The sequence below is a fragment of the Rhipicephalus sanguineus genome, chromosome 10, assembly GCF_013339695.2.
Source record: "Rhipicephalus sanguineus isolate Rsan-2018 chromosome 10, BIME_Rsan_1.4, whole genome shotgun sequence".
NCBI classification, from domain to species: domain Eukaryota; kingdom Metazoa; phylum Arthropoda; class Arachnida; order Ixodida; family Ixodidae; genus Rhipicephalus; species Rhipicephalus sanguineus.
This window is the reverse complement of record NC_051185.1, coordinates 3,971,922-4,116,100: the sequence shown is the minus strand read 5'-3', so window position 1 is coordinate 4,116,100 and position 144,179 is coordinate 3,971,922. Positions and strand designations below refer to the sequence as shown.

Below are 144,179 nucleotides of genomic sequence, written 5' to 3'. Positions count from 1 at the left end.
ACAATTAGCGCGAAAAAACGTGGGACTAGCAAAAGAAAGCAACAGGACAAGCGCATGCGCTTTCCTGATGCTTTCTTCTACTAGTCCCACGTTTTTTTCGCGCTATTTGTTTCCAGAATGAATTGCCAGCACGCCCAACCGGCTATCCTTCTGAGTTACTCCTTCTGGTGAGTCCTGACTTACCGCATACCACAACTCCCTTTAAAGATAACTCTCTTGGAGAGGTCGCGCCTGCCACGACTCTCCGAAGAGAGTAACAACGGTATAGGACTCGCCAATGCGTGTAACAGGCAATCTTTTTTTTTTTATGAAATACGTATGCGTGACCTAAGGCTCGTAATCAAAACGCTGAATTTAGGTAATTAGCGAAATTATAATAGAAAATTCTCTCGCTGCCAATGCCCATTTAGCCCCGGCTAGCCTATATCTGCAAAAATGGCAGGAGCCTCTTACAAGGAAAAGGGTTCCGCATAGGAAGGAACACCTACAACGCATGTCCAGCAGTATACCTTCAACTTGTTCGTAAGCCTAGGCTGGGCTGCACAAATAATGTTGGCAAAAGGTAAAAAACACTTACAGTCGCAAGACACTTTTTCTAATGTCTGCGCAATAATGAAAAGGGACGCAAGTTGACAAGGAAGCTATTAATGGGCCGATCCCGATTGAAATGGCTGGTCTCTGGTACCTGGGCACAGGCGGGGCTGGGCAAAGATACTTTGAAATTGTATCGCGATACGATACAAGATATCAGGCAAGAAGTATTGGAAATACAGATACAAGATACTGCCGCAATAACTGTATCCGATACGATACTTGGCAATTGTATTTTAAGATACTTCGATACATTCTCAAATTTGTTATTATAGATCCAAATAATGTAGCAGCAAAAGCCTATACACGAAAATGTCTGCTTAAAAATTTCTTAAGTGTGACCTATTTTGTTTCACTTGAATGAAATGTCTGTTGGTCGATTCCACGAAAGATAAAAAAACGGTGTATATTTGATGTTTCCGATTTTCCTGATAATTTTGTATGTTGTGCACATATGACTGCACAGCACGAAATCGCAGTTCGTTTTCAAATAAAAATTTTTTTCATCACAGGAAAATTCGACAAGTGTCGCCGGTTGACGACGACCATTTTACGAAGAGTGCGTTTTCGTAAATTCGCAATCATGCTGGCAGCTACTGAAGCTATATATTACAAATATCTTTCTTTTTGGCGGAAGTAGAAGTAAAGAGGAAATAGCTGGTATGATTTCATTGAATTCTGAGCAAAATTATGTATTTTTAAAAATTCACGAAAAACGCTGCGTTTTTGAAAATCAGTCAAATTTGGGACGCTATGGCTACTTCTGTGAGCATCTTAGCTTGTTCATATTTGCAGTATGAATAGGCCTTTATGTGAATAATGAACCTCTGCATTTGTATTTCTCCAATAATTTTCAAAGTAGTAAATTTTCATGCTCGAAACACCAAAAAGAGAAAAGTGCTCCTCGATTCAAAAATCTATAATAAAAAAACCCCAATCTCAATTTTGTTCAAAGTCCCCCAAAATGTTCTCAAAGGACTGCAGAATGATATTATGAAAAAACATGTTGCATCATTTTTATTAGGACAAAAGCAGAAAATGTCAAACATTGTGTTTCCAGAGCGTGGTGGCTACTGCGTGAAGGACATCTCTAGTAACAAGAAAATACAGTAACACGTCTGTTTTCTCTGAGCTTCGCTAAACAACCGTAATGATCTATTGTCGGAAAGTGGGAACTGTTTTGTAAAGAAAAAAAGATCGTTCCTATTAAATGCATTCGCGTGGTTTGCGACTTCAGGCCAATGTTAGACATCCCTCAGTCCACAGTAGGCACGTTCAGTTGTAGGCACTTCCTTTTGTAGGCACAGTAGGCACTTCCTTTTCTTTCATCTATTTCAGTTGAGTATAATTCATATCTTGAGTGCTAAAGAACGCATTCCCTCCATGCGTCTCTTATGACGATGTGCTGTGCCAGAATTGAGAGGTTGGTATAAAAGCCAAGGTCTCTTCATGAATGGAAATGAATTTCTGGAGAGCGGTCGCCAAGAGGTGTGGTTTTTGTTGGCCCAAATGTGTACGTTGTCAAACCTTATGTGATCAATGCAGAGTTTAAAAAGAATCGATTACGTGAAGATTGGTGGCAGCAGTTTTGGCCACGGACAAAACACGTTTTGTTTGCATTGCATCTGCTTTGTTTTGCATCTCCTTGTATCTCTTGAAGCAGTGCTGGCAGATCTGGTCTCCCTCTTGAATTGAGCGCGCATTCTACTTCATGACCCTCCGCAAAAGAGACTCGATCTGATATCTTCTACATAACGAAAATTCCGCTGCAGCGGAATTTTCTTTTTGTGCACCATGAGGCAGTCCGTACAAAATCTCGGTCATGGCTATAACTCCTACCCATAGCCACCTTCAGAGCGTAGGACAGTGATCGCATCAAAGTGAAGCACAATTTGGATGCTAAACTTCTATCTCAGGTGGTGTTTGGCTGACTGGCACAGCCGTGCTCGTTGCTGTCGTCTGCTCAGGCGGGCGTCTATCGCGCCGCCCTTTGCACCTGTCCGCCTAACGCATGCTACTCCGTTTACACGAGTGCTTGTAGCGCGGGCCACACGATCCGCACGGTGCGCATCCAGACACCGGGCGGGAGAGCGACGAGCGGTGAAAAATGTATCGTGTAACCAACGCGATCGACACCCCAGCATTTTCTCGTGCAGAGCGACAAAGTCTGGCAAACAATGTGTGGCTGCTGTGCTTAGGTTGCACTGCGGTACTCGCCGTTCACCACTGTCGCCATTTGCGATTTCTCACATTCTTACAATGCATGATCGACTCAGCTACAAAAATTTCGCGTTTAGCTTCGTTGCTTTTATATAAGCGCATTTACTCAAAAAAAAAAATTATCCAGAGGAATGAAAATGTCCGTGCTGCCCGTCGACGAGGAATATAAGTGGTGTCGCAAATGCATTTAATTGGAACGATCTTTTTTTCTTTACAAAACAGTTCCCACTTTCCGACAATAGATGATTACTGTTGTTTAGCGAAGCACAGAGAAAAAAAAAAGACGTGTTACTGTATTTTCTTGTTACTAGAGATGTCCTTCACGCAGTAGCCACCACGCTCTGGAAACACAATGTTTGACATTTTCTGTTTTTGTCCTAATAAAAATGATGCAACATGTTTTTTCATAATATCATTCTGCACCACGCTCCACCGTCGATCTCCGCGGTGGCGCGGTGGCGTGCACTCGTGTCGTGGCCGGCCCAGCCGAACATGCGGCACCGCACGCGTGGTGCCCAGACGAACGTACGGCACCGCACGAGTGCGCAGAATACGCCACGAGTGCCGCCAGCCGAAGATGCCATAAGATGCGTCCACATCAAGCGCTGCTATATTTCCCAAACAACAGTGGACATTGTACGAGCTCTCATGTGCCAATGCACTATACAAAGAATAAACTTCTTCTGTGACGACACGTTTCACTTTCGTGCTATACTGATTCCTATGACGGAAGGATCAGCCATCATTTTTTTTTTTTACCATATACGCGTCGTGGCCGCCGTTTTCGTTCACGTCGCACGAGACATGCAAGGCTTTATTTATACGAACGCAAATGACGAACATTTGCAGGCTCCTGGTTCTGGAGGATGCGATGGGCCGCAAGCGACACTGCGCTGCCAGCTGCCCGCCAGGATACAGGTATACGCGGCACGTAGGAGGCTACTCCGTACAGTGTCTTCCCCTCGCAGGCAAACCGTGTTCCGAAGGTGCGTGCTGGACTCGGGTCCCGTGGGGTTCGTGCACCGGACACTCAACGTCAGCGGCGTGCTCATTCAGGTCCTCCTTTTGCCGAGACAATTGTGATACGACCGTTTTCTCACCCATTCGAAGGTATAGCACGAAACCGTGGTCAAAGGAAACACAAGTTCTTAGGAATATATATATATTGTAAGGAAGCAACAGCGGCGCTCGGGCATTGGCGCGAGCTCGGAGCGCGAAGCAGGAGAACGAAGTTCAGAATAGAACAGCCTCTCTCTCTCTCTCTCTACATATATATATATATATATATATATATATATATATATATATATATATATATATATATATATATATATATATATATATATATATATATATATATAGGTGATTCCACGTAATATCGAACAAACGATGGCTGTTCGACCTCTTAAATTTATTTCAAAATTTTATATATTATTGCCTGATGAATGGAAAGAAGAGATCCGCAGTTTGTTTTGCCGGCAAAAATTTTTTCGAAGCACAGGAAATCAATAATGACGAAGAGGTGGAGTGGAGCGCTCATACGCTCTGCTGTTTAGGCCAACTTTCCTTATGAATTGCATAAAATATATAAAGTTAGGTAGCTGAAATTTCTTTAACTAAATATATGCATGTTTTTGCTTCTGCTCAGATATTTTTAGTTTTTATGTGTAGTGTAGATGTTTTTATAACAAACCTCAAAATTGGCCCAGGAAACGTTATTTTCTTTACTTTGAAGGTCTTTATCTCAAAAAATCCTTGTAGCAGAGCAACAAAAATCCCACATTACGTCCGAAAAATCTCTTTTTGGAGTTAAGGGATGCATAACCGTAGAGTTTTACCGTAGGATAATATGTTGCGGCTTTCTTTGGAACCTCGTTTTCGGGCAGCATCTGGCCCATCTCACGACCTCCGAAACGCGAGTTTGTCATCAAATTTTCACGAAGAGGGAAGTTTCCTGGCGTGTGCAATCCTCCTGCGGAGAGCTTTTGTTCCACTGCCACGACAGTGTCTCCTGCACCGCCGATACAACGCATTCATGCACTCGCAAAATGGATCGAGTAAAAAAAAAGGGGGTCTTTTTGTCCCACAACAATAATCGTCATTTATTTTGCCTTCCTTTCCTTGCATTATCGCCGCGCGCCCGGCACTTTCTGGTCACGAACGGCATGTGTGGTATCAGCGTGACATAGCATTCTTGGTAGGAAAGTGGCCAGCGCCGAGTTTTCAAGAAAGGAAACGCAAGCAAGCCAGATGACGATTGTAGGACAAAGAGACGCGACCTTTTTACTCAATCTTTTCTGTGAGTGTGTACGGTTCGTGTATATCTGCAAGCACGAGAGTAGCCCAGCAATAAATTTTAACGAAAGTGCGTGTGCAGCCCAGTCGGCGAGACGCTAGAAAGATTGCATTTTGTTAAAACGAGCGCGTATGGCAGTTTGCCTGACTCGACAGGCAAGAAGTCAGCTCGCATCTGCTGTTCAAGCATACGCTATATAGTGATTTTTCTTTCTTTTTAGGGGCGAAGCTCCTTAAGGCGGCACCCGTTCGTCCCTCGTAGTCGTAGTAGTGCGTAACCAGTCGTAACGCTAGTACCAGATCTTGACCTCCAAGGTGGTGCCGGTGGGAGATTTTTCCTGTGCGTTGTTGAACAATAAAAAATTCGCAGCGTGCGCGTTAACTAAAAGCCGAATTCTTCTGTCTCTCATTCCCCATTAGCAGCCATTGGCATGTTCCAGTAGGAAACGTTAGTAGAAGTAGAAGTGTAAGTGTTAGCTAAAAGCCGACTTCTTCTGTCTCTCATTCCCATTAGCAGCCATTGTTTACCTCCAAGGTAGTGCCTGGTGAGATTTCTCCTGTGCGTGATTAAACGATAAAAATTTTGTTCAAAACGCCGTTGATTGATGAAATAAACCAACGAACGCCAGATGTTTTCTAAAAGCAAAACGAAAGAACGCCAGATGTTTCTAAAGCAAAACGAAAAGATGCCAGCTGCTTAACGAAAGACGCCAGATGTTTTCTAAAGCAATGGTTTTCTAAACAATGAAAATTCACAGCGTACATGTAAAATTAAAGTGAGCTGCAAGTCGTCATAACTCATCGAACCTTTAGTAAAAACGCTCCCGATCTCACGTCGGTGATGATGTACTGGGCAGAATTCACGGAAGATTCACGGTTTACCGATGAACCTCCGCAGCTTCGCCCACTCATCATCATTCACTCCGTGGATATGCTGTGATTTTTTTTTCCGGGACCGATGAGGGAACAAAACCGTGCAACTGCATGCTCTATTGAACGGTGCGGTATTATATGGGACATTTTGCCGCAAAGCTTCAACGAAAACGGCTAATTCGTATAAAAATGCACATCAGTGCTGCGCTTGGAAGTTCAAGCTAATATTGGCGAGTCGGTCCATTAACGCTCTCATTTCGCCATGGTTGTGATCCAGGAGGTTCTTCAAGACCTGGCCACCTGCCGACAGGAGCTGGGCTACATGGGCCTCGTGGCGATAGGTCGGTATGCGTCCCACCAGTCACGTGCAATGTGTAGAAGCTCTGTGCACCCAAGATTACCGCTTTCACATACTTGTCACCCAACGTGCAAGACCAGTTATTTTTATCTTAATCTTACATAGGCGTTGTTGCAGCAGCTGGAAAGCAAACTTTCAACGTAGTGCACGCTCGTTTTGTTGTTCGTATCGAGATTTTCATATCAGTATAGATGAAAACCCGTTGAAATACGTTTAATGCATCTGCAGCCGTCATGTAAAGTGGTCGCAGGATTCATGGGCGTCGGCGGGATTTCGTCTTGGGGGGGTGCAAACCCGTGTCGCATCGCGGTGGGGAAGAGCCCCTTTTGCACCCCCAGCCGACGACGCCCATGGCAGGATTGGGACTCAAATACATATGGCATCATTTATGCTCAAACATGAACGAGAAAAATTGTCTTCTGATACCGGCGGCGCACGCGCGACGAGATCGAGCGTGCTGGCGCGCGCGGGAGCCGCGTTCTTCGACACGCAGCAGTGCACATGAATCACGGTGTAGTACATATTCACTAATGTCGTCGGGGAACCCACCACGGTGGTCTAGTCGTTATGGTGCTAGCTGACCCGAAGGTCGTGGGATCGAATCCCGGCCGCGGCGGCCGCGTTTCCATGGAGGCGAGATGCTAGAGGCCCGTGTACTTAGATTTAGGTGCACGTTAAAGAAACCCAGGTGGTCGAAATTTCCGGAGCCCTCCTCCGTCAAAATTATATCGTGGTTTTTGGACGCAAAGCCCTAACAATTACTAGTGATAATGTCGTCAGGATATCGTTATCTTTCTCGCTGGGAAGTGTCCTTGGCCAGATTTACCAAGAAAGCTGACAGAAGCAAAGGAAGTGTAGGCTTTTCACTTCTACGAGCTCGACACACAACACTGCGTTCAGTCTTTATTTCCTCGTTAGATTATTATCATCACTGGTTGCTTAGGAACGTCGAGTTACTCACTGCATTGGAGGGCCACCATGTTGGACTGAGGAGGGACACGAACTTGCATTTCATGCGCATGCGCAATGGCGACGTGGCCGCTAACATATTTGGCGCAGCGACACTCTTTCTGGTGTGTACATCGCTCTACCTGTCGGTGGTTTTAGGGCTCAGCGTGGCGGCATTGCTTCTTCTGCGCTACTGCGTGGCACTGCTCGTGTGGCTCCTCCTTGCGGTGGTGTCCCTGGGATGCGTCGGAGGGACGTGCTATCTCTGGTACGTTCAACAAAGACGCCTTGCAATCGAGTTCACCCTGCATAACTTTCAAAGTATGACTTCCAAATTAGTCGTGGAAGCGCGATATGATAGGCGTCGGGAAGCGTTGAGATGCCTGCGTAGGAGCATACCGCTGACTCGTTTCCCGGATACCTTATTGCCACACAAGATAAATTCGGAACAATAGAGTAAATAATGGGCTGCACATTAATATCTCATGGACGCTAATGAGCTAACTTTTCTGGCTATCGCAGAAAGAACATTATCTGTCTACTGTGCAGTTTTTAAACATTTCCTAAGGTATTCGCTGAAACAATTGGTCCATAACCTTGTCACATGCAAATATCAGCCTGCTGCCACGGCTCTCAAAGAACAAGAAAGAAAACGAGATACAAGTTATTCCTTGGTAAATAAGGGTGTGTCACTGCGTAACCACAAGGACAAAAAAGATTGTCCCTGTGGACAGTCGTAATCCAAAAAGTTTCGCGCGGTGACCTTGAGCGAAACACGGCAGGCGAAAAAAAGCGGTACGAAAACCCACGCGGCCTTCTCCGAGTGAGCGGCGTGTGGAGAGGGCCTTGTGACGTCGTCATGTGACGCTATCATGGCCTCACAGGTGGAAAATTTGTTACGTCATCACGTGATATCGTCGCTAGGTCAAAGATTGGCCGATAGCGGAGGCAGTGCAGAAGGCCACGTGACATGCAGAAGGCGGCTCGTTATGTTTGGCAAGAAGTCCATGCATTACCCAGTGTGCTTTCGCGTTTTTTAAGGCTCATTCACAGCCGCGAATAGCACCGGTCGCGCGACTGTTGGCGACTGGCGGCCAAAAAGCGAGTCAACTCCATTGCCCCGTAAAATAAGCTGACGTCCTGTTCCTGCGCGCCTGTGATTGTTTCAGTGGTTTTGCGACTGCGGACGCGCGAGTGAGCCAAAGCAGTCGCTTTGTGACCAAAGCGGCCACGTCGCGCGACCGGCGCTGCTCGTGAACGAGCCTTTAAATGTCCATCGTTATTGCTTGAGACATTATGTTTCGCCGAGCAGCGATGTCAGCTAGAAACCTTGACGAAACTTACCCGGGCGTTCACGTTTCCGATTTGAAACCAGAGACACAAACACGCGTCTGTATATTGGAAAGCCAACTACCTGAAACACTCGAACCACTTGATGTCACGAAACGAGTCGGCGCTATTGGGTGGAATGCGGGACAGCGATGGCTACGGGCGGAGCGGGCATTTCTTTCCTCGCCGAATGTGCGCTTTGTCCGACGTGCCTTCATCGCTCAGGTTCACGTGGAACGCCCGGCGACGCAACGCTCAACCGAACGTGGGGGCCTGGCTTGTAGCCGCCGTAGCTGGAACCACGGCCATGGTGAGAAGAACCACGTTCGCCAAATTGAGATGCTTGATTGAAGTTTACGGAGATTGTTGCAGTTTATGTTATGGGTACATGGAGCCCTGAGAAGCGTTCGCTATGAGCGTTTCTTGCAGTAGGCCCAGGATTTTTTTTTTCGGAGGGGGGTTGTCCCATTCCAAAGTAACTTTCCTGCATGTGCCAAATAAAGCGGGGGCGGGGGCTTCGCTAGGACACACGAGAATGATGCCCACTTTTCGCCAGGAAAGCGCGTAAAGCCGCATAAGATGGATGAAATACTGTGCACCTCACTGGTGCGCCTGTGAGACACATGGAGGAAGGAAAAAAAATAAGGAGAGGCCCTGACGTCACATTCGTGAAGCCTCCACATCGCAAACACCCGCATCGCCGCCTAGCGAAGGAGCCTCGAAACATTTCGCGATTTCCGCCGTGTCGTTTGTAAGCGCATGCGCGATTCGAGCCATTTTTTTCTTCGCCGTGCAAGCGGCGCCGCGGCGCAGTCGATTCACGCGTGCTGCTCCTTGTGTGTGTTCTCTAGGAAAGCTACGCAACGCCCAGCTGTCCGGTGCAAATCGCGTGCACTGCGGAAAGTACCGGGTGTCACTTTTCGTGTGTACGTACGCGTTCGCTTCATTGCTGATCACTAATGCATGGTATTTGCATGCGAAGCTCTCGGATGTGCGCTCTGTTGCTTCTTACTCACTGTGTCAACTCAGAACACACGTAAACTTTTGTTTTTGGCGTCTGACGCGCCGTACATAACATGCGCCGAAGGCATCGTACGTTTTTAGAGGCTGTGTCGTTCAACGAAAGGGCAATAAACTTATGTTGTTGTTATCGGACTACGTGATGTATGTATTGTGAGGTGTGCGCTCGCTGCGTGCTTGTTGTTGTGTGCGTACTGGAATTACAAACTTTACGTGCACGATCGCGTATACAATACAGCGGTGTCCTCTTTTCGACGTGAAGTTACGTCAACTATAGGTTGACGTTGCGCCGAATAGCTACTACGCACACTCCATATACACGAACAAAGAACCGCTAATCCGGCAACAGGTCGGGAAATCGGGCTACGAGAAAGGGAAGGCCTAACGCCCAGCAGAACGCGTAAGTCACTGCTAGGTGAGTTCGAATACGATGATGCAGGGGCTGAACGTTTTTTGATCACGGCACGTACCGGTATTCTGTACTGTTGCACAAAAACGTTCCACGGAGAATTTCAGCGCGTAGCGCTCGGGCCTGCCACGCACGAACAGCCTGGTAAACGTCTGCTTGCAACATTTTACTGCGTGCGAACCGCACAATACGCGCTAAGTGTACGCCGGGACTACAACTCAGCGCAGAAGCTAACCACCGCGGAGAGCACGCCGCGGGGCGTCTGCTGTTTTGTTTGCCCCATACCGGTTTGTTTGCCCCATAAATCTGACGTCACTTCCGCCACACTTTTCGCAATGCATTGAAATACGATAGGGCCTCTCCTTAGTATTCCTTCCTCCATGGTGAGACACACCTCTCCATTACATGGCAAACAAGGAAACAAATCAAATGGATTCGCGCAGAAAGGACGCTGCCAAGAACAAGCAAACAGCAAGCGAATATTTCCAGCAGCGTTTACTTAATTAACTATGGAAGAGGGAAGGACGTAGCAAATTCGTAAACTCCTTCGTCTGCGGAGCCCCAAGCTCACGTATCCACTTGGAGAAGGAAACGTCTTTCACTGTCTCAGGCCTGTCTTGAGGCACTGTTTTCCGGGCATCCTTGAATGCCGCACCTCGCAGCGTCCATGCATTTTGGACGACACTTGCCCGCAATGCTCGGTACGCGTGCGACATATCGCTCGCAATGTTGGATCAGCGCTGTTCCTTTATCACCGCTCAGGCCCGTAGCGACGGGGAGGGAAGGGGGGGGGGACACTAAATAGAAAAAAGAATCTTTTTTTCTATTCCCTTCAACACGCTGCCTTCACGCACAATGCAAATGACATGGCGAACATTCGTTACGCTTGTGAAGGAACCAGAAGGAAGGAAGGAAGGAAGAAACAAGCGGAAAGACAGGGAGGTTAGCCAGTTCTGAGACCGGCTGGCTACCCTGTGCTGGGGGAAGGGGTAAGGGGAATAAAAGATGATAGAAGATAGATGTTACAAAAAAAAGGACAACAAGAGAATAAAAAAAGGGCCGGGAAAAAAAGGAAATGAGAATATGACACTGCTTAGAAGTTCCGCAGTGACGTATTGATGCTGCTGATCTGAGCGACCGACTGATACGGACACCATAAGAGAGCTCATGACTGACATGCTGCAGGTTTCCAAATGACTGACGGTAAATGAAAAAAAAAAGAATCAATTGCAGCAGCAAGGTACACTTTCGAATGTGTTTGTTGCTGAATATATTTTTTTCTATAGCATTTACTTCTAGCAGTTGACAGCTGGTGAGTTAGCACGAATACCAACACCAGTTGTGTAGCACTTTCTAAATGAACGCTCTAATGAAGCAAGTTAGTCATGTACGTAACCTCATGAATGTTGTTGAGTATTTCGGACAGTCGATAAAAAGTCAACATATATGACTAGAGACCGGATTTTAGGCAAATGCCTATTTTGTTCCTTACGCTCCTATCGCGCCATTTTGATATATGAGCATGCATTAGAGGTTAAGAAGGGCTTTTATAGTGTTTTGATAGTGCCTATATAAATGCCTTTTTTTGGGGGTGCATTTGTGCCTACATGCCTGTAAATGCTCAAAGATGCCTATTTTCAAAATCGGGCCCTATATGAGCCCTATTTAGCCTCAAGTTTTGCTTTCGAGTGCAGTTTGAGACCGTTATTCATTTTACCGCGCAACATTGCCTGTTCGGAACTCTATGGGGTTCAACCTAGTCCTCAAGTTCAACCAACTCGCGGAGGCAACCTCTAGCAGTAGTGAAGTGGGACGCACCGGCGAGCATACGCCGCCGCACTGACATGGCGCGAGCGGTTGGCGAATGCGAAATTGCGGAGAGCTATCAGCGGAGAGTGCACACGGCTTTTGTTTAGTTTATGGTTTACTTTTTAACCCTTTCCCTATACCGAAGACGAGCTGAGCTCGTCCACGCTGAAAGTAGCATTTGCGGCAGAGAAATTAAGCTACCCTGATTCATTTTGCTGAGTTATCTTTGGCTTGAACAGCTGGTGCAGTAAAAAAATTTGAAAAACGTGCTCAAAGCATGCATTTTGGTCGAGAAAGTACTGGATTCTGGTAACCAGAATTAGAAAAAGGCGTCCTCTTCTGAGCCGCTCGTGCCAGCAGCAGCTTCTTTCAGAAAAAAGAAGAAAACACTTGTTCGCCGAGGTTTTTGCGCAATTGATCATTTCAGTTCTCCTGCGAGTGAAGCAGCGACTGCACAGAGCAGCATTTTTTTTTCTAAAGAATCGGATTCGGACGAAGACCGCCTCAGTGTTTCGGCAGTAGACGTCGATATATAAGTGTAAGCAACCCCCCCCCCCCCCCCCGCTCTTCGGACGCGTCCAAAGCTTTTTTTCACGGGTACCTGCGCTCATTTTTTAAATCTCATACATTTTCTGCACCGAAGACAGGAGGGGTTAGAGCCCTTTCCGTGGTGCGGTGCACTGAAGTCAATCCTCTGCATGTTTTCAAATATACATATATATATTGCTTGTATCTTGCGAATAAAGCGCCTTTAAATAGTTTTTTTTTGTTTTGTTTCAAGACGCGTAGAATAAAATTGGCGATGGAAAAAATCCCTATTTTTGTATCATTCTTGGTAAAAAAAAACTCGGTAGTGAAAGCGTTAAGGCGTTCACCGCCTGGGGAGAAACTGGTTCTACGCAATTCGACCAGGCCAATAGGAAGAATCCCCTCCTTCTGGTCTTTTAGCGATCTGGATGCCTGCTCCTGCTGCTCAGTCATGCCGAAAAGAAAGGCACAGAGGTGTGTGCAGATTCGACAGTGCACATTTGACTCACCAGGCTACAGAATAAGCGGAGATACACCGTGTTCCGCACAGCGTGCGTGACAAAGGACAATTGCACGGCTACGTTCAACTGTCGGTGCCTGTGTGCCACCCTGAACATTTCTTGTTTTCCTGTAGTAAATAGAAGTCGCGCATGTCTTCCAGTGAAATTATTTGCATTTATGTAAAAATTTATTGTGCCTTTATTAACGATATTAGAGGCCTAAAACGTTGTTTTGCCTGCCCATTTTTGGCACCTAAAACGCGCTTTTTTGATGCCTAAAAATCCGGCCTCTACATATGACACTGCGCATTGTGTCCACTTGTGTGTATCGACTTTGTACAAGCAACATATTTGGACAGACAGCAATAGACGAAAAATAAAGAGCCGTTAGAACGTTTTATCGACAAAAGCTATAATTTTTGTAGGACGGGCTTATAAGAATACGAAAAGCAGAGCAGGTCAACTGAACAAACAGTGCGTAAATGGTCTAAATTACGTTTTATAAGGGATGAACATCACCTGAGCGACATCACGACAAATAATACGAAACCAATAATGATGCCAAGGAAAACATGGAACCACCGTCGCCGTACAGTATTAACAGGGCATCACACGTGCTCTATAACACGTGCGGAGGTTGTGGGTTCGTATCCAACAGGTGGCAAGTCGTTTTCTCGTCCCGTTGCATTTCCCTTGATGCCATAATTGCTACACCTCAATTAAATACTACAAATAACACCCATATGCTTTCCTCATCATGATGTGTCTATGAACAACAACGACAACAACACATGCCCTCCTGTCATTCGCTCTCGGTTCAGTTACTCCAAAGGTGACCGCTCGCGTCTCGTTAATTCAAGCTGTCCTTCGACGTCGCTTTACAAACACCTCGAACGAAAAACAACTTGATTGACAGCTGGCGCGTACACTTGACAACGCGTTGTGTTGGCGCACGTTGTGCTTCGTTGCTGCCTCTTTGACTGAGAGTTTTTGTTGTGGCGTCTGCAGGTGCTGCTGATGCTCACTGTGCTAGTGCTACGCAAGCGGATACAGCTGGCAAGTCCTTCACTGCGGTGACACTTTCACATTTCCTCGCTATCATGGCTGATGGAAGCTAAACGTCCTCCCCATGCATCATGACGACCTCTATGAAAAGTGATTTGAACAGTATATACCATGTCGATACACACCAGGCATACCAGGCGTCTCTGGTATAACGATTGACCATCAACAAAAAATTGGCAGATCCCACGCCTTGTGGGAATCGGTATCACGCGAGGCAGTCAGCGAGTAGTTCTATGCTGCATTTTTTGGCTTTGAGCCAAGCGTTTGGATCGACGTGTGTTCTTTTTTAATTCTCTTTTAAATAGTTGTGTGCACATCGTGGACTTTCCAGGCACGTCGACAACGCTGGCGTTTAAAGGGTAACTTATGGCCTTACGTTATTTCAGCATTCACGCAGAGCACATATACGTCAGCATTATCGAAACGGGGTGCACTTTACGGTGCGATGATGTGAATTTCGTTAGCGTATTCGTCCGGGGTCAATCGACGCTTGAATTGAGCTTGCTGAATCATAGGAATACAAATGTAAGGTTTATTTGGCAATTATAAAAGCAGAGCCAACACTCGAACCACAGACGTTAACCTGACATCACGCCTGCATCGTAGGAGTACATATGTAGCGTTTATTGCTTCGTTATAAAATTACATAGCCAACACCACACCCACAATTGACGTTGCACCGACATTACGCCTGCATAAGGTGTTTTTCCAAAGCAGTTTCTTGACCTGACGTGGCTCTGTGATAGAATACCTGACTGCCACGCAGAATGCTTGGGTTCGATTCCTGCTGGGATCCTACTTTTTAATCTTCGAATTATTCGGGTCAACGCTATCGATGCCGGTTTTTCTTAACGCTCTCGCATTTAAATTACCAATGTCTGTTCACGCCGTTCCTGGGTAGATATAAACTGTCAATCACCTGTGGTGCATACCCGTACACCGCGGCCCGTGGTAAACGGGTATGTGCCACGTGTCTGGAGGAAAGGGTTTGACGACGTACGCGACGTGATTTCCACGTTATTCATGTCATGACCAGACAGTCATATTCGTCAAGTCCTCTTACTCTCCCATGCCAATTTTTGTCCTCATCGAGTAAAGGAGGCGATCACGAGAGCACCCAGACGTTAGATAGAAACGCTCAAAGTGTTTAGGGTTCGCTAAGAAATGCTTCTCATTTAAAAGTTAATATTGCCGCGTCCATATTTGTGTCTTGCTATGCGCTAGCGACGACAAGGAAGACGACCGGTGCATTCGACAGGCGCAGCATGAAAGACTGAGAAAGAAGACGTTCTTGGCGGCCCCAGCCCTTGAGTGTTCTCTTCGAGTACGAGACGCCCGGTACTTCTGCCTTTCTGAATAAAGCCCCTGTGTTTTATAACCCGCGGCAATATTCACGCTATATTGACAACAACGATCAAGAAATGTCACTAAGAACAGAACTGCTTTCTTTTTCCTAATAGAATTTGTGCGCTTCTGAGCGTGCTATTGTTAGATTTCTGTTTTAAGAAAATGCACTGCTGTATTGCAAGACCTAATTCCTTTGGATCACGTCCTGGCCAATATGGACCATGAATTATAGTCTCTCTAAGAGCTTTCGAGCCCTCAATTCCTCTTGCTTTCAAAACCACGCAACGCTCACATGTGTTTCTATATAGGTGACGGCTCTGTTTGGAGAGGCCGGAAAGGCGCTGACCGCCATGCCTGGTCTCCTACTGCAGCCAGCCTGGGTACGTTGCCCTCGAATCCAGTCTTTCCTGCACACGTGCGACCTTTGTCAACCTGTCAGATGGGGTAGATGTGTAGTTTAAATGACTTTCTCATTGGACGGACAGATGTCGCAGAATAGTTAGTCTCGCTGTTGTGCCGAGTTGATCAAACATTTACACGCTCGGTCACAGTTACGCGAAGTCAGCACCCTGCCACGAAGGAGCCGAAGTAGCGTGGGCTACGGAAATAGCAATCTATTCACACAGCGATAACTCTTGAATGATAAAACAAATTCTATACTGTGCGTCCTAACGACGACTTGTGTATCTTTCACGTGCGCTTAAAATAGAGCTCCCCTAAATGGAAGATGACAACGTTTGCACGAATCACTTCCCTACGAGACGCCCGGAACTACCACGTGACGTCGGTTTCCTAGACTCGTGGTGACTTTTGTATGTGAGAGACGCACAGGATGGAATAGGTCTAACGTGCCCACCGTGTCATCCAAGATCGGTCACCATCTCTCAAGGTGTGGTTTAGGGCCACAGCGAGCTCGAGGTCACTGTCCGATATCGGTCTAACACTTTCAAACTGTTGCCATTGAATTACACGCGATAATTTTTTTTTTCTTAGTGCGTCTTAAACGAGCGAGCCATAATATTCCATGAAGCAGCACACGAGGAACACAATCACGCACGCATAAAAATGGCGCAAACACAAGTGTGCGTGATTGGGTCCTTTGTGCGCTGCTTCATCAAATGTCATGGCTCGCCAACTAGCCTAGCTTAGTACATATTAAATGAGCCAGTTTTGCGACCGAATGCGGCTACGATGTCCGAGAAGACATCGGTGTCTCTATATGGTTCATTATGGGGCAGTTACTTGACATTCCTATAGGAATGTCAAGTAACTGCCCCATAATGATTACCTGAGAGATAAGCTCCACTTATCAATTACCACGAGACAAAAAGTGCACTAAGGTCATGCAAATCATGTTTGCAGAGTTGAGAAGCGCAAGAATTAGGACGGTGAAGAAGACGCAAATGCTAGCTGTAGATATCTATCTCGATCATAGAAGGAAACTAGGAAGTCACATATCGCATATCAAGGGAAGCATCTACAAGAGTTTGAGCAACCTTCCTAAAAAGCCAATACTATACTGCAATTATGAACCTAGCGACACACTTCATTCGAAGACCGTTCAGACGGTGTGTGTACCTTGAGCTATTCACTGCAGACGCTGTGCTTTTGCGCGGTCACTTGGGTGGCTGGAGCAGTGGCGATGCTCGTTCTGCTGACGGCGGGTGACGCGGCAGTCGCCAAGGACGGCGCTGACGTGACGGTGCTGCTGAGACAGGACTCGCTGCTTCGCCTCGGGCCCTGGTACCTCGTTCTGGCCCTGTGTTGGCTGCTCCAAGTGGCCGTCAGTTGCCAGGAGGTCGTGGTGGCAGGCGCCGCGGCAGACTGGTACTTCTACAGGTATAGGACTAAGAGAAAAGTTTGCTGTCCCTCAGAGGCAAATTGCCTTGGTTGATGGTCGGCCATGCATGCACAAATACTGTCAGGCCACGGGAGAGCAAATGGAGACTTGGTTTCCAGTTCACGAACGGCCGACTGAAAAAGCGAAAGACTGTATACTTCTGTGCTGCTCATTCTTCACCATGTCGTGTGCGTCGTGTATCTGTCGCGGGTGCAGGCTGCGAACACTCGACACGTGTGCAGGGGTACCGGGTGGTCGGCGCAGTGCGCGAGCCTGTGGCGACTGGTGCGCTACCACTTGGGCTCCGTGCTGTTGGGCTCGCTGCTCGTCGCCATTGCCCGAGTGCTGAAGCTCGCCTGCAGGTTCGCCAGCCGTCAGTGCCGCAAGCCCGGAAAAAAAGCCGCCTGCTGTCTTTGCTCGTGCTGCTGCTGCAGCATAGCGGCGCTCAGGTTCCTCAACAGAAACGCCTTCATCATGCTCGGTGCGTTCGCCGTATATGTAGCGATGAGGGTTCGGCCGATGAAAACGTTTTATGGGAGGGAAAGGGGAATTGAGTTGGCTAAGGCCACGAGGGCTTCCCCGAGGCCCGAGCTGGACAGAGCTTCCTCCCATCGTTCCCGCGTTGTTTAGTGTCTAAGGCAATATTAGCATGGAAGGTCCATGCATACCACATGGTATAAATCTGCTTTCTTCGCGGGAAACTTGCATTCGGCTGGAAGCGGTTGTGGCTTGATAGCGTGTAGCTTTGCCGGATTATGAAGCGACGTAGTTTTCAGTCTTCTTATTTGTCTATGCCTGGCTATTTCCGTGGGGACAAGTACTGCAAGCACAAGTTATTAATAATGGCGAGGAAAAGTCCGAGTCTTCGCAAAAGGACGTCGATTCAACGCTCTCCTTGACGGCTCGCAGCGCCTCCCTCGAATAAAGAAAGCACGAGACTATGCGTTTACAGAAACTTGCGTTGCGTGTTTATGCGTGCGTTGCATCAACGGGCTCGAACAAATATGCACATTATTAGGCACCGTAATTATGTATGTACACAAATACTCGCGCGCTCTTCATCTCACCTCGCGAGTGAACCTTCAATAGCGTTAATTATGTTTTGCTTGGCTGCTTTTTTATATATGTCAGATATTGAGTGTATGCACCCTTACTCGATGGCTTCCCCGAAGTCTGCAAGAAGTCCTTAAGTGAACGGAATGGTTTGTCGGTCGCAGCTGCCCGCGGCTACAGCCTGTGCCGGGCAGCGAGCGAGGCCTGGCAGCTGCTATCGCGCAACGCCCTGCGCGTAGCGACCGTCAACTGCGTCGGCGACTTCGTGCTGCTGTTGGCCAAGGCGGCCGTGGTCGTCGGCACCACGCTCACGGGACACAGGCTCACCGAGGTGAGATCGCAGCTTTGCTGTACTTCCGATTAAGACATTGTTGTGACTGCAGGACAAAGTGGGCCAGCTGCTGTGGGGCCAGTGGGCTCCCCTGACTGCAGGAGCCCTGTTCTCCTTCCTGGTGGCGCACTGTTTCCTCTCGGTGTACGAGATGACGCTGGACACGCTGTTCCTCTGCTTCTGCCACCAGTGCGAGGAGATCGGCCGCGGGGGCGTCGCCACCATCGCCGTACCCGACGCACTCGCCGTGAGCGCTTTTGCTGAAAAACGTCAGAGTGCGCACACGCCGTTCCTGATGCTGACGTCTCGTCCCTGCTCATATATACAATGACGTAATAGAATGAAATCTCCCGAAAACGTGGTGGACACATATACGCCATTTTTTAGCGCGAAAGAAGGAAGTAAAGAAATCTACAAGAAAGAGAAGAAAGGCGAGCGCTAAACATCAATTAACTTCATTTCAGAAAATACCACAGAAGGTATACGGGCTACGTCAATAACAAAGCATCATAAGCTAGACTCACTTGAATATATATGGATAGACGTGCCGCTAACGGGTCCTTCTTGCTTCCAGCAGCTTTTCTCTATAGATATGTTGCGCAGATTGAGCGAGTCCGAGCTTCTAGTGTAACAATACTTCTTTGCAGACTATATTTCGTTCGTACTGACATCTAGACTTGAGCAGAAAGAAAAAAAAAGGGAGACGCTCTATCCTGTCTCCCCTTTTCCTTCATTCTGCTCGCGCAGCAAGGTGTAGGCGCCGCAGTGCATGGCCCTGCGAAATGCGTCTCTGAGTTCCTTTGATACAGCTAGAGCGCCCTAGCTTTGTCTATTTCGAGGGTGTAGTGTTTCGCGCAGATTTTCTTCTTTGTCCTGGCCCATGACAAATCGGGATTCGTGTCGCGTTGCACAGAATTCCCGGTTTCACAGAACCTAGCCTTAGTGCACTGGTGCGCTTATTTGGGACGATTGGTACACATGTCCATAGAAAAGGAGGAACAGCGCGAACGTTTGCTGAAAGCGAGGTATTCCATGAAGGCTATTAGTATTTTTCATCAAACTCATCACCACGGATGTCGACGCATGGCGCACCGGCGTCACGGGCAATGTTCGCGCAGCTGCACGAGCGGTTGCAGAAAACATCCAATAAGGTAAATGTAACTGGTAGCGAAGCTTCCATAGAAACGTTAACAGAAAATGGCTGCTCATCGGCTGTTCATGGGGCTTAGTGCCATCTAGAGTCTATGCGAGGAGGGAACACTTCCGGCGGAACAAAAAATAAAGCGGATGTGACGCAATATCCGGTAAAAAAGTGACGTATTTGTCTTTTGAAGCCCCTGATCGCTATATAACAACTCGCGCTACGCGTCGAGCCGGCAAGTCCTTGGCGAATGCGCTTGAAGCCAACGCTATAGCTAAACTAATATCTACTCATGACTAAACAGCGGTGTTTATGTGTACCGCAGTTTAATTCGTCTTGGTTTTAGCAGGAAACCTTATTCTTGGAGCTTTTATTTTGCGTTTGTGTCACTTGCACAGCGGGATTGAAGTAAGCCGCAGCGTACTTATGTTTTTAGCGTTGCTTATTTGCTTCGCACATGTGCAGGGGCCTTAAGAGAACATTGCTTGTGTACTTCAGTTCTGACGAGAAGAAATGACGCCTGGCCACGCCGAAATGATGATATTTCAGTTTTATTCAATGTTCACAATAACGCAATTTTATCACGCGCTACACAATGAGCAACGTGTCGCAATAAGTACAAAAAGTGCGTACACTATACGTGCGCTATGTTTTGCCTTATGTTCCGATAAATTGACCTTATGTGTAACGTATACAGGCATGCGAATTGTAGCGTGACAGATAACTTGGCGATCTGCTCACCGATCACCGCGTATTCACGAAGGAAACCGGGCAACAGGAATACTGGTCCATGAAAATCGAGCAAGCGCACTACGCCGAACCATGGGGCCAGCGTCTTATCTAGAAGAGATGGATCGCCACGCGTACGCGTGTTGCTATTGCATCCTCGGAACACCGCATCGTTTCCGCGAGTACCGAGGAAAGCATTCGGCGTTAAATGTTAGCCGCGTCGCCCCGTTGCCCGTTGAACACCGTAACCAACACGTTCACCAACGATGAAACGCGCCTAGCTCGCAACTCCGCGCACAGCAAAAATCAAATTCTCACCACAATAATTCAGAGCAGGCACGTAGGCAAGGGGGGGGGGGGTGCCGGGCCCCCCCCGAAATTTTTCCGGCCCTCTATATTGCCAGGGTACTTTTTTTGTTTTTTCCATGGAAGATTGTCTTTCGAACAATTAGGCCTTGCCCCCCCCCCCCCCCCCCCCCGAAAAAAAAATCCTGGCTACGTGCCTGATTCAGAGAACGCATGCAAGTGCGAAACACCAGAACACGTGAGGGGGCGTGTCGTCGCAGACGAACTTTATGAGCGCGCCTCTCCATGCACCGCAAGGGCTGCACTGAAAGACAATGACGTCTTCAGGGGGCGCTAAGAAAAAGATTTTTCGTAATAATTGAACACTGTCATACATTCTTGGAACATTGCGCCTACATAATATTGTTCGGGATATAAAAGTCATTTGTAAAATATAAATGTTGCTTCGCCCTCATATAAAACTTGGTTTCTCGCTATTAGTGTTTGTTCCCTCCAAGCATAGTCGCGCTTCAATCGCCGCACCCATAACTCCCCGTGCTGGTTCTGAACCGCTTTTCGTCCGAAGCTTCGCGACCTACTTGGAACATCTGCGTCCCAAAAGCATATTTCTCGGCTCAGCATATTACACGTCAGCACAGCGATGACGCAGGCAGTGCTCTGACATTGGTGTACGTCGCTTAACGTCTCATTCTCTCTTCTTTTAAACAGTCTCGTTTCACACGTTAGGCAAGAAATAAAAGCGGCATTCTAATGAAAGTATATATATATATATATATATATATATATATATATATATATATATATATATATATATATATATATATATATATATATATATATATATATGTGGGAGCAGAAAATGCACGAGGGACTGTGCTATTTATTTGTTGAGTGCGCACTCTTCCTGGAAGGAATTGCGGTTTGTTGTGCGCCGTGGACAATGCGCTGACAATGCTGGTCATGCAGTCAAGTGTACGAAACTTGCTTTTCGAGGAATCTGCACGCTGACACCCTTTGGGGTGTCTTTTTGTCTCAAATAATCATCTTTATTACACCGCTCGCCCGATACTTTCTGGTCACGAACGAACGTGCGTGCTATCAGCGTGACGTAGCATTCTTGACAGGAAAGTAGCGAGTTTTCAGGAAAGGCACAAAAAGACTCCCGAAAGGGTGCAACTGAGTGTTCCATTGAAAGCGCTGTGCCTGATTCAAAGTGAGTGCATTGTTCTTTTTGCAGGCCTTCGTGGAGAAGAGCGGCAGCGTGGCGCCGCCTGCCGCTCGCCAGTGAGCCACCTTCTCACGATGCATTTTAGATTGATGGAAGCGAAAGGCATTTTAACATGCAGGGAAAGACGTTCGTGAGAACTGCCGGCCGTCAAGTTTCGCTCCCTAATGTATTAGGTGTAGCATAATTGAACGATAAGTGCACCTTGAGATGGACCAACGTTGTATCACACCTCGCGCAGGTGCAACGAGGAAGCCCATGTAGCCAAGGAAATAGTTTTGAGTGCGGAGCAGTGGGAGGCATGATTCGCGAGCTCGGACCCGGAGGCGCAGCTTCCGAGTCCAGCTTTGCCATGTAAGGCCCTGACTTGGTGCCCCAAACGTACATATCGGCTTAACCGTTTTGATAGAGTTATTGCTACCTTGAGATTGCGAGCCCCGAACAGGATTCACGGCTCGAGGCGATCCGTCTAAAATGGCATTTACCCTTCGTCGTTTAAAAGGGAGTGCGAACCAGTGCACCGGCTCAACGTCACTATTGCTCAACGGAAGAAAAAACGCATTTCTTGCGCAATAAAATTGTGACATTGATGAGGAAAATGTGTCGAGTTTTGCTGAACCATCATCATCTTAGTTCCACCGTCAGCCGCATTCCGACGCTTCAAGTGGCCACCGGGAATCGGTCACTATGACGTGACCTGCCCATTTTTTCCTTTTAACATATACCCCCGAAAGTTTGCTTATCTGATCCACTCTGCTGTCTTCCTATGTCTCGATGTTATGCCTACTTTTTTTTCGTTACATCGCCCGCTGGGTGGTTCTTCCTTTTTTCATTGCGTGGATGTTATTCTAGACGGAGCGTGTACGAAACAACAACATCCTAACCTACAGATTGTATACGTCCTACCGGCGGCAATGTTATTTTTTTCATCCGTTTTAATTCCTTTCCATTTATGTCCTAACACTACATAGAGTTGAAGAATACAAGTGATGCCCCTTCCTCGGCTGTGTGCTGTTCGTTGGCTTCATCGAGTCGTGTCTAACAAAAAAAGGAGCCTTTGGTCCATGCCCCTTCTTTCGTTCACAACCAGAACGTGGTTTTGGCTCGTAAAGTATCCGCATTGATACATTCATGCGCCTCCGTTTAAGATACGAGGCTTTAAACAACGGAATACATTTATCTGTTCGGCCGTTCGAGTTGCTCTGTTTACCCCTGGACTAATCTTTCGCCTACACCTCGTTTCTCGAAAAAGCGCGATAAGAGCAAAGCACTTCAATGGAGCAGAGTTATTCGTGCAGTCGCTTACTGTTTGAAGAGCAAAGCGCGGTAGTCAAGATTAGATCAGTCTGGTGTCGCACGATCCCCGTGAACAGATGTGAGCGACAACGCGGCTGCCGTTATCTGCTGAGACGCGACTACTCGGCTCGAACGGCGTGGCCGAATTAGCTGGCCGCCAAGTGATCACTGCCGTTATAACCTATTTGCACAGGATAACCCCATATCAACAGCCAAGCCTATCGAAATTCTTTAAAATTTGGGCGCTAAGGGACAAAGACCAAGACAAGAAATGAATAGGGCGATTGCTGCTAACCTTTCATTCAAGCGGACGAGGCATTGATAATAATAATATCTGGGGTTTAACGTCCCAAAACCACGATATGATTTTGAGAGACGCCGTAGTGGAGGGCTCCGGAAATTTCGGCCACCTGGGGTTCTTTAACGTGCACCTAAATCTAAGTACACGGGCCTCAAGCATTTTCGCCTCCATCGAAAATGCAGCCGCCGCGGCCGGGATTCGATCCCGCGACCTTCGGGTCAGCAGTCGAGCGACCACTAGACCACCGTGGCGGGGCGGACGAGACATTGAGGGAGAGACTTTTTGAAGAACAGAGATTCGTGCCGGCGTGAATACAGCCGTCGACATGCAATTCTGTATAGGAATGGGATTAAAATATTCCAGTGGAGAACATAAAAAAGAAAGAATATAAACAAATACGTTCTGTTCTCAAGGGCCGGGCATCGGACCTAATATGCTGTGCAACGTTGACGGATCGTGCAAATCATGTCTACTTATCGCTGAAACAATAAACCTTTTTCAAGCACACGAGCGCCACCAGCGAGCGCGCAAGCGCTCATGGGAAAAGTGTGTAGGCCTACGCCGCAGCAGTCGCCGCACCGAGCGTGCGGGCCTCACACTTTAGCTTTCCGCTTACGCCGTGCCAGCACTTGTCAGATCAAGTGAATGCGACAAGGTGTAACATAGTACTGCGTAAATCAGTCGTGAACTTGTTTGTTTAACTACGATGGCCTCTCTACGGTTTCCATCTGTCTGGTGTTCCCGCGTGCCACTGTCGGACCAAGCGGTTCCGAAGCGTCATTATTATTATTATTATTATTATTATATTATTATTATTATTATTATTATTATTATTATTATTATTATTATTATTATTTTGGCGTGCCCTACGAAATAAATTAAACAAAAAGATACAACTCGGTTTAAATGGGCAACACGAGCGCGCAGACGGACGGGACGAAGAGAAGGATGCACAGAACAAGCGCCGTTTCTCAAGTGTGACTTATTAGCACATGCAGATTATTTATACACAAACGATAAGCATAAAGAACATGCGCAGAGGAGCTGGCAAGGGACCATAACTAGGCAAAATAGAAAAGGCTTTTATACCGTGATGAGACTGCGCAGGAGCGATAAAAGATCAAACAAACATACCACTGATTAAGTATACTCCTTTTCGTGTAAAGTAACCATGTTTGGCTGACGCAGGACTCTCCTTTTTTCATGTAGAAAGCTTGCACAAGTTCCCGTGTCGTTTGATCACTGCGTCTAAAGAGTACTTTCGTATCACTGAACAATGGCTAGCACCCACGCGTGTTGCAGTGCGAAGGCAGGTTGGCATTCTGTCGGGATTTTCTGTCGGGTCGCACGGTTGAAATACACGCGGGCGACCTTCAGCTACCGGAGAAGAAGCTGGGCAGCGTGGGGACCCCGCAAGGTTCCGTCATCTCGCCGCTGCTATTCAACCTGTAGTGATGATCGGAGTGGCCGAACGGCTCTCGCGCGTCAGCGCGGTCAGGCACACCATCTACGCCGACGATGTCACGCTCTGGGTCAAGAGAGGCAGCGACTGCCACATTGAAGACACACTGCAGGCAGCGGTGGACGCCATCGAGGAGCAACTGGGCGGCTCGGGGCTGGTGTGTTCACCGAGCAAGTCGGAGCTGCTGGTGGTGCCACCGAAGGGAGTGAGAAAGAAGGAGCGGGACCCGAGAAGGGACCGCGAGAAAATCACGATACGAACGAGCGGCGGCCATCTGACTCCGCACGTCGAAAAGATCCGGGTGCTGGGCATGCTCCTAGAGCGAAGCAGAGCCAATGGCGAAACCATCAACCGCCCAACGGCCAAAGTCAACACGGCCATACGCCTCATAGAGAGGGTATCGAGCAGAAGGGCCGGAGGCATGAAGGAGGCCAGCCTCACGCGGCTGGTCCAGTCCTTTGCTGTGAGCACTCGGGCTTTTCGACTGTGCAAGCACGGAGAAGCTCCTGTCGCTGTGAGTGCACTACACTCTCGAGGAAATTGCAGAAGCGCAGAGGACCGCCCAGTTGGAGCGGTTCTCGGGCACCAGAACCGGCCGGCAGGTGCTATACGCAACCTAGGACTGGAGCCGAGGAGAGCGGACGAGGAGATTGCGGAAGGAGCGGAGGTGCCAGAGTGCGTGCGGAGACACGTGCAAGTGCGCCCGATACACAAGAACGTGAATCCTGAGTACAACAGGGAGCGGGCGGCGGCAAGAGCCAGGGCCTTGATCGACCTCCACGCCAGAGACAGCGGTGCCATATACGTGGACGCGGCAGAGAATCAGGACAGGAGGGGAGCTTTCGCCGCGGCGATGGTCAGCGCGGTCACCGGCGAGACAAAGGCAGCGGCGAGCGTACGGGCACGAGCGGCGCATCGGGCCGAGGAGGTAGCCATCGCACCGGCCCTCGCCGACCCCAGATGCACGACCGTGCTGAGTGATTCCAGGACCGCGGTGCGGATAACTACGCCAGAGGCAGAGTATGTGGGGCAGCAGTGCGGGTGCTGCGCGGTGAACCTAGCGGACAGAGTGGTGACAATCAAGTGATTCCCGGCCCACATGGGTAGGGACGTGTCGCCCCGCGGCAACGCGAACCACAACGAGACGGCCAACGAGGCGGCGCGAGGTTTCACATACCGCGCCGCCCAACCGGCCGACTCGACGGAGGAGTGGTGGTGCGAGGCCAAAGATAGGATGACAGAGTACAGTGCAGGGCTGAAACGGTACAAACTAGGGTGCAGGACTATGCCCCCGCCTCACCCGGGCCTGACCCCAGCACATGGGCAGGCGCGTGGGCGCCATAAGAAGGCGGGAGCAGCGAGGGCTGCTCGCCGAGTAGAGGACGTGTGGCCGCATCGCGATGACCCTCCCCTCGCGGGGCTAGGATGGTACGTCCGTCGGATAATCAAAAAATAAAGTCTTCACTTCACACTCGTTCGCAGGAAAAACAAGAATAGGAAACTGGTCATGCGCAGAAGCAACGTTGTAGTTAATCAGATATATCTCCATTTGGAAGGAGTGAAAAGTCGAGCGGAGCCGCCATGGCCTCTACATGAGGCAACACTACTATCCCACAGCATTTTAAGTGATTACTTTTTACATATGCCACTTAAGATGCCTTACAATGTGACGAAATTTAAATATTCTCCCCCAGATTGGTTGCTTTATTCTCTTCGCCTTGTACATGTTACTTTTCCCGTATTTTGGCGTTGTTTTGTGCTCATGGAACAACCTGTCCAGTTGAAAGCTGGGCAAATTGGTACGGGATCATTTCTGACAAACCCGAACGTGCGGGAAATCTTATATCGGTGAAAGCGGAAGACGCATAAATATGATATTAAGGGAGCCCCGCGGCATTCGCTTTGCAACACCCTTACATTTGCCAGCGCGCTGCCGAGATTGCGAGCCTGTTTTTAACGATGCGGCAGTTACTTCGAGGGAAAGCAGATAAACAGGCCGCAAGACAGGCGTTTCATACCAGGATAAACGGATATGGGGGTCTGTCTGGCGAAGTGCTCTACAGTTTACTTACGCGGCTTTTCACGTGTAGTGAAATCCACAATGATTTTCGTTACGTTGTTAACCCATATATGCCCAGTGTCCTACATATAGGACGCTTCTTTGATGCACTCTACCATCGCTATTTTTTTAGCTGATGACTAGCGCCACCTACAGCACATCAAGCAGGCCTCACTCTCAACGTGTGCAAGCCTAGACATTGCTTGCTTTTCATGCTGCCACGTACCGACCGCTTTCTCCGGGCAAACGCGTGCTTTGTGTGAAAGACGTCATGGAGAGGAAGAAGTGCATGTGAAATTGAATGGTCCAATTCTTTCTGTCCTTCCTGTAGGGGCCAGTATAACTACGATTAGATATAGAAAATTTTCACTTCGTGCAGACGCCGTGGAATTAATAATAGCTAGGACAGAATTTAGTCATTTAAAATTTCCGTGGAAGATCCAATGGTGTCATACTAGACAATTGGAAGTATTAGTAACTAGACTACGGATGTCGTGTGCCCCTGTTAAATCTATATTCACACAGGACTGGTCTGGCGATGTCGCCCCTATGTCACTTTTGTTTAGAAATGGAATCAATAGAGCACTACTTTTTATCATGTCGCAGATACAGATTACTCAGAAAAAGACTTCTTGATATCCCATTCTCTAAACTGGGGCTGAACTTCACAATTGACAATGGGCTTACCTTCGGTGCTTCAACTATGGGCTTCAGCCACAGGAATGCGTTTGATGCCGTGTGTAGATACCTTCACGAAACAAAACGAATACGAATTTAAATTCCCGCTTGTATAAGTATTATTATAATAGAAAACAAAAGTTTTAATATTATTTTTATTATTATTGTGCTTCTTCTTATTATTATTTTTATTCTAATTCCTATTCGGGACAACGATTAAAGTGTCTGATCTGAACGTTTGAAAAACTATTATTGCACTATTTCATTGATGCGTACGTTGTTTCTGTATATTTATTACTATTTATTGACATCAGCATTCAATACTCAAAATACTTTAAAATTTTTTAAATGCGAAGCATTTCTTAGCGAACTTCTGCGAATTTGAGCGTATCTATCTATCTATCTATCTATCTATCTATCTATCTATCTATCTATCTATCTATCTATCTATCTATCTATCTATCTATCTATCTATCTATCTATCTATCTATCTATCTATCTATCTATCTATCTAGCCGCCTACGACTTTGTGCTCTCCTGGTCGCTTGGTTCATCGAATGTGCACCAAAATTGGTATGGCGTAACATGACTGTATGACGAACATAAATGACAAGTCATAACATGAAAATCATGACACGCATGTCATGCACAGCATGACTTACGTGCCACGCTCATGGTGCGCTGGCGGCCATTTCGCTAGCTTTATATACACAAAAATTGGTATCTTGCGACGTGACCGTGTAACGAACATAAATAACACGAGATAACATGAAAATCATGACAGGCATGTCATGTACAGCATGAGTTACGTGGCACGCTCATGGGGCGCTGGCGGCAGTTGCTAGCTTTATATACACTAAAATTGGTATCTTGCGACGTGACCGTGTAACGAACATAAATAACACGAGATAACATGAAAATCATGACACGCATGTCATGTACTACAGCATGACTTACGTGGCACGCTCATGGGGCGCTGGCGGCAGTTTCGCTAGCTTGATCTACCCCGAAATTGGTATTGCGCGACGTGACTGTATGACGAACATAAAAACTCGAGTTAAGATGAAAATCATGACACGCATGTCACGTACAGCATGACTTACGTGCCACGCTCATGGGGCGCTGGCAGCCGTTTCGCTAGCTTGATCTACCCCGAAATTGGTATTGCGCGACGTGACTATGTGGCGAACATAATAACACGAGTTAACATGAAAATAATGACATGCATGTCATGTACAGCGTGACTTACGTGCCACGCTCATGGGGCGCTGGCGGCCGTTTCGCTAGCTTGATCTACCCGGGAATCGGTTTTGCGCGATGTGACTGTGTGACGAACATACAAACACGAGTTAACATGAAAATCATGACACGCATGTCATGTACAGCATGACTTACGTGCCACGCTCATGGGGTGCTGGCGGCCGTTTCGCTAGCTTGATATACACCAAAATTGGTATCTTGCGACGTGACCGTGTGAGGAACATAAATAGCACGAGTTAACATGAAAGTCATGACACGTATGTCATGTACAGCATGACTTGCGTGCCACGCTCATGGGGCGCTGGCGGCCGTTTCTCTAGCTTGATCGACGCCGAAGTTGGTATTGCGCGACGTTACTGTGTGACGAACATAAATAATAGGAGTTAACATGAAAACCATGACACGCATTTTCCTCAATGACATACAAGACGATGTATGCAGCTCTTTGCTGGCTGCTTCGCATTACATCGATTCCCACAATGCGTGCGATATGCCGGCTTTTTTTTTTTTTTCATAAGATGACTTCTTGGCCAATCCCCCAGAGTGGGTATGAGCCATGCAGTAGAGGATACTACTACTACTACTACTATGCCGACCACATTCTCCGTGCAAACGCGTGCTTTGTATGAAAGACGTCATGGAGAGGAGGAAGTACAATGTCGGTGTGCACGTGAAATGTTTCAAGGCTTACCACACCCGCACATAGCACCCCTAATTCCCAGTGTCCTATTTGTACAGGACGGCTTGAAAAACGGTGTTGCGTTTACCTTGCAGTAAATAAAGACCTTGTGCTTTCTTTTGAGGGTAGAAGTACACTTTTTGTGAAAAAAAAAATATTTGTTTTGTCATTCTTTCCGAGTTTGGGCATATATGGGTTAATCTTTGACAGTAACACGACATTCTTGCTGGAAAAGGTTAAGTGTTTTCAATGAATCAGTTCTGCGCTGATTCCAGAGTGGCGAGTGTGGGCTACATAAGGGGAACCACTGCAGAGTCCCGATGTGTTTCCTATGTCCACTGACGTGCGTCTTCCGGCAAGAGAGAATATTCCTCGGATGGACTCGCGTGGCACTCACGACGACACCTTGACGCACGTGGTGGTCTATTTACAGTTTTGTCACTCCGGCTGGCAACATATGGCTTTCCTTCGGTCGATGGCGACGCGTGCTTGTGAGCTCTGGAGACGTGAATCTTTTATAACGGTGATCGTGGAAAGAGTATATGAGCTCGACGGCAGCGCCGCCACCGCCCGAGCGGCCGCGGATCGATGGACGGCCTCGCAGCGGCCCGGTGCCCGCGATGCCGGACGAGCAGCGGCTTCTGTGGGAGCCGTTGGCCGGTCGCCTCGTGCGCGACGCCCTGGCCAGCGCTCGCAAACAGCTGAGGGCCGAGGCCCACCTCGCGGCGCGTCTGGTGGCCGCTGCGTTGTCCGCAGCCATCGGACCTCCGCCAGCAGCGACCGCTTGCGAGCAGGACGCGGCCAAAGCGACCGCAGCGGAGGCGACGTCGTCGCGCAGGCATCAGAGGACGTCTGCGGCGCCCCCGTGGAGCTTGTTGCCAGCCTGCTGCGCGGTCGTCTAGACAGGACCAAGATGGTGGCATCCCGTTTCGACCCCGGATTCGCCGCTCTTTCTGACGCTGTGCCTTCCTAGCGCCCACTCCTCAAAGGTTGGTTCCGAGTGTGATGCGGCAGGTTCGCGTCCCTCGCTCTTCAGCATCCGATGATTGACTTTGTGCAAATCAAACAGTTCGAATCAATTGCCTCTGCAACCAGACGTTTGCAGATTTCAGCTGATGCATGTACTGCAGTGAGAAGCGCTTCTGCGTCTGTGACCGGCGTTGGCTTACGTTCGGCAGGTGCTATGAGTACTTTATGGTTAGACAAGGTGTTACCGTCGCCTTATCATAAATCGACATACGACATTTGTTGGAGGATGATCAACTTCGCAGTCAGACGTTGCCAACTGCTTCAACAGCTGTCTGTGTCATGAGCGACGCAATCAGCATCCGTCGCCTTGAAGCAACAGACGCAAGAGCTCTTCTTCATTGCATTCCATCAGCAGGCAGAGCGAGGTGCCGACACTACACACAACGTCTTATGGCATCGATTACCTTTTCTGCCCTCCCTCAGGCTTCCTCACTCATCGTCATTGTTTTTTTTTTCGCTGTGTCGTCATCCTTCGATCAAGTACAAATAAGGTAATCCCTGAATTACTTGACAGCATACGGTATGTAGAGCGACGCTATGTCATCGCGGGCGATGGCGCTGTCAGCCACACGAACACACTTAAGCTCGGTCAAAAGCCGTCAGCTCGGCCGAATGTCTATATATTTTCGCATATATATACTCCTCAACTCGCTCGATTTTATTTCTATTCAAGTTTTCATGTGAGTGCCTTGTGTGCGAAAGCAGTTTCTATGTCGACAACAGAGTCTACAAGAAGCCTGCGTCGTTACGGCTTGAGGTTGCCTCTGCAGCTTTCCTAGACAGGGGGGAGAGAGAGAAACTAAGGCATGAATTTGCAGAGAAGCTTTCAACCCAGGGTGAACGGCGTAAGAATATACGAGGCAAGAAAAAACGTCTCGCTACTTGCTCATACGACGCTCCTGACGAGCCAGTTAGGTTAGTCCTCACTACAGTATAGAAATGCGCAAAAAGGTTCGATATCACATTTCCGCGTCAGCTCCGCAACTGATTTTCGAAAGTTCGTGACCTATTGCCTAGTAATGAGGGAACGTTACGCGGTGCCCACAAAAGCAAGACAGACCCGACAACAAGCGGGAACCCTATCGAAGAGCGCTTGAAGTAGCCAAAAAAAAAAAAAAAAGAAAAAAAAAAACAATGAAACTGGCAGCGTGATATAATTAACGTAGCTGCATGACGCTGCCATCTGAGAGAGAAACTCTAGAAGTGTTCTCATTCGCATTCAAACGAAATATACTTTTTAAATGAGAAAACCGTGGATGCAAGAAAGTTCATGAAAGGGGAACATTTCGAGAACCTCCATCTTCGGGAATTCCGTAGAACTGAACTGCCTTACTCAGCGTTTCTGTGCTTAGAGTTGTCGATCAACTCAACCTCGCGCTGCGATATACAAACCTCCTGGTTAGCTCGAATGGTAGAGCGACCGACTGGAAACGCACTGGTACAGAGTTCGAATCCCGGATGACTTATTCGTCCATTGGGAATCTTTCTGTGCCTTGTATAGCTTCGTACTGCAAGCAGACTATGTATAGACGACAATTTTTCAATTTGTGTGTGTGTGTGTGTGTGTGTGTGTGTGTGTGTGTGTGTGTGTGTGTGTGTGTGTGTGTGTGTGTGTGTGTGTGTGTGTGTGTGTGTGTGTGTGTGTGTGTGTGTGTGTGTGTGTGTGTGTGTGTGACGCGTCACTTAAGGCAGCGTGTTTGCATTTGCAGCTCCCAGGGTCAGCACCCACCTCAGGCCCCGCACTTTAGCCGAGCCCACACAACCGAGCAACCGGCGGCAGCTGGACCCATGGTGCACCGCGCATGGAAACCCAAGTCAGACTTCGTCCAAGGCAACACGATCGAGCTGTGGTTAAAGAGACTGTGCGATAACTGACGCCACCTGGCGGGGTGACTATCGTGGTGCATCGAACATGCAAGAAATAAACAATGCCCGGCGACAACGTTTCGACACGCACAAGGAGCCCACTCTATTTGACATATAATATGTTCTGTGGTAGAGGAAGGTTTATCCTTTTCGGAGGAAGGTTTAAACCTTTTCGTCTATCCGCACGAAGCTACAAGGAAATCCATCGGATTGCTCAGAATCAAGCCTTCCTGCAGTGACGAAAAGTTCACCGGGATCCCGGAGCAGGAGTGCCCTTCTGGACACTATCAAATTCCGCCATATTGTCCAATTCGCCATCTTGTCAACTCTGATTGGCTGAAAATGCCTCCGTTGCAAAATTTGACAACATAGCGTAATTCAACAGCGTCTAGTGACGATACCAGGATCGTCAAGCGTTAAGCTTTCTTTCTGCGGATTTCCTTGTAGCTTCCTGCGTCTATGACACATTTGTTTGAACAGTGTTAAACATTTACTGAACAGCAAGCCTCGACTGATGTCTGCAAACAACCTGTCCGGACCACAATGGATGCAACAAATTATTTCGAGTATTCGATCATACCAAAGAGCGCACATATTCGCTTTCCAACTAATCAGTCCACATTTAACAAGTCAAAACACTTTACAGTGTAGCATCGTACTTTAAAGGGGCACTGACACGAACATTCTCAGCTGTTGTTGTTGTTGTTGTTGTTTTGTCAAATGAAAGCCCTCAAGAGCCGAGAAAATGTACCGGTATGTGTAAATGCGCCCTGAAAAAAATCCCGCCATCTCCCCGTAAAGGGAACCCTGAGTAGTATGAGAAACAGCCATGAGTCGACTTAGATTTCTGTAAATGTTTTATTTTCTTCATCACTGTTCATGGTCCTTCTATTCGAGGTCCCTGATGTTACTCGTCATATATGACTTGAAGCTCAGGAGAACGGTTCTCCTGATGTTGTTACTCGTCATATATGACTTTAAGCTCGGGGGAACGTTTTCCCTTGAGTATAACGGCCTTGTGGTCCGTAAAGTATAAGGTTAATGGCTCTTGCTGCAAAGGTTGCAGCTTGAAGTTTGAGAATGCGATGTCAACGCGCCCGTTTCGCATCGGTTTCGCGAGCCCGCCGCTCCGGATTGGCTGGGGCACTGGCTACGTCGACGCGACGCCGGGGAGGCAGGCCTCGTTCATAAGCTGCTTCGCATCTAAGAGTACCTTGCATAATTTATGACGTAGTAGGTACCTTGCATGAATGACGATGATTTATGGCGTAGTGGGTACCTTGCATGATTTATGGCGTAGTGGATACCTTGCATGAATGACGATGATTTATGGCGAAGTGGGTACCTTGCATGATTTATGGCGTAGTGGGTACCTTGCATGATTTATACCAGAGCACGCACCGCAGTGGAGCGAGCGCTCTATCGCACGTCCATATGTCAGGCAAACATTCCTTTCTGCACACCATGCGCAAGCTCTCCGCTCGTGCGAAAATTTCGTTCTCTTCTTCCATATATCTAGTGGCACCGTTTTCTCGGACAAACATTCCTTTCTGCAAACCATGCGCGAGCTCTCCTCTCGTGCCAGCACTTCGTTCTCTTCTTTCTTCCATACATCTAGTGGCACACGGGGCACTGGTCACGCCGGGGGGACAGGCCTCGTTCATAAGCTGCTTCGCATCTAAAAGTAATTACAACATGTTTTTAGAGGGTAGTTTCGGTTCGTACTGTACCCTGACGTCACGACATGGTATGAGCTTCTCATCACGGCTCGCGCAAGATATCGTGACGTTACCACGGCCGGACGCTCCGTGACTCCGTTGGTGACACACAAACATTTTGAATGTTTTGGTACCTGACATCATCACAACTAGTCATACCGGTGCCTGAAGCCACTGTACTGTATCCTGACGTCAGGCTAGTGCCGATGTCAGAAGGCGAGCCATGCGAAAAGCGACAATGTAAAAATAAAACATCTTATCGGCATCTCTTCACGCTTGGTCAGAGCCGTATCTGTATGGAGGAGATTTGCATGGCGGAGTAAGCTCAGCTCTGAAAATTGGTGTCAGTATGCCCCTAAGAAAAAAAAAATCACAGCATATCCACGGAGTGAATTATGATGAGTGGGCGAAGCTGCGGAGGTTCATCGGTAAACCGTGAATCTTCCGTGAATTCTGCTCAGTACATTATCACCGACGTGAGATCGGGCGCGTTTATACTAAAGGTTCGATGAGAGTTATGACGACTTGCAGCTCACTTTAATTTTACATGTACGCTGGGAATTTTCATTGTTTAGTCACGCACAGGAGAAATCGCACACACGCACTACCTTGGAGGTCAAAATCCAGTGCCTATATATACGGGGTGGTCAGTGAACGGTTGTGCAGCGCGAGCGGTCGGTTTTTTCAATCAAGACGCTGCCGCGACGCTGCCTGCGTCGGCGCCGCTGCGCCGCGAGGCAAGATAGGGGAGGGGGGGGAGCGTAGGGGGACCATGAGGCGATGCGAAGCCGGAGCACTTGCACGATCGCGTTCGGTTGGCGTTCGTTGGGCATGCTGCCGACCTCGCGTCGTGGAACGCGAAGAGGGACCCTACGCGCGTCGTATCTTCCATCTAGCCTGGCCGTTAATTCTCACAGGGCGAGCGGGGAACGCGGTCGACAGGCGGGCGAGAGGGGGGCAGCGTAGGAGAGGAGAGAGAAGGGGAGGGGACGCGCATGCGCTCGAGCTCATCGCGGCGTTGCGCAGGAGAGAATTTCGGCATGTCTAGCCCGCGTCTCAAAGAGTGGAAAGGGGTATGGGAGTGGGGAAGGGGAAGGGGAGGGGAGAGGGGAAGGGGAGAGGGGGAGGGCAGAGGGGCAGTGGAGAGGGGAAGGGGAGAGGGTGAGTGGAGAGGGAAAGGGGAGAGGGTGAGTGGAGAGGGAAAGGGGTAGAGGACATGGGGAATGGTGAGGGGGAGTGGAGAGGAGGTGTGTGGAGAGGGTATGCGCATGCGCAGTAAGGGTGATCACGCCGCACACCACCACCACCACCACCGGAAAGATACTGCCGTTTACTGCCGGCTGCCGGGAGATGCGCCGGACAACGGAGACGTGACAAGGTTAGACTAAGAGGAGCTACGCCCCTAAAACTGTGCCTGAAATAGGGCAAATTCTTCGATACCGATTAAGCGTAAATGTTAATTAGCTGAAGCCTCTTTCGTCAACCCGGAGACTGTTTTGTTGATACAGCTAGCAATTGCAATTAAGGGCAACAAACCTATGTAAGAGTATACGTTGTTGGGCTAGTTGGTTCATAATCTTCAAAATTGGCTAGCGCGAAAATCGACAAGGACTAAGAAGGAACACCGATGTACAGGACAGGCGCTACTCGCAACTAAACTCTATTCAGAAACGTCTTCCTATATATATACACAGCCGAGTGGCGCGCGCAGGCGCAATGCACATGACAGTCGACATGCTAATCAGGACCGGGATACCAAAACATATTCGCATTACAACCAAGTGTCTAAGAACAGTCTTTCCTTACTGCGCAGAACAACAGAAGTGTCACTGATACATTCACGGTCTTTCTTTTTAATATGATAAGCCTCCATTAGTTCTCTGGCCAGCGCATTCCCACTTCTGCCCAGAATTCGAATGCTAGACAGCACTGGCTCACAGGCACAGGTCCTACAATGCGTAGGCAGATGAAAAGTCAAATTATTCTTAACAGAGCGCTCGTGTTCCCGTGCTCGATCGTTGACGCAACGACCAGTTGTCCGATATAAACCTTGCCACAAGTGAGTGGGATTTCGTACACGACGCCTACGGCGCATGTGACGTAGGGCCGGACGTGCTTTTTTCCGCACGTCGGTTTTTTAAGTGGTCCCGAAATGCGAGGGCATAGCCCAGCCAGTTTATGCGGCGCTGAAAAAACTATAGGTACATTGTACCTATTTGCCACATTTTTTAAATTGTGTGCCACTTTGTGCACATACGGCACCACTTCCGGCCTTTTTTCTGCACGAGCGGAGCCAGGCCTCTTCTTCCCCTTCAGTTTCTGAAGGAGGGTTTCGGACACAGCAGTCAAGTTCGAGCAGGGGAACCCAGCCGCCTGTAGGCGCTCAATCTGGCTATTAAAACTATCCTGAGCCAAAGTTTAGTTGCGAGTAGCGCCTGTCCTGTACATCAGTGTTCCTTCTTAGCCCTTGTCGATTTTCGCGCTAGCCAATTTTGAAAACCTATGTAAATGCACGTAAGCAGGTTCGCTAGCATCGTCCGCGATTTATTCGTTGCCCAGCGCACAGCCACACATGTTGGCATATGTGACCATAAGCACAGCGAGTCGCGGAACGTTCGGGCACCGGTCAACAAGCACCTGCACTCGCACACAAAAGTGAGCAGATACCCTTTCTTTAAAACTTAATAATAATATCTGGGGTTTAACGTCCCAAAACCACGGTATGATTATGAGAGACGCCGTAGTGGAGGGCACCGGAAATTTAGACCACCTGGGGTTCTTTAACGTGCACCTAAATCTAAGTACACGGGCCTCAAACATTTTCGCCTCCATCGATTTCTTTAAAACTTGGTTTCATTCGATAGAGCTCTGTGTTTGGGAGCAAAATAAAGCGCGCACTGCACAATAAATAGCGATGAAGAATATCTCAGCAACCTTCGCTTTGCAGACGACACAGTGCTCTTCAGCAATGATGACGACAAACCGAGAAAGTATTAAAGAACGGCTAAACATGAATGCGCTGAAGATAATGCTGGATAGCCTTGCGAAAGAGACTGGCAGGCACACGGACGACAAGCTTGTGGTACTACACGGTGACACTGTGAGGCCAGATCTGAGGTTGCACGTATCAGTGGTGTCAAAGGTGCAGAAATATGTATACCTCCTACTCAGTGGCGTAGCCGGGGGGGGGGGGGGGGTTGAACTCCGGCGAAATTTTTTTTCGATTTTGCATGCGTATACACATTACGCACGCACGAATAAACATCAAATACGGTTGAACACCCCACCCCTCCCCCCATCCGAAAAAAAGTTTCCGCCTTCACTGCTGCTATTACTAACAGGGGAGCCTACTCATACGAAAAGGAAGTCCATCGAAGAATAAGGTATGGGCTGGAGTGCATATACGGCAGACTGAAAGCGGGCTTCTCTGTTGCCGTCTTCCGCCAGCAGACACTTTCGGCCTCCTGGACAGCTTCCCGTACCCTCGCTCTCCTGTCCCGCTGAGGTTTCTCCGTGAGTCGGCATGGTGCGACCCCGTACCGCTCGGCCAGGCGTTTTGTGCGTAGCACCCACCTGGTGTTAATGCACTTTAGATGGATGTACTTGTACACCTCACGTGCCCAACGCCCGTCTGGGAGTTGGCTCAGTCGTCGCTCGTAAGTGAGTTTCGCAACTGCCTCTCGTGCCTCAAAGGAGGACCAGCCCACCTCGCCCTGCACCGCCTCATTTGGTACGCCCCTGTGGATCCCCAGTGCCGCCCTACCTGCCTCCCTCTGACGTATTTCCAGGGACTGACGTGTCCCGGAGGACAGGCAGAGCACACTGTTTGCAAAAGTAAGGGCTGGGACAGCTACTGACTTCCACAGTTCTCTAGTGACCTCGAACTTGTTAAAAGCCCAGAGTGCCCTGGTGTTTAGAAGGGCACGTTTCCTTATTGCCTTGGGCTTTAGTTCATTCTCATAATGGAGTGCGTAATGTGGTGCAGCAGACAGTGTTACTACCAGGTACCTGTAAGTGCTTGTCCACTCTACAGGGTTTCCCTGGAGGATGAGCCTGCTTGCAGTGTGTTGCGTGCGGTCCTCTTGGCTCATCACAACCATGCAGGCTGATTTTGCGGGGTTGAAACGCAGACCGATGGCTCGTGCTTCCTCTGAACATATGTCCAGCGGTTACTGCAAGTCCTTTGTGTTGTCAGCCAGCAGCACAATGTCGTCGGCGTAGAATAAGGCCGGCAGGCGGCGTGGGCAGATCACTCCCTGATCCCAGTAGGTGAGGTTGAAGCCTGTGTCACTTTCTGTGAGTTTCCTCTCCATGTCCACCACCAGTAGTCCTTTCGATATTAGGGGCGTAGCTCCTCTTAGTCTAACCTTGTCACGTCTCCGTTGTCCGGCGTATCTCCCGGCAGCCGGCAGTAAACGGCAGTATCTGTCCGGTGGTGGTGGTGGTCAACGTTACTAGAACAAACTCAGTTTCAAAGCTCCGTATCTCCGCCAGCGGAGGAGGGTGGTCCGAACGGCGGTCGCGAGAACTAGCGGCGCTGCAGTTCCGTCTTGCGCCACTATCGGCGCGTCGTCTGCTGCCACGGCATAACGCTGCGGTCCGCCGCGCAGTTGCTCGCGGCAACTGCGCGGCAACTTTCTTATTGTACTAGTTAGGTGGATACTTAGGTGGATATGCATAAGGTCGTCTGTATGCATTGGCCCACGTGCGTTGTCCATTGATTGGCTAAGAATCGATGTTCCGTCTATATTGCCACGCCCACTTCTTGTTTTATTTTGATGTATTCGGGTTTGACCAGCAAGGACGGTTATCAACGCTCGACGCTGTCCGCGAAGCAATGTTCGAGAAGCTTCGCGATTGCAATAGATCGTTTTGGTAAGATTGCGCGCTGCACGCGAATGTTCCAGCTTTGTCGAGAGATAACGCCGCCACTGTCGCTGGAAAGTTCGATAGCGCCTGTATAAAAGCCGACGCGCTTGACCGCTTGTCAGTTGATCGACGGTCGACGCTCTGTTCGCCGCTATCAGTGTATTGCTGTAGTTTGACTTTCAGTTTCGCGGCCACAAGTTCGGCCAAATAAAGAGTTTCATCTCGGACCTGCTGACTGCTGCCTTCGTCGACGTCACGACCCTGTGACAATATTTGAGCTGTCTACATTGCGCTTAACTTCCAAGCATAGGAGTTTCTAAGCGAATGAGGGTTTTGTGAGTAATTTTTATAACTACCACCACAATTTTAGCCGCTGCCGCCTTATCTAGACCGAGAACAACCCAACACGTTTGTAAAAGCCTTTATAGTGCACAAAGAAGCGTACTTACTCGAGATACAAAAACGTTCTAGAAAAACAGTACTCATGTTTCTACAATTTATTGAAAAAAAAACTTTCTCGAAAAACATCACCAATGCATTGCAATGTTTACAAGACACGTTTTCGCGACGGTTAAAGGGATACGACCCAAAATTGGAAAATTTTACGAGAACTCGGTAAATGAAATCTCAGTGTGCGATTACATCGAATAGATGTCGCCTCTGAGGAATTTTTTCAGCGGATAGTTGTATGTTCGGTGTCTCATCTTTCTACGTCGCATCCTTCTACGGTGCCTTAAACAATTCGAACAGATCGGCCGTGATGTGAGCACCGAGCAGTTATTCGCGCGTACTCTGTCGCTAGAAGAGTCGTCAGTATTCAACTTCAGTTTTTCAACTTCACCGAGCAGATGTTCCATGCCCGCAGCACTTTACACTGTACGACAGCCGTTTGCGTTTCGTGCTGTAGCCGTTCACTACGCAGTTAAACTGCTCGTCAACTACAATTATCTTTTGCACAAGTAAGTCTCCGTTCCCGAAGCAAAGTGTGGGATTGGGCTAGTTGGTATTCCATTATTAAACTGCTCAGCGCAAAACATTTGACACGGTACACATAGAAAAGACGAGGACCAGCGCTGGTCCTCGACATTTCTATGTGTACCGTGTCAAATTTTTGCGCTGAGTAGCCCGTTCCCGAGCCGGCGAGTGTAAAACATTCCGCACATCTTGTTCAATACCTCGTCATAAAGTCTCTCGAAAATCCACTGCTTTGAAGGCATAACGACAGCTGACAACTGATCGAATGTTAGTGTGATGCAACTCTCAGTCTCGGTAGCTTAGCGTATATAGGTAATCGCCTGCCTTTCGTTTTGCTGTTCTATTTCTGGCGGCTCCTCCAAATTGGGCACTGGGCTTTCGCGGGACGCCGTGCGTTTTGGGGGGAGGGGGGGGGGGGCATTTGCGCCTAAACCCCGAACATTTTGGCTTTGAAATGTGGGGTAGAAGTGCTGGGAACAAGCGCGGCACGGCACCTGGCGCGAGTTCCCACTTTCCACGTGGGATTAAAACTTCTTGTCCCGCAACGACACGATGATAGTGCTTTTACAATGTCGTCACTCTCAAAATGAACGTCACAGACCTTGCATTTCGCAGTAAGCTTTCTATCTTTGCGATGCAAAGCTTGAATGGCGTAGGGTTTTTGCAGGTCCGAAGAAGTGTCGTGAAGCGGAGTCGTCGTTGCGGTAGCCGCTCTTGCAGCCCGGCGCAAAGCAAGTCGGCATACCGCACTGTGAATCTGTTCGCCCTCGTTACGCTTCGTACATCATGCACGTGTCTTCGTACAAGACGCTAAGCCTGGTCAAGAACAGTCGCAAAAATGACGAGCGAACAAAACGCAGACGTCGCTGTAACCCACGTGCGCTCGTACATCGGCGGCGCCGATCACAACAAGCGCCAGCCGCGGGATACCGCGGGCACCGCGGGAGCTAGACGTGACTGCAGCGCCACTAGTTCTCACGACCGCCACGCGGACCGCCTCTCCGGCGGAGCTTTTAAACTGAGTTTGTTCTAGTAACGTTGGTGGTGGTGGTGTGCGGCGTGATCACCCTTACTGCGCATGCGCATACCCTCTCCACACACCTCCTCTCCACTCCCCCTCACCATTCCCCATGTCCTCCACACACCTCCTCTCCACTCCCCCTCACCATTCCCCCATGTCCTCTACCCCTCTCCCATTTCCCTCTCTACTCACCCTCTCCCCTTCCCCTCTCCGCTGCCCCTCTGCCCTCCCCCTCTCCCATACCCCTTCCCCACTCCCATACCCCTCTCCCATACCCCTTTCCGCTCTTTGAAACGCGGGCTAGACATGCCGAAATTCTCTCCTGCGCAACGCCGCGATGAGCTCGAGCGCATGCGCGTCCCCTCCCCTTCTCTCACCTCTCCCACGCTGCCCCCCTCTCGCCCGCCTGTCGACCGCGTTCCCCGCTCGCCCTGTGAGAATTAACGGCCAGGCTAGATGGAAGATACGACGCGCGTAGCGTCCCTCTTCGCGTTCCACGACGCGAGGTCGGCAGCATGCCCAACGAACGCCAACCGAACGCGATCGTGCAAGTGCTCCGGCTTCGCATCGCCTCATGGTCCCCCTACGCTCCCCCCCCTCCCCTATCTTGCCTCGCGGCGCAGCGGCGCCGACGCAGGCAGCGTCGCGGCAGCGTCTTGATTGAAAAAACCGACCGCTCGCGCTGCACAACCGTTCACTGACCACCCCGTATATATAGGCACTGGATTTTGACCTCCAAGGTAGTGCGTGTGTGCGATTTCTCCTGTGCGTGATTAAACAATGAAAATTCACAGCGTACATGTAAAATTAAAGTTAGCTGCAAGTCGTCATAACTCTCATCGAACCTTTAGTATAAACGCGCCCGATCTCACGTCGGTGATGATGTACTGGGCAGAATTCACGGAAGATTCACGGTTTACCGATGAACCTCCGCAGCTTCGCCCACTCATCATAATTCACTCCGTGGATATGCTGTGATTTTTTTTTGATCGGTTGTGTCAGATTGCCCTCCCAATGGATCACAGCCTCATTATCTGCGTACAATGCCTCGAGGATTTGTTGTAGGTTGGTGGGTAGGCCTTGCTCCCTTAACACTTCCCACAGTAGCTGGTGCTCCACTGAGTCATAGGCACGTGATATATAGAGAAAAGCCATCATTAGGGTCCTTTCCTCTCTCTCTGCAATCTCAATAGCCTGCGTCACAACAAACAAGTTGTCCTCCAGGCATCGTGTTGGCCTGAAGCCGTTTTGCAGTTCTCCGAGAACCTCCTCTGCCCAGGTCTCAATGCGTCGTCGCAGAATGCAGCAGAAGAGTCTGTACAGCACAGAAGTGACCGCGATGGGTCGATAGCTGTCTAGGTGGCGTTTATCACTGCCTTTTTTTCAGGATGAGCCGAATGCGTGAGCGATTCCAGCTTTTGAGGATTTCACCACTCAGCAGTACCCGGTTGAGGACAGCGAGAAGCAGTTGGCGCACGGTTGACCCCATCTTCTTGAGGAGCAGTGCAAGTATGCCGTCCAATCCTGCAGCTGTGCTTCCAGACAAGTGCTTAATGGCCCGTTCAAGCTCTCTTGTTGTGATCGTAGCGCATGGGTGTAGCGACATCCTGGGCTCAGGGTCTGTGCTTTTTATTTCATTTTCCAGAGACTGGAATTTGGCACTGAAATGTTTCTCCACAAGTCGGAGGCATTCCTCTTCAGAGAGTGCGCGTCCAGTGTCTGGGTCCTGTATGCCTGCCTGGGTCTGAGGCAATGTTGGTTGCTGGCTGCGTATATATAGCCAGAACTTCCTGGCAGCGTCTTTTCCCGCCTTTTTGATGTCTTGTAGGAGGCGCACATTTATTGCCCGCATTTTCTTGTGTACTACACTGGCCATTTCTCTTTTCGCCTCCCTGTATGCCTTCCACACCTGCAGGATGTTATCTTCCGTGGCCCCATTTTGTAGTGCATGACGGTGTGCACGGCATGGTTGCTTACGCTTGAACAGGGCCTCCGAGACCTCTTTGTCCCACCATGCCTTGCGGCGGTGTTTCTTGTTTGTTTTTGTGGCGGGGTTTGATGCCTTTGTGGCGGAAGTAAGGTTGTTCACCAGCCATTGCTCAAAGCCTTCATATTCGTCCGTGTCTACCTGTTCCACAGAGCTCTCCAGTGTTTCAACCAGTTTGTCTATTGCCCATTCTGGTAGGGTGTGAGGCCTTGCTTTTCCCTCTGTTCCTGGTATTGGTCGACAGCTGTTACTTATTTGTAACCATATACTATTGTGGTCACTGCCCACACTTTGGGCACCCGTCGTGTCAATGGTCATGGCCACTACACGGGGAAACAGCGTCGGGGAAACTAGGCAATAGTCTATACACGTTTGCTTGTTCCAAACTGCCCACGTGGTTTTCCCATCACACTTATCGGTGGTGTTTAGAATCACTAGCCCCCATTTGTCAGCCCAGTCCAAGAGGTACCTTCCCATTCGGTCCGTTTTCCTATCAAGGTCCTCGATGTGGGCATTGAAATTCCCTATGATTATGGTGGGTAGGTCAATTGCTTGTAAATCCTTTTCCATGCATCGAAGAATCTCCCGTTTTTTTTTTTTTTTTGGTAGGCGTCTGCCCCTGTCCACAGGTAGACCAGTCCAACTGCCAGTTTCAGGTTTCCCATTCTGCCTGTCATCCGCATATGCTCTGTGCATTCCTGTAGGGTCCTCTCCCACTGCGTGTCCGAACGGTACGTGAAACCCATGCCACCTCCTCGTCGTTCACTATCTTGGCGGTTTAAACCTGTCCATGCAAAGCCAGCATGCTTTGGGGGGCATTCATCATTCCGTAGGTGTGTTTCTGTCAAGCCAGCTATTTCAATGTGTCTTTCGTCAAAGATTTGATAAAGTTCCTGCCATTTCTGTTCTCGTCTGGCCCCCTGCATGTTCAGGTAATATAGTGTCATATCATGCCTTTTGTTCCTGCGTTGTCTCATTTTCTTTACCCGACCGTGGTTGTCACCTGTGTGTGGGGGAGATTCAGGTTCCTTCCTCGCTTGGGCTCTTGTACTTCGTTTTCTTTCTGGCCCTTTGTCTCCCTGGTTGCTTCCCCTCTCTGCACAAAGTGAGATGCGGGTGTTTAGTTTCTTTTCACTGCATTCCGACCAGGGGCGTAGGCAGAAATTTTTTTCGGGGGGGCACCTCCTTGATCTGTAGTGGGGACGAGCAGGCAGATGTGGTCGAGTGTCATTTTCTGCTCTGTATGCTATGGCAAAAAAAAAATTTTCGGGGGGGGGGGGGGGGGGGCACGGGCCCGGTGTGCCCTAACGTGGCTACGCCCCTGATTCTGACTCCTCCATGTTCTCCCTGGGTTCTGTTCCCATGCCATCTGTGTGTGTGATGGTGTGCTCCAACGCTTTCATGAGCAGGGCGGCCGGGTTTATGCCTCTGTTTTTCCGGCTCCGTGTATACACCTTTTCACAGGAGCACCCTCGCACCCATGCTCGCACCTGTGCGCTGCAGGGGTCGAGGGTATGTTTTCAGTGTTGCCATCGCGCTTTGGGCTGCGCATGTTGTATCTGTACGCTTGGTACGCTTGGATGTTGTGTGTGAATTAGGCCCTTCTTTGCTATAAAAAGCGATTGTCATGGCCGGAAATTGTGCGTATTCAAAGAATCGATCGTCTGGCCATCACTGTGTCGTGCACGGGTGCACGAACAATCAGCGGAAAAGGAACATTTTAGGCGTGATTGTGTGCCCGCAGCACAGCACGCCGCGCGAGGATTGCAAGTGTCACACGTTCTCGCTGTATCACTTTCCGTCGTCGCCGGAATTGCAGAAGAAATGGGTGGCGTCGGTAAATCGGAAAAACTTCCGTGCTTTGGGCTGCGCCAGTGCTGTGTGTGTGTTGCTCCGGTACGCGTTTGTGTGACTGTGTTATGCGCCTGTGTCCGATACGAAGTGACTACCATGGCAGAAAATTTACTGCATTCGCATAGCAAGTCATCTGGTCATCACTGTGTCGTGTACGGGTGAACGAACAAGCAGCGGAAGAGAAATATTTAAGGTGCGATCGTGTGTCCCCAGCGCATGTACGCCACGCAATGAGTGCAAGCGTGGCATGTTCGCGCTGCATCGTTTCCCTTCATCGCCTGAATTGCGGCAGCAGTGGGTGGCTTCACTAAATAGTAAGAACTTGCGCGTGTCGCCCTGGTCACGCCTCTGTTCCCGGTATTTCGTTGGCGGCAAGAAAAACGACGAGAACAACGTTCCCAAGCAGCATCCTAGATAGGAAAGAAAGGTACGCAAGCCACTGATGACTCACCTACTAACTCGTGAGAATGTTGCGGATTCACACTTCATATCGTCCATAACACAGCGGCCGACACGGCTGCAAACTCCGCCTTGCCCGGTTACGCATGTGCAGCCTGCGCGCGCCGTACTTCAGCGGACGGCCTCGCGGAAACCCACGCGATGGGGCCTACTGTTCACGGCTTGCGACGGTGTCACATTCCCCTTCACCAGCACGACTTTTTCCTTCACATTGTGCGCCAGCGACTGACCCACACAGTCAAACTGCACGTAGCTGCGCGGCTCCAGTGCCTCGTAGTTGCACACCTGGCGAAAACTCCACGCATTCGCCTCAACGAGATATAAACAATGTTCACTCGCCGTATTTCTGGCCACTCACACGTGTTCTCGACCTAGTCTTCGACGTCGTCGGGGTGAATGTAGGTCAACTGTATCTGTGAAGAAGGATTGTGCGGTGTTTACAGCTGACAAACTTACGCGCCGCGAACGAGTATGCGCGGAGGTTTGAAACTGATGGATAATCCGTAGACATTTAGTACGCCAATAAAGGAAAGCGGTAGACAGCTGCAAGAACGCTCTAGTTACCGATTATTAACACTTCACGCCGTGATTGACCTGGTACTACGCTGGCTGCTACTGGTACCGACGACGAAGCACTGCCGTTCGCAGACGCGGAGCTAATTCTTGCGTCGCACGGGCGAATGCGCGCCGCTGAACGGTTCAGACAGCGACGAATAAGTCAATGGCAGCGACGATACCAAACAAAACAGCTTAAAGAAACGAAAAATCAGCAAACACAGGCTTTAGCGGGGACCTCACACCAACAGATAGCGCGCCGGTTCGAGTACGCGCAGCCCAAGATGGCGATTTCGCCAATCTTGCACGTTAGACGGCGCGCATTTCAATATGGCGCCTCCCTGGCGTGAGAATTTGAAAAGGTGTATAGTTGGGTTTGGCTGGCCCTAAAAAAAGCGCCAATCCTACGCCCAAGTCGCTGCCCCAGCCCCGCTGCTGTGTCTTCACGGCTCGCGAGCGCACCAATGTTGCCAGACTCTCGGACCGCTCGCGTCTTTATAAAAATATTCGATTATAAATTAAGTGCTTGACCAAATGTGCTAAAATTTCGCCAGCTTATTTGTGAATGTCCGAGGATTAATCCACATAACACAGATTATGATCGAAAATTGAGTGTCATGGCCCCTTTAAATTTGGAGCGAACATTTTTGTAAATAGGCGTATGCTGCTTCATTATATAGATCTATAATAACAAATTTGCAAATGTACCGAAGTATGTTAAGATACAATTAGGAAGTATCGTATCGGATACAATAATTCCGGAAGTATCTTGTATCTGTATTTCAAATACTTCTTGCCCGAGTATCTTGTATCGTACCCAGCCCTGACATAACCCGGTATCCTACGGTTTTCGTCTGTCGCGGTGGTGCGAATTGCAAGCTGAAACCAAGACTTCACTACCCACGATGGACGTAAAGCAAATAGGGCGCCTCGATGTCGGTGGCAGTGGCACCCTAAAAGCAAAGAACGCGTTGGGCCGCCTGTCGGGATACCGCGACACAAGTTCCTGTGCACGCGAGTCCGGCACGGCCCGCGGCGTAAGCCGCGCGAAATGCAACCCGAGCTCTTCGTCGGTGGTCAGGTTCCGCCGGACTCTAGAGGACGGCGCTGAGCAAATGTGACGTCGGAGTATATCGGTTCACCACTCATCAGGCACGTATTCACAAACCAACATTGTCCTTATCAGTTTTTTGCCTTTAGTGCGTTTGATAAACGAGGTAGGTCAGTATTCACAGATACACCTTATCTTCTACCCTGCTACCATTTTTGTGCCCTTATAATGAACGTAGAGTGTACAGTAACTAAAGGAAAACATAAGGTTGGTTTGTGAATGCGGGCCTCGGTCTTCGCCGTTGATGGATTTTTTTTTTTTTTTTGCTCCTAAGGGAAGTAGACATGCTATATTTTAGTCAAACGCGTAATTGGGAAACTAATAAGTGTAATAAGCAATTCATTAAATTGCTAACTTACCGGCCCACAAAATGAATTCATGACATTCATTCACACAGCAAAACGTAACTGAATTACTCTAATTTCACTACTGCCAAGTCTTGTGCAAAGTGTTTGCCCAAGATGAGTTGTATTGCGCTTGCTCTGTTCTGCAGGCACCTTAAGGATCTCAACTTAAGCGACGGCAGCCAAAAGCAAGACGAGCCCTCATAGTCATAGCCACACATCGGGCATGTGCCCCTCCCGAATTTTCTTACTGACACGGATGCGCGGCCCCACTTCGGGTTAAGGACGTGCCCCCACCGAAATAAATTTCTGGCTAGGCCAGTGAGTGAGAACTTTATTCACTGCTCATAGCCAGGCGCTTCCGAATGATGGCGATAGCGTCGAACACTTGACATGTCGTCGGACCATCGTGCACTCGGCGGACGTGGAAGTCGTGCAAAAGCCGCGCATGTTGATAGCGATAAATTTGTCGTCGGACCACGTACTCTTCAGACGATCGAGTACCGGACGCATCTTCTCTTCAGGTCACAGGTGCACTCCACATAAGACGCTCTCGCCTATATCTCATCTTTGTTAAGCATGCAAATGGTGCAGATGCCTCGCGTAGGCTTTCGAGGCCTTTTTTTTTCCTTTACGATTTTCTTTTGTATGGACACCGAATAGCCGTACACGAGTGACTTTTTTTTTATATGCCGCGCAGAAGCACCTGACCAACGATCCAGACCTTCAAGAAGGCCCGACAGTTGATCCCAGCAAGTGCGATGCGTACAAGGAAGGGGTTCCACATCGTGCACAACAATCGCCAATGAAATCATCGAGGCAGTTCAAGTCACCACTTTGGACATTCAGCAGGAAGCCAAGCTTTAAGCACAGACTACGCACGACAGAGTCACCGGCGACGAGAAAGAAAAAAAAAGAAAGGCCTCCTTTATTGCTCTCAGTCCTGACACTCGCCCATGGTGAGCCTCTTCATGGCCATCTCGGTGATGCCGTGGTAGTGGACTAAGGCGGCAGCAATCACCAGGATGTGGAAGATCTGGTGGCTGTGGAACTGCAAGAACAAAGAAACAAACATCATCCACCAAGGACAAAAGCGCGACACTGTTACTATGTTTAACCAGGTCTCGGACAATGTCGAATAGCCACGTTGTGTCCTAGCTTCGCGAAATACAGTTGTTCATGAAGGTGGTCGATCTACGATGCCACCCTCAAGTATGGTTTCTAAACAAATCATGCTATGCACTAATTGCTAGCGCTATTGGCATGCTGGCTAAGAAGACTTAAGTTCATTAAACGGACGGTTGTATAAAGTGTCATATTTTGCGCACACAATTTCTGGCGTTTTACGTGCCAAAACCACGATATGGAGGGCACCGGAAATTTCGTCCACTTGGGATTCTTTAATGTACACCTCTAGTATTTCGCCTCCATCGAGCCCGCGTCTTTCTGGTCAGCAGCCGAACACAGTAACCACTGTGCACCACCACGGCGGCGCACAATTGTGCAAGGCGCTCTCGCTCAGCGCGTTCCTTGACCTTTAGAAAAGTTGGCGCCTAGTGTGATGCACTAAATACATACTGGAAGTGCTCGCCAAGAAGGTGATATTCGATACTGTCGATCGCCTGGGGTGTTTTTGCTGAAGTTTGAGTTTCCCGGCCTTTTGTTTACGCCGTTCCACCACACCTTACTCTCGTCTGTATGAGAATTAACATTGCCTACGTCTACCTTGCTTAGCACGTCCGCGTATCCCGAGACAGAATCGCGAAGCAGTGACCAATTAAGCTCTTCTTCCGCGCTTGATTAGCGATACCGTTAGTGCATTTTTCAGCGGCACCAACAATAAAACCTGTAAAAACATGTCAAGTACACAATTCCACGGATCTCTCCGAGTTTATAGTGTTGTAGAGAATATAACTACTGTTCTTGAAAACGTTCCAGTCAAGGTAGTAGTAAGCACACACCTGAGAAACAAACTAGTGGACGACATGAAAACATAGACCAGCTTGTTTCAAAGCGCTTTGCCTGTGAAGAACCGAGTATTGGTCCATCTTGAACGAATAAACGAGGACGAGAAAAGGGACGACAGACAACGGCGCTGTGGTCTGTCGTCCTGAGAGGAGAACTCTTGTGCCTCCCTTAGGATCCCCTACTCTTATTGAACCTCGGCTTTCAAAGGAAAGGATGTTTATCCAACTGTAGCAATGGAGCATCGAATACTGAGATAAAGAAATAATCTACTGCTGCACTGGAATTGAAGTCCAAGACCGGAGCAGACGACGAGTAAAAAAATGGCTGGCTCTCCCGTGATCGAAAGATGTAAGCATGAAATGGCTACCGAGGCGAACTTGGTCGCAAGTCATCAACTTGAACGCATCTTTCATGAATTTTCCCGCTCGGTCGCCTCCCTACGTCGAGAGCTTATTAGCACCGTCCTGGCCCCGTCATCCCTCTTCCTACATATCAGGGGGTCGATAACCCGCTCCTTTGATGCCCTTGCAGAGGTGCAGGCGGAGCTAAATCGTTTCAAGACAAATTCCGTAGCTGGTCCAGACCGGGCCTCCAGTCGCATGCTCCGGAACCTGGATGATTCCTCCATCCAATACGAAGCAATGTTGGGAGCAAGGCACCATTCCCGAGGACTGGAAATTTGCCAACCTTATCCCGATTCCCAAAGCGGAAAAGATAGCCAATTTGCTTTCCATCTCCCTCACATCCTGTGTGGGCAAACTGATGGAACGTGTTGTCCAGACCGGTCTCCTCCGCTACTTGAGGATCATCATCTACTTCCCGACACCATGTTCAGCTTCCGCCCACACTCTGCGTCGTCGGATATCATGCTCCTAGTATACTCAAACACCAGGTGCTCTACAATCTTCGTTGCCAAAGCCTTTGATAATGTACAGCATACCGCCATAGGATCACCAGGCTTTGAGAGTGGGGAAGAGGATGTATACATATGTGAGGGATTTCCTTACCAACCGCCAAGTGCAACTTTACACCAGCGCAGGGAACCTCTCCACAACCAACCCCGACAGCCGTGGAACACCTCAAGGCTCCGTTATTTCCCCTCCTCTTCAATGTCGAACTATTCGGACTTCCCAAACGCCTGGCTAACCTCCCAAATCTGAATCACACACTATGCTGATGACCTCACCCTGTGGGTTACACGATGTCCCGACCACCGACCGCGTGGGCAGCTAACTCTCTACGGTTGGCCTGTACTGCTCGGCAATTATTCAATCACGGGGACGCAAATCCAAAGAGGTCTCTTTCCATATCCAAGTACAATTTCAATTTGTTTATTTCAGACATACAAAAATTCACCATGTGGTACATGTACTCGAGGTAAGGCAAAATGAGTCTGACTCGTATGCCTCCTGACGAGGCCTTCACCCCGGACTTACATGTCGACAGGGATGCAAATCCCTCAAACAAATCACATCCGCATTCTCGGACAGGCCAACTGTGGCAACTCCACCGCTCTTCGGCGGACCGACCAATCTGTCATTGAAATAGGTCGCCTCCTCAAGCGGGTTGCCAACAAACATGCAGCACAGAGTGGCACCTACACTGATATGAATCTCGTGAACGGACGGTACGACGACCACACACAGCACTCTCGACAAGTGCACTCACTGATCTTATTACAGTACATATAGAGCTGATCAAGGCCAAATGCTTCTTTACATCGGGTTAGGCATACGTACGAGCGGTTAAAGTTGCACCAACGCAACGGAACAAACCGCCTTTTGAGGCCCTGCATGACGTACGCGCGCATGCAAACACAACGCGGCTAGCAGACGACGCATGGAGCAATCCACACTAGGCGCGCTTCAGCGAGTGGCCGCCAGGCGGCGACTCCGCTCGATCTCGCGGCCAATACGAGGCTCCCTGCGCGCTTCTCGATCGCATCGATGCTTCTCTTCGCAAGACATACAATACCACCTTAGGACTCCACATTTAAACTTACGGCACTTGGAGTGTCAAACACGGTTAATCAAAGCTACCCTTACGTACCAGCGACTCTCTCACTCACGCATGCGGGACGCGCTGTATTGCACAAAATTGGGCTCCTACCTTCGCCGGCAGCTCAACGGCTCAGCCTCCGTATTCGAACATCACGCGGATCGCAGGGCCGACGTTTCGCATGTCGCTCCGACGTCACCTACGCAACGCCTCTCGGCACCCGCATTGATCAACAATGGTGGCCGTCGCCCCACACCGTGGCTGGAGCACGGCACGCCGTGTAATTCACCACACCGATACTACAGTTTCTGAATAAGAGGTTTCCATTGCTTTGGCAATGTCTGACCCTACAACCAAGGCAAGCGATTCCCAATTGGCCATCCGAAATTTCGACGCGGGCCGCATCTCTACGCAGGCTTACTTCATCATAAAGGGTCACACACCTCCAACCTCACCTCGCCTTCTTGTCTGGTCCCATGAATCCCTTAGTGGAATTTCGCAGGCACATACTCGCACCCGAGGTCTCCACTGCCGGGCGGACTGCATAGGTCGGCAAACACCCTCATGAGTCGACTCACTCAGACTCAGATCGGGCCGTGAGTCTGAGTGAGTCCGGGAGAGTAATATTTTGGTGAGCGAGTCCGAGTGAGTCTCGTTGAAGAAAATTTTTGCGAGTCTGAGTCCGACTGAGTCCAGTTGAGGAAAATATTGGCGAGTCTGAGTCCGAGTGAGCCCTAAGCGCAAAACATATTTCTTGAGTGAGTCCGAGTGAGCTCCACCTTTTGTTGCCGACTTGTGGTCCTATCTACTCATCTTCAGCATTACTATCAGCCTTATATCAGCTTACGTTTATGCTCAAGTCTAATCACACATATCTCAGCACACTAAGATTCACGCGCTACCCCAATAGTTATTGATCAGAGACGTGAGTTAGGGTAAGGGGTGCCATAACCTCTCCCCGCAAACTTTTTCATGGGACGTTCTTGATAAAAATATCTCGTGTGAGTCGAGTATTTAATGAAGATGTCCTTACTGGATTGATATATGATAATGAATGACGACATATGATGATAACTCGTATTTGAAGGTACAAGATTAACAGGCGTATCGTAGAGCACCGATTACGCGAGATATTGACGTTAAAGAGGAGTGACACCATGGTCGAAAAAGCTAATTTTACGCCAACGGATTCATGAGTCGACTCAGACTCAGGTGAAGCCATGAGCGAGTCCGGCTGAGTAATATGTCGGTGAGTATGAGCGAGTCCGCTTGAGAAAAAGTTCAGTGAGTCCGAGTCAGAGTGAGTCCGGTTGAGAAAAACTTGGGTGAGTCCGAGTTCGAGTGAGCCCTCAGAAAAAAATATATTTCTTGAGTGAGTCTGAGTGGGCTCCATTTTTTTTTTTGCCGACCTATGGGGTGGAGTCCCTTATGCCCCACACCAGGGGCATAGCTGGGGGGGGGAGATCTGCAAAAATTTTCGATTTTGCTTGCGTATGTATACACGCACACATACAAACACATGCGCGAATATACATGAAGTATGGTTGAACTTCATGTACCCCCCCGAAAAAATTTTCTGGCTACACCCCTGGCCCCACACTTCCCATTCTTCGCCCTCACACGCCCCCGAGGAACTAGCCCCTTTGGTTACTTACACAGACATTCTACAGCACTACAGACTAGGCCATCTCCCCTAAGGACTTCCCCCAATGTGATGCCGTCCTATGGCATAAGCTTCAGGCGGGTGTCTTTCTCAGCCCCTGGCTTCATAGCAAAGTATACCCACACCTTTTGTCACCACAATGCAGACACTGCTTGTGGTCAGCCACCCTCATACACATGGCGTAGACGTGCCCACAATACGCCGACGTTTCACACAGCAGACACAACAACGCCGGACAATCTCACGCGCAATGGAGCCCGCTGCATCCCAAGGGATCCCCGTCGACTTCCTCAAAGCAGCGTAACCGACCTCCGGATCGGTTCCCCTCTTCTGGGAGTAATAAAGCTTTAATCGTCGACACTGTATGGGCGTCGGCAGGGGGTGCGAAAGGGACGCTTGTACGTCCCCCTCACCAATACAAAATCCTGCCGACGCACATGGTACCCTGTATCTACCTTTGAAACGTCCCCCCCTCCCCCCCCGCTATTGGAAATGACAGAACTTCAATGTACTAGAAGTTACAGCTTAGGTGATATTGTGAACAAACATGAAGAACTCGGAAGCAATATTTCTTGTGACTTGTTCGAGCAGCAACCTTGCGCCAAGTCTTTCAAGATGATTTGGCTAGTTTGTTTTCATTTTTGTGGTGCAGCGCAAAGTAGGGTAAGGACCACAGAGACGCCTTCGTCACCTCTGTGTCCTGTCTCTCGCTGCACCACCTGAAATGTCGCGTAAACAGGTAGCTTGGACTGTAGACTGCGCACATAAACGTCATTTCTCCATGTGCCAAGGCGCAGAAGGTAGTGATGCAGAACTATCAATACTATCGATAGCCGAGTCACCATCGAACTATCAATGGTAAAAAATAATATGAATAGCGCTATCGAGAGTAAGTACTATCGATAGTATAAAATCAACAGCACGAACTGACTACAAAATAAACTTGGTTCCACGCATGCGTGCTACATAGTGGATAGCGCTATCGATAGTAAGTACATAGTGGTACACTGCAATAGCGGATAACACTGTTGCGGCTATTCACGGCTAAAATATGTCATTAAGTACATAGTGGAGCCAGAGGAGCAGGCTGAAGGGCAAGAAAGTTGACATGCTTGTGTTGTTCACGAGAGTGCTTCGCTGACACGTGATCATTAAGTCAAACTATTCAGCTGTAGCGGAAAGGAAGCCGTTACATGGGGTGGAACCGCGCGGCTTCAAATTATCAAGAACCAAGTTTTTTATTTGTAAGATGTAATTGGTTGCTTTCGAATATGAATTTATTGATGGACATACGATTCCATTTTCACAGCGGAAAGCATTTCTCGCCAAAAATTTGCTCATAAATTAAGTGAAGCTGACAGTAGGCTATCGCGAATATTTTGGCAATTTGGCCAGCCAGCAACAGCATCGTTATTCACACCACTATGGATAGTTTGTCACGTGGTTGTGACGGTGAAGAATGTTGCAGCAAGATTGGGAAATACGAAGCTCTTTATTTGGTCGAACTTGTGGCCACAAAATCAAAACTCAAAAAACAAGCTATACACGCAGCGCACTGATAGCGGCGAGGACAGTCGCCGGCCGTCGAGTAATCTGATAATCGGTGGAACGCTTCGTCGTTTATACATCAGTCATCGAACCTTCCAGCGTTATCGCTGGTGCTGGCGTAAGCTCTCAAATAAACTTGAATATTCGCGTCTGGCACGTAATCTTAACCAAATGATCTCAAACAATCTCGAAGCTTCTCAAACACTGCGGCACGGTCTGCGTCAAACGCTGCAAACAGTCTAACCCGAATACCCAAATACATCAAAACAAAGCAATAAACACACGTGGCAGTAATATAGCTAGTAATATTATCGATGGTACTACCGATTCAACTATCGATAGTAGTACTATCGGTAGTTTGTTAACACTATCGACAGTTTCAAAGAAACTATCGATAGCATCGATAGTCAATTTATCAATAGTTCTGCATCACTAGCATAAGGGGGTACGCGCTCAGCATTAATCTTCAAATATAGTACGTAAACCCAGCACCAAAAGTTTAGATAGCTGGCACTGATGTCACTGAAACCGCCTGGAGCACTGCACGGTGCGACGTTTGTGTGTACGTCAATGTATATCAGTACATCGCATGTGTGTTCTTTCGTTATTCACGCCAATAACGTTCCGACCGCGTCGTTATCGCAATGAAGCAGGGTAACCACAACTTCATTATGCTACCTTGACGTCATCATTGCCAACATAATACGTAGCAGTAAGTCTATTGCGTCACCTGCGATAGACATAGACGTCACCTGCGATGATAGACGTAGGTGCGGCCTACAGTGAAATTGCTGTAGGCCGCAAGAAGCATGAGGGGGTGGCAAACACCATTACAGGCTAAAACATTTAATAATATGCTACTATCTGGTAGGGGCTAGTTGGTGCATTCTTTCAGAAAGTAAGGACTGTGCAAAAAACACATCACACCATATACGACAACACCTGCGCAGGTGTCGTCGTCTCTGTCTATAGTGTGTTGTGTTTTTTGTTCTTTCTGAAAGGCTACTGTTGCCAGCATAGGCGTGCGCACAGGGGGGCAGGGGGAGCGGCCGCCTCCCCTAATCACCTAAGAGGGGGGCGGCGCAAAATCTGCCCCGTACATTGACCGTCCTAGTCACCTAAGAGGGGGGGGGGGGGGGCGCAAAATCTGCTCTATACATTGACTTAGTAGGGTGGGGGGGGCGCTGCGATGAACCTTCGCCCCCCACCCCTATGGGGAACCCTGCGCACGCCTATGGTTGCCAGGCGTAAGTTCACCACTCACCAGGATGTCACACTTGCCCGGGAACCAGCGCTCGGGCACGCGCAGCGCGTAGAAGAGCGCGCCCGCGATGTAGAGCGCGCCCATGAGGCACAGCCAGCCGAAGGAGGCCTCGTACACGGCGCTGAGGAAGCCCTGGGCAAACAGGTAGTGCAGCGCGGGCACCACACCACTCAGCCCGAAGCCCGTGAAGACGCCCGCGCGCAGGGGCCGATAGCGAGGCTCGCCGAACTTGTCCCAGAGGGAGACCACGACGGCCGCGATGCCCAGCACCACGACGACGGTGAGGTAGATGAGCTTGGGCTGCGTGTCGCAGTAGAAGCCGTAGTAGAGCCACGGTACGAATGAGCCGATGATGAGCAGCGCGATGCCGCAGTAGTCGAGCTTGCTGAACAGCTTGCCCACTTTCTCCGAGTGGCAGCTGACGGTGTGGAAGGTGAACGACATGCCCATGCACATGATGGCCCCGGCGAAGAAGCTGGCGAACACCACCTTCTCCTGCCACTGGATCTCGGCCGAGGGCCGCGTGAGGAAGTAGGTGGCCATGCCGACGAACGCCAGGCAGCCCAGCAGGTGCGTCCAGATGTTGCCCGTCTCGGTGTGCACTCGGAAGATTGAGCGGAAGCAGGCCGAGAACGACGGCAGCGGCGGCCGGTGACCTCGGTGCAGGAAGTCATTGTCCTGCAGCCACTGGGGCAGCGAGCTGAAGTGGCACACCTTCCACGCTTCCTCCCACACCTTGCGCACTAGCTGCTCGGCCTGTTCGGCCTCCTCGAGCACCTTGCGCACCAGGTGCTCGGCCTGCTCGGCGGCGCGCGCCGGCAGCGACAGCTCCTCGTCCACGCGTTCCTCCTCGTCGTCTACTTCGGCCGGAGTGCCGGGTGGCGCGAGCGACGTCTCGTCTTCGTCTAAGCACGCGTCGTCCAGGAAGCCCTCGAGCTCGGGCGCCGCCGTAGAGGTGGTCGCTCCGCGACGGACGACTACCACACCGCCGCTGCCGGAAACCGCAACCGCCGCCGAGGCGGACGCGCCGCGACGTTCGCGCACCTCCATCATTGCTGCTGCTGGTCACGTCAAGGTCGCCTGCCCGCCGTCGGTCACAAGGGTCCCAGCATGAGAGCGGCGAAACAGTTGTGTCGAGCCGCTCTTGTCACCCGCAGGCCCGCTGCTCCGGGGTGACAGCAGATCGCAATTTTGTGCGAAGCCGTCGCAGGCCGTCGTTCGCTGCCGTTATCGAATGAAACACTTCCTCTACGTGTAAACAGCGCACAAATATATCTTGACGTCAATCGGGCTACGCCGCCAGTGGGAGAAACCCACAGAGCGAACAATTTTTACAAGTGACCTCCAGCTGTCACAAGCCACACTTACATTTGCGGGGAATTTCGGAAATTAACGCGCAACCACTCACGACAACCCCTATGACGGTCGCGTCAACACACAATATATAAAGCGAAAATGCGATTGCCGCGTCCTCTGGTGGGGAAGGCAGGGTAGGTCAGTAATTCTACCACAGCAACGCCTCCTCTAGAAATGCGTTGGCCACAGTCTACGACAGCTAACCCTTTCAAAATGTACCGCAAAGGCTTTTTCGTCTTTTTCTGAAGCTAACTTTTTTAAAACATTGAATGAATTTTAACGAAACCAGCACTCGGTTTGTTTCACAGCAACACAGCATAGTCTCTCAAAAGTATGGTGGTAGAATAGAAGGTCATAAAGTTAATAGCGCGTCGCCGAATTGCTTGAGTTGCTCGCGGCCTCCGCTAGGTTCGCGACAAATCTGTGGGCCGAAAGATGTCCATCGCCAGCTTTCGATGTGCTGTAAAAGCCGGTAGTTTTCTGGCTTTAAAACGTTGTTTGTGTTTTTAATAGCTTGTAGTGGCTGTCTGCCAGCTTCAACCACAAAAGTTGATGTACCAGGCTCTATAGAGCTTAAAATTTTCTAATAGGCGCGGGTAATCTCGATAAGACTGACACAGAGTGTCGATCGCAAGGGACCCGCGTGTATTTTTTTTTTTTCGGAAGCGTGAAAATTCCTATCGGCGAGTGTACAGAGTAAAAAAAAAATATTCGGTTTCCACGTTATTGTATGTAGAGCTGGGCTTATGGACGTCGTTAATTTGTGATTTTCTGGCGGCAACGAAATTTAACTGTTACGCGCGGTCACGTGTGTGTGTGTGTGTGTGTGTGTGTGTGTGTGTGTGTGTGTGTGTCAACAGTAGTGTTGGGAAGAAATACTGTACTTCATCGTGAACATATAAAATACGGGCAACCATGGTGGGATGCGAAAGCATCGCGGGGGGTGCGCGTCGAGTTTCTGTTTCTCTTATGTGACTTATGGGATGGTGGTTGTCGAATTACAGCTTGCCGACGCTGACGTTTACGTACGGCTTTCCGAGAACGCTGCTCCACCGGCAGCTCCACCGCTCATAGAGTTTACCGCCACCGCTGCTCCGCGGCGGTGGCGCTGCCGCTGCAACTAGCGCCGACGTTGACGTTGTTCATGGCGTTTCGCACACACAGCGAACGCGCGCTTTCACAGCCTCGCAGCTTCGAGATCGATTCGCTTGCCGGCGTTGTCGTTTACATTCATCTTCGCGAACGTCCATAGCGCCGTTGCGAAGGAGAGTGCAACGCTTGCTGGCGTTGCTGTTTACGTTCAGCTTGGATGGATGCTGAGCGTGCGTCCCCTTTATAACGGGGCGGTGACAAGTGTGCCACCTGGCTCGACAAAAAAATCTCTTTCCTTTTTTAAAGGGGTCATGAAGCACCCCTTGGGCTGATTGAAAAAACACATCCTGCGGAAAGCTGACACGGCTATGAACTGCTCTGCCAAATATTACAGTCGTGCGCGCCGCGTAATGGCCACAAGCGGAGCGCGAAGTTGCCGTTTCCCCAGGCACCCTCTTTTCAAACAGAGGCCGGTTCTCACTCTCGTCGGTGGGCGGGGCGTCTGTCCGCTGTACGTCGCAAGAGACATAGCATGCTTATTGGCCGATAGCCGACGTAAATCGAGAGCGGCGTTCGGATCAGATGCGCTTCTTGCCGCGGGGTGCCGCCACTTGCCGGCGCCGCACTCCTCAGTACACGGTAGCCGCACTCGCGCAAGCGAATCACAGCGGGAGAGCGATCGCGTTTCATGACGCGCGCTGGCGTAACTTCTTTCCCCCATGCCATCCCTCCCTGTCTAGCTTCCAGTGCGCTCGCCGGCACGAGAAAAGAGAGAAAGCGCTGGGAGCGTGCGCCAAACCCCCGTAACTCCTCTGATTCTTGACGGATTCGAGAAATTTTTGCGGCAATCGATTCGGGGGGCAGTACACTCCGATACTGAGGCCATTAGATCATTACTTGGAAAAGTGGTTCATGACCCCTTTAAATGCGAATGCATTTCTTAGTCGGGCTATGTCAGGCGTCGGTCGGTGTCCGCGCGCCTCTCCGCTCTCACTCCCTCTCCCATAGCAACAGCTGCGGGCGCGCGCGCTTATCCTCGCCCCTAGCAACCGGAGCAGGTGGTGCGGGCGGAGTAGCGGAGAGTGGAGAGGAGGAGCGCGCTCTGGCGTGCGAGGGCGCTCGCATCACGGGAGCTCGGCGGAGCTCCCGCGTGTGTGGAGAGGATGTAGGAGAGAGTAGGTGCAGTGCTTCGCCGCTCCTTCTCTCGCCGTTCGCTCTCTCTCCTCCCTGCGCCACCACCTCAATGCAGTGCGTTTGAAACGCGTTTGTAGCGTTTGTGCTGCCTTGGCACAGCCTGAAAACAGCGCGTTCTAAACGCGTTTGTGCTGCATTGAAGGCGGTGGCAACATCCCTGAGGTGATTACGAACGCACGTAGGAAGCGTTCGTTGAAAGAGGCCCCCAAAAGGGAGACACCTCGTCGATGTGTATGAAAGAAAACTGTCTCGCAGTACGAGTCGCGGGCTGACCGAAGTGAAGTGGCGCCCAGCAGCAGCGATTAGGTCAACGATTTATCCCTAGAAGGACCCCTGAAAATACCCTAGATTGCATGAAAAATCCCTAGATTGACTTTTTAATGTCGTACTTTAGGTTAATTCAACATTAAAAAAGCATAAAGAAAGCTCGCGGTGTGGCCCAATTCATCTGCATCCTATTAGAAGTATGAAGCGTCATATTAACAGCCACTAGCTGAAGGTCGTTTTTCTCGGATTGCAGATGGAGTGAGTTGCTACAGCGCTCTTTACCTCTGTTGTCTCGTCCCTTCCTAATCGTTCTTGCGCTGTAAACCTTTTTGAGACAGACAAATTCGTCAAGTTCACTTTGCCAACTCAGAAGGCATAGACGTTCGGGACAATCGCAAGTCTGTAACCCCTTTCTTGTACTTGCAACTTGCGAGGTGGCAGTGAGCTTCTAATTTTCCACATTTGCAATAAGCGTTGCATGATTTGCAGTAGATATACAAGACATTTTTTTGTTTTTGTTTTGTTTTTTTTTTTAATAGCTGAGCCTGATAGCTATCCTGTGTACTTCGATTCGCTTCCCACATGGCCAAATATTTTTGTCGGTACTTTCGTTCTTATGAAAACGGCGCGATGGAAAGCCTGAAAAAAAATTACACCATCCCCCGCTCAATTGGACCATGAGGCGATGCGAAGCCGGAGCACTTGCACGATCCCGTTCCGTTGGCTTTCGTTGGGCATGCTATGCTACCGACCTCACGTCGTGGAACGCGAAGAGGGACGCTACGCGCGTTGTGTCTTCCCTCTAGCCTTGCCGTTAATTCTCACAGGGCGAGCGGGGAACGCGGTCGTCAGGCGCGCGAGGGGGGAGCGTAGGAGAGGAGAGGGTACGCGCATGCGCTGGCGCTCATCGCGGCGTTGCGCAGGAGAGGGGCGATGCGAGAGAGGACGCGAAGCAGCGTTTCGGCATGTCGAGCCCTCGTTTCAGAGGGGGAGAGGGGGGAGGGGAGGTGGAGGAGGTGTGTGGAGAGGGTTTGCGCATGCGCAGTAAGGGTGGTCACGCCGCACACTACCACCGGTTTGAGCTCCGCTAAAAGATGCTTCGCATCTAAAAAAACGAACAGTCTTTTAGTCCCTTTCGTCGCGGCGTTTTCATAATAATGGATCCGTACGAACTAGCCCAATTGTCAGCCCTACTTTCACTCTCTCTCTCTGAAATTCTCGTGGTCCTGAAGTTATTAGACATGGAGACTTAGCGCGGTGAAAGCATGCGGCGATTGTGAACTTGGCACGTTTTCATGCGCCCTACAAGAAAAAATTTCTCGTTGTTTCACAAAGCAGCAATCACTCAGGGTGCTCATGATAATACGCGCGTGCGTGCTAAACACGACTGCGATATCGCCTTCACTCGGCCCAGCAGAACACCAAAGATCTCTGCAATGAAAAACAGCAAATAGCTATAATTATCGTTTTTTATAGCCTTTCTTGTTGAAAAATCGTGAATACGCAGTAATGCTTCTCATTAGGCAGCGTAATGCCACATTTCAGTGATTTGAATAAAAAAGACGCGAAATCCCCGAGAGATGTAGGGAATCCTTACAGTTAGGCATAAATCCCTCGGGTTGACAGCAGCGGCCGTATAATGTACTTTTATTCCGTGTTTTGCACGCGTTCTACCGGCACCCCAGGGGGGAGGGAGGGGGTCCTTGATGCGCGCCGGATGGATGGATGGATGGATGCTATGAGCGTCCCCTTTATAACGGGGCGGTGACATGTCTGCCACCAGGCTCGAAGGCGAAAAAAAGAAAGAGAAAGAAGAAAAAAAACTTCCTTGTTTCATGTTGTCCTAACGCCTTATCTACATTGATTAAATCTATGTTATTATACCAAAAAATATAAATTCACGGTCCATCTCTCTGCCTTTAAGGCAGAATGACCTTTTTTTTCCCAATTATTTATTTTTGTACTTTATCTCTACTTTTCTGCCACCAATACTCTAACCGTCTCTTACTTATTTCTATCGCGGACGTGTTCAGCTTTCCATTGTTGTCCCTAAAACCCAAGGCTTCATGTAGACTCGTGCCCACACGTATACCTGGGTGAATATCGCCACATTCAATCAGTACATGTTCCATCGTTTCCTTAGTTCCCCCGCAGCATGTACATTGTTCTTCTTCGTTACTGAATCTCGCTTTATAACTACGCGTTCTAAGGCAGCCCGACCTTGCTTCAAACAGTAAAGCGCTTCCCCTTGAATTATCATAAAACCTTTCCCTCCTTATTTCGTTTTTTCCTTTTCGGTAGTTACTCAGAGCCGGCTTCTTTTCCATCGCTGTCATCCAATAAGTCCTCTCCGCCTCTCTGACCTTCCGCTTAATGCTCCTTGTTGCCATATCGCCCGCACTGCTAGCCGTATATTTACTGGTGAGCCTCCTAGTTCTTTTTCTCCACTGCGTGTCAACGCTTTTTCTATACAAATACCTGAAAACCTTCTCTGCCCATCTACTCTCCTTCATTTTCCTCAGCCTCTCTTCGAATCTCATTTTGCTCTGCGCTTCCCTCACTTCAAAGCCTGTCCATCCCATATCACCCTTTACCGCCTCATTTGTCGTCTTCCCGTGAGCGCCCAACGCGAGGCGGCCCACCGTCCTTTGATTTACATCCATTCCTGATTGCACCTCTGACTTCATGCACACCACTGAGTTCCCAAATGTAAGCCCCGGAACCATCACACCCTTCCACAGCCCTCGAAGCACCTCGTACCTATTGTATCCCCATAAAGCTCTGTGCTTCATAATTGCAGCATTCCTCTTTCCCTTTGCTACCGATGCTTTCTCTTGTACCTCCATATATCTATCCCCCTCATTTACCCATACTCCGAGGTACTTGTACTCGCTTACCCTCGGTATTTTTTGGCCCTGTATTAAGACCGTATGGTCTCCGTGATCATTGAATACCATCAATCCACATTTTGTTGCACTAAATCCTAGTCCTAGAGCCTCACACTCCCTTCCGCATATATCTGCCAGTCGCTGTATATCATCTTGACTGTCCGCAAATAAGACAATATCATCAGCATAAAATAGACCTGGAAGCTTCTGCTCAACCATCGCTCCGACCTGTTTGTGTGACAAATTAAATCCAATGTTGCTACCTTCTAGCGCTTTTTCCATCCTCGCCATGTACAGCATGAATAGCAGCGGGGACAAAGGGCATCCCTGTCTCAGCCCCTTGCTAATTTCAACGCTGTCCTTGCTACTTATTCCTTCCCATTCTATACAAACTGTATTTTCTCGGTATATTTCCCTCAAAAGCTGTACACAGTCGTCACCTATGCCCACTTCCTTCAATATATCCCACAAAATTTCCTGATTAACGTTGTCATACGCCCCGGTGATATCTAGATAAGCTACGTATAAGGGCCTGTTTTCTATTTTAGATATTTCTATACACTGGGTAAGAACAAACAGATTATCGTCTAACCGCCTGTCGATTCGAAATCCATTCTGAAGTTCTCCCAAAATATCATTTTGTTCTACCCACGCTTCTATTTTTAATTTTACTGCCTGCATCGCCAACCTGTATAGCACCGATGTAATTGTTAGCGGTCTATACGAGCGAATGTTATCCTTTTCTCCCTTGCCTTTATAGATTAAGTTCATTCTACTTTTTCGCCAACTGTCTGGTATTTCCCTCTCCTGTAAGCACTTTTCTACGGCTTTCAGCAGTGCTTCTTTAGTGTTATGTCCGAGTTCGTTAATGAGGCTGACGGGAACCCCATCTAAGCCCGGAGTAGTGCGCTTAGGAATTTTTCCTTCGGCCTTCTTCCAATTGAAATTCTCTAGTACTACATCTTCGTCGGTTGCACTCCTTTGCGTACTTTTACTCACCGGGGGAATCCCCTGGGGGACCTTTTTAAATGAATCGGCTGTTATCTTTCGGATGTAACCTAGCGCTTCATATCCTTCCAATTTATTTCCTCCTTCATCTACCATATGTTGTTGCCTTGTGACAGACTTCCTACCCAGCGCTTTTAGGTGGCTCCAAAATATCCTAGGCGCGGCCTTCTTCTTTTCGCGAATCTCTGTCATCCAGCGTTCACTTTCACCTTTAATTTTTGCCTCGACTAATTTCTGCACAATGGATTTTTGCTCTAAATATATTTCCCATATTTGGTTGACTTCGTCCAGTGGCCGCTTCTCCTTTTTTGCCTGTCTGTGCTCCCGTGATGCCTGACGTCGCATCTCGATCGCTTCCCGGATTTCTTTGTTCCACCAACTTTTTGGCTTTTTCTTTCCTTTCCAACAAATAGTTTTCTTCTCTATTTCCATTTCTTTCGTGATTACATGTAGCAGCTCACTATACTTCCAGTCTTTGCCTGGTAGTTCGTCTACTTTTTCCTCGACTCTTGCGGCTATATTTGTTATTTGTTTGTCATTTAGATACGAGCTGCCAAACTTTGATTCTATGTTCTTATTTTCAGTTTTATATCCCATTTGTAATATTATGCGTTTATGATCACTACCCAAGCTGTTAATGCCTTCTTCGTCTATTCTCATCTCTCTAAGTTTGTCATATATTCCTTCTGTCATGAGACAGTAATCAATGCTCGATTGCCTGTTTCTGACTTCCCACGTGATCTGCCCCTCACACTTAGGCCCCACGTTAACTATCTCAAGACTATGTTGCTCGCAGAGATCTAGCAATAACTTGCCATTGGTGTCTGAATATCCGTCAAGGTCATGAATGTGAGCGTTCATGTCCCCTAGAAGGATTATCTCGGCATCATGACCAAATTCTTTAATATCGGTGCTTATGCATTTCACTATCTCCAGATTCTTTTCTCTGCAGTTATTCCCCGTCCACAAGTAAGCTACACCTAGCCACGTTTTCTTTCCACCTACTGTGCCCGAAACCCATATGTGCTCTGAACACGTTTGTTTCACTCTCTCCCATTTTGTTCTGCTATGAATTAGCATTCCAACCCCCCCACCTCTCCTTTCTGATGTGATCCTGTTACATCCTTCCCAAACATAATTTTCAATATGTGGTGGCTCTTCCAAGTCTCTAAGGTGTGTTTCTGTAACCGCATAAACACCTATCTGTTCCTTGTTTAACTGTCCCTCAATCTCTAACCATTTTGCCTTTTTTCTGCCACCCTGCATGTTAATGTAACTAATTGCAACACGCGCCTTCTCCCTTCTTTTACCTTTTCTCTGTTTTTTCGCTATACTACCTGTCAAAGAGTCCCCCTGGTTGTTTTCCTCATTACAAGCTACCATGGGCACCGAAGGGCCCGCGTGCCCCCCAAAAAAGCTACTGCGCGTCCTGCAAGACGCCAACCCACCTCATGGCCAAGCCTCCTATCGAAGTGTATTCCGTCTCTTCGAAAACCACCCCACCTGTGCACCTCTCTGTTTATTTCCACTACCTCGATGCCTTTCTCTCTACTCATCTGCCATATCTCTTTGTTTGCGTCGACAACCGCTCTTTGCAGGTTGCCGTCACGCACCGGTACCTCCGGTATTGTGCATACCACTACCCACGAAAAACACGTCCGTCCTCTAGCACCACCACAGCGCTCAGCGCCGGCCCCCGTGCGCTGAGCGCTTTCTGGTGGACAGAAGGCGAACGCACCTGAGGGGAAATGGCGCGCATGTCATCGACCCCTTTCGCCAATGTGGTCGCTAGTTCGGCTGATTCGTCACTCAAGACGTCGTTTAGACCTCCCGCGATTATCACGAGGTTACGTCCATTAGACTTAGTTGCGAGTTTTGCGTTAGCTTGTCTCATCACTGATCCCAGCCTATGGCCAGGGAACTTCCCTATTAAAACTCGTTTGTCGCCTCTCACCCTTTCCTTGACTGCTTCTGCGCATGTAGCTAAATTCGAGACCCCGGCGATTATCACGTGATCCGACTTTTCTGCTGGACTTTCCCGCACCTGGCCACTGCACCTGTTACTAGCGCGTGCTACTGCTGTTGTTTTGTCCCCTCCCGTTCCCAAGACTACTTCGCGGAAGGTGGGTCCTGTGACCCTTGCACCTGTCTTTTCCAAACCTGTTTCCCCCTTCGCGCCTACCACTGTGGGGGTCGATGCCCCATTGTTCCCGCTGTCGCTTGCTTCCTTGTTCCCCACGGCTACCTTTGCTGGCATGGCTACCTTTGCTAATCCCTCCTCGGCTGACTTAAGCCTTTCCGCCATAGCCATCGTTTTTCCCCGCTCTGTCGCTACCGCTTTCTCCAGCTCGGAGATTCTCACCATGAGCTCATTCTGGGCGGCCATCATTATTTCCATCTTCGCCTCTAACTCGCATTGCTTACACTTGGCGTCAGCTCTCTCTGTCGTCTCATCCTCACAAACCTCTATTTTCCGCCCCATTCCGCATCCTGAACACTTTACGGTCTTTTTGACCATGGCTATAGATCGTTCACGCGGCGTATTAGATACACTTAAAGCCAAATGATATCACAAAACTCCGCAAGTATGTTACACTTCAAAGCACCCGTGCACCTTTCAGCCACGTGGTTGGCGAACAAACAAATATTAAAAAAAAACACCCGAAGCGACTGTCACACCACTTTGTACCAACAGTACAAAGTTGTAAGCTCTATTAAGCTGCAATCTAGTGGCTTAACCAAAAAAACAAGCTCGAATCATGCAAAAAAAGAAAAGAAAACTTATCTGACGCTGTCATTCCGGAGCCCACGAAAAACACGTCCGTCCTCTAGCACCACCACAGCGCTCAGCGCCGGCCCCCGTGCGCTGAGCGCTTTCTGGTGGACAGAAGGCGAACGTGAACATCAGAAGGCGAACGTGAGCTGCGCCTTCGAGCCGGATGTGTCCGACTAAACATAAAAGGGTGGGAGGCAGCTGTGTCCTCGGATCCGAAGTCCGAACATGAAATAAACGTTCTATTCTCTCTCTGTTTCTCAGTTTTCTGTTGACGCATAAAGTTTTGTATCTTCTAGCTTTCTACTAATTCTAGTAATCATTACCTACAACCACTTGTCTCTGGCGCTAATAGATGATGGATATGTTAGTAGATCCACTGCTTTCGTTTCAAGCTAGGACGCGGCGCTAGCGGCGCCGCGGTTGATTTTTGCGCCCCCTGTAGCGATTGTTGCAACTTTCAACTTGCGAATTTCGCCATTTCGTTGTGCGGTGGTAACGCGTGGTGCACGTGCAAGCAATGCTCAGACGTTGAGTTGGTTGAGTATTCTATGGCTGCTGTTGAGAAATTCGTGCTGGACAACCCATTCCGTCCGGCATCCGCTTTAACTGAAGATGCACCGTCGGGCCCCCGCATTATCCGCGATGTCGGCTTCGCGAGAGAAACTTTTGGCCAAGATCGTGGTGCGAGTGGTCAACGTGGATTCAAGCGTCGCTTACCGGCGTGGGACTTTGGCTGCGACACTTGCGATCAAGGGTTCGCGAGCCAGGCGGATCTGTCCGTCCACTGTGCTGGGCACGTCGTGTGTCCAAGGGATGACTGCGGCTTCGAGGCCAGCCCAGCGGTCGTAGCGCTCCACGAGAAGTTGCAGCACGACAGCCCGTTTATTCGACGCACCGCAGCCGTCGGCACCGACGAAGATGTGGAAGAGTGGCGTCGCCAACGCAGGCTGCGCTATCCGACCTTGCAGAACATCGAGGCCAAGAAGGCGGCCGAGTTGGAGCGCCATGCACGTCGCGAAGTCATCAACGAAGACGCGCGCGGCGGCCGACGCCGTAGGCGTAATAACAACAGGCGTCGGCAGCGCGCACACCGACGTTCGTCGCCGGCCGGCCGCGTTCCTGAGCCCCCTCGGCAACAACAACCTTCCCAGCCGGAACCTTCGCCCGTCGAGGAAGAGCCCCCGTCGCGCGAAGATTTGCGAGACAAGCCGGACCAGATTACCGATTCGGACTCTGACGGCGAGCAGCATAGCGCAAATGCGGCGAAGCCGCCGGAGTCTTTGGTCAGCGGCGCCTTGGCTTCCCTCGTGGCCTGCTACGGAAGCGACGATGATGAAGCACCTGTCGAACCGCTGCCGTCGGAAGCGGTGCCACCTCTCCCGACCGAAGTCTTGCCCGCCGAAGTGAAGCCAGCAGTGCGAGCGAAGGCGACGCCGCCGCCTACGCGCAAGGCAGATTGGCCTCCCCGGAGGAAGTTGACGCTCTTGGAGCGACTACTGGCTTCTGAAATGCGCCGTGAACGCAACGTGATATTGCAGTGTGTGCACCATGTTGTGGACAATGACTTCTTTGGTCAGGCCGGGTCCGATGAGCCCCTGCTGTGCAGTCTCTAAGTGTATATAAAAAACACTGGCTTTTCTAAACAGGACTAGGCTTTTGGCCAAAGTACGGTGCATGCCACACGCTTCGAGATTTATTCCATTGAATTCCACTTTTAAGTGACTGTAAACTTGCAGATGCCACTTATGAAGTCGCACTGTTGAAGCCAGGCTTGGGCACTTTAGACGAGGGACAAATGGCAAAACAACTTGCACAAGCTGTAATTTTCATTGTTTCTCTGTCCGCGGTCAAAAGTGTGCTGTAGTTCACTTGTCATGCGAGACCGACTAGTAAAAACTTTAGTTTTAGTGAACCTTCAACACTTAAAAGTTGTGAGCACATAGAACTTTGGTGCGAAACCACTGTGCACCTGTGATAGCAATGATGATTGTATTAATGACAACGCGAGATCGCCTTTGAGACAGACTAGTTGCTTATGCCACAAGCTTTCTGGTGTGTCTAGTGGTAGGCGCCGTCGACATACTGACACGCTTGTAGCGAAGTCGCAGCGCATAGCCTCCGCCCAGCACAAAGCTCACTACCACCCTCTATGATCATGTGACAACTGGCACAGCAGCTGCAGAGCTGCCTCCGAGCACCGCGAGTCGGGGCACCTCCTGTGTGTTTACATGGGGCGGGCGGGCGTGCGGCCACGACAGAGGACGTTCTTGTGGCCCCAACAAGGACTCTGAAATGAACATATAAAAACTAGGTTGATGTGCAACTCTACCTCTGATAACACCACCATAACATCAGGTATCTTGACGCCACGAATGGATTCGTGAAATGCCATCAACGTTGCTGTAGTCTAGGTCACACGTGTACATTTTAATTTGTTAACTAATGTAAGAACGGACCTCCTAGCCCCACAGGACGCTCTTTGCTGTGGTATGAAAATGCATAGAGTAAAATTATGAACAGGCCCATAATCGTTACGGTAAATCCTCACACATAAACAAATTTGCCAGGATAGTTACTCATTCAAACGTGAAGAGCGATCTCAGTGATACTTTAATCGGCAATACAGCACACGCCATGGACAAGGTTGCTACATATCTGTCAGGTTTGCCATGGCAAACCTGACAGATATTTAGATATGCAACTGCTGGTCGCAGCTCTGCCCGTACGCTGAAAGTCGAGACTGCGAAGGCCTACAGCCCCTAAACATACTCTGAACATTTCACGCTTGCAGTTCGCCAGTGCAGTCTGCAAGACATGGAAATGTCTTAATGCGTATCGCAGCCAGGATATCCGTGTCTAATGCACTTGTGTTCAGTGTGTCATCGCAGCCGCATACAACTTGCTGAAGCCGTGCTTTCATTCCTTGCTGCGTTAATGAACCGAGCCACACCTTTAGTTCACGTGCATACTACAAAATCCTTTGGCCCCTCTGACTTCCGCATTTTTCAGTCATGATGAACTCTGCGCATATTACAAAGCTATCCACACTGCTTACGTATTTGTGCTCTGAGGTAAACGTGCTTCCAATGGCTCCACACAAGGCTTGTGCCAAAGTATGCTGTGCGGGACATTACAATGGCACACTTTTGACAAAGCTAATAATTTTTGTTAGATGAAATGAGCCGTGCAAACTGCTCAATTTTTGTCACATAACCTAAGTATTGCGTGCGGCCAAACTGCAAGACAGAAAAGTGAGAATTAAGTGGTTCCCGGCGCACGCGGGTGACGCGTCGGAACGCAATGCCAACCACAACGAGACGGCACACGCAGCGGCGCGAGCGCTAACTAACTGCGCCCCGGCGACAGACCGTCCGACGTGGTTCGGAGCCAAGGACCGCATGACGGACTATAACGACATCACAAAAGCCTACCGCATGGCTCGCAGGACTTTCCCACTCCCGCACCCGCGGTTGAGTCGAGCGGAGGCGGTACTATTGAGACAGCTCCAGACCGGATCGCTACCGAGTCTGGGACTGATGCATCGCATGTACCCCGAGACATACCCGACCGACAAGTGCAAGGTCTGCCGGAGGGAGACGGCGGATCACACGCACATCTTGTGGGACTGCATCAAACACCCAGAGGAAGCGAGATCAAGAACGATCCCGTCGCGGCTCGAGGAAGCCGCGAAGAGCTACGACCAGGGTCAACAGCTCTGGGCCATCCAGCAGGTCCTCGGGGCGCTCGAAAGGCAGGGACCCAGCGAGCCGGCAACGGTGAGCGGAGACCCGCGCCGAATAACGGCAACCCCGAAGACGACGTAGGCCCTCGTCGGGGCGCGCGAGCGCCCAACTGCAGGCACAAATAAAGTTTGTTCCAATCCAATCCAATCATGTTTAACAGCTGTGGCCAGGTTGTTGCGACGGTCTTCGTAAAAAAGAAATCGGACAGAAGCTTATTCCGCCTCTTTTGTGCTTTCCTGTGTAAGTAACCGCAGCACATCTCATCAATACACCATTTTTTCTTCGTTGCATAATGGCAAACAGCGCACGCACCAGCAAAAACACAGCAGCAACTGCGGTAGGCACAGTGGCTTTTGCCTACCGCACGTAACTAAACGCCGGATAACAGCACCACCGTATTTTCGTGACGTATGTCCGGTGGAATTCGTCTCTACCATATTGCTTACAGACTCTTAGAAATGAAAAGGTTATAGCACATGTTATATTATAAACATTCATATTTTATAAAACACACGCTTCCTATTCAGTATAAAAGGACTATAACAAAACATAATGCCAACCCCAGTTATGATTACAATGCAATGGCACTGAATTGTACTGTTTAAAAATGCAGCATGAAAAAAACTTGGAGGACACTTGAGCTTGGCCTTCAAGAGTAGAACGCGATAGCGTAATCAGGCCCCGTGCGCATCACCTTCTCAATTGCTAGCCTGGCTTCAATTCTCGGTGCATGCCTGAACCGTGCCGTAAGGAAACTAACGACTGTGTGCGTAACATTGGCCTTTCCAGCTATCCTAGAATGCCTACAGCAAACACAGTTGTTGAATGCCCACTACGCCATAACTGTTCCTTTTGCGAATCAGCGAAGGGGCCACTATGCATCCGTAAGGCAATACTTGAACCTACGCGGCTGCTCACTTTGTTGACGCTTCTGCAGCTGATGATGATTAAATATGTCTGGCGCTTTGTAAGAGTGGGCCTCTATACACCCACTCATTGCGCAATTCACGTTTTGACACCTGGTGCGATTCTACACTTTTGCCACGCAATATTACATGCGTTGAGACTCCTTCCACTACACGTCATTCATGTACATAACTTGCCCGCGACGTCGGTTCCTGTCTTCCGTCTGCCATCACCGAGCCAACGGGGCACATACGTCTCGGTGACTGCGCCGTGTTTACGCTTGTTTGGCGTAGTGCACGTGGTTTGATCGTTTGCCGTGTGCTTATGATGAAGGAAAATCGGTCAGCACATTATGCAGCCTTATGTCGTCTGCTGCCACGTGCTCAGTGATGGCAGCGCATGCAGAGATCGTATCCCAGAGTTCTGCGGTGTGACATAGTTGCAAGTTATTTATAGTGTTTTTTTTCCTAAGCAGTTTCAAGCAATAGTGTTGCTCTGTGGTAGAACCTTGCCGCGCAGATGGCATGGGTTCGATTCTCACTCGAACTGAAGTTTCTTATTATTTTATTTGCATATTTCTCGATTTTTCGGTCACGAACAAGATGGTTTTTCACTCACAATTAACGACACTGATGCCGGCATCGAAATTTCTGCGAAACGAACTTAACACTCTCGCGTTAAAACGTTGCACATTGTGCAGCATACGTATATTGATCTTATGTAAGTACCACTGCTTTTATAGACTGATCAAAGAAGTTGCACGTTTGGCTTTTTTGTGTATAACAGTGTATCGTATATAACAGGATGAGAGACAATGCCAGGTGTTTGTTTTGTTTTCTCTTGTGTAAGGCACACTACCCCCTAATCCTACAGCTCACAGACTTGCCGAATGGCACTCTGATATTTTGTTACAACCACACACACAAAAAAAAACAAATTTAAAGGGACACTAAAGGCAAATAACAATTTATGTCAGAGTGAAAGCCCAATGTATGACAACTTCTAAAACGGCAATATTATCAACAGCAGTGCCCTACTTACCGAGAAATTAAGCTAAATGTATCACATGATGAGCGCCACGAGTGGGACATTTTCGAAGTGATCCCGATGACGTAGGGAAGTCGGCCTACAATAAATCACTAGTAATCAAACTAGCAGCAGTAAAAAAGAACATTCCGAGCATCAAAAGACGTAATAAAATGCTGTTTGTTCGTTTCCGCTTGATTCATGGAAAACAAAACCTCCGTGGCGTTGCCATGGGGAACGGCGCGCGTGGTTCAAAGGTTCCGTTTTCGCCGAACTGTGCCTCGCCCGTCTCAGTGGTAGTTTCGGTATCGCGTACTGCCGTGCGTGTTTTGCGCGCTCGTGAAAGTCGCTCTGACAGAAAGTTCGACAAAATGCTGCATGCGTGTGATATTGCCGGATGCCCGAACGGTGCACAACGCCAGTGCTGCAGCAAGGAAACCGGTGTGTCTTTTCACTGGGTGCCGTGGAATGAACCCTTACGCTCCAAGTGGCTTAGTGTCATGCCATTGCGCCAGTGTGCTAAACAGTCAAAACCTCTGCGTGTGTGCTCGTTGCATTTTCGTACTGAGGATTACGAGACCAACCGCAACTTGGTGACGGCTTTGAATGTGCCCATCCGAGCAAGTCTTTCCCGCAGCGCTGTTGTTGCTACTGTGGGTCCCGCTACTTCCGCTCGGCTGCTACTAGTGTCGGCGGCCGCGCAGTAAAAGCGGACAACGTTGGGCACGGCAGCAGTGACGTATGAGAGTCGTATTTTGAGGCGGGAGATTTGAAGCGCGCTAACGCGATGCGGACCACTAAAAACGTGATTTTATTTCAAAATAAGCACTTCCTTGGCACAAAAGCAGCGCTACGAGGTTTCTGGACCGTTATTTCAACAATCAACGTCGACTTAATATTTGCCTTTAGTGTCCCTTTAACTTGGCAGCAGAGGTAATTCGGATTGAAAGAGGTGCGGGAGAGGTTTCTAAGAAAAAACCTGCAAACATGAAGCAGCCCCTATATTTGAGGTATAGTAATGAATTAAGTGATGCATCGAAATGTCTTATATAAATAACAAGTACTGCATCTGATACAATTATGACGGTAGTACTATATGGTTCTATAAAGTCTCTGTATTTTTACCATGATACAATGGCAAAGTATCTTTACCCAGCCTTCGTTGCAGCAGCAAGTAGCTTTTCTGTGAGGTATTGTCCTACAAGCAACACATGCCACTCCAGGCAGTGATAGAGTAATACATGGACAAGACAAGTTTTGCCAAACAAGAAAAACATTTGAGTTTTTATTTGTGTTCAGTGCCCTTGGTGGATTCAGCCGCACAATAGAAAAATAACAGCAAAGCTTCCAACATAGTCAGTACAAAGCCCCATACATTAAAACAGCATGGAGGAACACAAGGCCAACAACAACACAGACCCACCACAGGCAGGTCAAATCGAGGGCATTCCTTCTTGGCAAGGGGGGATTCCTTCCTGCAAGGACCACACAGGGCGGTCTCTGAGCAAACAGCTACCATGCGGGAGTTTTGTTCGTTGTTTGTAAGTGCCCCACTGCATGCAGCCGACACAAAAATATCACACGTGATTGGCTTTGCCAGACAGGGAGGAGAGTGCTAGCCTTTGCATATGAACAAAAAGACTTGTCTGCCCCAGTGCAGTGGCTGCGACTACGGTTGCAGAAGATGTACACCTAGCAAGCCAAACTAAAGGAGCTCGTACACACCCTGCTCATGCAAACCAGAGTTTTTCAATCGTACAAGTTGTGAAACTCCCCATAGGCTCTATATATCAAAATCAGGACACGCCATTGGCCTAAATAGCAGAGGTCTGTGAATTGTGGTGCCACCAGTAGGCGAAAACAGTAATATTATTGTGTGTTCCGATTCTCAAGGCTGCTAGCAATGCCACATCGATGAAGCAAGCAGTGTGCTTACGCTTGCAGCTTAAATTTTGCAGATGAACTCTTCGACCTTTTTTTGAAAGCACTTCTCCCAATTCATGCCATAACAACTTGTGCGGTGACAGCAAAGACTGCCGCAATCGTTGCAATGCATTGTGTTTTCCGTCATCACTCCCAGATCTGTTTGCTGTTCTCCGCACATTCATCCATGGGCGTGCCCCAATTTCAGAACGGAGTTTTGTCACTGGTATGACTGAAGAACACTGGTGCAGACAGTACCCACATTAGCTTACCAATAAGGTGGCTTGCATCACAAACACCACGCTGGAGAACCACCTCCATTGAGCTGCTGGAGAGGTCCAACTATGTTAGGGTTTCTTTGTAGCTTCGTTAAAGGAGCTTGATGAGAAAGCATGCTCCACATAGATGACGGAGCTTCTATGCTGCAAAATTTTCTAAAAGCATATGGAATTCAGAAGCGAGGCACCAAGTTGGCCAATCTCCCTCTGATCGACAACATGTATATTCCTATAAAGAGCTACCACTGGCCAATAGTTGACATGAAGCAGGCAGGACGTTTGGATCATTGCACATCCTCACATTGTTTACACTAACCGACACAGTTAAACATCTGTATCACTAGTTGAAAATGTGCATTTTTATAAGATCTGCACGCTCCCACGGGAGAAAAACACTGCTATCGGCTCACACTTGGGCACAACCACTCGGTAGGCATGAAGCGCAACGCATTGGTGGGACACCACACCGCTCCTTTGGAATAGTGGAATAGTGGTCAACATGGAGGGGGGTATGCAGAATGTAAATAGTGTGCCCGTTTGAGAAATTTTGCCAGTTATGAATTTGTGTGAGGTACCTTGCTCATTTCAAAGCACTTTAAAGGGGCCCAGCAATACTTTTCCAAGTAATCAACAAATGACCTTAGTATTGGAGTTCATTGTCTGCTGCATAAAGTATGGGCAGAGTTACAGAGATTTGTCGCATGCTTTAAGTGCTTTTTCCTTTCATCTCAGCAAGCTCGCTGAAAGCTGCTCAGGGGGAGATGACAAAGAGGGCAAGAAGCCAAGTCAGTACGCATCATGATCTTGAGCACTCTTTTTTTTTTAATGTGTGGCTGACTTTCAGTATGATCACGAGCGCGCTGGTGTGATTCTATATTGTGTAGCAAAAAGGGAGAGTTGGGCTAGTTGGTTTGTGTGCACACAGTATTACAGGACGTAATATTGTCTGCAATTCTAGCCCTATCAAGCGTGGCAGTCGCAGCAACTATGCAGCTCACGATGCTCATATGAGCCGATGGCCGTGCGCCTATGAAGAAGTAAAAATTGAGCTTATGGCATCATTTGTCGAGAGAAGAGCGAGTCGATTTCTAGCCGACCTTGAAACTTAATTGTATAAAATTCCATGGCGCGTGCTGCGCTATAATGTTTAACTCACATGTTCGCAGGAGCCTCAACTACCAATCGGCAGCATTTTCTGACCATGTTCAAAAAGTGTTGCCAGGCCCCTTTAAGGTGGTTGCCCAGTGTTTCCTCTATAATTTGTCTCAATAACCACCCATTTCCCACTTACTGACATTAATAATCTCTCATGGTCAGCTCAGCTGGCAAGGCAACTGCCATAAAGAAGCAGTGGTGCCAAGTTTCAGTTTCCAGATCGAGATAATCTTTCTTTCAAGTGTGCAATTCTGTTTTCTGAAGAACAGGGGTGCAATCTTCTATGCATGCTATGATAAAACGGAACGTAATGTCACGAGGGAACAAGGGGGAGCAAACAGCCAGGAGGTGAAGGGCTCCAGAAGAATGAGTCGCCTATTGACCGTCTGCTGAGGGAATTCAGAAATGTTTTGCAACGCATGAAGAAATATAAAATTATTATAACTGAATATTAATATTTGGGGGCATTGCCTTTCAAAGACTGAAATTGAAGAGCCTGATGACATTGACAATTTATTTGTTTTAATGTCTTGATCGGGTGCTAGGTGGCACTAATGGCCATTTTCGCAACCTGTTGGCATGAGATTGGATTAAGCCAGACAGAAGATTGAGCCTTTAGTCAGTCTTAGTTCACGGAGTTACCGCGGTGCGACGCCACCTAGATGGTACGGCTGTTTGCGCCACACGTGCGTCTAAGCTCGTGACACTGCCGTTCCCGTAAAAATGCGGTAGACCTGCTGTCCTCATATATTGCGTGTCTGTCAGATTTGTTCCTTCATGCTCCTTCCTTTGTGGCTCAAAGCAATACCACCGCCACCACACAGCGCTCGTGTGGCACATTTTAAAGCCAGTGCATGCAGCAGCGGGGCCCAGTGACACATCCACGTCGTAGCATTCATAGCTCCACGAATGGAAATGTGCCATCTCAAAACACCACATTTCTTAAAGAGCCAGCATGACAACCGACATGGTGATCATGAAGGAAAGAAGATGACTCTTAAGGGCTCGTTTTCTTTGTTAGACACAATATTAATGAGGACTAACAGACAATAACGCCAAGGAAAGTACACTTTCCTTGGCGTTATTGTCTGTTAGTCCTCATTAATATGGTGATCATGAGGGATGCAAGACACCGCTCCACGGATATGAACGCAACTGAACCAAAAATTGCCTCCTCTGACTTTCATCGTGAGGCACCACCTAAAGGGTACTCCCCCCATGAACTCAAAGCAGGTGCAAGTAGGACAGGATGATAGAAGAGGGTGGTGAACGGTTGGATGACTGGCATTGCAAAAATAGGAGGAGGTGCTGGCCTAGCAGACAACACATATGATTGACAGAACTGCCTCTTCCTGTTGCTATACCCCCATATGATGCATATGACTATACAGTAAAAGCTCGTTAATTTGGACGCCACGAGACCAGAAAAAATGTCCGAATTAACCAAATGTCAAGTTATCGAAAGTATCAAGAAAGCGATAAACAAGTGTCTATTACATCAATAGATTTTCATTTTCTTGTTGAATGCTTGAATTGCATAAGAGCAGTATAAAAGCAGCAATTTTCGTCCTTTGTGACTTCGTCCACAATGTGACCGTGGCACAAGACACCCGTGTCTTAAGTCATCCAATACCTTCTCCGCACCCCTCCCTTATCACGTACTGCAACCATCAATACCACCATGTGCAAGTAACAACTTTTTAGCCGGAAAAATGGCTGGCAACAGATCATTCGTCCATCACAATGTAGCAAGCGAGTTTTATGCCAGCCTGTGTACCGCGGCTGAAGCTCTTCATCTTCAACAGCTTCCACCATGTTTGAGTTTTGTGACATTGCACGTGCATTGCCCAAAGTGAAAATGAAGCTACTGAGTGCTGCATCCGCTGTGGATGAAAGTGTGGTCGCTAAAGGCACGACTATAGCATCCATGTAGTTCTGAAGGCGGCTTATGTCCAGAGTCGAAACGAAACTGCTGAGCATCGCACCTGCTGCTGTATAGACCTGGCTCGCCAATGCACAATCATGTATTGCAACCACGCCTTTCTGAACGCCTGCGGCCATTGTGGTTGTTCGCAAATGCTGTTTTCACTCCTTTCATCACACATTTGCAATGCTTTGCGCTTGGCGTAATGCGAGGATCGTCCGAATTAACCGGGTGGCAGCCAAATAGGACCGAATTAACAAGAGTTTGATGCCATTAAACAATACATAAGCTTGCCAGGACCAGAGAATACGTCCAAATTATCCAAATTAACAGGGGTCAAACTAACTAGCTTTTACTGTAGCGAACTAGGCCTTGCCAAATCCCATTCGGCGAGATAGTATGTTCTATCATAAAACATGTAGCACCCCTGGTACTTTGTAGCAAGGGTGGTGATTGGGGAGGGTTGGTTATTCGGTATGTCATTTTGCGTTTGCCTGTTGCATATGCGCTGTTTTGACAATCGTTTTCTCTGTAGTTCGCCGAACGTGTTTTTCTTGGAGCAATGTTTGAAACAAGAAAAAAGGACGGAGAGGAGACAGTGGAGCACCATCCGTCTCTTTCCTCCTGTATTTTTCGTTTGGCAAGCATAGATACCAACCAGCTCAGGAACAAGTTCTAGAGTTCCTTTGTGATGTAGTGCTACATTCAAATGAATGCCAAGTTTTTCTTTTATCGCGTTAAAAAGCAGCCGCCATCCCAGTGTGGCCGACTAGACAATGTGGCTAAACAATGACACAATTTATGCTGATTGAACCACAATATGTCACATTTCATCAAACCTTATCAAGTCTGCTTATCTCCCTAGAGGGGCTGTGACTGATGATCCAATGTGGTGTCTGTGATGCACATAAGCCATATATACAGTGAAAACATAGTCTCTACCATGATAATTTTTTACAGATCAGATGAGTCTAATGTTGGCACGATGTAGAACTTGTTTCTGTCTCCTAGTCTAATGGATCTCTCTGTCACTGGGGTAGACGGCACATGTACAGCCTGCTGTCTGCAGGAGTGGCACGCCTCTATTCCCTTTGTTCAACCCACTGAGCATATTCAACACAGCTTGTCGCTAGTTGCTTGTGGCTGAAGGCAAAGGCACAAAAATGCGAGATTGAGCTTTGGACATGGCCAAGTCGTGGAAACACTGGCCAAAGCTACACGCCCTTCCAAGACTTTTGGACTGCTGTCAAAGGGCAGAGACATGTTTTCGTCATCAAGATGATGAATCTGTCATACACTGAGATGACTGCACATGCCCTTTGTGCGACTTTCAGGTTCTGCGTGCAGGTTTCCCCACGGGCAAGGTTGACAACCTGGTGCTTGAAGCACTGTCGATAGCCTTGCATTCTCACACTTTATTCCTCCCCAATATCAAACAGTGTGGGCAACCACAAGCGCCTGCAATGTTCTATTCATTTGACAGCAGTCCAGAAGAACTTGCAAGAGAGCATTGCGTACCTGTGCCTCCACACAAGCGACAGCAAAGTGTATTGTGTGTGTGTGTGCAGTCGCAACGAGACCAGTCCCGTAACCCAGCGCAGCCAGCCTAGTGAATGGGAGGGGGTGGGGGCCTCTGCTCTAGCATTTCGACAGTGGGCCAGCTCTACGTGAAAGACTGTGCTGGCTACTTGTCTACAGTGTGCTGCTTTTGGCACTCAGGAGGTGCCGCCTTGGGAAACAGAGCCCGGCCCGGGCTTGACGTGGTTCTTGAGCATGTAGCTGGTGACCTGGTCGGGGATCTCGGCCAGCACCTCCTTAGCGAGCCGCATCTGGTTACTCTGCCAGGGCCCGCCCTGGAGGAACTTGCGGAAGGGCACAAACTGCACAATGTCCCGCTCGGCCGCGCGACCCCGCGAGCTCACTCGCACCACGTCCCCGTCCAGCACCTCCATGGCTGCAACGACACAACACAGGCGGCCATGGAGTCTGGCACTATTTTCTTTTTACTATGAAATGAGCATTTTAATTCACTATGGTGGCTGTTGAAACATGGTTTGAGCCAGAGTTCTTCAATCATACCAGTTGCGAAACTTCATTCCAAAACCCAGACATGCCCATGAAGGAATTTGCGAAGGATAGCGGACCGACATGGCACCTGGAAGTGACGACAAAGGACACACCACATCACTACAGCCTTCACTGTCATTTCACAAGTTACCACAGCAAGAGTAAGGCTAAGAAAAGTCGAAAAGTTCTGCGGCTGCAATGTCATTTGCAGAAAGCAAACTACAAAGATAAACTCACTGCTCATATTGTGAGGTATGCGATCTTCTGCAATACAAAATAGAATGGAAATGCCATTTATTAGTTTATTTTTTCGTCCACACGTGGCAGCATGATCAGTAGAGGGCAATGACCTCTCGATGGCCCTGGGGTTCACCAACTCTGCCAGTAACAACCAAGGAGAGGCTGCACAAATGGTGGATCCAGAAGCGGCAGTAGCCACTGTGTTAGATACATCAGGTGTTGTGGACACACACAGTGCTGGAGTTAAGTGCCTCCTGACTATGTGTGTGTATATGTGTATATTTTTTTATTATTATTATTAGGCTAGGACACCAGTCTACCCGGTACAAAGGGGTTATTGGCCACACATATATCACCGTCATCATCTCCACAATTTCGGCCAATAGCGTGTCTGGATTTTGATAAGTCAAGCCTGGGGAGTTTCGAAACTCATGTGACTGAAGAACACTGGCTTGAACTGTCACCGTAGCAACCATGTTTGACAGGAATAGAATGCAAAAATGACCATATACTACAAGATTTTCCCACTCATTGTTATAACTTGCAGCCTTCACCTATAGCAAACACGGACGCTATTACACAAAAGCGCACTGCAGCTAGGCTCACCTGAGAAGTCAGCATTGCCCACACCCACAATGATGATGGACATTGGCAGGGTGGAGGCCTGCACAATGGCCTCGAGAGTCTGCGGCATGTCGCTGATGACCCCGTCCGTGATGATGAGCAGCACAAAGTAGCTTGTTCCGTCACGGTACGTCCTCGCAAACCTGCTCAGTAGTGACACATGCATTCCAGCTTTGTTCTCAACACACAATGTACAGTGTGTTACTTGGCTGGCAACAAAACGTGAATGCTGCTCATTACGAGTCAAAACATCTTCAATGGTTTATCACTTACGTGAAGAAAAACATGGGATGTGCATTCTCTAGCACAATAAATTGCTGGGACTATAGCAAAGGCAATTATTGAACTTGGAGTGCTGTGTTTATGCTCCAAGGAAAAATGTACACACACATATCCGCGCGCAGGGCTCTCCATTCGGGGGAGTCAAGTTTCACCGCAGCCCCCCACGACATAAGAAAAAATATTTGGGGAGTATTTCTGCCGCACAGCTATAATCGTCATCCAGCTTGCTTATTTTCCTCGCATTATCACCATGGTCCCAGCACTTCCCGATCACGAACGGTGCACGTGTTATCAGCGTGACATAGCATTCTTGATAAAAAAGTGACGAGAGACGGGTTTTCAAGAAAGGAAACGCGAGCAAGCCAGATGACGATTATTGTTGTGTGGCAGAAATACTCCTCAAATACTAGATTTTTTCTTAGAGTGTAATGCCTACAGGGTGTTTCAGCTAAAAACCACCAAGTATTAAAAATTAAACATAAGCGCTATGCATCTTCAATTAGTGCAATATTGTTTTGAGCCATATAGAGCATGTCAGAATATTTTTTCCAATCTGCCAAGCTTGGCAATTAACAAAGATTGCCTAATGAACGTTTTAAATAGTAACTCTAGAGAAAAATCTTCAATAAAAAAGTTGTAGCGCTTGTTCAGAAACGTAGAATTTTTTAATCTATGCTAAGAGAACTCCCCGGCTTAATTTTTTTCCAGCCTTTCTTTAACGCACACGAATTTTAAAAAATACCGTGTGAATGCCGTTTAACAAGCAGCGCTTTTAGTGCCCTCAAATGTAAGTTGAACGAATTATCAGAGGCTGATTTGTGCATGGAGGTCAACTGAGCAAGCTTTTGGTGACTGCGATGAACGCTAAATGATGGTAGGGCCGTACCATCTAAAAAAAGAAATCTACGAAAAAGTGGCCGCCACGTGTGAGTGAATCTTTTATCTCGTTCGTTCATCACGCTGTCACCCTTGTCCCTTCCAATGTGTTTCTTCACTGGTGCGAAAAGAAAAGAAAAAATGCCTACGCTGTATCAAGTGCTGCTTACGGTCTCATGTGGCATTTGCTTCATGGCCGCCGCTTTTTCGTTGAATAATTTTGTTTGTTGTTGTTGAAACGGTATGCTCCTTTTGTCGCTTAACGTCCATCGGAGTCACCAATAGCCTGTTCAATTGCCCTCCATGCACATAATTTGTCCAACTTGCATTTGAGGGCACTAAAAGTGCCACGCCTCAGGCGGCAGTCACGTGGTATTTTTAAAATTTGTGCACTTTAAAGAAAGGCTGGAAAAAAATTAAGCAGGGGAGTTATCTTAGTATAGATTAAAAAATTTGATGTTTCTGAACAAGCGCTACAACTTTTGTATTGAAGATTTTTCTCTAGAGTTACTATTTAAAAAGTTCATTAACCAATCTTTGTTAACTTGGCAGATTGAAAAAAGTATTCTGACGTGCTCTATATGGCTCAGAACAATACTGCGCTAATTGGTGATGCGTAGCACCTATGTTTAATTTTTTAATACTTGGTGCTTTTTATCTGAAACACCCTGTATATTAAAAAGCAGTATTTTCAGCCAACAGCATTAACATCTGTTGCCCTTACAAAGAAAAAAATCTTACAATTTTTAGCGGGACTTGGCATGCAGCTCTGTCACAATAAATTCAGTGAAGCAGTTATTGAAATAGAAACTGCAGTTGATGAAATGCTGACAAAAAGACATGGGGCATATTTGCTGATATGTGCCCTCAAAACGCAGCCACAAGTTTCAATGCAAACCGTTAAGCATAAAAAGTTTAAAAAGTGTGTGCCCCAGCAACACACGGCAAAAAAATTCTGGTGCCCCACTGTCAGCCATCTTGCCACCTCCTATGTCATGGGGCATGTGGCCACAAGCATGGTGGCTGCTTCTTTATAAGAAGGCTACCCTTCAAATGACTTGGCTGCAAGCTGGCAATATGCAGTGCGAGTGTGTGTGCAACATCAACGAAACCAAAGTTGCTGTACTGTAGGACCTCACTTTGCCACATGGTTGATGACCGGTGCAAAGTTCGTGGGCCCGTACAGCTGCACAGACCGCAGGGTCCTCCGGTAGGCCTCCAGGACACCCTCGATGCCCACACAGTACGGGTCTGTTGGATGACCATTGAGGAAGAACTCGTGCGACACAGTTCCATCAGGTGGCAGCCGTGCACCAAAGCCAAGCGCGGGGAACATCTTGTCATAGTCATAATCCTGGATCACCTCACCAACTGCCTGTATGGCCATCATGTATGCATTCGGCTGCGACGGGTCCAGGAAGTGCAGAGATGCAGGATCTCGGGGGTCCCCATTCGATGCAGTGAAATCCACGGCCACAGTGAAGTGCATCTGCAGGCTGCCCAATGAGACAGGTTGTGCCTACCCTTCTCACACTCACAGTTGCAGTGCTCAAACTTCAGTGCTGGCACCGCCGGATGTAGCCTACAGAATGAGGTCACACCCTCCTGTATTTTTACTACGCCTACCCAGTGGCACCGAAACCGAGGAGCGGGATGATGGAGGGGCACTCACAACATGCCAGAGTCTCACACAGTGACCACAATTAGGGCCCACATTCACACCGGCGACCAACGGGGCTTGTGCGACCAACTGGTCACAAATGGCCACTTTGGTCGTACGGTGACTGTTTTGGTGAAGTCGCTCACAGACCGGTTCTCTAGCTGTGCAACTGGAGTCACAACACTGCCGAACAAAATCAGTGATGCAACAGCACGACGTTGGAATACCTTGAACATTATTTTATATGTCCGCGGAAATGAAAGAGATGTAAACAGAAGCGACTGTGAGTGAGACGAAGGGCACGTCGCGATTTGCCGATATGAGCATCGGTCGCCGTGACCAGCTCTCCGGTCATCAGTCACGGACTTCTGTTAGTCACCGGTGTGAATGCCACCTTAGGCCAACGTGACCTTATTCTTCAGCACATGTCGCCAGTGCTCATAGAGTTGCATGCAAAAGCAAGGAAGTGGTGGCAGCACAGAGCGTAAGTTGTCCATGCTGCAGCTGCAATAGGAATATGTCTAGAGAAGCGGCACCACTGCAGTGGGCCACTGACTCCCATGCATCTTGGAGCAACGAAGCACGTTGTGTAAATATACAGGAAGCTATGGTGACATGAACATTCGTGAGTGGGAAAATACAACCGTGACTTACACCTGCAAGGGTGACATTATGATACAGAGACTGCAAGGTGCACTGAAAAGAAGATGAAGCCATGCACTATGAGCCAGTACAGCTATTGAGAGGTGCCTCACTTGAGATTCTACTTTCTAATCAGTGCAATCAAGGCTTATGATACACCTATAAGGTCATGCTAGGCTTGCAATGTCCATAACTATGATGGTCACACCCTTACATTACTGGTGACTTGCGATAACTGTTTCCTGCCTAGCCAAGAAACTTGGGCTGCAACCACAAGGAATTACAAAAGAGCACCGAGTTAAGCAAACTGCTTGAGCAAACTCGGCATACTGCAGGATCAAGTTTGAATGACACACGACAACAGACTTGACAGCACATAAACCTCGGTGCACTGTCCGGGGAGTCACAGAGACTGAGGAAGTTTACACCCAAGTGGAAACCCTCCCGAACTTTTGAAGAGCAAGATTGTTTTCATTCGAGGTATTCAGAGCTCCTTGGAGGTAACAAAATATGTGCAAGCAAATCCAAGATATAAGAGCAAATGACATTTCTACACATTGCTCAACGGGGCATGTTAAAGCAAAGTCACATCTGTAAGCAGACAATTAGGCCTACAGGCACAGGCATCAAATAACAGATGGCTTCAGAAATAAGAAGTACAGAACACATTGAACTGATGGGAAAGATAAATGCCAACACAGTTTAGCATATCAGGAAGCTCAGAAACAATGCATGCCCTAAAGGGCACACCAATTCTAATTGCTACATTGTCATCATCATCATCAGCCTGTCTACGCCCACTGCAGGGCAAAGGCCTCTCCCATGTTCCGCCAATCAACCCGGTCCTGTGCTTTCTGCTGCCACGTTATACCTACAAACTTCTTAATCTCATCTACCCACCTAATTTTCTGTCTCCCCCTCACGCGTTGGCCATCTACATGCCCGGCCCATATCCATTTCTTCTTCTTGATTTCAACTATGATATCCTTAACCCCCGTTTGTTCCCTGACCCACTCTGCTCTCTTCCTGTCTCTTAAGGTTACACCTATCATTTTCCTTTCCATCGCTCGCTGCGTCGTCCTCAATTTAAGTTGAACCCTCTTTGTAAGTCTCCAGGTTTCTGCTCCGTAAGTAAGTACCGGTAAGATGAAGCTGTTATATACCTTCCTCTTGAGAGATAGTGGTAGACTACCATTCATGACTTGATAATGCTTGCCGAATGAGCCCCATCCCATCCTTATTCTTCTAGTTATTTCACTCTCATGGTTCGGCTCCGCGGTTACTACCTGTCCTAAGTAGACGTACTCCTTTACAACTTCCAGTGTCTCGCCACCTATCGCAAAGCGCTGTTCTCTGCCAAGATTGTTCTACATTACTTTAGTTTTCTGCATATTAATTTTCAGACCTACTCTTCTACTTTCCGTATCCAGTTCAGTAATCATGAGCTGTAATTCGTCTCCTGCGTTACTCATCAATGCAATGTCATCAGCGAATCGCAGGTTACTGAGATACTCTCCACTAACTCTTATTCCTAATTCTTCCCAATCTAGGGCCCTGAAAACCTCCTGTAAACACGCGGTGAATAGCATTGGAGAGATCGTGTCTCCCTGCCGTACGCCCTTCTTTATTGGGATTCTGTCGCTTTCTTCATGGAGGACTATAGTGGCTGTGGATCCGCTGTAGATTTCTTCCATTATGTTTATATAGGCTTCGTCGATGCCCTGATTCTGCAGTGCCTGCATGACTGCTGATGTCTCCACTGAATCAAGTGCCTTCTCGTAATCCATGAAGGCTATGTATAGGGGTTGGTTGTATTCCGCGCATTTCTCTATCACCTGATTGATAGTATGAATATGGTCTATTGTTGAGAAGCCTGTATGAAATCCTGCCTGGTCCCTTGGTTGATTAAACTCTAATGTGGTATTAATTCTGTTAGCAATTACTTTTGTAAATAGCTTGTAGACAACCGACAGTAAGCTGATGGGCCTGTAATTTTTCAGGTCCTTGACGTCCCCGTTCTTATGGATCAAGATGATGTTGGCATTCTTCCAAGATTCTGGTATCCTCCCCTTCGAGAGACACTTCGTATACAGGGTGGCCAGTTTTTCTAACATAATCTCTCCACCGTCTTTCAACAGGTCTGATGTTACCTGATCCTCACCAGCGGCTTTGCCTCTTTGCATTGTATTTCTCCCCTTTTCTCACTGCGTCCTCATTTCTTTTTCATTTTTTGTTGTTTTTTCATATGCTACGTGTAACACCAGGAAGTACAAATTCAAAGCTTCTGATCTAACCGCCTGATCACAAGGTATTACTGATTATTACTAATTATTCTGAGCAAAGCACACTTGATGGGTAAAAGTCTCTCACCCGCCACGAATGTAGTCAAGAAATGTGGCCTCTTCACGGATTCCAAAAGACATCAACTTCACCTGCAGCCAAGAAGTGTCAACACACAGTCAACAGGGCGCTAGTACTTGTAATACATGATACTTACCACACCCGAATTTTTGTACTTCTTTTTCTTAGCCTGTTTCTTTTTGTTGATGAGCTGCAATGAGAGACACTAAGTGAGCTATTTACCGGCCAGTATGCACGACTCCTTCTCCTTCATAAAATGCAAGTTGGTCAAGCATGCTCCTCATAATTTGTATGTACAACAAGCTCTCAGTATACAGCAGGCCATCGCGCGGCCGTGATGACGCTGGCAGTGAAAGCATGTGTTAATCCTAGTTTGGAGAACATATACATGTTTCAAGAGTCTACAATAAATTACCTATATAATTAAGGCGGTGACAAGCACAGTCAAACAATAACAGGTCAAACCTATTTCGACTACATGTGCTTTCAGCTAGCGTTTGGTCACCTGAGGCAGGTTTTTTTGGGGGAGAGCAGTTTCAAGCACTGTCACATGAAACAGTACAGTGAGCTTGGGGATGCCCAACTTTCTGGGCTTGGGGAACCCCCAACAGCTTTTCCAGTGCAGCAGTGGGGCCAATAATAGCCACACGGCAAACAGAAAGCACAAGTGACATGTCGACACAAGCTGACATTACGCACTCACCTCGTACTCGTTCGCTGGCCCAGGTCCCTCAGCAAGCGTGCGCACGTTGGTGTAGAACTCTCCAATGAGATCGTGGCTGCGAGACACGCTGGTATGCAACGCAGCGTGGAGGAAGGCTCAACCTCAGACTACCTAGGCGCGGCGGCCACTTACCCTCCGTCAAAGTCCCAGTCGTAGCAGACAACACGGATGGTACGGTCCTCGTCGCCTCCACTCAGCTGACGCATCTGGATGGCGAAGGGCCGCCATGTTGGGTTCAAGCTCTTCTTCACCACTTCCGTGCGGAATACAGCTGTGTACGTGTTGTCTTCGCTGATGCGGTAGAACTCGAGGAAAGGGTCCGACTTCCCAAACCAGTCTTTCTTGTCCAGCTTCTGAGCGTACCACTGCATGTCAATGACCCGCTGGCAGAAAAAGAAAACATGCACGCTAATAGCTCCCATGTTTCACACAGTATGCTGCACTAAAAAAAAATACAAAAGGAGAACATGTCTAACACTAATAGTGACTGCGGCTAAGTCACGAATGCGCTATTACCAAGCACGAAAGCTATAGAAAACAGGTCATGTACCTAATCTTTATGATGAAGGGCTAGCACATCAGGCATGCATGTCTTATTGGAACGGCAGGAAGTTGTGCTGGTTGGCAGAGATTCACTGTGGAAGTGAGACATGCTGATTGGTTGGAGTTTAACGTTGTAAAGCAACTCGGACTATGAGAGGTGTCATAGTGGAGGTCTCTGGCTACTTTGATCACCTGGGGATGTGCAATAAAATCATGCAGTACATGGGCCTCTAGCATTATGCCTCCAGTGAAATGCGACCGCCATGGCCGGGATCAAACCAGCATCCTTTGGGTAAACAGCCGAAGTAAGGCATGCAAAGACGAACACAACAGAAAATGACATTTGTGTTGTCTGCTTCACTTCTTTCGTGTCCGTGTTCTTACTTCCGACCACAATTAATGTGTTATTAATTGCCTCGTGCACTAGCTGCACTTCTTTCGCTCCTACATCAGCAGAGGATACGATAGTGCACTTATACTGTGTGCCATTTTCTACTCCCACTCTCCTCACTGTGCATGCTTTTAGCATTCATTTCCATACACATGCTTAGCCTTCAGTGTTTGTTTTTTCACACACAGGTGTTTCAAGTTTTACCTTGCAGTCGAGCACCTCTTCAACAGTCACTGAAAAAAATTAAAAATAAAGGAGAGAGTGAGAGAAGAGATGGTAGTCATAACATATAGACAGGCTCTTCTAAATCAACAAAAAAGACTCACACAAAATGGTGCCACAGTTGCCTGGGAGTCCCCTGTGAAGAAAGGGACAAGAAACAAGCAAAGCATAACAATGGAGACCATTTTTTTGGGCCGAATTGGTGGCAAACAAGCACTCTGCAAGTTTTGCTCATATAAACTAAATGAACATTTTAAAACCAAAAGATTGATGCCTGCAGGAGGTGTCCCTACTCAGAATAATGCACTACAAAGTGCACAGTTGAAGTGCAACGCTGCATATTCGGTTGGAAGGCGAGTTCTGGAATGGACATTTGAGTCGGAACAGAGTAAACAAGTGGTCTTCTTGTCTCCTACTACAATATGTGCGTTTGCATTTCATTGTAGAACAGCAATCGGGAAAAAAGGAAAGCAGACTTACGACAGCTGGAACTTGACTTGTGTGCCCTGGTAGGCAACGAGCTCTCCCAAAGTACAGCTAGCCTGACCGAGAAAGTCCTGCAACGCATGTGAGCCCATTCAGTGCACCGCCAGTTCTGAATGCACTACTTACGTGATTCTGAAGGTCCACACTAGGGCTATCGATGTCATACCTGCAAAAGGAAAGGATCATGAGCTAGTCCACCTGGCTGTACGTGGATCTTACAGTTTGAACAAAAGTTGCTGTCGCTCCTCAAAGTAGTAGTCCACAAGAAACTTGGTCACAAAATCGGGATTGAGGCAGTTGTCTACAGTCTCTGTTCGCCCCACCTGAAGAGAACAAAGCACACGTAAACATGCCACACACACACACTCCAACTGCATAAACTTACCTCGCGCCAATTGTCACTATCACATTCTCTCATGAACAGAACGCACATAGGGTCAGACTTGGAGAAAAAGTCCTTGTCTTTGAGTTGCCTGCAAAATAATGATAGCAAATGCTTTTCCCTTCACTAATTCCTGTGCAATTAACAAAAATTCCTAACTTGTAACTGTGCAAATACTAAAACCCTGATTATGAAATGCTGGTCCAAGTTGTTACAGTGAGATAATTTATGAATAATTCTTCAACTGAAATGGCATAACTAAATGTTGAAAGGAATGCCAGGGAGTGTGTTTAGTTGCACTCCCCTGGCAAAAAAGAATTAAGCCAGCACGACATGCAGCAAGCAAAATGACAACTGCACATATATTTGGTCCGAATGCCATAATGGCATCAAAAATATAAAAATGGACACGCCTTAGGGTTCAAGCACAGTAATGATGCTGCAAGCATTACAGCAGTAAACAAAAGAGACATTTAAAAGATTTGCAGCAGATAGAGGACCATAGTGATGTTGAATAAAAGTTTGTATATACATGGTACATAATAGTGCAACCACTATGCAAAATGTGTTTCTGATTACTACCACCAAAAGTTAAAAACAGTAGGTCATTCAGTCAGCTAACGACACCAATGGTGCAGTCATTTACTGGCTAGTATTTGATTTTATAAAAATAGTAATAACTGAGGTTTTACGTGCCAAAAGCACAATGAGGCATGCCGTAGTGCAGGGATCAACAGCCTGGGGGCTCTTTAACGTGCACTAAAATTGCACAGTACGTGGGCCTCCAGCACTTTGTCTCCAATGGACCCATGTCTTTTGGGTCAGCAATCGAGCACCGCAACCACAAAGGCACCGTGGCGGCTTTTTTACAGAAATAATTAGGTGTCTACATTCTATCAGCTTTTTTTAGTACACCTTAAGCATTGAAGTAAATGTGCTGCATTATGATATATAACAATTATCTAACTAATATACCTAATCACACTTTCAAAAATGGTATTGGTATAAAAACAACTGAGTACAATATGTTATTGGTCAAATTCATCTGATATGTCCCCTTCTATTTTAAAATCTGCTTCTATCGTTACACATGAAACCCCCTGTAGACAAGCAGAGGGAGTTTCAAACTATACAAGACAATAGCTGCTTTAAAAGCATATGCTATACAGGGTGTTTCAAGAAATGTGTTGGAAAATCCTCAAAAATAAGGAAAATGCACTATTTGGTGGCAGAAATCTTAGAATGACTATAGACATCAATTACGGCAGTAAATAAAGAAAGTTAACTCCTTGTTAATTTTTTGCAGTTTGCATTCACAACATTCTGGCTCAATCATAATATTGCCATTAGCCTTTTGCTTAACTTAAACACTAATAATTTCTACAGCGTTGCCGAAGGCAAACACCACTTCGTCGTTATCCACTTCTACAGCACTCCGCTCATGCATATATCCTGCCTTAAAAAGTGCATCTTTGTGGGTTCTTAAATACATTTGTACTTATGCACACTTTTCTATATTCATTCAGCGCTGTGTCGAGTGCATGCTTAAGTGCGGACGCAGGTGCTATCTGGTGATATTACGGCGAAAGCCTTAGATGCCTCATCAAACGCAAAAATTGACCATCGGCGTCCAGCGGTGTCGGGGACCACACAAGTGATGCAAAAGAGTCGTCATGACGTCACAGATCGTCAAAATTTCTGACGCCACAATGACATCACAAATTTTGGCGTCACGTGAACGTCACATGATGCCGTCATGTCATGGCATGTGTCATGGCATCGCCGCATCGCAGCTTGATCAAAGGTGGGCCGACCACGGAAGCAGCGCAAAACCAGGTGAGGTGCATCCGATCCTGGAGGCAGAGCAAAACCACGCTGTGCACAAAGCCTGCAGAGGGTGGCGGAGAGAAAGAAGGTGGCTTTCGCCTTCGAGTCGTGTAGGTGAATGCATAAAGAATCGACCGTTTGAGTTTTTTTGTTTGTTTTTTTTTTGACTAATTACATATATACCATCCCATAGCACACTTTCACTTGCTGGATAATTTTACACATGAGCTTAATGGTTGATCGCGCGTCTCCAACAGCGTACGAACGCCAAAAGCTGACCTCGTCCGCTGCCGACAGGTCAGGCGCGCGCACCCAACCGAAACACGTCACATTTTCACCAGCAATCACGTAAGGACGCATCCTCGCTGGACCGCGAACACTGTGGCTATTTATTGCCAAAGAGACAAGGTGCGCCTGCGCGCTGCCTTCCGCAAGGGAGCAATCATCTGTGGAGCTCGGATCAATGACGGAGATGGCGGCGTGCAATCGACCGCGAGCCGCGCAGCATCCGCGTTAACAATCGAGGCACGTCGACTTGTTGGACATGCCCGACATCCATGCTCGCGCACTCGGAGGATCCGCACACGAGGAACACAGAGCAACCGGCACGCCCATTGCTGCGGCGCGTCAGCGCAGCACCGCGCCCACTCACCTGCAAGAGACGCTGATTTCCACTTTTGTGACCGGCGCGCAGGCAACGGCCGGAGCGAACGGCTGAGCCGCCTTCGCCATACGGCGGCCGCTTCTCTCGGACCGGCACACTGCGAGCCTTTTTGGCCGACGTTGCCTCCTATGTCACCATGGTCGTCGGCCTGACGACCTCGCACGCACCGTCAACAAGAACGCAACCACCCCATCGTCACACGGCCAAGCGCCCTGCGCAAACAGCGCTCGGTCAGCTCACGCCGCCTGGTGGCCGACGCCGACCGCTGCATCCTCATCACATTCGCAAGGTGTAATACTCCGCACACCTGTTCCTCGCGCGAGCCCGTTCGCGCATGACGCTCTTTTCGGCAGACCCACCAGAGTTTGGGATGCTCAGAGGTATCGAGAAAGGCTGAATTTTCTCCCAGCTGCGAGTGCCGTGCACCCGGAGACAATCGCTGAGCATCTAGCGATACCGTATCGCGCGCGCCAGCACGTCAATTACACGTATATTTTAAAATGAACACACGCAAACATATACACATCATTACGAAACATGCTATTTGCTGTTTGCACAAGGATCCCAGAGGACGATTATGCTGAAGCAAAACCACTCGCACATGCCACGTGCAATGTGGTGAAGCTCGCAGCTGTGCAAAAGCCACGCGCACTGCAGTGAAGCACGCGTCACAGTGTGACTGCACCTTACTGAGCGGCATTACAGCAGCGCATGGCTGCATGGTACCGGTTTATTTTTAGATGCGAAGCAGCTTTTGCTCGGGGCTGTGTCCGTCCTTCCATTGGCGACCGTCCGCTCGGGAACCATATGTGCTGGCACGCGCTAGCGCGTTCGGGCCTGTGTAAGCCAAGTGGAGGAGGAGGTTACTACTGGAGTCGTGGCATATACAGAGGACCACTCAAAATATCAACCGTTCACTCGGAACTCTCCCCCCGGTGTATGCGCATGGGCTACGCTCCTCGATAATGCGTGGGGTCGTTAACCGCCGCGAGAGTGCCTTAAAGAGGCCGCTGCTAAGCCGCCGCAGTCCCCCCTGAGGAAGGAACCGAGCTGGTTCCGAAACGTCGGGTTTTTACGTGTCTTCGTAACTTTGGTTGGAGAATAAATATCAGTTATCTCAGTTTACTTACCCAACCAGACAGACTTCTGTCTAATGTTTACCTTCAAGGGGCATGATAGTAAGACGCTGTGGCCTGCCACCCTTACACTCTCTCAGCAATCACGTGATGGCGTCGGGGAACGATATTCTGCAGACGCGCGATGAATCCACGTGCTCCCGCGTGCCGTGCTCCAACAAGAGTTCGGGACGAGTAACAGCAACTACAGTGAATTTATGGTGTGCTCCACTTGCAAGGACGCGTTAACATCGGCCAAGGTGCCCGTGATGAACGGAACTTTAGGTCGACTCATGCGCTGCTTCGCATGCCCACATGGTTCCCTTGGAAGATGGTGTAATTTTCTATAATTTTTTATTTGCTCGTGGCGATCCATGCACGTGAAACCGCCGGGAATTCGGCAATTTCGAGATAAAAGATCCAGCTAGGGGAAAATATGAAAAATAGCAAAATAGAAATATGTATATATTTTTTCCAGTACCGCGACAGCGAGGCTAAACTTTTAACGAGGCGTCCAGTATCACATGCTGTGCGTGATACTGGATGCCATCGGGAAGAACGAGCACACTAATTGCCTCAACACAGCACCATGCGTATACGACAACGAAACAGCAGATGAAATTAATAGCAAACGCCATGCATCACAACTCCGAGAGGACATTCTACATAGAGTTTTTCTCGTGGGGTGCCTCAACCTGGTGGTGCTCATCTCGAGAACATTGTGGCTTCTCTTTCCTGATCTCACCTTTCGCTCGCCTCAATGCTGCACCGTGTTTCGTTATGGGTTGCAGGGATGAACGTCCATCTCGAAGAAAAACAGTGTTACTAATGCCCACTTATATTTTGCGACTGACCTTAGTCCTATACAGCTTTTGATGCCAGTTGAAGCTGAAGTAGCAGCAGTGAATGAAGGAAAGAAGGAAAGAAGGTGACTTTTCAAGGGCTCGTTTTTCTTTGTTAGACACAATATTAATGAGCACTAACAGACAATAATGCCAAGGAAAGTATAGGGGGTGTTATTTGTAGTAATTAGAATATAAATGTGAAGAAAGTGGACGAAAAGATAACTTGCCGCCATGGTCAGCTGCCGGCTCGTAGAAAGATCACGTGCTACGTGATGCCAACAGGCAGAAAAAAGAGTGTTCCACACTTGCCGCCATGGCAGCGATCGGCGCTGACCAACACTCCTAGGTTAAAATACACATATATACCCCCATAAAGTGGACGAGAGGATGACCGCCACCGTAGCTCAGTGGTAGAGCATCGGACGCGTCATTCGAAGCTCACAGGTTCGGTCCCTGCCGGCGGCAAGTTATCTTTTCGTCCACTTTACTTTCTTCACATTTATATTCTAATTACTACAAATAACACCCCCTATACTTTCCTTGCCATTATTGTCTGTTAGTTCTCATTAATATTCAGTAGCAGTGAAGAATGATAGCAACTTTTTAACATCACTGTGACATTTCTTGTTTTTCCTTACAACTTCACCTGAAGTGTACATTCTAGAATTCAACTTTTTTTGCTCTGATTACAGACAGACAAAAACTTGAGGTTTTAGACCTTTCATGCATTGATAGCACTTATTGTGTCAGAGAACGCCACATCAGAATGAGGAAATATCATCTGTACCATGAGTACAGTCCAACAAAGACCAACCGCTTCTATGCTTTGGCTGGTGCTCAGCAATGGCAATTGAGATTTTGTTTACGGAAGACATGCAACAAGTCATAAGTGTCAACAACGGGGAGGCAGTGGGGCTCATTAGGATCTAGCAACCACTGCACTTTCAAAACAATGTACACCCGCATCCAGTGCATACAAGTTCTTCTGTTAGAACAAGATTCGGTGAAAATATTGCTGAAGGCATGTGGTTGAGCAAAAGCAGTTTCCAAAGGCCGCTTTTCCTTTGGATCCGCCCTTGCCATTACGAGGAAGGCAAGACTACAATTATTTGTGCACCTCAATTTCATTAGGAGATTCTAAAAAATTGTGCCTTCATAGTACATTGCTTGAATGACTGCTGGTGTACTATCTGCACAGGTTGGCCACAGCCAGGCAACACAAGATTTTAAACACCCACGTCAAAACTTTTTTTAAAATAAATCATCACTTTAGCCACATTTTCCATTGTTAGATACAATTCTTAAAGTTGTGTACTACTGGCCCATTGCATGCAAGTACTGAATCACTGCAGACAACTAAAGTTGGAGCAAGATGTTGAGGATCCATGCTTGTTCACATAAAAAGCAGCAAATACAGCAGGCTTCCATTGAAATCAACCTAGTTTTGCCAAATTTTCAAATGTGAGAAACAATGTGTAAAGATTTAATTGGTTTCTCATTAATTCAACTGAGGAAATAATTACTATGCTAAGCATGAACAGCTGATTCTGTAAAGGCAAAGTTTCACTTCCACCAGTGACATCAGAGGTAATCTGCCTTTAGTCCCTTCAACCCAGGCAAATTTTCCTTTTGTCTGAATGAATGAATGAATGAATGAATGACACCTGAAACTCAGTTCAGCTTTAGATTTGGAGGATGCACTACATGAAAAGCAAATGGTGCATAGGCGGAGAGAGTTTTCATATATATATATATATATATATATATATATATATATATATATATATATATATATATATATATATATATATATATATATATATATATATATATGGGGGGGGGAGAGTCAGACTTCCACATTAAAGAATTTAGTATAACGACATCGCAATATCATCATGAATATCTCTAGTGGGAGACTCCAGATTTATTTTTTAATTTACACAAAGACGTTGATCCACCGCTTAAAGAAGTACTGACATGAATTTTAAAATTTTTCGGGTTGTTGCTCTAAATGAAAGCACGGGTGTCGAAAACCCTAAAAAGAGTGTCGTGGTGCCTGGGGATGCATTGCATATATTTTTAATACCGCTTCTTTCAACCAGCAGTTTCGGTTTCGGTTTCGAGAGGGCGGCTTCATAGTGACGTGTCAAGTCTGCCCGTGACGTCACGGGCAGACTGCAACCCACGAAATATGCACCTGCTGTCCTTTGCTGTCAGTCGAACGTGGTTCATGATGAGTGAACTGTCGTCCAGTACCTCCGACAGCGATTTCTGTGATTTAGGCCGCATGCAGAACCCAGACTTCGCAAACCAAGTGAGCTGACTTGAAACGTCATAGGGCTCTCCATGCGGTGAAGCTGCCTTGCAGATGCTGGGAGATGAAAACTTTAAAATCAAACTTAAATATTTATACGTGTTTCCCGGATGTGGTGTGGGGACAGCGTTAACACTACATGCCAAGGAAACCAAAAATGTCCGTTTTGCTGCACTTCAAAATCGTGTCAGTACTCCTTTAACACTTGGCACAAAGCGAAAAAGGCCGCATAGGCTGCTACTCGCAGACTGCATCACATAAAATCGATTCCCACTCTGCGTGGGATCTGCCGAATTTTTTTATTGATATGCTTTACTCACTTTGTTCTTATAACATGTATCAGACAGGAGAGAGTATAGGCTAATGCTGGCACTGGAAGCTTTACTTATGCCAGTGAATTCAATTTAAGATAGCCAAAAATAATTCTCGGATGGTAGCAAATCCATTTACTACCACACCTTGTTTGAAGGTGCGGTTGCAAGTTTTTCCGCCAGAAGTTGTTTTCTGGACGAGCATTTGAGTTGCTCTTCGGTCACCGAACTGGTAGTACAACCCTTTGCTGACTATCAAAAATACGTACCATCTTTTCTCGGCACTTTTATAGGCAGGTATGTCGATGGGTACCCATCTGTAGACAACGAAGAAATGACGCATTTTTTTTTGTTGGCGAGCAAGTCTGTGCAAAAGCATTCACTGACTGTGTCGGGAATGCTTTGTATTCTCACAAGCATTTTTGTTTCCTGAAGACCAGTAGCTACGCGGTTCAAGACTTCTTTTAACTTGTCAGCGGTCTCTTCGGTTGTTTATCGACGCACAACCTGCACATGCAAATCCGTTTGAAGGGCATCTTTGACTGAATGTTTGTCTTGTCACTGGCCCACGATCCGAATTTTAAAAGCCTGAAGTGAAAAAGAAGTGGGCATAAACAGTCCCCTGTGAAAAAGCCGCGAGACAAGATGGTCAACAGTCCGTTTTCAATGGACACGGACCTAAGTCAAGGTCTTAAAATATATCCTGCCCCGGCGCCGGGGGCGTTTTGCCCCCCATTGAATCCATGCGGGGGGGTGGAGGCCTGAGCCCCCCCTGTACTCTTTGCTTGTGAAATGGTGTTTCTATGGACAGAAACACCATTTCATAGGCGGTGAGTACGGGAGGCCTCGGGCCTCCCCCCCTCACCCCCACCCAGCATTGCATGCAGATGTGAAAACCTGCAGTGGTGATGCCATGGCAACAATAATTTAGGAGGCCTTTCAAGTTTCTCGTATTTAATTGGACAACAGAGTCCGAGGGCCACAAAAACCAGCTGTTTCGCACGTGACACAGTTTACAATGCCCTGATAACATTGTAGTGTTTTCTTTTTTTTTTTACATGAAGACATCGAAGAACTTTTGAGCAAGCTAGACAACATGTCAGCATTTGCGTCAGTACACAGATCTGCACACTACTTACAAGCAACAAAAATAATGAATAGCTTAAGTATACAAACGAACATTTCATTTTATGCAAATACATTTAATAAGTGTGTCCCTTTATATCCTGTTTCATTTATTATTTCTTACCATGAATACTTAGACATACAAGAATTAGCAAATTTTCAGCTCTGTAGATCACTTCCTTTAAAATTAACACATATTCACGGTCTCTCATCTTAACAAGAGTATATTGTTTATACAATTTACAACTTTTTTTATTTACAATTCATCTTCACTACGACAGCACAGATAGAACAGTAAAGAAAACAACAGGATACATGCAAAAGTTGTATTCTCTCAAATTGTAGTCATTGAGAGTACTTTTAATTGTTTTGTGCCCATGCTGCCTTGCGAGAATGTAACTGGCCCATCTATGGATTGTGCTGAGCTGTCAAGCAGTGCATGTCAGAGCCAGTAGAGCACATTTGACAGTGAATTAATGAGCTAGAGGATCACCTCATTATGAAAAATAACGTTAAGCACTAGATTGCACCAATCAAAGCCTGGATAGCATGACTGGGTTCAGAGACAGGTATGCTCAAAGCTGCATCACCTGTTTTACCTTCTCATCAATAAATTAACTGACTGCATGTGAGTGATTATTAAAAAAGGCAATTAACTGACAGTAGGCATTACCGAGAAAAAAAGTAGCAGATTAACGCCAATAACTGTAATGAAATATAAGTAATTATAGAAAACGGCAGTTCTAGCCTTGAAGAAGACAAGTCCACTTGTCGAAACATCGGCTCGAGCACCCACCCCCTGTTTACGGATCACAAGTAATTACAGGTAATTTATCTAGCAACACTGTAATGAAGAGAACAATATCAGCGCAGGCCTACGTTGGTGCAACGACTGGAAATACTTTTAGGGTGCTCAACTAAAGGCCAACTGCAACAAAATTCATTAAGAGTGAATAGTAGGCAAGACAGCAGCACAGTTTGCTCCTTCAAAACTTCAGCAGACAACACCTGGTGATTGTTGCATTGAGCAACCACCAGGTGTTGCATAGGTCCAGGCATCCGGCAGTGCCCTCTTATCTCGGAGGTCATGCATAGCAACCATGCACCTTTCTAGATCATACCCATGTTGTATGTCATTCTCGGCAAGCAGTGGTAATGGTGCCACTTTTATCAGTTTTGGCATCAAAAACGTCCCTTTCTGTGAGCTTTTTCTGATGCATCAGCTCATATTCTAAATGTAAAAGTTTGCATGGAGTCCTTCTTTATATATATAAACTCTCAGAAACTAGGCTTTTTATGTAGTCTAAAATTTTGTTGCAGTAGGCCTTCAGGTAAAACACACTCTCATGGGTTCGCTTCCTTTGAGACAACATAATGAAGCTGTACAAAGCATCAAAAGTTGCTATGCTAGGCATAACTGCACGTACATACGTGAAAAAAATAGCTTGTTGCAAAAATCGAATGGATTGGTATGAAAATATGCAACGAAAGCAACGAAAACAAGTGTCACGAAAGGCAGTGCTACAACAGAACATTGTGGAGCAGATTTACGTTAGTTTGAGTTGAAGCAACGAAGTTTTTGATCAATTCTTACTTTGAAAGGCCCTGGCCAGCACCTACATACCTCTATTGACCAAAACATTTGATACATTGATCCTGAATTTGGCTATCAGTAGATAATACAATTCTGACTGGTTGGCATTGAGCCCAATCATGATCCCAAAGGCTGCCTGTCTTGGTGGCACTCGGGGGCGATTAGCACATCAAGCACACTCCTGCTGAATGTGCCTGTTTTTGGCCTGCCTGCCGAAGATTTCCATATTGAAACAGTTCCTTGCAGTGTTTGCCTTTAGAGCTGCTGCTGTGGCTCAGTGGCTACAGTGCTTGGCTGCTGACCTGAAAGATGCAGGTTTGATCCCGGCCGCGGTGGTCACATTTTGATGGAGGAGAAATGCTAGAGGGCTGTGTACTGTGTGATTTCAGTGCACGTTGAGGAACCCCAAATTATCCGTAGTCCAGAGGACCACAACAACATCCGTCATAGCTCGAGTCACTTTGGGACCTTAAACGCCATAAACCAACTAACCAGTATTTGACTTTAGCACCAGGATAACCAGGATAACGGTACTAATGATTTTTAATGTAGTGTCGCAACCAAATCAATAAAAAAAAAAAAACAAATAAACACTGTACCTTAAAGCATTTATTTATTTTTCTAAGAAAACTGATTTGACCATTGCCTGCACTGTGCAAATGTATACAAAAGCCAAACTAAATTCACGACTGGATCCCACAAAAGCTAGCCTAGCCAGCATCATCACTGCTGCCATCAAAAGATGATGACAAAACAAGTTCCCACGTAACATTACAATGACAACATGCTACTTTCGGTCTTTCATAACAAAAGCTCATTCAAAAGATTTCAAGGGGCGTGCGAATAATAGTCTTTGAAGCCAAGTCACACAGAAATTGAACAGTTCTAGATGCAGATTAAAATGAATACTAGCTTGTGATTAACATACAGTCATTTGAGCATAATTATCGAACAATTTTGGCATCCTAATACTTGGCATGGGGACCTTTATTTGCCATGTTTAATTAATGTGTGGTAATTATGAGATAAATAAAAAATGAATAAAAGTGGATGAAAAAAATTAACTCGTTGCTACTGGAGACAGAGACCACAACCTTCACATTATTATGCGTGCAATGCTCTACAGTGGCGGCCATTTGCCTGTCCACTTTTTTGGCTATTTCTGTATGTGTATTCTGGGAATGTTCACTCATGGCCATGGCAGCAAATGTGAAACATTTTTTTTCTTTTCGTTAGATGGTGTCGTGTGGTGTGTGATTAATAACTAGAGGTATCAAACCTGCCAGGCTGAGAACCCATATGTCTTCCTTGGCTTCATTATCTGCTGGCATCCATGGCCCCCTTTTCATTCTTATTTGAAATAACGCGTCCAACCAACATTTCATTGCAAATGACTGTATTTAGCAAGAAAAGTGTGGCTTGCATCAGCTGTGAATGGGATGGAACATAACATTTTTACATCAATTTCATGGTTGATCGTGTATGGTTGGCAACATTTGAAAGATATTTGAAATGTATTAGAAAAATATTATGACCTAATGAGCGACTAGTGTTCTCTTTGGGAATGAAAATCAAATAGTGGCCATTTGATTTAAAGACCAAATCAAACAACACAACGTTCTATTCATTATTTAGAAGTTTCCAATACTCACTCAACCTCAGGTGTTTTATGTGCTAAGTTAATAATAATAGTTGCTGGGGTTTTACGTGCCAAACCACTATATGATTATGAGCCACACCATAATTTCGACCACCTGGTGTTCTTCAACGTGCACCGACATTGCACATTACATGGGCCTCTAACATTTTGCCGCCATGTCTTTCGGCTCAGCAGCCAAACACCCTAAGCACTAGGCCAGCTCGGCGGCTACATGCTAAGCTAGTGGCAACAAGTTGCACCCTGTCTTCAGCCTTATGGAGAACTGTATGCATCAAAGGACAAATTAGTGATATAGTGTCTAGCATGCGTGGGCCATCATACTGTTTTCAGACAATGCAGAGTTATTTCAAAAATGCAAAATATGAAATGCACAGCATTGAGGACAGCATGCTGTAGCTCATCGGCAGCAATAATGTGACAGCGATAGACTACAAGCCATGGGCGTCGGCAGGGGGGTGCAAATGAGGCACTTGCCCCACCGGCACTTGCTCACACCCAAGCTACACCAGCCGCGATGCAACAGAGGTTTGCACCCTCCAAGACAAAATCCTGCTGACACTCTTGCTTCAAGCATTAATAAACCGACATTACGTGAAGGTAAGGTTTGCCGGTTTCATCGTTTTACAATTGCCAGAATCAGAGGCATGCTTCTTTCTTTTTGTAGACAATTGGGTTCGCTTGTGATTTCCACTTTGTTCAGGAGCTTTAAAGGTGTTTCTACTTCAGTTTTCTGCTTTGAACGCCTAAAAACTAAATGCACGTTTAATGTTTGGCCATGTTGGAATTGGACAAATACTCCCAAATGAAGCAGCATTGTACTTGGGCACTTCCTTGACCTCTTCATTCAACCGAACAGATAAATAAACCTATTTCATCGGGGTTGACTACATGGAAGCATATGTGCCATGCTTTTAGGCCTTTGCTCAATGAGGCACAAAAGATGTAACAAAGTAACAAAGTCATATTGCTCCTATACACAGCACACTTCATAAATAGTAGCTTGGATAGTTTGTAAATAGCAATAAAACTCTCAAAACATCAGCCTGGTGAAATCACTGATCAACAATGGCATCATTTCTGGTCACAGTGTCCAAGAGACCACATAAAATGTCAACAGTCAACATAAAACCTGTAACACAATTAAAATTTTCACTTATGTACAGAACAAAATGCAGATTAAGTGTGACACGTTGGCACAATCACCATAAATGCCACCAGAATATTATCAGTGTATTCAGCATTTTCCATCCTGCTGTTATGCTCTGGTGCATTTCCAGCGGCTTATGCTACTTCACCCTAGCACCTGTCTCAAGTGCAAGAGCTTCACCATGGAATATGTGCCAACACTACATGCTGTTGAGAACTTTACTTCTTTGCTCTTTTTCTACTATCAGTGTCTCAGAACTGAAGCTGGCATAACCTTCAAGGAGCTTCTAGCTTTCAAAAACGTTGAAGATGTGTAGTAGAAATTGAGAGCCAACAGGGAGAAAACGATTCACATGTTCATCAGTGCACTGTGCTCTGTAACTCAGCACAAGGATTAACAGAAAACTTGAAGGTAGTCATTAAGAAAGTCAAGCTTAAGAAAATAAGACTGAAATTATTCAATCAATATGAACAGATGTATTCCCTCTGAAGGGGCACTTAAGCATTCTTTCAAGTAATCATCAAATGACTCCAGTATCGAAGTGTATTACCCCACGAATCAACTGATGCAAAAATGTTTTGAATCCGTGAAGTACTAGCAGAGTTACAGGGACTGGTCGTGCGCTCTCAGTGCTTTTTCTCCTCTCTCGTCCAGCTACACAGGGGAGGCAAGAAGCTACATCAGTGTGCATCGCGAAACACGTTCACTCACCTCTAGTGTGATTCCGGTGTGCACTGATGTTGCTACAGTGTAACTTTAGCCCACTATAGAGTGCAGAAATAAGACGTGGCAGCACCCCATGGCAAGAAGCACATCTGATCCAAATGCTGCTCTTGATTTATTTGTAGCTATCGGCCAATAGCAGCAATCTGCTAAATTATGAAATAGAGCTACCGCCTGCAGTTTCGAAGAGAGTGAGAACGAGCCTCTATCTGAAGAGAGGGCACTCGAGAATGTGGTAAGTTTGCACCCTGCTTGTAAACTCTACGTGCCACGTATGACCACAAAACTTGGCTGAGGTGTTCATAGCAGTGTTTGCTGATTGTAAGATGTGTTTTGACACCAAGCTCAAGGGGTCGTTCATGACCCCTTTAAAAAAGCTGTGTACGATCACAACAGTGCAGACAGCCAGCTGTGAGGTCAGTCTAAATTTAACAGTTGTCCCAGCCAAATATCAACAATCACAGGATGATAAGCCGTGTTTCGGCTCCCAAAAAAAACAGCGTTATGATCATATGAAGCACACAGCTGTACATGAATTTGGCATGCGCATAAATGAGGGCAAATGCTGGCAGTGTCAAATTGTACAGTCACCACGAACAATGCAACATGCACGCAGAGACGCACATACAGAGGAGCTTAAGACTGGCCCTGTGGTATTGCAATCGGACCAGGTTTGATGTTGTGCTTCGTCATGTAGTCTGTGACCTGTCTGGGAACTTCAGCCAGAACTTCCTTCGCAAGCTGGGCCTGGTTCCTCTGCCAAGAGCCACCACCCTCGAGGAACTTGCGAAAGGGCACGAACTGGACTATGTCCCTGTCAGCGCGGCGGCCATCTGAACTCAGCTGAGCAACATCCCCATCCAGGACTTCCATGGCTGAAAACAATGAAGGAATGGTGGATCCTCTAACTCCCTATTTTATTCCTTCTCAGCCAGTTTGCGGTCATGCCAGCATTTTCACACCTGACTCTCTGCTTCACCACCCTCTCCTAATAACAACCAGAGTTCTTCAATCATACCAGTTGTGAAACTGTTCCGAAACCCGGACATGCTTATGGACAAATTTGTGGAGGATGGCAATCTAATACGCCACCTGGGAGCGATGACAGAAAACACACACCGCCATGATCGCTGCAGCCTTCGCTGTCATTGCTCAAGTTTCCACAGCAAGAAATAGTAGTACTTTCAAGAAAGTTTGAATAGTTCTATGGCCATGGTATCATCTGCAAAATGTAAGCTGCAAACATAAACATACTGCTCACCTCATCGATGTGGCATCGCTCACGGGCCTGTGTAACACAACACACAAAAATGCCCTTTGTTAGCTTCTTTTTACGCGAACAGGTGGCACTACAATCAGCAGGCCTCTGTGATTTCAGCCAAAGGCATGTCCAGAGTTTGACACATGGAGCCTATACGGAGTTTTGCAACTTGTATGATTGAAGAACTCCGATCCCAACAATCAACCACTCTGTCGTTTCCTTCTGCACTTTATTACAACAACGGGCTGCCCCCGGCCCGCCCGTCGAATCTTGCACGGTACTGTTAAATGGCTGACTGTATGCAGCAGCTCTTTCGTGCCAGCACGTGCAGGCAACCAGGCAATGTCATCAAATTGAGAAAGCAAAAGTTGCAAAACACAGTCAGAGGCATACTACGGTGGATGTGGTCAGCTCCCAGCAATGCAACGCAAAAGCAGTGTCTCAGTGTTGCCAATACTGCATATCAACATACGCAGCGAAACCTTGCACCTGAAGCATTCACTATGGCATTTCATGGCACAAGACACACAATACTTTAATTACTTCTCTGCAAGCTTTGAAAAAGACACCTTTCAAAGAAGAGGAAAATGAAGTCACATTAATGGACGTGTTCAACTTAAATACCAAGTCTGCATTTACTCACATGGGAAGTCGCAGGTTTGTAGAAAGGTGCTTTCTGAAAGCCGTATTCCTTGCATCGCTTTTACTGTACCCAATAGGTTGTACTGATGGACTTGTATTGAACTGAATTCCTTGAAAACGTACATTCATGGGATTTAACTTGCCAAAACTGCCCAGTGAGTCGACAGCCACACTATATTGGAGGGCTGAGAGTCAATTTTGACCATCTGGTGTTCACCATACTGCTGCGAACACATGTGTTCACAGCAGTATGCAAGCATTATTGCATTTTGCCTTCGTTAGCATGCAGCCACCATGGCCAAGAACCAAAACCGCAATCTTGTGCCAAGGAGCACACTGCCATAGCCAATGCAGCAAGTAGGTGGTTGAAGTGAGAGCCACAGGCAGAACTCACCTGAGAAGTCTGCATTGCCCACGCCCACAATGATGATGGACATGGGCAAGGAAGAAGCCCGCACAATGGCTTCCATCGCCTGTGGCATATCGCTAATGACACCATCTGTGATGATGAGTAGCACGAAGTAGCTCCTACCATCACGGTACGTGTTTGCAAACCTGAAACAAAGCACGGGTGGCATGTTATGCAAGAAACGGCAGGAAGGGGTAGATGGAAGCTTGCGATGAGAAAATCCATACACAGGGGGTGGGTGCTCGAGCCGACGTTTCGAGAAGTGTCTTCTTCAAGGCTGGAACTGATTTCCTTAGCTCTCGTGTGTACTAGTATATGCTTCGTGCCCTCTCCACCAAAAGGGAGGAGGGGAGAGCAGCTGCCAGAGTGGGGGAAGAGAGGTAGCCGTGACGAACTGGGTGAGTCATAAGGAAGGGGGAAAAAAAGAAAAAAAGAAGAAGAAAAAAAGGAACAAGAACGGGGGGGGGGGGGAGAGGGTATAGGTTTCGCTGAATGATTGTCAGTGGAAGCACGTGTTTTCGTTGTGTATGTACCATACCGAATGGATTCAAGAGCCCCCTTAGACACATTAATACCTGCTAGCTGAAGTGTATTGAACTTGTTAATAAGGTATGACTATATTTTCTGTCTCTTGGGGACCGGAAGTTTGACTGAAGTATGTAAAGTTTGAGATCGTCGAAGTTGTGACCTGCTACATTAAAATGCTGTGCCACTGCTTTGGGTAACTTCGCCGTGTCCACGCAATGCCCATTAACAGGCTGTCCCGTTTCGCCAATGTGCCGTTTTTGACAATATGAACATTCGATCATGTAGATAACGTTTTGAACTAGTGCAGGTAAAACTAGATTTTATATGATGGACGTAATCACTTCCGGTGCTTTTAACTATAACGTCATCGTGAAGGTGCTTACAAGTCTTACATCTGGGACGAGAACAAGGTGTTATGTGGGCAGTAGAATGAGGGTTTACTTTTGCATGCACTAACATGTCCTTAATATTCCTACTGCGGCGATACACGACCTTTGGTACTCCGGGAAACGCTTTTCTAAGGCGCTCATTGCTTGCCAGTATTGGGTAGCACTTACGGAGGATATTATTTATCCTCAGTAAGTATTAACCAATACTGGCAAGCAACGAGCGCCTAAGGAAAGCTACACGAGAGCTAAGGAAATCAGTTCTAGCCTTGAAGAAGACAAGTCCACTTGTCGAAATGTCGGCTCGAGCACCCACCCCCTGTTTACGGATTTTTTCATGTTACGCAAGGTTTCACAATGCATTACAAGAACAATGTAAGTTTACACAGTAAGCTGATCTCTTTCACTGTCTAGCAGGGTTCGTGCACTTACATGTGTGCTCACGACACATGCCATTGCACCGCAAGAGTCTCAGTGGCCATCAGGTAAATACGTACGTGCAGAAGGCTCTGTGCCTGTAAGTGAAGTGGAGGGCTGGACAATCAATCAAAACAGAACATAGCAGAATAAAGGAAAACTACTCAGCTCCCTGGAAAGTGAATTTCATGCTGCCACATGCAAGGGCTTGCCTTACAAACTACACCACTGGATCAAGGATGTCAGCAAGTGGAAAGACAAATAATATATATACCAACAATTATGGGGGAAGGTATTATTATTATTATTATTATTATTATTATTTTTTTTTTTTTTTTTTTTTTTTAAACGTAGTGGGCCCATTTCATGTTGACTAAGAAAGGTAATGATGACCATGCATTGAAAATGCCTTGTATTTACTTCCATGTACAACACCTTTGGTTATTTCCTGAGATTTTGAATATACACAGGTTTTACTGGACAGGGGTTTTATAGTAAATAATATAGAGTTTTACTGTGCTTTGAAGGGCCCCTCACCAAACTGGACATTTAAAACGAACAAGTATGGTACTCTGATCGGTCAGTGGTAATCGCGTCTGCAAAGTATGACATGTCTGCATGGTATGAAAACGGCTGAAATTTAAACGGCAAAGCCATGTTCACTTTTCTTGTGGGGGACAAGTGGTTGGAGAGAAAGCGTCAAAGCCTACGTCAAAGGTGCCCCCTTCCACTGACCACAGGCCACGCACTCGGTGCTTCATCCCATGTGAAGCACCAAATGCTGCCACTATAAAAGCATTGCGACACAAAATAGGAAGAGAGCAAGAAGAAAAGAAGGTGGGACTCGTCATGCAAACACGACACCTTCCCACGGCCGGCTAGTGGCATAGCCAGGGGGTTGAAACCCCCCTGAAATATTTCAGTTTTGCATGTGCATATTATACACACTCACACATATAAACGCATGCACAAACATACATAGTGTATGATTGAAGCCCCCCCCCCCTAAAAAAAAAACGATTTCTGGTTACGCTACTGCCTCCAGCAGTTGAAAGGACGCAACAAGTCACACCACTTGCAGGCGCTAGCCGAGGCAAAGGGACACAGTGTCTATTTTGGCAGTGAAGCTCGTTTTCTGAAGGAGTGTAACCAGGACAGTTTAATTTCTGCTAAATTGCACAATAGTGAACCTATTTGAAACACTGTTTCAGCTAAACCCTCCCTAGGCTGTGCCTTATCATTTCTGATGTGTAGTCAAAATTGGCATTAGGGCTTGGTCAGGGGCCCTTTAAAGGGGTTCAAACCACCCCCGACGCTTTGTGAAGAAACGCACATACAAACAGCAAACAATGCAATGAACGGCTCAGCCAAATTTTGTAGTCGTGTGCGGCATGCAGAGCGCACAAGTGGGGCGTGAAGTTGCCACCTCAAGTGCCCTTTCTTCATACAGAAAATTGTCTCCACTCTTTTCGAAGCTGCTGCCAGTAACTCGATTTTATCATTAAGCAGGTTGCTACTATTGGCTAATACCTGACATAAATGCATTTAGACCCGATGTGCTTCTTGCCACGGGGTGCCGACACGTGCCTGCACTGTGCTCTATAGTGCGCTGAAATCACACAGCATGCACTGGAATCACACCAGATGTAAGTGAACGTGCTTCATGACATCCACTGGCATAACTTCTTGCCCATTTGTCATCTCCCTGTGTAGCTTTGCTTAGAGCATGCAACAAAACCTTGTAACTCCGTTCATACCTGACATATTCAAAACCTTTTTGCAGCAATCAATTTGTGAGGCAATAAATTGTTATACTGAGGTCATTTGATGATTACTTGGAAACATGTTAAGGACCCCTTTAAGAGCCAAAGCTTTCCTAAAACAGGCCAGCAATGCTCACTTTGCCACGTGGTTGATGACAGGCGAAAAATTGGTGGGGCCGTAGAGCTGAACGGACTGGAGGGTCCTCTGGTAGGCCTCCAGGACGCCCTGTATGCCCGCACAGTACGGGTCCGTGGCACTTCCGTTGAGGAAGAACTCGTGCGACACACGCCCGTCGGGTGGCAGCCGTGCTCCGAAGCCCAGAGCAGGGAACATCTTGTCCGAGTCGTAGTCCTGGATGACCTCTCCCACTGCACGAATGGCCATTGCGTACGCATTGGGCCGCACTGGGTCCAGGAAGTGCAGGGAGGCGGGGTCTCGGGGGTCTCCGTTGGAGGCCGTGAAGTCCACCGCTACCGTGAAGTGCATCTGCAGGCTGCCCTCGGTGCCAAAAGCAAGACAGAACACATCTCAATACAACTAAAAAATTCACACCATAGGGCAGAACCATGCCATACGAAATCTGGGACACACATTTCCTTCCTAAAAACACATATTATTCTGCACAAAATGAAAGCTCAAGTCGTGAACTTGCGATTAGAATTCAGTACACAAAGGCAACAGATTCCCCGCGGCATTCTAATGTGCGGCTGTAGTGAAGCACTTGTGTCTAGGGATGCAGTAATTCAAATAAATCTTTTGCAATGATGGCAGTGGCATTTGGTGTTTTGGAGTATGTAGCTTTTGCAGCAAGAAATGTCTTTTAGAGCAACACCATGGTTCACAGCCGTAACCCACTGCTCATGCACAAGTGCATGCAATTATAGTATGACCCACATAAAATCGAATATTTTAAAATATGCTTTCATTTACCATGCACCACATCATGTAATTTGCCAAAGAAGAAAATTAACACATTAAATAAAGGAAGGCTAAAAATTTTCTTTTTTTTTTCTTTTTTTTTTCAGTTAAAAGATACCATCACCGCAGACCTTGAAGGTCATGCTTTTGGTCGTGGCAACCTGAAAATAATCGTGGGTATCGTGCTCCATGTTGTTAGTGCAATGATTATGCGGGAAAAAGAAAATTAAATTTTTATAAGAAATTTCAGGTGCACGTGCTTATAGGTCGAGCTGCTAAGCAGGACTGCATTGGATTCAAGCAGGCCAGTGTTGCCAGGAAGCGGCACATGATGAGGGTGCGGTGAGAAAGGGGGGCATGTTTCCCCGGAACAGTGCAGAAATTTGAAATGAGCAGTGATTTCGGAGGGACGCTTGCTTGGCATTTTATGGTAAAAATAAATTTTGGGGTTTTACGTTTCAGAACCATGAAATGATTATGAGAGACGCCATAGTGGAGGGCTCCAGAAATTTCGACCACCTAGGAATCTTTTTCTTCTTGTGTACATGTCTTTCAAGGCTGGGTTCGTCGATTTTCCAAGCGATGTAACCAACAGGCCCAACACCATGGCAGACTCTTTTGGGATTCTTTAATGTGCACCTAAATCTAAGTGCACTTCAGTGGAGCATTCTGCCTCCACTGAAATGCAGCGGCGGTGGCCGAGATGCCTGTTATTCCCGCTGAGGCAAGCTGGTGGCACATATTTTGTGCATACTTTGCTGTATCAAACACATGTACTATGTGCCATAAGCAGTATTTAGTGTTGTTTACTAATGCCTGGAAACAGAAACTAGCTACTGCACTTTACAGTTGGTTTATAAACATTCTTATATTTAGCAATGTGCATGTTCTTATATTATAGCACATTATTCTTATATTATAGCACATAACTTCATTTATGATCGGAATCCCAATCAGAGTGGATTGTGCTGTTGGCAAACGCGGGAGGGAAATATTGCCTTTTGCACAGTGTACCGGCACTGATCTTAAGAAATCCTTCTGGTCCCATAGAATATTGCACAATGACAATATAATGTAGCATGCTGTTGGAACGCTAAAAGAAGTTCTCACATATGTTAGTAAAGGATACTCGAAAGCCCACCTAAAAGCAATAAGTTAGGCGTGCCTGTTCATAGTTTCTTCTCGCACTAAAGACGATAATTAGAAGACAGCAAGAAACATAACAGATGGAGCCCGTTGAATGAATGTTGGATAAGAAGATTGAAAGGAAACTGCTAACTTGCAATAGCTCCAGCGACGTAAGTCAGGGAGGGGTCAGGGGGGTCCTGACATCCTGTGCGCTCAGGCTGGAGGGACACCCCTTGCATGTGTCCCCCCTTGAAATTTATGTTTCACACATGATATATACGTATCCTGAGGACTACACTAGTCGAACACTAGTCCTTTGTTGTCTTTACTCATATTGTTTCTAACGCCTGCGTATTTTGTAGTGGTACCTGCGTCCAATAGCCCACGGCTGTGTAAGACTGTGTCGAAATTGCAACTGCCATTCGACCGCTTTCAGAGAAGACTCGGTAGAACAATAGAATTACGTGAGGTGTGAATACCGTGCTTTTTTTTTATTTTAATGTGCAAATTTTATTTTTCTATTATTAAGAATGAAACCTATATTTATAAAAACAAAATGGCCACCATGGCAAGATCCATGTCCCCCCTCGTGATTTTTATTGATTTACACCACTGAAAGGTTCCAACAACGGAACTAGAGCATCAAAGTATCTTGAGATACAAATGCCAAGTATCATGTCGGATACATTTATTCTGTTAGTATCTTGTATTTGACCTCAAACACTTATCATCTCGGTATCTTAATTTGTACCTCAATAAAACTGCAAAGCACCTTTGCCCAGTCCTGGTCCATAATAATACCTTTAATTATATGTGGTTGCGAGCCGGCCTGTTTCATGCACACTCACATCGTGCAAATGTGCCTAGTATGCACTTATTTGACAGTCCATAAATGTATATCCAAAAGTACTCACCCACCCCGGATATAATCAAGGAAGGTGGCTTGCTCTCCAATTCTGAATGACATGAGCTTCACCTGCAAGCGCACAGAACTTGGTTTTAACTGGTGGACATTATCCTGTGGCCACAAATCACTCACCACACCAGAGTTCTTGTAGCTCTTTTTCTTGGCCTTCTTGTTCTTGTTGATCAACTGCAGGAAATCATTTGCAGATGTGAGCAAAACCTCTTGCAGTTCATGCTTTGGACTGTGCAGCGCTCACAAAAAGGACAAAGGACAGAAGAAGTGCACACGGCATGCGCTGACTCTCAACTAAATTTTTATGCAGAAAAAGAAAAGAAAACAAAAAAAGTAAACTAGAAAAGTCATCGAGTCACCTGGGCTCCAAACGAAAAGAACTTTCCTGGCTGTTGCCCCTCGACTAAACATGTGCACAACAAATTCTATCTCAAATTACCGCATGTGCTGACCAAATATTTGTATTCTTTATCCCAAAGCTTTATCAATGGCTGGCGAACGATTCTGATGCGGAAGGCCTCGATAATTTCCCAGGTAAGCTGCTTTTTTATGCCTAGAAAGTACCATAGTGTCCGTAAAGTGTGGGGCACACCCGCACTCACAACAATGATCTGCTGGGTGGGAATGTGTCACTTGTGTTCGCCCAATCAGACACCTTCCGCTCTGCCTTATGTATGACAACAACAGGGTCTGATACATGATTCCTACAATGCAATCAACAAACTTGAATGTGTGTTTGATAGTATCGCATTCGTTTTTTGTTTCTTTTGACGCACTGGGTTGTGTGTACTTGTTCACGCAGGCGCACATGCCAGACAATTTGTTTGGGGAGTGCTGCACAGTCCTAAGCATGAATCCATACCAACTAGCTCAGTTCTCTATTCTAAGTCAGTATATCTCTCACAGTGCAGAATTAATGCATTGAATGCCCTAAGTTTGTGTCTAGCCTTGACATATGTGTGTTTTCCTATTCCTGGGTCTTAAATAAGTCAGGTGCAAGTGCCACCAATGTCTATGTGCCTTCCTTTTGTGTTTGTGTGTTAACGTGATGTGAAACCTATAGCACAGCTTGCACTAAGTCGCGCAAGGCTGGGTCACAGCAGAGTCGCTGGGCACCTGTAGCTGGTCCTGGCTTGCCTAGGCTCGCCTGTGTCTTTCCCACTCCTTGCTGTACTATACTTTACACTTGCTCTCTCCTATGGCAATGTGCTACAGAAATTGGGCATCTCCCAGTACACTAGTCCACTAAAAATTAAGGGAACACACGGGCGGCAAACACCAATTAGGGGCCGCAGCTTCTTTTGTTAGCCATCTGTACCGAGTGCCTGGACAGTGACTGAGCGCGTGCCAGTTCATTGATGATGATAATTTTCTATCTACGACACACGGCAAACCTCCACCGTAACAGCTTTGCTGTAACAACAGCCGCCGGTAGGGACCGAACCTACAACTTTTGAATAACGCGTCTGATGCTCTAGCAATTTAGCTATGGCAGCAGTCGTTTTCCCATCCACTTTCTTGGGTATTTCTACGCATGTAATCCTGGGTGTGTTGCCAGTGTCGCTCATAGCAATGATGGCGAGTGTGGAACATTCTTTTTTGTCAGCTATCGTCACGTAGCACATGCTCTTGTTACGAGCAGGCAGTTGACCAATAAACCCTTGCGTACCACCTAAGGCATGATGAATAATAGGAGTGCAAAAAAATGTGAGACAAGACTAAGAAAGCTACAGGACAAGTACATTCCCTGTAGCTAGAAACCCTAGTAATTATTATTATCATTTATTGAAAGCTCACTTGTTCTGGCATACAGTCAGCCAGCCAATCCAAACTGTCGAGTGAGCACAGTGTTTTGCATCCACAATTCTAAAGATTTAAGGGGGGACATGGGTCCTGAAATTATCAATTGAGATGAAACTTGCTATGTTTATGTGCAATTGTGTGCAGATTTCAAATGTGCAATTATTTTTCTAGTATAGCAAGAAGTTTTTGAAATACGAAACATTTTATATGCTTTTCGGGAGCAAGAGTTTGCCGAAACTGAGAGAGTTACAAAGCCATAAGCACATCATATGACCTGGAATGAGAGCTGAATGCAAGAAAACAAGAACGGACATTCTAAGCCCCTTTGAACAAAAGTTATGGTAAGTTTGACATGCACGAGTGAGTGTAGGACGAACTGGGATTTCAGTCATAAATGTTCAGCATGCCACAACTTTTGTTCGAATTGGTTTAGAACATCCATTCTTGTTTTTTTGCACTCAGCTCTCATTACAGGTCATTCTGATATGCCTATTTACTTTCTAAGCCTCTCAGTATAGGCAAACTACAGCTCCTAAAATGGCACATGGAATGGATGATATTAAAAAAAACTACATATCCTACTAGAAAAATAATTGCATGTTTAAAATCGGCACACAAAAAAAATTGGAGAAGTTTTCACTAAGCCGCACAAGGCTTGAAACAGCGAAACTGGACGATTGCTATGCTCGCTCTGATGACTGGGATTCTGAAGACTAATCTGGTTGCTTCTAGGTTGTTTCTAGGCCTTAGCTAGGTGATGCAGGTTCTAGGTTGCTTCTAGGTTGTTGCTAGGCTTTAGCTAGGTGATGCTAGGTTTTTTTCTATGTTGATCCTCAGCGCATAGAGGTTCGAGTTAAACCACAGACAGTGACAGACACGACATGGTTGTCCAAACTCCAGAGAGAGAAACTCGTGCTGAAACCAAGCGTTCGCACTTCTTGTAGATATACGGGCACGTCGTCGTTTGCGTAAGCCTTGCATCACTTTGGGGTCTTCTCATAGCCACCGTTGCCTTTCCCATTCCCTAGTAGTCTCTCATTGTACGTACACTGGTTCTTTGGCTCGCAGCCGTTGCTTAGCTTTGTTTGTTGAGCTAACTGTTGCCTTCATTTTTAGTGGATCAGTGGTGAGTACTGAAATTTACCAAATTTCTGTGGCACATACCCATTTATGATGATGATAGTTTTCTGGTAGGCCGCGCAGTGGCACATACCCTTAAAGACGACGATGGTTTTCTGCGATCGAATCACGAGGAACCATTTGCTGAACAGCTTTGCTGTTAATTTACATGATGAGTTTCATCTAAATCAATAAATAAATGAAGGGAAGCTTTCAAGTGCAGTGTGCCCCCTCAATTGACGATCTCATTGCTTAAATAATAACTCCTGACAGTGCGTACCTCGTACTCGTTCTTGGGGCCAGGTCCTTGGGAAAGGGTGCGCACATTGGTGTGGAACTCTCCGATCAGGTCGTGGCTGGAAGAGGACAGACTGGGGTGGAGCGCAACGTGCAATAAGGCAGGTGAGTACAGGGGACACTCACTTCCCATCGAGATCCCAGTCGTAACAGGCCACCCGTATGGTACGGTCATCGTCACCACCACTCAGCTGGCGCATCTGGATGGTAAAGGGACGCCATGTTGGGTTCAGGCTCCTTTTGACCACCTCAGTGCGGAACACGATTGTGTAGGTGTTGTCCTCGTTGGCCCGGTAGAACTTCAGATAAGGGTCTGACTTGCCAAACCAGTCCTTGCTGTCCAGCTTCTTTCCTCGCCACTGCATGTCGATCACTCGCTGCAAGAAACACAGTCAGCAGAGACTCGGGCTTGCATTGCATGAAAATGTATACAAAGTTCTCTAGTGTGTGTTGCCATTCTTGGTGAAAGTAAAGATACACTGGCACATGAGATTATGGAAGGTTACTACATTAAATAAAAAGAAAGACGTGCGTCGACGATACGTTGGTAGTTCTGTGTAGTGGGCAATACAATCTTTTTCACTGTAACCTACACTAGAAAGGTTTTCTAATTACACTTAGTCCAGTGCAATTTGATGAGTGTGTTTCACCAAATGAGTAGAGCTGCAATAGGGGCCAGGATAACCACACTGCAACATATCAAATGGATTGTGTCGTTGTGTTTTCACATGAATGCATGCCTGTACATAACAGCATGATGATCCAAGACAAAGTCACCAAACGTTGCACCTATAGTACGATGATGTACTGCCACAAATTTCAGAATAGCACAGCTATAATACAAATTTGGCAGGGAGTAGTAGCAATACGTATAATTATAACCACAGCAGTTATTCAAGGGACTGCTATAGCTACAGCCGTGCTGGTATACCTACCTATGGGCTTCAAGTGGGCAGCCAGGAGCATAACGCTTCCGCAAGACTGGGCACACTATGCATCGTTTATTCATTGGCAGCCTATTGAAAGCCGTTATCAAAGAACTGCAGCACGTGTGATGATGTCAGCCCGACCACACAGCACACACAGTTTTCTTTCTTGGTTATCACTCTGCAGCAGGTGCACTGCAACAGATGATTAACTGCAACAGTTAATTATCTAAAAATTCAATTAGCTAAACAGCAAGCGATATCTGCAAAGGCATCTAGCTTGCGTGGTGTGTAGGAGAGAGCAAGCATCCACTGGCGTACTAGTGGGTTTGGAAATGATGATGTGCATCGGCAAGCGCTTCATAAAAAGCTCAACACGAGGCAAATCACAGATTCGGGCACATAACGTTCGAAGTAGCAGGGGAGTAGTAGACCTGTTTGCGTCTCGCATGAATGTAGGAGAAAGCAAAACACCAAGCTGACAATCATCGATCGAGAACGGAAGTGCAAAGACAAGTTACTTTGTCTCTGTTTTTTTCCCACCAGTCAAGTTTATATTTCCAAAATCAAGTCAGAGGTATTTGGTAATACATCCATTCTGTCCACTACCAGTGCTGGGCAGTATCGAAGATAAATGTATCTTAGATACTATCTTAGATACTCTTTGGATATCTTGTATCTGTATCGCGATACGTCTTGCAAAACGAGTATCTGTATCTGTGTTTCCGATACATTCAGCAATGTATCGTGTATCTTAAGATACAAGATACTGCCATAAAAGCACCACCGTGCGAAACAATAAACGTCAATCGGAATTCTGATTCTCAAGCTGATATTGCTGCCACTAAGCCATCTGAATAAAACTAACGACGGTGGCATTCTTGTATATTTCCGCCAGAGCGCTCCAGCGAGCACAGGTGATGAGGTTTTGGCGTCCCTATTGGTCGAGCAGAGTCACGTGATGGCACTCGAGCCATCTAGACAAAGACAAGCGTGCAAACGTCTACGTGCAGCCTACTTTTTTTTCTAGATGTTTCCTTTCTTTTTGGTTGTGTTGATATCATGACACTTGTTCACAGCCACTGCACTCTGCTGCATACTCCTATGAGTGCGGCATCTTTCACACAAATTCTGATGCCGCTATACTGTTGCAATCCAAGTTTGTCTTGCGTGGTGCTTCGTTGCAAAGTCTCAAGAATGCAAGAATAGGGCTGCTTTGCGTCTCGCGGCTTTCACACATCAGCGATTTGAATGATTTCATGGATGTAAGCTTGACCAACATTAGTACGATGAGATCGTCTTACATGCAAAGGCGATTCTAAGCACCGTCAGACTATCGGTGCCGACGTTAGATGCAATAGAACAAGCATTTACGTAACAGGAAAAATTTGACGTACTGTGTCTTTGTTCTTCCTGCTATATTGTTAGGGAAGTTCTTTCAATGATAATTTGATTGTTAGCACAAGTGCTCTCATTGCTGTCCTCCGTTTGCATCCCGTGCATTACCTAGTCCTCTGCATAGTTATAACAGTGAAGGTGTTCTGCAAATCGTTCCTTGTCCGTCGAACCAAAAAACTACCATCATCATAAACGGGTATGTGCCACAGAGATGGGGTGAATTCCCCTACTTAACACTGGTCCACAAAAAATGAAGAAGGCAACAGTTAGCCCAACAAATTGCTGTGAAGCGACGGCGGCGAGCCGAAGACCCAGAGTACGTACAACGAGAGAATACCAGGTAATGGGAAAGGCAACGGCGGCTTCGAGAAGACCCCGAACCGATGGAAGGCCTACGCCAATGACGATGGAAGGCGCCTAATGCCACCCGGCTCTTCTACTCGAATGACTAAGACTGGTCCTAGCCATAAGCTGATCGGTCTCATGCGCCGTAACAGCGAAGTTCATCCCCGCCACAGCCAAGTTAAAGCAAAAGTTCAGTAACGTTACAGCCAAGTTCAAGCCAAGTTCAACCTCGCTACAGCCAAGTTCAAGTCAAGTTCAAGCCTCGCTAAAGCCAAGTTTGACCTCTCTACTGCCAAGTTATGCCTAGATAAAGCAATAAATATGCATCAGACTGATCAGCTTCGCTGTGTATCAAGCTTTGCGCGGCTTAGTGCCAGCTTTGAGCCATCTTTTTCACCCGTCTGCTTATTGTAATATGTCATTTGTAACCTGCTGCTACAATACGTTCTCTGCTTTATTCTTATTTTTTAACGGTCTGCAAACGTGGTTTTATTTCATATTTCGCGGGCTTTCTTTAAAAGCCCGAAAATATTCACCACGCAGCATGTACGCTCCGGAAAAAAAATGGATCGTTCCATTCGAAGCGCAGTTGATCAAAGCACAGTTGGCCCTGAAGTGCATAGTAAAGATGTCGCATAATTGCCCTGAATAAAACCAAATACCTTTGGTTTTATTCAGCGGCAATTAACCATTTTTTTTTTCTTTGGTTCTACCAGAGTCCTTCAATGCTTTTCTGGTCACGAAACTCCTCCGTAACGCTATGGGGTAAGCTTGCTATGTCGCCGCCGCGGCCGCGCGGCGGCGCTAGGAGCGCGCAGGGGGCATTGAGGAGAGCTTCGCTGGCTTCGCTATGTAGGGAGAGCTGGGGGCCCGAGGAATCCGGCGGCATCGGCATTCAGTTTTCCTCATTGTTTCTTAATGTGTGTGTCTGACAGGTGTGAGAAATGTGTGCGAGGACATGGATAGTCTACGTGAGCGACGATGCCGAAGACTTGCTGTGTACCGGGTTGTCGCTCCGGCTACAGAGGTACGAGCGGAAAGGTGTCGTTGTTTAATTTGCCGATGGACGGCGATGAGAGGGATGAACAGAAATGTGCAATACCGCGACAGGAAGCTGCCGGATTTACCTTCGATGTTGAACAGGTTAGAATGTGCAAGAAACATTTTTACACCATCGACGTTATTCGAACGGACGACTTCATAGTGAATGGAGAAAATGTGTCTTTGCGACGCGAGAAGGCAAAGTTGCGGGCCGGCGCTGTTTCTTTCGCAGCTTGTTAGTTTTTTAGAATAACAGAGAGCCGAGCTAGTTGGTAAGTATTCATTCTAAAAAGACACGGCGTGCAAACACGGACATAAGGAAGAAGTAACGATACCAGGCGTTTGTGGTGTCTTGACTTCTTTCTTGCGTCCGTGTTCGCACGCCCTGTCTTTTTAGAATAGTTGTTTAGGTTCTTTCCAGCTTATTAAATGCTTTGCATTGTTTCCTTGTTTGCCGTTGTTTAAAAAAGCGTTTTTTTCATTTTTATTGACTGAATGTCAACTAAGCTATTTTTTAATTTTTACATTGTACTTCAGAGTTTTCCTTGTTTTCTGCATTAGCTTGCTCCCTGCATGTACTGGCCGTGCAGAGATTTCCCTACGCTAGGAAAATGTCGCTCATAGCTTTCTGTTTTCTTAGGTATTCTTGCAATAAAAGTTTTTCTATCTTTCTCTTTCAATCGTAGCATTCTTGCTTTGTTTACTATATATTAGTGGCTTGACAGTGGGATGTTCTCAAACATGTGCATTAAAATGAGCATTTATAGTGAAGTATAGACGCAAAGGGCGTTAGTGTTTCGTCAGCTTGAAACGTTTTCAGGTATTTTGCCCCGTGTTACGTTTTCCACGTTCTGAATAATGCGAAAGCGCAATAGCTCTGCTTGTGACGACGTACGTATGTGCTTATTTTCTCTAGATTAGCCAAACGCGGTTTCGTTTCACGTAATCACGTCTCCCTTGTGCAGTCTTCATTAAGAAAATCGTTGCATCACGCGGCGCAGACATAGTCCATCTAAGCAGTCAAAGTAACACGCGTTTTGATTTGTGAAGGTACCACGAGCGCGAAGATTGGAGATACCCGCGAGTGCCTTTTCGACGCTGCACAATGTAAAGTGCGACACATTTTCGCTCGTGCAATGTCCACGTAACATGAAATTGTCGAAGTTACTCGTAGAAAATGAACAAAACGTGGTTACAAACTCGAAGTAAGGCCAGGTTAGGTCCTAGAGATCAGCTGGTGTTCACCCGGCACACGGACGCTATACCTTCCGAAAGCTTCGTCACTCCCGATTTCAAGTATTGCCGAAGCTCTGTGAGGTAGGGTGCAGCGGAGAGAAGTTAGCTTTTATAAACTGTAAACACAGGAATGTAGAGCTTTTCTTTTTTGTAATGCGGCTGTGTTAAACGCCCGCGGCGTAGACGACCTGATTCCAAATAGCGCGATCAGCGCTGGCTCAACTCCCGCTACGAAACTTCAGTTTGCGAGTTGGTGGGTTTGTAAGGCTTGTGCAGTGTGACAAGTCTAGGTAAATATCCCGTGCTCCACTGCCTGAGGTAAGAAACCTCGCTGAAACATCATATACAGCTAATTTTGCCGCGTCGGCATGACTGTATGCATCGCAGCCTTGATATTAAAAAAAAAAAAAAAGACGCGAAAGTAAGTTTTTTACACGCGTATGCGACTAACACATCGTATGTCAGGTGAAGTATGAATGGTAGTTGAAATATTGCGGTTTGATGCACCGTTAAACCATTGCCTCCAACTGGCACAGCATTCAGCCGAGCGCAGCGCGCGCGCACGAATGCCCCCGCGTTGACCGCGGCGACCCTAGTGGCCGCCTCTGTCCCTGTATGAAACTGCGGGCGGAGTTTCGTGACCAGAAAAGCATTGAAGGACTCTGGTTCTACTTATGTGAAACACCATGTATACTTATTCACTTTGATTGTTTAGTACGGAACCACCTTGCCATTTGACCTAAATATATTGGATTTCCTTTGTCTAGGTCACCTTAAAGTACTATTCTTATTGTCACAAATCTGTAGGTAGCAGAGTCAGAAGTGGCAATAGTGTGAATAACAGTGATAACCTGCGGCGCTTTGTGCCTCTATAACACGTCTGAGGCGTCTCCTGGCGGCTCAGGTTCTCTCGAAGAAATGGTAAAAGAGTGCACGTTAGTCAATATGCTCCCAGCGAGCTCTTTACGCAAGCAGATAAGTAAAATATGAAAAATCACTGCAGTTTTATGTCCTCAACTAATTGTGAGCGCCGACTGTGTAGTTCATCGTCTTCACACGATGCGTCACAAACAATATCGCTACCAACGCTGTTGCTGCTCTACACCTGTCGGTTGATGCGGTATTACGAAAACAAAAATACGCTTGCAGACAAGGTAAGACTGCACAGGGTATTTGCGTAATTGTGCGGAGGCTTCTTAATGACGTTCTTGCAAGTAGATGGTAACCTGCTAGCTGGTCACCAAGTAGAGCCAAGACACCCATAAATTACAGAAGTGTCACGCAAAAACCACTAACAGCGCAGCAGTTAAAGGGGTGGTGCCGTCAAATTTCGAGGCTATGACAAGCCTGTTGTGGGTTTCCTCTGTATGCAAGGACATTCCACACGAAGGGACGGACACAGCAAATGTTTAGAATATATTTTAATTCACTTCCAAAGTGTACCTAAATGCCCATTCTCCCGATCGAAACCCATCGCTAGCGCGCCAACTCTGACGTAGATCTATCGGAGGGGCAACGAAAGTTGTAGTGACGTCACACCATATCTGCTGTAGTGACGTGAGTGACCTCCGCCACCTCCGCAACGTACGTACCGGCTGTAGTGAACTAGAATATATTCTAGTTCACTATAGTACCGGTAAAGCATCGGTTGCTACATCGCTCGCCGAGTTTCGATCGCTTCCTGGCTAAGTGCGTCACAGCCTTGTGTGGTCACGTGACCAAGCCTCCTACACTTCTACGTCACTGCCCAACCTCGGCGGCCAGAAAGCGAAACCGAAAGTTGTCCACATCAAAAGGCGATATTAAATTATTTAGCGAGAATACATGAATGTTGGTTCGTGCATCATGCTTCCTGGAGCTATAGGAAACGCTTACAGCAAAGAACGCGCAAGCCACAAATTTGGTGGCACCACCCCTTTAAAGAGCTGTCATGTTAAGCAGCCAAACAAATCCCAATATGTTGCTTAGGAATGAAACTAATATACCTTGAGCAAGAAAGTTTGTAACTTGTGATACAAACAGGTATTTTGTAGAGCTGTGCGAATAGAAAAATTTTGGGTGCAAAGCGAATTCGCATAATAAAGATTGAGTGCGAATCGAATCGAATAACTTTCTAATATTTCTCAAACATTTTTCGAATAATTCGAAGTGAAATTACAGTAAAGGTTGCAGAAAATCCTTAAGTATGTTCTTGTGAGATAGCAACATGAAAGTGTTTCTTTTCGCTAGGTTGATGAAGCGCTGGTGGGGCCATATTTCATAGTTGTCTTTCTTATCAAGAAGGAGGCAATGTAGAGGCCGAATTGTATTTGGTGCAACCAAAGTGTTGCCGATAACACTTTACACGTGATAGGCAGAGATGCCATTTCCTCAGCCTCTCCTCCTCTTTCAACTTCTGTGGAAGCCCAACTGATGTGGCGGACAAGGGTGTGCTCCCTTCAAGTCCGGAGTTCCAAATCTGCCTCGTAGACGTCGATATATAAGAACATCTGAAATTTTGGATGCTAAAAAGCTTCGGCGTCCGATTTATCGGACTTCCTGCCCAAATTTCAGGTCCAAAACAGCATTAATTGAGCCCCCAACTCTGCCACATCTTTCATCTCCATATTGGAACCAGCGTTTTCTTGAGTTAATACATTTGCGACCGTAGCGGAGCTTGAAAGGCAGCTTTGCCGCAATACGGGGATGTGATGAGGTGAAGCATATTGAAAATCTAGGGACCACTTCCAAACGGACGTTGACTGTCTCATGGCTAAGTTCGACCGTAACGGAGCTTGAAAGGCAGCTTTGCCGCAATACGGGGATGTGAGGAGGTGAAGCATATTGAAAATCTAGGGACCACTTCCAATCGGACGTTGACTGTCTCTTGCCCAAGTTCGACCGAAACGGAGCTTGAAAGGCGGCTTTGCCGCAATACGGGGGTGTGATAAGGTGAAGCATATTGAAAATCTAGGGACCACTTTCAATCGGACTTTGTCTCTTGGCTAAATTCGACCGTAACGGAGCTTGAAAGGCAGCTTTGCCGCAATACGAGAGTGTAATGAGGCGAAGCATATTAAAATTTTGAAGGGGTCACTTTCAACCGGACGTTGACTGCATTTGTCTTTGGGAAGTTCGAATAGTTCGAATAGTAAAATTTCAGTGAGAATCGAATCGAATAGCAAACACTATTCGAAAAATATTCGAAATTTCTAATATTCGCACACCCCTAGTATTTTGTCAGAATTAAACGAAGTTGGTTGCAGTTAAGAAACTTTCAAGTAAACACATTTCTACATAGGTCTTTGCTGCTTCATTATATAGATATATAATAGAAAATTTGCAAATGTATCGAAGTATCTTAAGATACAATTGGGAAGTATCGTATCGGATACAATTATTCCGGACGTATCTTGCATTTTTATCTCAAATACTCCTTGCCCGAGTATCTTGTATCGTATCGCGATACAATTTTAATGTATCTTTGCCCAGCCCTGTCCACTACTTTCATGCCTATAATCTACGCTATGTGTTTTGTGCACTATTCCTTAAGATTCACTTACATTCAATGCATTAGGATCTTGCTGATAGCTCGTGTCAATAAAATAAAGTTAAGCCCATGTGCTTACCTTGCAGTCAAGTACCTCTTCAACAGTCACTGAAATAACCAAAAGACACGAGCCATTTAGTGGTCACATTACTCTGCTCTTCCCAAGGGGTCTAGACTCACGTAAGATGCTGCCACAGTCTCCAGAAAGTCCTCTGGAAAGAGACAAGGGATAGCTTACTACTTCAACCAAGATAGCCGTTGCTCAATCTAACTGAACAGATCCTTGAACTGCCTACAGAAGAGCGCTGACATACGCTGGTTAACATGCGAAGCAAATAGAAACAGCATTTCGCTGGGCTCAATTAAGAAATTGCGTCAAAATACAAGTGCCACTTGGTTAGAAGTGTGTGCTACATTCAAGGAGTACTGACACGATTTTGAGGCATTGCAAAAAAAGAACGTTTGTCATTTCGTTGGCATGCAGATTCAACTCTCTCCACACACGGGAGCCAGGGAACCCATATATAAAATATTTCACTTTGATCTTAAAGCCGCCCATCATCTAAACGCCAGCCCCACTGCAATTACATTACAATGATAACGACGCAGTTTGATGGGCTTGCCAACTATGCATTCCGCACACAGCCAAAACCACTGTCACTGAACGATAACTGACTCATTGTTGTTTATGTGCACCACATGCAACTGACAACAGTCAACAGAGCCACTTCCAGTGCATCGCGATCTGCTGTCCCCACGACTTAGACGTACTTCAGACTGCGACGACATGTGAGCACAAAACTGTTCCCTCAATATTGAAACCAAAAATGGCTTTTTAAAGCAGAGGTATTCAAACTATATTCAATGTGTTTGGAGGCACCACGATACTCTTTTTAGGTTCCTTGACGCAACCGCTTTTATCTAGGGCAACAATACGAAAATTCCTAAAGTTCATGCTGGTACTCCTCACCCATGATCACAAGCCCAATTTTGGCAGTTATGCACCCTGGCCTGAATGCGCAACCCTCGCAAGCTTCACACGGGTGTCCACACATGGACCAATGTAGAAGGACAATTCCATTTTCATTTCTATTTTGCTTCATAAAGTCTTTCACAAAATTCAATCCCAGTACATGATTAATATTACATTTCGACACTTAACTTTCTTTACGCCATGCATTGTTTATCAGCGTAACTGTTATGTATCTGTTGCCCCATATCTCATAGTCTGTCTTGTGAGAATTACTGCACAAGTCAAGCACACAGAGTGATGTGAGCTCACTTACGTCAGCTGCAGCTTGACCTGCCTTCCCTGGTAGGCAACCAGTTCACCCAGTGTGGAGGTAACCTGACCGAGGAAATCCTGCAGCATACAAGCAACTTAAGTGGCAAACTTCATCTGGTCATGCCACAACAGCTATCGACCACCCTTAATCTCTCCCAGCCGATAGTAATGTCACAACCTATTGGTTTTGGCCTACTGAGTATGAACAGGATTTAAGAAGTGTCAGATTCTGACTCTACACCAAGGTGTCCAACAGAAACCTGGAATGCAACATTGGCTGCATGAAGCTCTTAGGGAGGCCTTTACCATAAAAGAAAAAGAAACAACCACCGTGAGGCCTCTCCCAGTGATCTCCAATGCAAGCAGATTCCATCTGCCATCCCTTCCCAGTTTTATTACTCCACCTAACTCGCTGCCATCCTTAGCTGCATTTCCCATCCATGGGTATCCATTCCGCTGCTCTAAGTGACTTCTGGCGGTCTGTTCTTTGCATTACGAGGCACGAGGCCAGCCCTGGCCCATTTTATTTCGCTTAGTGTCAGCTTTTCATGTTTGTTCTCTCACCCATTCCGCTGCCTTTCATTTAAAAATAAATAAACAGAATCACACAGCTGCATCTATTGCGGTGCACGAACTAAAGTTGCCCCTGAAATATAGACATGCATTACATGTTCGCAGCTATTTGGATGGCTCATTAGCCTGGTTGTAGTGAGGAAAGGAATAAACTCAACAAGAAAGAAATTGGCCATCTCTCCCAGAGGGTGAAGCAAGGACCAAGGTGAGTGATCTTCAGGGGTTGTTCCAAACACGTGCAGCAGCAACATGCTGGCATGCAATATGTAAACACCGTTACATATTACAAGCTGCTTACACATTGTTAACAGACAAGGAACCTCCCAATGCTAGTGCCACGGGCAACATCGCCAATGGCACATATGCAGGCATCACACCTCAATGGTGCTATAACAACCTGTCAGTGTTATTCAATGCCCACTAGAACGTTAGGTGGCTCAATGTTTACAGCCCATTCCACTCAGGTCACTGCATACGCACAAGCACAGACGTCATTGTGCTTATTTATAGAGGTGAGCACACAGAATGCTCACGCCAGAAACAGAAGCACTATCCCGACTATGCTCTGTCATTTTTGCAGCCAAACACATCTCGGGAAGTTCTCTGGGTGTAGGCTATGCAGGCGTCGTCAAGCAGGACAGCACTAGCGACGCCAACAGCGCTTTCGCGCTTCTGGTGTCCAGGTAATTGGTGTTACCAATGAAAGTACACTTTGCAAGTTGCCATAAGGTACGAGATATCCTGCTATCCAGCTCAAAGGACATCAAGTGAGATAATGCACAGACACAAAGACAGCATTTCCCACTCAATGTCTGTTTTGTTTTATGTATTACAACTAACTTTGCATTTGCTAGTGTGACGTATGCGAGTACCTGTGATAATGACATGTTTTCCTCGAGCCAAAATACTCGGGGAATAAGAAGTTAGAAGCTCAGACTGCATTTTATTAACAATTGACACACTACTGGTCGTAAACCCTAGAGCAAGCATCCTTCCAGCTAACTCAGTGGATGTAGCGCAAGCTCTGTGCTGTGTTCACTCGATTTAGCAAAGTGATGATGATACTTTCATAAAATCAGGAAGTGCATAAAATTAGAAGAATTTTTCGGTCCTTCAAAATATGAAATTGTAGCACAATGACAACTACAGGCTACTACGGCATTTCATTTTCCGCTAGCCCATGCCTGCAAGCGCAGCCTCAGGGAGGTCCAGAGGCTCAATGTCCAGGCGATGCAGGCCACATGAACGCTCCTGACAAACATGAACTTCATAAAATAAGCTATCATTAGAATAAGCGTGACTGTATAGCCTAAACTTGAAAACTTTTCCTGACAAAGAAAAGGTTTCAAGCAAACAATGATGCATCTGCAGCATCAATAGGTATCCTAAAAAGAAAAGCCGATTTCTTGAATGGATTGAAAACAGGAGACGTGCCTTTTAAGTCCTTTGCCGTCTATCATTATTGAACAAACTTCTTTTTTCTAACAATCAGGGCACATATAATTCCAAATAGGTTAGGATTACCAGTGAGTACGTGCATTTGCATAGGAAAGAAGCATAAAATCAAGCTAATCTCATAGCCCGCCAGGGCAGCAAAATTGACAAGTATTACTGACTGAATGCAAAAGTGTCAAGTTTAGTAACGATCATAGGTTTCGATGCTCAGACAAATCATTAAATATAAAACTTGTTTTAGTGCAGCCATTCCAGCACTCCCAATGATTAGTTAGACACTCACGTGATCCTCAAGGTTCACACTCTTGCTGTCAACATCATACCTGCACCAAGAAGACAGAAGTCAAGTCCAACAAGGAGCATCGGCTTCATAGATTCACTTAGGTCATCTTTTTTGTCTATGTTGCATAAAAGGACACTGAAACAATGAAACAGTTTAGACTGACAAATCATTCTTTGGAAACTCTACTGTCCTTCCATTATCATAGGTACATTACCAGAACAAAAAAATGAAGGTCAAAGTTCCATTTTTAAGTTTAGCTCCGAAATGTCTGCCTATGAATGTCAGTGTGACGCCACAGATTTCAAAACGTTATTTTCATATTTTGGCCACACTGGCTTCAGAATTTCCTGAAACTTTGTGCATAAAATCTCTAGTTCCCTCAGACGACAACGTGCCCCATTTTTGACAGTTAAGAACTATGTGCACCTTTGTAAAGGCTGTCAAAATCTGTGACATCGTAGAAAGTTGGCGCCGGAACTTCAAAGTAGCACCTACATTTTCTTTTTGCATATTTTTTTGCTTACCAAGCGTCTTCTCATGGCGTGAGTTATGCTTTTGGTAATGTGAAAGTGCAGTGAAATTTACTAATAAAAGAAAAATCGTTTAACTCATCAGTGTACCTTTTATCACTGTGGTCTAGCAGGCCTAGCTTCACAAGCAAAATAAACTAAGCTCTTACACTTTAAACATGAGGTGTTGACGCTCCTCAAAATAGTAGTCCACCAGAAACTTGTTCACGAAGTCTGGGTCAATCGTGTCACGTATCATTTCTGTTCGGCCAATCTGGAAACAACAGAAGGGTCATTGGCTTCCCACAGTCATCACGGCTGGCCAATCTTACTTCCTGCCACGGGGCAGTCTCGTAGTGCCGTATGAACAGGACACACATGGGGTCAGACTTGGAGAGGAGGTCTTTTTGCTTGAGTTTCCTGCAAGAGAGAAGTTACACACTGGCTACAGTGCGTCCAATTACTCAATGGTGTAGCATTAAAGGGGCCCTGCAACAATTTTTTAACATTGCGAGAAAACGCTGCCAATTGGTAGTCTACGCTACGGTAGTGAGCATGCAGCGAGAAAGTTACAATTACGTTTCTAAGACAGCTAAAAATTGCTTGCTCTTCTCTCGGCAAATTATTTCATCAAGACCTGTCACGATGTAATGGAGAGAAGCCATTGGCTGATTTAAGCATTCTTGTGCAGCACAGTTACCACGGCCGCCACACACTGCACCCTGTAGTGTGCGAGAATTGCACAATGGTGACACTACTGCCCTCATGACCACACTGAAAGTGAGCTGACGCACCCAAAGAAAAAAAGAAAAGAAAGTGCTCAAGGCCATGACATGTTTAGGAATTAGTTTGAAACGCACCAAACACCCAGACAGAGGAATTGGACAGGACAGCGCTTACGGCAAGAAACAAAGTAAAAGATTACACCATCTCCCACTCAAGGGAACCATGAGGGGATGCAAAACAGCCTTGGGGGCACACACCAAGTTTCCGTTACGTTCACTCGGTGTTTCCGTTAGTGTGTGAGGTTTGTATTTAGTTTTTGCGTTATCATTACGTTGTGTTTGTGCGTTGCTTTCCGTTAGCGCCGAGTGAACGAGTGGCACCGACGCTGACGTTACCACTCATATGAACGGGAGCGAAGCGAGAATGACAGAAGCCGACCGTGTGCACGCGCTTATATACACATGAAATGGGGGAGGGAGAGGAGAGAGTGGGTTACAGGCTGTATTTGGCTGCAGCACGGCTGCATCAGGAGAGGACAGAAGGCGACAGAACACCTGCGTAAAGGAGGAGAGTGGGAGAGAGAGTAGGCGCATGCACAGTGGAGCGCGGATGCCACCGCCGGACACAGCCCCGAGCAAAAGCTGCTTCGCATCTAAAAAAGTAAGTGCTGTACTGTCCACTTCCTTTGTCTGCGTTTCAAACTAATTTCTGAACATGAATGTCTACCAACTAGCCCATCTTGCTGCAAGGTCATGACTTTCTTGCCCCTTTGTCATCCCCCCTACGTAGCTTTCAGCGCACTCATCAGGACAAGAATAAGGCACGCGACTGCAACTTCACTAAGGCACGCGACTGCAACTTCACTTGTACTTGACAAATGAAAAAAAGTTTTTCCTGCTATTGATTCGTAAGGAAACAAACTTTCATTGCAAGGTCCTTCCGTGGTTACTTGAAAAAGTGTCTCAGGGTCACTTTAAATTTAACGTTATTGCAGAAGTTTAATGGTGTCAGTTATTATTGTTATTGTGAACAGCATAACAGCAAATCAACAAAACTCTGTCTGCATTGTGAAGAGGCGCTAACCACCTCAACGCTTTCACAAAAGAAATTCTCGAGGAAAAGCATCAACGGTAAGTGCCCCAAGCATATAAACCCACTTGCACATCGGGCAAGGCATTCCATTCTGCCCAACGATGCATGTAGAGGTGGTGTACCTTTGGTACTACAGGCCAATTGTTCGAATCCCACTGATGAACACTGTTAACAATTTTACTTGGTAGGTTTATCTGGTGTGCATAAGCACTGCACTAGCATCTCTTGCACATGAGTGAGTTAGTGACATCACACTGGAAGCTGGATCATCTACTTATCTAGAATCTGTTGTACTAGCCAAAAAAATGATATTCACATTTAATAAGGCACAGACTTTCTCAACATCTAAAAACATTGGTCTGATGGCTTCTGCACTGTGGGTTGGTTATACAAAATGCATTATCGGGGGGCTGCAGATTAATTTTCATTGTAAATTCTGTCCTTTATTGAGCACTCAAATAACAGCACACTTCTCCCCTCAATAATGCAGCAGCAACAGTAATTAGTACTACAAGATTACATAGAACTCCATAGACACGTAATGGCTCCACCATAGTTGGTGGATTTTTAAAAGAAGATATACAGTTAAACCTCGTTATAATGAGACAGGCTATAATGAAATAATGGATATAACGAGCAAATCACAATTCCCCTTGAAAGTCCCCATAGACAATGTGCAACGCGATAACTGTATTTAGCAGTTCAAAACTCCCGCCACGCATCCTCCCGCAAATGTGTGCAAGGCTGGACGGAGCGCCGTGTGCATGCTGCTGCGCCCACTGAGTCATTCCCACCTTCCTCTCACTGCACACGGCCCGCTGTCAATGCACACGGCGGGCCTATCGTTCTGCCCGCTATTTGTTTTGGGTAAGTACAGTGCATAATATTTGCAGTAAATGCCCACTGCAGCTATAATGAAATATTGGTTATAACGAGCAAATTGCAGCACCCCTTGAATTTCATTATGACAAAGTTCAACTGTATTACCCTTCATTAGTTCAACAATATAGCGTGCAATTAAACTCGCAGAACACAAGATCACTATATGAAGTGCCGAAGTGGACGCTCTGTTTGCAATAAAAGTGTTATTGTCATGTATCATAGACTGACAGGTGAAACCAGCTAAACATGTTTTATTAGGTTGCATCAGATAAAATCTGATCAGGCAACAATCAGTTGATCATTCATATGGTGAATAAAGCAAACAAAGTGTCCAAGGTTTAGGTGCTAACACTACCTAGAGATCTTGCAATCACGTCAAAATTAGTAACTGAAATGGGCAAAAAGTCACAGCTAAAGTGATCTCGTGTCACAGAACACAAGCATTCACAAGCGTTCATCAAGTCCAGTCGACTTCAGTAGGACTTCTGTAGCCTTGCAAGTACAAGACTTAAAGCACAGTAAAAGGAGAGATTTAATTGCTAAGATACGCAATATGGGTCAGAAGCTTCAGCTATTTACACAGGAGTCATCGCACATTTCAGCCGAATTGCTGGTGTCTCTAGTTGTTCTTCTAGTTTCCGAACACTGCCACATTTTTCATGAACTCTTTCTCCCATACCTGCTTACTCTAGCACAGCCTCAGAGAGATATGCCTTGAACAAGACCCTTGCTTGACTGAGGTTTTTCATGCAACCTCAGTATGACGTAACAACTCTAGTCCAACACTGATTATGGAAAATTAAAAGATGATCTCTGTCTGAAAGGAACCAAGACATTCCTTTTGCCACCTGTATGAGCTAACCACCACGCAGAACTTCATAAAATTCATAGCAAAGAAGTAGCTGCATGGGACGTACACAGGGTGCCATATGTCTCAGCCAGTATGCAGCACTTTTGGCACGAGGACTTTTCCACTAAACAGTGGCCCTTCTGCCCTTCTGAATAATACAAAGAGCACACAGGACTTAAAGCTTACGGTGCCAACAATGGGCTTACTTAATCAGCACAGCTTTCAGCCACATTAGCATCGACAATCAACATGGGTTTTCCCAAAAACCTCGAAGAAATTGTGTAATCCATTTCTAACTCTGTACAACTGCATCCTAAAGTTTGACAAGGACCTGTGTCAATTGTCATTTATTCCCATATTTTAATACAGAAATGCGCTGCGCCTAGTGCACTGGAACGCGTTAATCTGAAGAAAAGTTTCATTTATGTCTGCCGCATTTACATTACCAGCTAGTCAATCACGGTGCCTGTTAATGTAGTTACGTGCAGTTTTATCGCTTCTTTAAAAATTGCCTGACGCGAGCCCAAAAAGTACCCGCCCTGTAGCGTAGATCGGGAAGAACATGAAAACGCATTGGCTCATACTGACGCACGGCTTCTGCTGAACCCAAACTACGTAAACAAATCAACGCGAGCGGTACACGCGCACACGCACTATGACGTCATCCAGAAACGCAATCTGGCAGCACCGAAAGGCATAAGGCGCGCCCAGCGGTGGCTATGGGAGTTCGCTCGGTAGTGTGACATGCATGCACAACACATCACACCATGCATCACACCATCGACACACCCACCTGCAGGACACGCTTATCTCAACTTTGGTCACAGGTGCGATGGCAACCGCCGGAGTGAACGGCTGAATCGGGTTCGCCATTTCGTTGTATCCCCGACGTCCCCAGAGAAGAACGATAGCAAAGCGCAACTACAACAACCACCGCAACAACCGCCCGAGACCATGCGCAACAGCAGAAATAACACAAACAAGAACCGGGAAAATGCAAACATCTCCTCTAGCCAACTTTAGCCAAGAACAAGCCGCATCTATGTACCTTTCAGCAAAATTAGTAGGAAAACTATTGCTCCTGACCTTCCCAGCGAGCCGACCGACAGCGCGCGCATGTTGGCCCTTTTTTCTGCCGCTAGGGTATTTTGGCGCTACTAGTTATCTAAAACACGAAGCACCGCGTTGCCTCTGTGGTCGTCTGCTCACGCTGAGGCGAAATATCTGCGTGGGCATGCACTCTGTACAGCGAAGAAAAAAAAATGGGCAAAGCTGCGTTGATTGATTAACATCAGCAATATATGTGCACTGCAGTTCCAAGTGACGCGCGTGCCTGAGAAATTGATGAGATAACTCTAGAAAAGCTGAGGCTGTTCTAGTAAATTAACCAAATTATTGTTGTATGACTGGCGAGATAAACTCGCACATTAAACAGTGCTGAATAAAAAATTGCAGTGGCTTAGTTCGGCTATTGCCAGGACTTACGTAGCGTTAGCAAAGGTTCAGCTGATTATTCTTAGCTTTCCAAATTGTCTAGGATTATTAGTAGGGGTGTGCGAATATTCGAGAGTTTCGAATATTCGTCGAATATTACATTCGAAATATTCGTATTCGATTCGAAAATCGTGTATTCGAAAAGTTTCGAATATTCGATAACTTCGAATATTAAAAAAATTCGAATATGCGATTCGATTATCATGCATAAAATAATTCGTCTTCCACATTTCTGCTGCGTTCGTATAGCTAAAAACGTTGCCGAGAGGAGCGATAAACATTGTAAGTACACGGAGGCACGATATCTGCCTGCGACGATCGCCCCAATACGTATGATATATTGCTGGTGCATCTCCAACGTGCAGCGTTGTTGGCGATCATGTAACCGTATATTTTCAATATTATGCGGCCGTAACGTGCCGCACTACCACTCGTTCACTATGCGGGACCACTTCTCAAGAAAGACAGTGACCCATGTGACTGGTGGCGGCATGGAGGAAGGAATTAACTGAGGAGAGGCCCTGACGTCACTCGTTGTGAAGCCGTGGTGAAGCCGGAAGTCGGCCATATTGACTGGGCAAATTCTCCTCTCTTGTTTACATCCGAATGTGAAGCGAAAGGCGCGACTCTCTCTCCGGCTCGAAAAGCACGTGGGCTGCGCGGCGCGCGCGCCGGTGCTATCCGAAACCAACTGAACGGATTTTAACGCGCTGTTCTGCCGCGATACGGCTGACGAAATCTCTCCGTCTGGGTATTGTACTCTTGCACTGCCGCCGTTTACAATAAACTCCGCTAGTTGCACGTTAAGTTTTTTTTTATTTGAACAGTTTCTTGTGAAAATAAAGATGTTATGTCGGACCAGCCAATTCATTGCCGCGCAACGAACCAGGCGCCGAAATTTGTACAGCTTCTTTCAGATCGCTTTTCTTTTACGCTTCTCTTTGGGCTTTATGGAACTTTCGGCCAGGCTGTGAGCTAGGCACGGCGATACAAAAACATGTCTTCTCTGCAATAAACCCGGAGGCCCGTAGTTATGCCACTAAAATCGGCGTCGGTGAAGCATGTATAAGTGTCATTAAAATGTGTTTTGCTCCTTCTGTCTTGAGTTCTAAAATAATTTGGTCACCATCGTTCGAACGGCTTTGTCCGACGCGCATTCAACGAGGTGCACCTGGTGACCTTGTGCAGGTGTGAGTAGACATTTTAACGAGTTTTGCTCTAATACAGACAATACTGCGAAAAGCGAGCATCTTAAGCGAAGCAGAACAGGTAATTTAATACGCACAAGCATGCTGTAACTGTAAAGGAACATGAAAAACAAGATTCAATTACAGTCTTGAATAAGGACCTGCGGGCCGCAAATGCATCGTCCGCTGTCATAATTACCAACACCGCATAACTGTCACTGACCTGCAAGGCATTCATTGAACAGATTCTGGAGCACAGTTGCTATCTTCTATGATGGCTCTTCAGCATGATTTTGCTGGACACTGCAAATCCAAAGTAAGTACGTATACGCGCGCTCGTTCCACGCTTTCTAGTTCAGAATTCTGGTTACAGCCACCACCGGGAGAACACCGCGTAGCTAACAATGCGGCACAAAGAATGGATGCTGTCGTACAACTGCAGCACGCCACGGTTAGGTGCGAGGCCCACGAAAACGCGCACACCGCCGCTGAACCGCCGGACCGATGCCGCACCGCACCACATCAATAACAAAACGCCGCCCGGGCCTGTAGGCACCTTCAGATACCCCAGTCTGGCAAAGCTTTGCCCCATGTACCTCCCTATACCAGCCACTTCTGTTCCAAGCGAGCGTGCCTTTTCAGTGGCAGGGGGTTTGTCTCTGTTAGAAGGGAGCGCCTGCTGCCTGATCATGTGGAGCAACTCATATTTCTTCATGATAACATCTAGTCATTACTTTCATTGTGCCGTGATATTTGATTGTGTTGTGATGTGCATTGCGCTAGCCTGGACATTGTGTTCTGGAGATAGCAGTGTATGTTGTGTTGCCAGTCAGGCTGTTAATGTTTTTTTTTTCAAATAGCTACATGTTAAATAAAATATTGTTACTGTGGAGGCATTTTTCCTTTGATATTCGATATTCGATTCGATATTCGACGGTGGATATTCGTATTCGATTCGTATTCGAAAAATTTGACATTCGCACACCCCTAAAAATAACTAACGCAGTCATGACTAATCGACCAATCTCATATAAAAACGAAAACTTGGAAAAAATATATAGTTTAAAGAAAGGATCCCCACAAGGATCCTCATTAAGCCCACTCTTATGGACAATCATGACGTCGGAAGTGCTTACAAAAAAATATCCAGAGAACACATATGTGCAGGCTTTCGCCGATGACCTAACGATTATAGTTAAAGGAACGTCTAAAAGAAATCTCCAAGAAAAATCAAATGAAACCTTAGACGTTATATACCAATAGGGTAAAGAAAAGAACATTGAATTTAATGCTACAAGAACGGAGTTTATGATATTGAAAGGAAAATATGCAAAAAGTCCCCCATTACTTAAATTAGGAGGTGAAAGAATTAAAATGGTTCACGAAATGAAAATATTGGGTTTGATTATAGATGAAAAGCTGTCCTTTATACCGCATTTAGATTATATCAAAGAAAAAGTAACCGACCTAACAGTCAATTGAAACAAATTCACTGGGAAAGACAGAGGAATCAAAAACAGACAGCTTAGAGAAGTATATATAAGAGGAACAGAAAGAATTATAACTTAGGCAGCACCAGTTTGGTATAGAAACATAACTATCATACTTAAAAGATTAAAATCAATTAAAAGAAAACCGTTATTATCAATAACAAAAGCATACAAAACTGTAGCAAATAATGCATTAAATGTCTTATCTGAATAGAGAAAGAAATAGAACTAAATAACTATAAAAATAACGGAAAATAGTTTATTTGGAAAAATAAGGTGTTCTATTTAAACAATATTACTAAAAAGATTGACAAATGGCAAATGCACCCTACAAACAAGTTAAAATTTAGTTTTAACAAAGAAATACACCAAACAACCGAGTAGAAAATCTATACAGATGGCTCATGCGATGACATTGGAGCGGGATCAGCCTTCGTAGTAATGAAGTCAGGAAGAATAACAGAAGCAAAACAGTTTTCATTGACAAATTACAGTAATAACATCGAAGCGGAAGCAATGGCAATAACAAAGGCCATAGAATATATAACATTTCAACAAAACGAAGGTAGTTATCAAGTGTTAACGGATAGCCTGTCAGTATTGCTAGGCGTAAACAGTCCCGAAAATCTTAACCCTTATATATGTAAAATAAAAGAGTTACTGAAGCAAGCCACACTAAAAAATGAAATAACACTAACATATGTAAAAGGTCACAGTGGCAATATAGGAAATGGTATCGCTGACGAACTTGCAAAGAAAGCAATAAGATATGGAGAAGAAATTAATCTCCCTAATTCGAAGAAATTTATAAATAAAGAATTACAAATAGAATATATAAAAAATGGAACCAATCCTGGGAACAAGATAAAATATTACACAAAAGAGACATCCATAGTTGGTTCCAAAACATTCATCAGATCCCAAATAAATTTATCGCAAATCATGAAATGTCACAAATTTTTACGGGACATGGACGGTTTCCTCATTACCTGTTCAGGTTCAGAATAAGACGCAATAGAACATGCCCTTGTAATTTAGAAGAAATAGATTTAGATCATTATTTTACTAACTGAACTAACGAAAAATTATAGAACACAACAGAAAAACATTGTAAAGTAGGGGTGTGCGAATATTCGAGAGTTTCGAATATTCGTCGAATATTACATTCGAAATATTCGTATTCGATTCGAAAATCGTGTATTCGAAAAGTTTCGAATATTCGATAACTTCGAATATTAAAAAAATTCGAATATGCGATTCGATTATCATGCATAAAATAACTCGTCTTCCACATTTCTGCTGCGTTCGTATAGCTAAAAACGTTGCCGAGAGGAGCGATAAACATTGTAAGTACACGGAGGCACGATATCTGCCTGCGACGATCGCCCCAATACGTATGATATATTGCTGGTGCATCTCCAACGTGCAGCGTTGTTGGCGATCATGTAACCGTATATTTTCAATATTATGCGGCCGTAACGTGCCGCACTACCACTCGTTCACTATGCGGGACCACTTCTCAAGAAAGACAGTGACCCATGTGACTGGTGGCGGCCTGTAGGCACCTTCAGATACCCCAGTCTGGCAAAGCTTTGCCCCATGTACCTCCCTATACCAGCCACTTCTGTTCCAAGCGAGCGTGCCTTTTCAGTGGCAGGGGGTTTGTCTCTGTTAGAAGGGAGCGCCTGCTGCCTGATCATGTGGAGCAACTCATATTTCTTCATGATAACATCTAGTCATTACTTTCATTGTGCCGTGATATTTGATTGTGTTGTGATGTGCATTGCGCTAGCCTGGACATTGTGTTCTGGAGATAGCAGTGTATGTTGTGTTGCCAGTCAGGCTGTTAATGTTTTTTTTTCAAATAGCTACATGTTAAATAAAATATTGTTACTGTGGAGGCATTTTTCCTTTGATATTCGATATTCGATTCGATATTCGACGGTGGATATTCGTATTCGATTCGTATTCGAAAAATTTGACATTCGCACACCCCTAATTATTAGCCTTCTTCTGTTCATTCTTCGTACGCTGAACCGCTAATTGCCAGGCAACTATATACTTCGGGATCCGACGAGATATATCTTCTCGGCTCTTCTGCGATGAGGTCGTGCTTCTGCGCCGTTGAGCAGCAGCATTTGCGCTCTCCTTCTCCATGGCGTTACCCACCTGCAAACGCCAGTCAGAGGCGCTATCAAGCGGCTCCAGCGCAGTGTCAGACGGAGACTGCACAGCGAAGGCGAATACCTGCGCGCGCGCCGGCGCCAGTGTGTATGCCATGGCTACGACGTCACTCCTTTCGAATGCGCAGACCAGCAGCGGCGAGTAGCGCGCGGCATTGGCGGAGTCTGCGCGCGCGCCGGCGCCAGTGTGTCTGCCGCGGCTACGACGCCACTCCTCCCGAACACGCAGACACGCAGACCAGCAGCGGCGAGCCGCGCGCGGCGGTGGCGGAGAGCGCGTGAGATGCCGGCTCCGGTGAGCCAGCTGTGTGACATCACAGATCCTCGCGCATGCGCAGCTCGGGTCATGAGGATCCACGCGAAATCGGCTCCGGCTAGGCAAGTGTAGCTAACGCTACAAAAATTACACCATCTCCCACTCAGGGGAACCATGAGGGGATGCGAAGCAGCATTGGGGGCGCACACCAAGTTTCCGTTACGTTGGTGAACGAGTGAGCGAACGAGTGGCGCGTTGACGTTACAACTCATCTGAACGGGTGCGAAGCGAGAATGACGGAAGCCGACCGTGTGCACGCGCTTATATACACATGAAATGGGGGAGGGAGAGGAGAGAGTGGGTTACAGGCTGTATTTGGCGGCGGCGCGGCTGCATCACGTGGGAGGAGAGGTTGCGCCGCGGCTGCAGCGCGGGGGTGGAGAGGAGAGAAGGCGACCGAACATCTGCGTAAAGGAGGAGAGTGGGAGAGAGTAGGCGCATGCGCAGTGGAGCGCGGACGCCACCGCCACACACATCCTCGAGCAAAAGCTGCTTCGCATCGAACATTTCGTGAATTCATCCGCTTACAATTTGGACCGTTTCTCACTTAGGGCCATCCAATGCAAAAATAATATATATATATATATATATATATATATATATATATATATATATATATATATATATATATATATATATATATTAGGGGTGTGCGAATATTCGAAATTTCGAATATTTTTCGAATAGTGTTTGCTCTTCGATTCGATTCGCACCGTAATTTTACTATTCGAACTTCCCAAAAACAAATACAGTCAACGTCAGATTGAAAGTGACCCCTACAACTTTTTAATATGCTTCACCTCATTACACTCTCGTATTGCAGCAAAGCTGCCTTTCAATCTCCGTTACGGTCGAACTTAGCCAAGAGACAGTAAATGTCAGATTGAAAATGACCCCTACAAATTTTCAATATGCTTCACCTCACTACACTCTCGTATTGCGGCAAAGCTACCTTTCAAGCTCCGTCACGGTCGAACTTTGTTAAGAGACAACGTCCGATTGGAAGTGGTCCCTAGATTTTCAATATGCTTCACCTGATCACACCCCCGTATTGTGACAAAGCTGCCTTTCAAGCTCCGCTACGGTCGCAAATGTACTAACTCAAGAAAACGCTGGTTCCAACATGGAGATGAAAGATGTGGCAGAGGTTGGGGCTCAATTAATGCTGTTTTGGACCTGAAATTCGGGCAGGAAGTCCGAAAAGTCGGACGCCGAAGCTTTTTAGCATCCAAAATTTCAGATGCTCTTATGTTCCTCAGAGGCAGATGTGGAACTCTGGACTTGAAGGGAGCACACCCTTGTCCGCCACATCAGTTGGTCTTCCACAGAAGTTGAAAGAGGAAGAAAGGCTGAGGAAATGGCACCTTTGCCTATCACGTGTAAAGTGCTGTCGGCAACACTTTGGTTGCACCAAATCATGCACATAAACACAATTCGGCCTCTATGTTGCCTCATTCTTGATAAGACAACTATGAAACACCACCCTGCCAGTGCTTCATCAACCTAGCAAAAAGAAACACTTTCATGTTGCTATCTCATAAGAACATACTTAGGGATTCTCTGCAACTTTTTTCTTTAAGTTCACTTTGAAGTATTCGAAAAATGTTTGAGAAATATTCGAAAATTATTGGATTCGATTTGCACTTAATCTTTATTATTCGAATTCGCTTCGCACCCAAAATTTTGCTATTTGCACAGCTCTTATATATATATATATATATATATATATATATATATATATATATATATATATATATATATATATATATATATATATATATATATATACATACTCTGAAATCTGAAGGGCCACATGCACATCATTACCATCAGAGGCATCGCAACAATTAAAATATATGTGCAAACTTCTTTCTCATATATTTCGCGTTTCTTTCCAGAAAAGGCAATCAGGCAATTGAATCTCAACACAAAACAAATATCTGTTACGAGGTTATTTGAGGCAACTGACAACTCCATAATTGACATGGCAGAGGTTCAAGCAATTAAAAGGCTGACCAATTAAAACAATTCATTAATTATACTTAGTGCACACGACTACTGCTAATGTGCGGTTGGTGCAATTTTTCGAGAGCTTAGTTTTTCTTTTTTTTTTTTGGTGAAAGCTGGGACACCCTATATATGCCCGGTGTGCAAAAACTATGATTTTTTTCTTTCGCTGCAGGTCTCGAAACAGAGTGTGCTAGCAGCTGGTGTCTATTACACCGCTACATATTGTGTTCACATTTGCATATAGGATAATAAAAATGAAACTTCCCATACTACTGCTTTGGGATGTCTGTGTGCACTAACTATTAACACCGACGCTGAGTGGTGGCATGTGTGCATGCATTTAGGAGGTCAGGCTGTGGTAGACAAGAACGGTGCTGCACACACGACAATGAATCCTTGAGAAGATGGTGGCATCCACTGTAAGAACCTAATGCTAATACGGAGAAGCGTTATTAACATTGAAATGTACCGACAAGCTCACCTGCCAACGCTTCAACCTAATGTTGTTGCAGTGAATGAGTTCAGAGCTGGAGTAATCACTCAAGTTTGCACGTTTCTTTTATTTTTTCAGAAAAACCAGGCGAGTATCAATGCCAAATTTCTTATTTTGTGAAGTAGGCCACAATGTACAACCTTGATACAATAAACCATGTATACAACAACAGTAAATGGCGAATAATTTGATGCTGTTAAGACAAATATGCAAGTTCCATTAACATGAGCTGAACAACAAATGAATGAAAATCTACAGGGACACACTTTTATACTTGCAGAGTCACCTGCATACACAAATGTCATTGGTAAAACCCAGATGTCTGCTCGTTTAGAAACTGTATAAACGGTGATTTAACATTGCATTCAGAAGTAAATATGAGCAATAGGTGTTCCTCTCAGCATGTGAATTAATGCCAGTGGATGCTACATCTTTCAAACATGATGCACTCTGGGAAAGGCAGCAGTGAGCGAGTCGAGGTAAAAGATGCAAAAAGCACAGTATTTTATGCTACGATGACTAGGTGAAAGTTTGACGCTGAAGATATTCAACCACAATGAGAGCCACGGATGGTACTACAACCATTCTAGAGAAACCAGCCATAGATTCATTAGGAAAGTGAGTTGAAGTTGCTTCATTTTTCTCTATGGCTCAGTTGTCTCACCTGCTGGCATCACACATTTCTTTAAACAGTTCGGTGCTTTAAGGTCAGAATAAGTTCATTTCATTGTTTAATTTACAGTGCTTAAAATGTGTGACTCTCTTGTGTGTGCATGTACCCCGTCACCTCGGCCATGAGCAGTGTTGGCTAACACTCCCACAGTCAGACCTCCTACACATACATAAACACTGAAGAATTTTGACAAGGGAACAGCCATTGCTGCAGCAATTGGTAGCACATTGGTAGAGCAGTGCACACGTAATGTGGAAGGTTGGCGTTCAGTTTCTGTTTGCAGCAATGTCCACATTTTCTTGTCCACAAGCTCGACTTTCCCTTTACTTGGTTATTTCTACAGATCAACTTGAAGTGCAAATATTTAACTACATGCTTTCCTTGGCTTCTCTATCGGCTTCATACAGTTGTCACCAGAAAGAAAATTAGATACGTTGGTTCCTCTTCTTCTCCTTCGACAAATCTAATAATAATCATAGTTACCGGGGTTTGCATGCCAAAACCACGGTTTCATTATGAGGCATGCCATTGTGGGGGACTCTGTATTAATTTTGGCCACCTGAAGTTCTTTAAAGTGCGCCTAAATCTAAGCACATGGGTGTTCTCGGCATTTCAACACCGCCAAAATGCGGCCACCATGGCCAGGAATCGAACCCACGCCTTCGAGCTTAGCAGCACGACCCTTTACGTGCCAAGCTTCTATGGCGGGTCTCACCAAATCTACGTGAGTTTTTTTTTAACACTCAGCACACATAAGTACTCTTTATGCCTTGAACAATTATGTCTGCAATATGTTGGGCACTTCTGAACAGCAATATAATTGAGACAAGCAGTGGATAGCAATAATTTTGCAATAAAAACTGTAAACATGACATTCCATAAGGTTACTTGCAGGCAGAAGTAAGAAGTTCATACAAATAGCATGTGTAAGTATTGCTTATTATGCTGGGTGAATGTGAATAGTAGTACATGCGGATACTAGAGTTCTCATATACAAACAGACTTCTCAACAAAACACTGCAAGATCCACACGACAAGTGGAGTGTATACACAAAGCAGCACAGTCACAAAATGCCAGGTTCAAAAATAAAACTTTGTGCAGTCTGTACATGACTAGAACTACTGAGTACAGAAACGGCATGCTCACAACCGACTTGGTGTTGCAACAAGGTGGATGACATATGTCTAATAAGAACTGACACAGTTAGACATTTCAAACACTGCATTCTGAGATGTTTTGAAGAGCTTTCCGAACTTTTTCTCAAATGTGGGATGAGCAGAGTGGAAAAGCTTGAACATATTAGTCTGGGCAAATTATATTGGTCACTCTCAAGTAGGCAGTTTTCTTTTTTCAGAACAGGTTGGCACTTTCCAGAGTTATCACCTCCGCACCCCCACTGCTGATACATAAATTGAACTGGAAATTACACAGTGTGTACTGATCTACAAACATCTATTTCCATGATGATCCAGAGTGAAACAGCATGTCTTTTCTCTGGCAGATTTGTATTTGAGAAACCATAACATGATTCAAGTGCTCGCATGAAAGTTCCTCAAAAAAGACATGCAGGATTTGCCACGGAGAAGTAACGTAAACTTTCTGCAGCTTCTAAGTCTATGTTGTCAGCAAGGCAGTCGTTAATCATTTGATCGCAAAGCATGCTGGTCATAGCAGCATGTTTGTATTCATAGGGCTTGAATGTTATGCACATAATGGTTGTGAAACATCCAACAAGTATTCAAGATGTAGATAACGCGACTCTTTCACGGCCTCTTATCTACAAAGAACCTGGTGCATATATCTTACAGTCCAGCCATGTAGCCTAGCAGGTAACGTTTGTGGTGTCTCGGGTAGTGTAGAAATAGAACAACCTGATAAGATTTGTTCTGAAATGTATGTGCAGTATTGGCACTTCTTTGCAAATGCTAGCTACTAGTGCTATACTTGAGCTCACTAAATGTAGGCAGACGTTTGTTTGCTTCTGGAATGTAATAAAACGAAGATATGTTAAAAGAAATGAAAGAAGAAACAGAGTTCATGTGTTTGCTTTGCCTTTGGTAGCATGCAAATGATAGTGAAGAGGCTAAAATTTCATCTGTAGTTCATTACCAACTCCCTTAAGTGTTTGTTTTGAAGTGGACGTATTTGGCATTCTCCTCACACGCGAGTGAAAAAACAGCACACATAGAACACAGGTCAGTGCTTAAAGTCAGGGGGGCCTCAGTGGGGTCTCAGACCCCTAATGGTATTGACAAGGGAACTATGGCCTAGTTTCTCACAGTTACCACAGTTTCTCACTGTCATAATTCCCAGTGCTGTCCAGCCATGTATGAAACATAGAAGGCTTTGATCATGAGCATTATCACAACTTTATTTTCTCTCTGTGATAAACACAGTTATAAAGACGTATGTAAACACAATGCTATGTTTATGATGCCTCCATTCATCACAGCACATGTGCAAATACAGTGACAGTTTTAAAATGTACTATAAATGAATCTGAGTGAAATGTACAAATACAAAAACTTAAAGCTAGGGATGTGCGAATATTCGAAATTTCAAGTATTTTTCAAATAGTGTTTGCTATTCGATTCGATTCACACTGGAATTTTACTATTCGAACTTCCCAAAAACAAATACAGTCAACGTCCGACTGAAAGTGACCCCTACAGATTTTCAATATGCTTCACCTCATTACACTCTCGTATTGCGGCAAAGCTGCCTTTCAAGCTCCGTTACGGTCGAACTTTGCCAAGAGACAGTCAACGACAGATTGGAAGGGGTCCCTAGATTTTCAATATGCTTCACCTCCATCACACCCCGGTATTGCGGCAAAGCTGCCTTTCAAGCTCTGCTACGGTCGCAAATGTACTGACTCAAGAAAACGCTGGTTCCAACATGGAGATGAAAGATGTGGCAGAGGTGAGGGCTCAATTAATGCTGTTTTGGACCTGAAATTTGGGCAGGAAGTCCGAAAAATCGGAAGCCGAAGCTTTTTAGCATCCAAAATTTCAGATTTTCTTATATATCGACGTCTACGAGGCAGATTTAGAACTCCCGACTTGAAGGGAGCACACCCTTGTCCGCCACATCAGTCGGGCTTCCACAGAAGTTGAAAGAGGAGGTGAGGCTGAGGAAATGGCATCTTTGCCTATCCCATGTAAAGTGTTGTCGGCAACACTTTGATTGCACCAAATCATGTACATAAATAGAATTCGGCCTCTACATTGCCTCATTCTTGATAAGACAACTATGAAACACCACCCCGCCAGTGCTTCATCAACCTAGCGAAAAGAAACACTTTCATGTTGCTATCTCAAAATATGCTTAGGAATCCTCTCTAACTTTTTTTTTCTGCAGTTTCGCTCCGAAGTATTCGAAAAATATTCTAGAAATATTCGAGAAATATTAAAAAAATATTCTATTTGATTCCCACTCACACTTCAATATTCGAATTCGCTTCACACCCAAAATTTTGCTATTCGCACAGCTCTACTTAAAGCTAAACAATTGGACAGAATATTCATAGAATTGGCCGTCTAGTTGGGTAAATAAATTAGGACTTTCAGGCAGCTCCAACCAAAAAATGGGTATAATATCCTGGTGTTTCATAACCCACTTGGCTCCTTCTTCATGGGGCGTGACAATAGAGATCTCGAGCTGAAACTTTTTAGCATCTTTCAAGTTCTAGGTGGGGTGGAAGTTGCTTTGAGCTTCTTCATGTCACGGTGCATTCAGAACATCAACAATAACTTGGACTGTTCCAAAGAAAAGCTGCTGACTGTTTATATGTTCACAGTTTAAGTACAGCCAGAAAAAGTAAAGTGTGCCTTAAGTGAATCGTCAACCATCTTAGAATATCCCGAGCCTGCCACTTCCATGTCACCAAAGAAGACCACGAAAGATGCCTAAAAGTTGCATATCAACATCTCTGTTGTTACTTTGCATGAAAGAGCAGCCAAGTGGGTTCTGACACGTCAGGAAAAAAGCCTATTTTTTGGTTAGAGCCACTTGAAAGTCATAATAAAATTATGCGCAGCTTCAACTGACTTAACGTCACGAAGACTGATTAAACAGCGTAGCTGGTGGCATCAGTCTCAGCTTGGCTATCGCTGAACATTCCAGAACGAATGTGAGGCCCTCAGCTTTTCCAGGATGGTTATCAGCCGGTCCACACACCCTGCCGCTATAGCTTAGCCTCTATGAGGCTTCCCTCTCAAGCTTTACCCATGCTCTCATCAGGCTTTGCTCTCACAGCTGAGCTAGAAACGTATTCCCAGGGCCTTACCTTGGCCTTAAGCAGCACCGCTGTTAATACAAAACGTGCAAGTGCAGCAAGGTAGGCATAAGCACAGATATCATTTGTAAA

General features: G+C 46.7%; 5 protein-coding genes across 11 annotated transcripts in view; 2 read left to right on the top strand and 3 right to left on the bottom strand.

Moving 5' to 3' along the window:
• LOC119406848 (choline transporter-like protein 1) overlaps positions 1-22,506 on the top strand; it is a 24,898-nt gene extending 2,392 nt beyond the window's left edge. The window contains exons 4-15 of the mRNA XM_037673595.2: positions 3,661-3,729; positions 3,780-3,867; positions 6,257-6,320; positions 7,445-7,553; positions 8,840-8,924; positions 13,889-13,936; positions 15,601-15,672; positions 16,890-17,131; positions 17,375-17,613; positions 18,350-18,516; positions 18,569-18,763; positions 21,930-22,506. Of these exons, the coding sequence (XP_037529523.1) occupies positions 3,661-3,729; positions 3,780-3,867; positions 6,257-6,320; positions 7,445-7,553; positions 8,840-8,924; positions 13,889-13,936; positions 15,601-15,672; positions 16,890-17,131; positions 17,375-17,613; positions 18,350-18,516; positions 18,569-18,763; positions 21,930-21,980 (1,429 nt within the window). The 3' untranslated portion in view covers positions 21,981-22,506. The remainder of the gene's footprint in view (positions 1-3,660; positions 3,730-3,779; positions 3,868-6,256; positions 6,321-7,444; positions 7,554-8,839; positions 8,925-13,888; positions 13,937-15,600; positions 15,673-16,889; positions 17,132-17,374; positions 17,614-18,349; positions 18,517-18,568; positions 18,764-21,929) is intronic.
• A 25,868-nt stretch (positions 22,507-48,374) lies between these two features.
• On the bottom strand, positions 48,375-57,303 carry LOC119406847 (adiponectin receptor protein). The gene is made up of 2 exons (XM_037673594.2): positions 55,882-57,303; positions 48,375-48,491 (listed from the first exon to the last, which is right to left on the bottom strand). The coding sequence occupies exons 1-2, from the start codon at positions 56,932-56,934 to the stop codon at positions 48,378-48,380; spliced, it is 1,167 nt and encodes a 388-aa protein (XP_037529522.1). The 5' UTR covers positions 56,935-57,303; the 3' UTR covers positions 48,375-48,377.
• Positions 57,304-66,929: 9,626 nt separating this feature from the next.
• Positions 66,930-70,341, top strand: LOC119406846 (nuclear FMR1 interacting protein 1-like). Its single transcript, XM_037673592.2, has one exon. It carries the CDS (start codon positions 67,011-67,013, stop codon positions 68,073-68,075), a length of 1,065 nt encoding a protein of 354 aa, XP_037529520.1. The 5' UTR covers positions 66,930-67,010; the 3' UTR covers positions 68,076-70,341.
• A 3,051-nt stretch (positions 70,342-73,392) lies between these two features.
• Positions 73,393-91,655, bottom strand: LOC119406844 (copine-8). Of its 4 annotated transcripts, none has more exons than XM_037673588.2 (15): positions 91,397-91,655; positions 88,921-89,008; positions 88,755-88,858; positions 88,662-88,701; positions 88,530-88,606; positions 88,154-88,185; positions 88,032-88,060; positions 87,026-87,276; positions 86,873-86,960; positions 86,306-86,359; positions 86,179-86,240; positions 82,646-83,002; positions 80,331-80,491; positions 76,627-79,371; positions 73,393-76,487 (listed from the first exon to the last, which is right to left on the bottom strand). In XM_037673588.2, the coding sequence occupies exons 1-14, from the start codon at positions 91,474-91,476 to the stop codon at positions 79,133-79,135; spliced, it is 1,662 nt and encodes a 553-aa protein (XP_037529516.1). In that variant the 5' UTR covers positions 91,477-91,655; the 3' UTR covers positions 73,393-76,487; positions 76,627-79,132. The 4 variants fall into 4 exon arrangements, with proteins under 4 accessions (XP_037529516.1, XP_037529517.1, XP_049275616.1 ...); XM_037673589.2 differs by having other exon boundaries at positions 86,873-86,948; XM_049419659.1 differs by lacking the exon at positions 88,032-88,060 and having other exon boundaries at positions 87,026-87,301; positions 88,150-88,185.
• A 4,466-nt stretch (positions 91,656-96,121) lies between these two features.
• On the bottom strand, positions 96,122-130,978 carry LOC119406843 (copine-8). 4 transcript variants are annotated; one of them, XM_037673585.2, is made up of 14 exons: positions 130,757-130,978; positions 126,746-126,833; positions 126,584-126,687; positions 125,905-125,944; positions 123,595-123,671; positions 122,489-122,520; positions 122,388-122,416; positions 113,960-114,210; positions 113,817-113,907; positions 110,735-110,788; positions 110,610-110,671; positions 107,786-108,142; positions 104,540-104,700; positions 100,011-103,117 (listed from the first exon to the last, which is right to left on the bottom strand). In XM_037673585.2, the coding sequence occupies exons 1-14, from the start codon at positions 130,834-130,836 to the stop codon at positions 102,879-102,881; spliced, it is 1,665 nt and encodes a 554-aa protein (XP_037529513.1). In that variant the 5' UTR covers positions 130,837-130,978; the 3' UTR covers positions 100,011-102,878. The 4 variants fall into 4 exon arrangements, with proteins under 4 accessions (XP_049275615.1, XP_037529513.1, XP_037529514.1 ...); XM_037673586.2 differs by having other exon boundaries at positions 113,817-113,892; XM_049419658.1 differs by lacking the exon at positions 100,011-103,117 and adding an exon at positions 96,122-96,310 and having other exon boundaries at positions 110,610-110,788.
• Positions 130,979-144,179: the final 13,201 nt, after the last annotated feature.

What these genes read in the sequence shown, in the direction of transcription:
- LOC119406847 (XM_037673594.2), bottom strand. Translation starts at nt 56,934, where the DNA reads ATGATGGAGGTGCGCGAACGTCGCGGCGCGTCCGCCTCGGCGGCGGTT. An exon ending in CGGGCAAGTGTGACATCCTG is followed by an intron (nt 48,492 to 55,881) that starts GTGAGTGGTGAA and finishes TTGTTCTTGCAG; the next exon opens with TTCCACAGCCACCAGATCTT.
- LOC119406846 (XM_037673592.2), top strand. Translation starts at nt 67,011, where the DNA reads ATGGCTGCTGTTGAGAAATTCGTGCTGGACAACCCATTCCGTCCGGCA.
- LOC119406844 (XM_049419659.1), bottom strand. Translation starts at nt 91,476, where the DNA reads ATGGCGAAGGCGGCTCAGCCGTTCGCTCCGGCCGTTGCCTGCGCGCCG. An exon ending in CAGCAACTTTTGTTCAAACT is followed by an intron (nt 88,702 to 88,754) that starts GTAAGATCCACG and finishes TTCCTTTTGCAG; the next exon opens with GTATGACATCGATAGCCCTA. An exon ending in GGGCAATGCTGACTTCTCAG is followed by an intron (nt 79,372 to 80,330) that starts GTGAGCCTAGCT and finishes GTGTCGTTGCAG; the next exon opens with CCATGGAGGTGCTGGACGGG.
- LOC119406843 (XM_049419657.1), bottom strand. Translation starts at nt 130,836, where the DNA reads ATGGCGAACCCGATTCAGCCGTTCACTCCGGCGGTTGCCATCGCACCT. An exon ending in AGACTGCCCCGTGGCAGGAA is followed by an intron (nt 126,688 to 126,745) that starts GTAAGATTGGCC and finishes TGTTGTTTCCAG; the next exon opens with ATTGGCCGAACAGAAATGAT. An exon ending in AGACTGTGGCAGCATCTTAC is followed by an intron (nt 122,417 to 122,488) that starts GTGAGTCTAGAC and finishes TGGTTATTTCAG; the next exon opens with TGACTGTTGAAGAGGTACTT.